Here is a 144179-nt window from a genome sequence, read left to right as displayed (position 1 = left end):
GTTTGACCCCCAGGATCGTCAGGCTCCTAAAACTGAGGCCTTTCTCCCCACCTTGCAATTTCCTTCTCCTGGGAATATGAGTGATCAAGTCAGATTTTATTCCAGAAACACTGAGGCAAACAGGTAAGACTTCACAGAGGAGGCATCTCTTGGGACTGCAGAATATATGTTCTTGGCACATTTCATTAGCTAATTAAAAAAAAAGAAGCGTTGGAGTGTTGCTAGGTAGTTTATACTTTATTTCACTTCAAGCTGGGAAAAAACCTAGCTTCAAAGCTCTGTTTTTGTATGTATTCTTTTTGGGGTGGATCACATTGTAGGCAATTTGTAGAAAATGTTTATAGCCGTACAGGCGGAGAATCTGGTCCTTCCTCCACACATATTTTAATGTATAGCAAAACAGCCACAATACAGTCCTGCTGTTCATGAAGCAAAGTTTGACTCTGGGACATATAAACAGGAGTGTAACTATAGGAAACATAAGTTAATCCTCTCAGGGTCCTTAGCATTTGTAAAGCTTTTTTTTTTGAGAGCCTCATGTTTAGAGCTGACAAAAGCTATATAAACAGATAAGTGAAACCTGGAGAGAATCCAGAGGAGGGAGTCTGGAATGATGCAAAGATTCCTCAGTCTGCCTTGTGTCCGAAAATAATTCAGTTCAACACACACTCATGTGCAAGGGACCCCGGAGGGAAAGCGCAGTCCAGGATTGCTGAGCCACACCTGCTTTGTTAATGAATATGTCCACAGTTCTTTGCCCAGTTTGGGGTACACAGTAGCACCTCAGCCCAGATGTGATGACTTGAATCAAGGGCCCTAGAGTCTGGTAGGGGTGCCATGCTAGGATCTGCAATCCAAGGAACAGGAGATAAGTGATATAAAAAGTACAAAGAAGGAGGGAAGAGAGTGATGCATTCCGACAGGACAATCATCAAAGGAAGGCTTCATGGAGGAGTCTGGTGTTTGAAATAGGCTTTAGACTATTGGAGAGCTTTCTATAGGATAAAGAGAGAATGGATATTTCTGGATATGGGGTCAATCTGTCAAGGGACGTAATGCAGTAAGGGGGTTTATGCTATGCTGATGGAATGCAGGTACAGCTGTAATTTAAAGTTCATGGGGAATATGAAACAGAGGAAACAAGGCTGGAAATTAAGTTGATGTCAGGCTACAAAAGGCTTGAATGTCATTTAAGAATGTTGTACTGTATTCTTTAGGTGGTTGAGAAAATGAGAGTTAACATCTATTGAATTATGGTTATCAAGTTCTATAGTGAGTAAATACACAATTAACAAACATTATCTTGTTTAATTCTCTAAACCTCGCTGAGGCTTAGCAGAAAGCTGAAGTAGTATTCCTAAAGTCACCTATCTGGCTGATAGCATAGCTGTCTAAAAATCTAGATCTGACTCCAGAGCCAGGACTATTAACTGTTATATTAAGTTGCCTTCTATTAAAAGCTTTTGGAGGAAGAAGTGATATGATTAACACCATGTCGTCACTTTGAAAGATGCATTAAAGGGATGGGAGAGTGGAGGTGGAAGTGAAACCACTCCAGTGAAACCATTAAGATTATTGCCACAGTCCAAGCAAAATATCATTTAAAGCCTAGCTCTAGAAATGGCAGCTAAAGTGAAAATAGGGCTTGGATATTAAAGTAATGTCAAAAGTAATCTAAAAAGGGCTCAAATAGTTTGGATTTGGTGATGTGGTTATTATTCGTGTAATGAGTCAAAAAAATCCAATTCTCCCTGTAAAAGAATGAAATAGTGCCATTTGCAACAACACGGATGGACCTAGAGATTATGACACTAAGTGAAGTCAAGCAAAGACAAATATTATATGATATTGCATATATATATATATTCACATAGATATGTAAAATTGAATCATATTGCTATAAGCCTGAAATGAACACAACATTATAAATCAGCTATACTTCAATTAAAAATAATTCCAGTTCTTTCTCTTTCTAGAGGGATAATTACGTTTTCTGTCTACCTATAGTTGGGTGGGATCATGTGACTGATTTGAGACAATAAATTGTGCATCAAAGTAAAGTGTATAGTTTCTTCCCAGAGTATTTAATCACCAATGTATGACTGTTCAGAGCTCTTTCTTTTTCCTCTTGAGACTTCCAATGTCTGAGGTGACCTCATTCAGCCTGGTTCTTGAATGATTATGACAGCCTATTGATCCATGGGAGGCATGATCTGTGAATGACATAAACAACCACAATAGCAAAAAATAAAAAAAATAAAAAATAAATAAATAAAATAAAAAAATAAAAATCCCAGTAAAAGCTCAGTGCTGCAAACCACTGAGATTTTAGGATTATTTGTTACCACAGCAAACCTAGCCTGTCTTGAGTAATACAGCTGATGTGGGAACTAGCTAACTTACTGTGTGATAATACTCTTTTCATTAATTATCTTATTTGGTTTTCAAAAGGAATCTTTTAAGTAGATATCATTATTATCCCTATATTTAGGTGAGGATCTGAAATGTACTGCTGTTAAGAGAGATTAGCTAAAGGTTTCTAGGTTGAATATTCAAGCCAGGATTTCCCCCAGTCACCACATTTTGTATATCATCTTACATTTTCATCATGTTTTCTGGTCTAATGACTGAAATAAAGTTATGCAGCACTAGTTGAAAGAAAGAGAGTAGGTTTTTTATAGGCTTCAAGCCCTCTTCCAAGAGATTAAGCCCAAAAGCCAACGCCATGTCTCATTGTAATGCCCCTTCCCCCACCTTGACTAGCCTGGGCTACTCACTCCCAGCTAGACAAGGAATGTCACCCATTCCTCACCCAACCCTCACCCAACCCTCACCCAACCACTGTATAACTTGTTCCACATGCAATAAGATACCCCGCTCAAGACCAATCAGAAGAAAAATTGGGTCTCCACTCATGCATTGTGGGGTGTAAAGACTATTGCAGCGTGAGCCAGGCCCCCTTTTTAACCTGTACACATATGAGTTCTCTCGCTCCCTCTCTGAAAATGTACTTTCATTTTAATAAATTTGTAAAACATCTGCCTTTCCAATGCTTTGTTACAATGAGAAAGGGACCAAGGAAACTGTGATGGTATCAAATTCCTTGAATATGTATTGATACATGATTACAGGTACTTTTTAGAAAAGGTTGGAAATTTTGAAGGCAGAATATTGGGCAATTTTATGTAAAATAACCCTTGAGAGAAAATAAAACTAGTGTGGTTGATAGAGTTGCAGTCCCCACCTCAAGATGTCCATATCTTATATTCATAGATTGCTGGAATCTATTAGTATGTATCCTTACATAGCAAAGGAATTTTCAGGTGTTATTAAGTTAAAATCTTGTGCTGGGTAATTATCCTGGGTTTTCTGAGTGTGCCCCAAGTAAACACGAGAGTCTCTGTAAGGGAATGAAAGGAGAAGTGTGATGATGGAAGTAAGCAGAGGTCTCAGAGACAGAGAAATTTGGAAGATGCTCAACTTCCAGCTTTCAAGGTGGATGAAGGGATGGTGAGCCAAGGAAAGGAGGTGGTCTCTAGAAGCCAGAAAAGGCAGGGAAACACATTCTTTCCTAGACCCTAAAGAAAGAACGCAGCTCTGTCAACCCATTTTGCACTTCCGACTCTGGTGCTCTAAGATAATAAATCTCTGCTGCTTTAAGCCATTAAGTTTGTGGTCATTCATTATAGTAGCCATAGGAAACTAATACAACAATAATAGTAGACTTGGGGACTCATCTAATGCTACTTGATAGTGGAGTGCAACTTGATGCTGGAGGTGGTGGGGGATGTCTGGGTGGGGGGCCGGGGAAACTATCCAGAAAAGGAATGTAAAGTGAAAACAGAAGGACTAAATACTGAACCTCAGTCAATTACTGTCTTCAAGAGGAATGAAAGGGAGAAGCACACAGTTAATGTCAAGATGGAAAGTGGGCAACTCTATAGGAAGAGAGTCAGCAGTGAGATAGTTACAGCTCTGCTGCGAGTTTGGTGCTGCCCTCTTTGGAAGGAATGGTAAAATCGATTCATAGGCCAATTATGACAATAAAAACCCAAGAAAAAGAGAACATTTTTTTATGGTGCTCCTAACCAGTTCAGTAATAATAACAATAACAGCAACAATAAGTGTAATAATAACAAAACAGAAGCAGCAACATATGATTGACAGTTTACCAAGGGCTTTACCTTTATTTATATTTTTAAACATGTACCAGCTCACTAAGATATGCACTATTGTTAGTGTAGTTTGGTAAATGAAGAAGCTATTTATGACACAGCAGAATTTTGAATGAAAAAGCTAAGAACCCAGGCACTCTGGTACAACATCTATTTTCCTAACCCTAATGCCCATTGATATTTAAGAGAAATGTGATGAAATAAGGCCATTTTGATTTAAATTCTCTGTTAATTCACTTAGTATGTATATAGCCTTGGACATTTTTAAAAATACTTTTCACATTTTTTTCCTTGTTTTTAAAATAAGCATAATAACAGCAGTACCTATTTCACAGGGCTTTAGGAAGTATACTATTCTGGACCCCTTTGGTTGTCAATGATAGAAAGCCAACCCAGACAAGCTAAAACTGCCCTCACATCCCACTAAAATAGGAAAGGTGGATTTAATGGAAGGGTTCTGAATTGGTTCCCAGATGGAAAGAGGATCAGAAACTCTTGGTAAGGAGAGAAACCAAACTGTCTCTGGGGATGCCAAACATTCAAGTATCATTGAATCTTTTTTTCTGCTGCCCATCCCTACTTTCATTGGCATGTAAAGTTTGTCCTCTTTTACAAAGAAAGGGAGAATGTCTTTTCCCTCCAGCTGTGGTGTTCCCAGTGGGAAACATGGTGTCTGGGGCTTCTCAGGCTCTTCCCTGTTACCTTCATGAGTACAGGCCCATGATTGGCCCATGGATATTTCCCAAATCCTTTTTTTTCAGGGCTGCATGTGCAGCATATGGAAGTTCCCAGGCTTAGGGGTTGAATCAGAGCTATAGCTGCTGGCCTACACTGCAGCCATAGCAATGCTGGACCAGAGCCATATCTGCGACCTACCACCACAGCTGACGGCAACTCCGGATCCTTAACCCACTGGGTGAGGCCAGGGATCAAACCTGCATCCTCATAGATACTGGTTGGATTTGTTTCTGTTGCACCTCAATGGGAACTCTTATTTCTCAAATCTTATTTCCTTCCACTATATCCTTGGCTCTTCCAACTAGCCATACTAAGTCTTTGCTGTTCCTTGGACCTAGGAAGCATTCTCATATTGAAAGTCCTCAACTGGACTTCACTATCCCCAAATAGCAGCAGTAGTAGCCAATTGTAAAGTATTATTACGTTCAGGCACTATATATGGGCTTCATGTAAAAAATAACTGAATACTCAGTGCAAACCTCTGAGAAAGAAATTATTTTCATTCCCATTACAGAGATGAAGGAAACTAATTCATGGAAAAGTATCTTACTCAGTGTTACACAGTGAACCAATAGCACAGCCAGACTGAAGCCCTAGGAACGAGGCTTCAGTGTCTTTACATTTTCATTCTTTCACTTCCTTCAGGACTCTGGTCAAAGCCCATTTCAAAGACCTGACCACTCTACCTAAAATATTGTCCCTGGTATTCTCTCTTTTTCAGGCTCGATTTTCTTCTAAGCATTTTATCAGCTCTTAGCATTATATTATATATTTATTGGTCTTTACCTGTATTCTCCACTATTATATGAGTTCCATGAGAGCAGAGACTTGATTTGTTTGCTTAACTACCTGTCACATAGGAAAATTCAAATACAGGTTGGACAAATTAAGTTACTGAGTTATTGCATGCTTCCTATGTGCCAAGCACTATTTTAGATACTTAAAATGCATCAGAGATCCCTGTTTTTGTTCATATTAGATGAGGATTTAGGGGAAGAAAACAAATGATAATTATAATATAAAAATAATTTATAAAATGTAAAAGCAAATTATACAAGTAAAATTTTTTATTATGTTTGAAGGTGGGAAATTCTATGAAATGAGAAGGAAGTATAGCAGGGAAAAAGGAGATGAAAAATGCTCTTGAGGGATTTCTAAATAAAGACTTGGAGGTGAGGGAGTGAACTGTGTGAATATGGTAGAGTGGAGAGAGTAACTGGGGCAGAGTATACAGCCAGTGCAAAGGCCCTGAGGCTTGAGTTTGACTGGAGAGTTGTGTACTGTGGCTGAGTGAAGTAAGGAGGAAGTTAGAGGGAAGAATTGAGGTAAAGGAATTCGGAGTCAGGAGAGAAGTAAAGGGGCTAGTTCACGAAAAGACTTGAGGCTTAATGTCAGTTGCTGATATTTGAACAGAGAAGTGACCTGAGTTTACTGGACGAATAAATGAATGAGTGATTATTTAAAAAAAAAAAAAAAAAGGGAAGCCAGCTCCACTAAAAAAAGCTAGCTCCACTAAAAAAGCTAGCTTCACTTAAAAAAAGTCTTTGGCATTACTGAACAGTTCTGCTTTGGGATTGCACCTGTTTCTGAACAAATCCCATGACATTGACTGTGGACCTAGGTAGCAAGTTTAGCTCAATTTCAGTCAGTTGCCCATCGTAAAAAAAAAAAAAAAAAATCGCTGTGGATAGAAAGTACGTTTATATGAGAAGTTTATATGTGATTTATTTTTCTAACATTTAGTTAGGTTGGAAGAGAAGGAACAGTTCCCTCATACTCAGAGTGTGGTCCCAGATATGGCTCAGGACAGTAAATATTTTGCAGGGGAGTAATGCAGCAAACAGTAAATTCTAATTAAATTGTGCATTCTTTTCTCTCTTTCAGTCATTGAGAAATATTCTGTTTGCACTTGTGGTGTCAACTTTAGATTATCTTCATTAAAGTCACTGTTCCAGGCACCAGGGACATAAAATTAATTGACCAAGACATGCCCTCAAGAAGCTCACATTCTAGAGATAAACTATAAACAATTCACATTAATACGTAGCACTTGGTTCATTATTTTCTCAAAGCAGTGTTCACAAGACACTGTTCATGGATTGCCCATATCAGAACCACCTGGGGACTAGTCATTAAAATACAGATTTCTGGGCCCCATCCCAGACCTACTGAATCAGAATCTCTAGGGATAAGGCTTAGGAATCTGCTTTTATATTATAACCAGCCTCCTAAGGATTCTTACCCACACTAAAGTTAGAGAACAACCACCATGTATTATTTTTCTTCCTTCCAGTTCTCCTTGGTAACAGCACTAAGCACAAAACCAGCTGCAATGAACTGGTTTACAGCTCAGCAGAGTCACAGGGGAACTTGTATGGTAGTCATCCTGCTGCAAAGCCTACGCATCTGAAAATTCAGAACTGAAAGTAGAACAGCGCAGGCCCCCAAGCTACTCTTTAGATTTTAACCCATTGCTGTGGTTGCCTGTGTTTAGAACCTCAGTATTACCGTGGGTGATACACTTTTTAAAAAATTTTATTTTCCATTGTGACTTAATTATTTTAAGAAACACTAGGCTTTTGGAGAAAGTCATTCTTTGAGCCCTGATAAGCCAACTGTTGTTTTCCTCAGGTCAAATAAACCTTGTTATCTAAGTTAACCTGACAGCCTGGTTGGTGGCTGGTGGTTTAACCAATACCTTCTTTACATTACAGAAAGAAAGAAAAGGAGAAAAAAGAAGGAAGGTAGGAAATCAAAAGAGAAAATTAAAAAAACTCTCATTCTCGCTCATTAAAATTTTGGCCATAAGCCTTACTTATGATTCCCTCTACAAAGTGTTTACCTATTTATCTGTAGAATTCACTTAGAGAATTGACCCTGATGATAATCAGCTCATTGTACACTTGTGCCTCTTTATTCCTATGCTTATTTCCATTACCTTGGCCTGTAGCCCTCATGTTCCCGAGACTAGCTTGCTTCAATATATTCCTAGTAGTTCCCTTTGCTTTTCTGTTACCTAGCCCCAGGATTCAGCACTGCTGCCTGATAAATATTCCTAAAGTATCACTTTCATGATGCCAGTGTGTTAGGCTTCTTGAGCTAAAAGCACAGTGTTTTACTCTGATCACCTTACATTCAAGGAGATTATTGGAGGCAATTGTCTTCTCTCTTAGTCTCCGTTGTGGACTGTGTGGTTTCACAATAAGTTTCTTTCCTTTTTTAAAAAAATGATTGGAGTATAGGTGACTTACAAGGTTGTGTTAGTTTCAGGTGTATAGCAAAGTGAATCAGCCATACCTGTATGTATATGTCCATTCTTTTTCAGATTCTTTTCCCATATAGGCTATCACAGAGTTTTAAACAGATTTCCTCCAGCTATGTAGTGGTATCTTTGTATCTACAAGTTTCCTCTTTGAAATTCTTTTTTTTTTTGTTTGTTTGACTGTTCATAGCAGCTTTATTTATTTATTTATTTATTTATTTATTTATTTACTTACTTATTCTTTTTATGGCCACACCTGAGGCATATGGAGGTTCCCAGGCTAGGGGTCAAATTGAAGCTGTAGCTGCTGGCCTACAGCCACAGCCATAGCAAAGCCAGATCTGAGCCACATCTGGTCTGCTACCTATGCTGCAGGCCTCGGCAATGCCGGATCCTTAACCTGCTGAGTGAGGCCAGGGATCTAACCCTCATCCTCAGGGATACTAGTCAGACTCTTAACCCAATGAGCCACAACTGGATCTCCCCTCTTTTGAATTCTTACTCTGCTCTGAACAGTCCTTTATGCAGTCAGTCTGGTTGCTTAACTAATCATCGTCATCATCATTCATCTCGGGCAGTTTACCCACTCTGACCCACATAGTTATCAGCTCGGTGCTAAGAAGTGGACATCTTTGCTTCCTAAGCAGGAGCCTCTGATCTGTACCTTTCAAGTTCAGGAACCTAAAGTAACTCTGTTATGACCATAACAATATCTCCTCTCTGGATTTCAGTTTCCCTGATAACATGACGCTTCCCTAACTTTTCAGTTTTACTGCTGATCACTCTGTAACATGTGCCATGCTTCCTGCTACAGTGTTACCAGTTTCTTTCATGTGCTTCTACATACTCTGCATATGTCCCCACTTCTGGTCCACAATGCTTACTCCATAAAGGCCATGTACCTCATTCATTTCACTCTATCAACACTTTCCTCATTGAGCCAGAGTGAACTCGTTCTACAAGAAGCATGTTCATCACCTTTATCCAGCCTCTTCAAGGATATTTTCCCAAGTTGATCCTCCATTTTTGTCATTTTTTGAACATTATAAATACTGTCCTATTATCTATGACTTATTATTCAGATTCTTTATTTAGTGTGTTTTTTTTTTACACAATATTTTGTTCTTCAGTTGGCTTCTGTGTCACACTGGCTAGCACTGTCCTCCTGTGTATTAGGGCTATCTACTAATACACTTGTGTGACATTGTGCCCAGCCCAGTTCTAGACACACAGTCAGTGCTCAAATAACTGGTGTATAGACAATGTGAAACAGAATAAGCAATTGTGAAACAGGAAATTCCCTAAATGATTGCTACAAAGTTGATGATCAACAAATATTACCCAGAAAATATCATGCAATATATTTGGTCAATAGAAAATTTATTTTCAGTCTGCATTAATTATTAATGCGTGATTCTTTTTTCTAAAGAAAGAGAATTTTTAAAAAACTTTTTGATATGACTCAAAAACTATAAAGAATTTTTTTTTTGTCTTTTTAAGGCCACACCTGCAGCATTTGGAAATTCCCAGGCTAAGGGTCAAATCAGAGCTACAGCTGCCAGCCTACACCACAGCCATAGCAACTCTGGATATGAGTGGGATCTGTGACATACACTTCAGCTCACAGCAATGGGGCCAGGGATCGAACCCATGTCCTCATGATTACTAGTTGGGTTCATTACCACTGAGCTCCAGAAAGCAGTGACAGGAACTCCAGAAAGAAAGTTCCTTGAATGAAGTAGAGCCTTTTATTGAAAAGGAAAAGGAAGAGAAAGACATTTAAGGTAGAGAAAATGTCTCAAAAAAAAGCATGGAAACAAGGACATTTATGATGTGATCTGGAGTTCAGTTTTATTGAAGCAGAAGTAACGTCTGTGCCCATCACTCTCACTTCCAGGTTGGATGGTATGGACCACAAGGATTGGAATTTATCACGCAAAACTTTGTAGCTTCTGTGTGTTAACAGAGTAGCTAGCATATGTATGTCTTCAATTAAAATTTTTGAAAGATCACTCAGGTTAGATTAAGAAATAAGCATTTTAAAAAATCAAAAGGAAGTATTCTTCAGAGCATCCCCAGAAAATGCAAAACACCCATAAAAATATATAAGAATTGTATACACATTTTTCGGTATTATAACCACACTGCCTAGTAATGAAAGTAAACTGATCATTTGAGAGCAAGCAATTAAAAAGGCTTAGTAATGAGGGCACTAAAGCAAATATTGGTTCTTGCAGCACCAAATGCTATGGAATGAGATTTCTACTGGGTATACAGAAAATGAACAGTGGATCTGTGACAGGAGTAGTAAAAAGTAACCCATGTTTAAGTGATTCAAAAGTTCAAAGGAGTTCCTGTTGTGGTGCAGTGTAAACGAATCCAACTATCATCCATAAGAATGTGGGTTCAATCCCTAGTCTCACACAGTGAGTTAAGGATCTGGCTTTGCCATGAGCTGTGGTGTACATTGTAGATGCAGCTCGAATCCCATGTAGCTGTGGTGTAGGCAGGCAGCTATAGCTCCAATTAGAGCCCTAGCCTGGGAACTTCCACATGAACAGATGTGGCCCTTAAAAAAAAAAAAGAGCAAGAAAAAAAAATTCAAAAAAAGTTTTTGGCTTTCCTTTCCAAGATTCTTACCAGTTTCTAACGCTTTGTTAATGTGTGCCTGGGTTATCGGTATAAGAATAACTTTTTGATTGATATTATTCCTTGTTAAAGATAACCTTGTATATACATTTTCTTATATATGTATTCTTGCACATAAGTGACAGAATAGATGGACCTTTTTCAGATCAGCAGGACTTTTTCAACACAGTCCTGGAAACTCCTTTAAATCACCATGAGTGAAAAAAAGGAAACATCTAGGGCTTGAATGATGTTACCAGGCCTTTCTCTTCATCCCTTGACCCTATTCCTTGTTGTGTATCAGTTTGAAATTTTTCTACTCTGGATGAGTTTTTCACCTGTGATTTCTAAGGAAGCTTCTGGTGGGTCCAGTTCTCTGTATTTACAGCTTAATAGCACTAGAGGACATAGACATTCTCTCTCTAACGCTTGTCTTCAGAAAAGACTGATGACTCCAGCAAGACATGTAGTTCCCATGAATTGTTTGCAAAGTTGGGTTTTATGATTATTTTAGTTTTGATTTTATTCCTTCCCTCTCTGACACCTCACCTCCAGTGGCTAAGATGTACTGAGCACCCCATGTAATAGTACTGCAAGATTCCAGTATTAAAGGGAGAATTCTCAGAAAAAAGTGATGTTGGCCATTTAACTTATGTCTACAATTGTGATCTAAGAGTGGAGATTATGTCTCCTAAATTGGAAACAATGAGTAAGCAGCACACACCCTTACACAGAACACCGTCCTAACAAAATTTATTTTTGCCTTATGATAATTTTTAAGATTGTATTTTACAAAGTTGGGCACAACATATTCTATCCCATGGGTTCTCTTCATATGATCTGACCACTTTCTAATCAAAAGGTGATGTCTAACTCTTTCACCCTGCCTCCCAAATCTGGATAGTAACTAACAGAATATGCTAGAAGTGATACTGCAGGGCTTCTGAGGCCAGGTTAGAAGCTCTGTTGCAGTTTCTTTCATGTTGTCTTGGAATGCTCGTATGGGGGATATTTCCTCTTAGAGCCCCGAAGTCACACTGACTTGGCTGCATGTCGATGATCTGATCAGCAGTCCTAGCTAAGCTCAGCCTTTGAGTTATCCCAGCCCAGGCACCAGCCATGCGAGTAATTTAACTTTCTTGGAAGTGTGTCCAAAGTCCCAGCTGTTTCAGCTCCCAGCCATTTGTGTCACTCCCAGAGGAGTCTCTAGACAAAGGAGAAAAAGGTAAGCCACACCACTGCATCCTGGTAGAATCTCTCACCCTCCAAATTAGGCGGCACAATGAAAAATCAGTTGTTTATACTACTAAATTTGGGTTGGTTTTTTATGAAACAATAAATAACTAGAGAAAAACCCACACTGTCAGTGCCCAGCATGAATTTTGGCAGAGGACAGAGAACATATTTCCCCCCTAACATCTGAAACACAATTACTCCAGATGAAAAACATGTTCTAAAAATAATATTATCAGAGAGGGATTTAACTGATAGTATAAAGACAATCAGATACGTTATTTTTAAAAGTTCAACTTTGAAACCTTAATGTCAATGAAGGATATTAATTATAGGAGAGAAATATAAAATAAAATCTAGGAATAGAGAATTTAGTGATCAGTACCTACTTGGGAGAACAATAAGAAATTGACTTGATTGAAATATATGGAAGGTAGTAGGAGGGAATATCAAAGCAGGGTAATTTATTGGGGTCCTATAGTCTCTGCTGTGAAATTAAGATTTAGATAAGGACTAAGTGTGTTAAAATGTATTCTGTCTGAAAGTTTTATACCAAAAATAGTAAGTTGGTTGTCATAATCACGTTTCAGATGACTTAGAGGGAGTCACAGTCCCACCATGCAGCGACTAGAGAGTCTGTCAGAAAACATGAGAACATGTTGAAATGATGGAAGATAAATAGGATAATTGTCTGACCAATTATAATTAGGGGTTAATTATAAAATTTTGCTTCCTATAGATGATTAATCACTCAAACAATTCCAGAGAATGATCACAGATGCAGTGAGGGACAGTTGAGAGAAGAGGCTTCTTTTGAGCGATTTTCAAAATTTATTGGTTAGTATAGAGATATAGTTTTCAAAAATATCCATGGAAACAAAGTTGCTTTCATTTGCAATATTTGTGATTTTAGGTTTTTCACACTAGTCTTGTTGATTAGGGATCTTAAACCAGACTAACAAAACATGTTGCACTCGATGTAGTGTGCTTTTGGTTTAATATGTAAAATCCCAGTCACTAGCAATGGGGTTTAGAGAAAGTAACATCCCTAGAACTTAGTTTTAACATTGGGAAACTGTTATTTGATGATTTCATTTAGTTTGTGGAAGAATAAAGTAGATAAATAGATGTAGAAGTGTTTTTGTACACTATGAAATCATGTACACATAAAAATTCTTGAGATGAAACTAGAAGACTCAACAGTAGATTAGAATGTTTCAGTTATATCAAAGAAGTATGTTATAGGGGTAAAATCCCTGAGAGGTATATATACTGGATTCTATATGAGATTATAAAGAGGAATGGTTCAGCCCAGGCTGAAGACTGGGGAGAACAATCAGATGTTAGATTATAATAGACCCATTTTATAGGATGAGGAGTCAGAAATGGGTGTGGGGGTAACAAATCATAGGTGTACAACATGGTAAGGCCAAAGGTGAGACCTGAGGCGTCAAGGGAGATGAGTCAGAGAAACAGATTTAAATAGACCGAAGGAAGGAAGTGAGAAAGAGACCAGTGGACATCCTGGGGAGAGTCAGAGACTATGGTATGATCAGTTTGCCCTATCAATGGTCCTCTTGGTGTGGGGCTTCCTCCCTATGGGTTTAATGGGGGCATCCTCTTCATTCTTTCAATTCTCAAAATGGCTATACCTGATAACAAACTTAGAGAATGCCTATCCATGTCTCAATCTTAGACTCTGAAAGCTAAGGAATATAAAAACTGTTGTCCTAGGTGGCTCAGGCTCATTGTCATTGACCATGCTCTCCAATTATCAGGGCAGTAATGGTACCCTGTGTAACACCTCTACTTTGTATCATGAATCCCAAATGTAGCTACTATAATTTCCTTTTTCCCTTTTGAAATCCCGTTGTCTCCAATGTTGTCCTACCACCTTGCCCTCCTTCTTTGGATTGTTCATTCTATCAGCTTGGGTCTTCACCCTTTTTCTGACCTTAGAAAATGTCCAGCTTCTTTTGATCTCTTGCCCCAGAGCCACAGGCTACCCTTGCTCTACTTAAGCATTTTAATTTAGTGTTTGTTGTCAGGGTCAGAACCTCAAAGAGATTAGTCAGCTATGGCAATTACACATGCTGTTAGGTAGGTGTTAATGTGGTCAGTTGTATTTCAGGTCAGACATAGAGGTTATCTCCTATTTTCATATGTTATTTGAGTGATGGAGCAGAATGTTATCAGTACAAAGTAAAGCCATGTATTTGAAAGTAAACAGAAATTGGGTGATGGATACAGCTTATAAATAAAATGTACAGAGTATATCTTTTCCACTTGCAAATATATTGTCATTTACTGGCATGAGAACTGAATTATATTTCAAGGTGAATTTTTAAAAACAATTATTAAAAATTTAAATAATCTTTTATATTTTGGAATAAAAAGTTTAGATTTACAGAAAAATTTTGAAGATAGTACGAAGTTCCTATATACCCCTAAACCTAGTACTTTGTCACATGGATGACACGATCAAAAAACACTGATACATTACTCATTGTTATTACCTACAATTCATAATTTTTTCAGTTTGCTTTGTTTTAATATTTATTTAGATTATATTTAGTTATGCTCTTCTTAGATCCAGTGTCTGTGATAATTTCTCAGATTTTTCCATGTTTTTGATGACTTTGACAGTTTTGAGGCATACTGGTCAGGGTATTTGTGGAACGTCATTCATTTGGGATGTGACTATGTTTTTCTCATTATTAGACTGGGATTATGGGCTTTGGGAAGGAATATCACAGAGAAAAATTGCCACTCTTATTCTGTCAAGACTTACAAGATATGTCTAGTGGCATGTCTTATTACTGCAGATGTTGACCTAGATCATCCCATCGAGGCGGTGTTTCTCAGTTTTCTCCACTTTTACATTTTTTTCCTCTTTTCCATAGGGAAATCTTTGGAAGGAGGCCACAGTGAAAAGTTCATAAATAATAGGTGAGATTAAATCTGCATCTTTGAGTAGTATGATATTTACTATGGATTATTTGGACTTCTACTGTATGGAAAATTTGTTTATTCTCCTCTATGTTCTTCCTTCCTTCTTGCCTGCCTGCCTTCCTTCCTTCTCCCTTCCTTCTCTTTCTCTCCCCTCCTGCCTCCCTCCCTCCTACCCTTCCATCCATCCTTCCTTGCTTCCTCCCTCCCTCTCTACCCCCTTTCTTTCTTTTTCCTTCTTTCTGTCAATCTGGACTCAGGGATATTTATTTTACACTTTGGGCTATGACCAAAGGCTTTATTTAAGTATTTATTTAATAAATTTTATTTTTTAAGGGAAGTTTCAAGTTCCCAGCAAAATTGAACAAACGATGAACAGAATTCTCACATACCTTGTGCCCCCACACAAACATAGCCTCTCTCACTATCAACATCACACACCAGAGAGGTACATGTGTTATAAACAATGAAACAACAATGGCACATGATTATCACTCAAAGTCCATACTTTACACTGAGAGTTCATTTTTGGTGTTGTACATTCTATGAATTTTGTCAAATGTATTACAGAACATATTTATAATTATTGTATCATATGAATAATGTCACTATCCTAAAAATTCTCTTCTCTGCATATTATCCCTTCTTCCTGATAACCTCTGGCAACCACGGCTCTTTTTGCTGCCTTCATGATTTTCCCTTTTTCAGAATGTCATACGGTTGGAATCAAATGTATGTTGCCTTATCAGATTGACTTCTTTAATTGAGTAGTAAACATTTAAATTTTCTTCATGCATTACCATGGCTTGATAGTTCATATCTTTTCAGTGCTGAGTAATATTTCATTGCCTGGATGTATCAACATTTATTTATCCATTCACCTACTGAGGGACAGCTTTGTTGCTTCCAAGTTTTGCCAATTATGAATAAAGCTGCCACAAACATCCATGTGCAGCTTTTTATGTGGACATAAGTTTTCAGTTCCTTTGGGTAAATCGTAAGGAATGTGATTGCTGAGTTATATGATAAGATATATAGTTTTGTAAGAAACTTCCAATTTGTCATCCAAAGTGCATGTACTATTTGACATTCTGACCAGAAATGAATTAGAGTTCCTGTTATTCCATATTCCAGTCAGCATTTTGTACTGTCAGGGTTCTTGATTTTGGCTGTGTTAATATAGTGGTATTTTATTGTTCTAATTTGTATTTTCCTAATGACATATGGTGTTGGGTTTCTTTTCATATGCTTCTTTGTCATTTATATCTTTTGACGAGGTATCTGTTCAGATCTTTTGTCTATTTTTTAATCAGGTTGTTCATTTTCTTATAGCAGAGTTTTCAGAGTTCTTTGTATACTTTGGAAAACAGCCCTTTTTCGGATATGTCTTTTGTAAATATTTTCCCCAAGTCTGTAGCTTGTATTTTTATTCTCTTAATATTGTCTTTTGCAGAGCAGAAGTTTTAATATTTAATAAAGTCTAGCTTATCAATTATTTCTTTCATGAATCATGCCTTTGGTATTATCTAAAAAGCCATTCTATACCCAGGGTCACCTAAATTTCTCCTCTGTTATCTTCTAGAAAATCTGTGGTTTAGTATTTTACATTTACATAGTTCCAGTTTGAAATTTCTTGAAGGCTAAAGTTTTGTGTGTGGATACTTTTTTTTGTATGTGAATGTAATTATTCCAGTCCCATTTTTTTAAAAGACTGACTTTTCTGCAATGTATTTCCCTTACCTCTCTGTCAAAGACTACCTACCGTGTTTCAGCTTTAACCTTTGGGAGCTTCTTTCCATTGGTCCCTTTGATGTATTTCCATCATTCAAACAAACAAACACACACAAACAAACAGGAGTTCCCATTGTGGCTCAATGGGTTACTAACCCAACTAGCATCCATGAGGATGTGGGCTCAATTGCTGGCCTCGCTCAGTGGATTAAGGATCTGTCATTGTTGTGAGCTGTGGTGTAGGTTGCAGACATGGCTTGGATCCCGTGTTGCTGTGGCTGTGGTGTAGGCTGGCAGCTGTGGCTCCAATTCAGTCCCTAGCCTGGGAACTTCCTTATGCCACGTGCGCCACCCGAAAAAGAAAACAAACAAACAAACAAACATTTCTGAGCACTTACTTGCTTTCTGGAACTTCAAGAAAGATAACCAGGCTCATCCTGAATATTTCCTGCCCCATTCCTAGGAAGAGTCATGTCTTCAAGGAGCCCAGTTCCTTTTACTGAAGATTGATATTCACAAATCAAAATCTGAATGTTAGATGTGCTCATGGTTATCAGGTTATTGTTGTTTCAAACTCTCTCAGATGATCCAGCAAATAGATGTTTGTCTACCAACCCATGTATACAGGCGTGTGCACTGCCCATAAACACACATATACATATTTCAATACCTAATCATCTCTATCTATACTAAGCAGTTCATACTGACATGTCCAACTCTAACATATTATCTTGTATATCATTCTAGCTTTCTCCTCTTGCTTGACTGTAAACTCTCACTCGAAAAGTGAGAAATTTGCCTATCAGCATTGACCTGACTTTTATTTAATTGTTCCCGTATAGATGTAAAGTGATTTCTGAATTGTTAACCCATACCTGCATGGAAAACAATTTTATCAACTAGAATAGAGTGCTGCTGTACATCTCTTTTTTCCCCTTTAGTCCTATAGACTCTACTCATTTCCAAAGTTACCACATTTGGCACTCTTTCCCGCACCTCCTTTCAGAGAGGGTGTATCATACATTTGCTCAAGAGTTATATTCTCTTATAATATTCTGCATTATATCCTGGAATCCCTTAACTTTCTAAGTGAGTCTTTAAAAAATTTACTCACATCAAGATTTATTTTTTATGCTGTAATTTTATATGTTTTTTGACAAGTGTGTAGTGTCCCATATCCAACTTTACAGAGTATAGGGTAGTTTCACCGTATTGAAAAAATCCTTTGTATTCCCCCTAGCTATAGATACATTGCCCCACTTCTCCCTGGCAATCACTGATCTATTTATTGACTTTAAATTTTTGACTTTTCCAGAATATATATGGAAGTATACAATGTATAATCTTTTGGGGCTGGCTTCTTTCACTTAGTAATATGCATTTAAAATTCCTCCATATCTTTGCATGGCTTCATAGTGCTTTATTTTTAATCACCAAATAGCATTTCATTGTGTGGCTATCTCACTATTTGCTTATCAGTTCACCCGCTGAAGGACATCTTGGTTGTTTACATTTTTCAGTGATTATGAATAAATCTTCTATAATATTCGTGTGTAGCTTTGTATAGACATTGATTTTCAAGTCAATTGGATAAATATATAGGAACACAATTACTGGATCATATGGCAAGACTATTTTGAGCTTTTAAGAAACTCCAAAACTGTCTTCTAGAAATGTGGTTGCATTCTTGCTAGCAGTGGAAGAGTTCCTGTTTCTCTGCCTTCTTTCCAGAGATAGGTATTATCACATTTTTGGATTTTAGTCATTATAACAAATATGTGGTGCTGCTTGTTGTTTTAATCTGCATTTCTCTAGTGTCAAACGATGTTGAGTATCTTTTCATATTCTTTATTTACCATATGTATATCTATCTGCTTTGGTGAAGTGTCCAGATCTTTTGTCCATTTTTCAATTGTGCTATTTGGTTTTTATGGTTGAGTTTTAGAGTTCTTTGTATATTTTGGATGCAAATATTTTATCAGATATGTAATTTGAAAATACTTTCCCCTAGTGTGTGGCTTTTAATTTTACTCTCTTGACAGTGTTCTTGCAGAAGATAAGTTCTTAACCTTAAAAAGAAGTCCAACTTATCAAGTTTTCTTTCATAAACTATGCTTTTGTTATATCTAAAATCTTATCCCCAAACTCAAGGTTATATAGAGTTTTCTTCTATGTTTTCTTGCAAAAGTGCTATAGTTTAGCATTTTATATTTAGGTCTATGATCTATTTTCATGGTTTTTTTGGTGTGTGTAAAGTCTGTTTATAGGTTTATTTTTTTGTATGGATATTTATTTTTTCCATCACTAGTGTTCTTTCTCCATTGCATTGCCTTTGTACCTTTGTCAAAAATCAATTGACTATATTCGTGTGGGTCTATTTTTGGAGTTTAGTCAACTGGACACTGTCCCCAAAAGACTACTCTCATTTAGACACCAGCCATAAGTGTAAGGGGTCCCCAGGACAGCCCCCATGTAGACCAATTGGTTACTGTGATTGTTAGTTTTATATGTCAACTTGACTAGGCAATAGTATCCAAGTATATACTTTGATACTGGTATGGATGCTGCTTTGAGAGTATTTTGTAGATGTGGTTAATACCTACAATCAATTTACTTTTTTATTTTTTTTTTGGCCACACTAGTGGCTTATGGAAATTCACAGGCCAGGGATTGAAGCTATACCACTCAAACTACCGCAGTGACAGTGCGGTATCCTAAACCCACTGAGCCACACAGGAACTCCAACAATCAATTTACTTTAAGAAAAGGAAATTACCCTCAATAATGTAGAGGAGTCGAATCCATTCCGTTGAAGGCCTAAAAGTAATCAGTGAAGTTTCCTAAAGAAGAAAATAGTTCTTCAACAACAACAACAAATATATATATGCAAAAAATTTTTTTCCTTGTTTCTCTTAAGAACTTGACTGCTATAACTACAAATTCAGGAGTCCTCATGATCATTCACAGATTTGATAATTCACTAGGACAACTAGCTCAGGAACATATTATACTTATGATTAAAGTTTCATTAGAGTGAAAGGATACTAATTAAAGTCAACCCAGAGAAGATTTGCATAGGGCAGAGTCCACGAGGGATCCAAACAGGGGATGTCTGGTTTTCTTCCTCCTTTGTAGTTATAGGCAGCCTTACCCGCTCCTGGCCACCATGTGAGACAATACTCAGAGTATTGCCTCCAAGGGAAGTAACTTGGAGCATCTGGTGTCCAGAATTTGTTTTTTTTTTTTTTTTTCCACTCTTTAGGGCTACACCTGCGGCATATGGAAGTTCCCAGGCTAGGGGTCGAATCAGAGCTGCAGCTGCTGGCCTATACAACAGTTCATGGCAACCCCAGATCCTTAACCCACTAAGTGAGGCCAGGGGTCAAACCCGCATCCTCATGGATACGAGTCAGATTCATCACCGCTGAGCCACAAAGGGAATTCCGGGGTTGAGAATTTTTATTGAGGCTTGATAATGTATTTCATGCACAATTGACCTTTAGTCTCCAGCTCCTCCCAGAGGGGTTAATGCTTTTAGCTCCCAGTTCCTCTGGAGGTCAGAACGAATATGGTGTGGCCCAAATCTCCTGCTGTAAATCACACTGATAGACTATCTGGTGGTCAAAACTCCTAGGCCAACAAAGACACTCTCATCAGGCCGGACATTCAAAGGGTTTTGAGATCACCTTCCAGTTACATGTTTTTTGTTTGTTTTTGTTTTTTTCTGGCATGTGGAGGGTCCTAGGCTAGGGGTCTAATCAGAGCTACAGCTGCCAGCCTACGCCACAGCCACAGCAACGTCAGATCCGAGCTTCATCTGCAACCTACACCACAGCTCACGGCAATGCCGGATCCTTAACCCACTGAGCAAGGCCAGGGATCAAACCTGCAACCTCATAGTTCCTAGTTGGATTCGTTTCCACTGTTCCACGACGGGAACTCCGAGATCACCTTCCAGGAGTTGAGGGTAAGGGTAAGACCTCCCTTTGGGTAGGGTTACTTCTTCACTGCACCTCACATAATATGAGACAAAAAAATTATAGGTGTTTTAAATTTCATGAAACAGAATTTAAATAGGCATGGCAGTGACAGTATTTACCAGTGTTGGAAAAATATGCATTTTGAGATTTTTGAAGAACTTACTGTTTTTCCTTTTTACCATAAAGTAGGTTGTAAGTTATAATATGTTTGAGTGGTTTAGAACACAAACTTTTTAATAGGAAACAAGTTAAAAATGGTCAATTTTGGTACGTAGGCATCTTAATTGTTGAACTCTTTCTATGTCATTATATGTTCATCTTTACAGGATGTTGTTTATCTTTAACCTTGCAGGACAAAGAAGAATGTCCCACATGGTCTTCCTTCATGGATGTATTCTTTTAATAAGAGAGGCAATTCTCTACTTACAGCAATCATTCCTTGCTTATAAAGTGACATTATTTTTGTGTGTGTGTTTTTCAGTGATCAGGTTCCTGTATACAGGTCTCCTCATTGGTTTCCATTAGCTTATAATCCTTTTGGAAGACTACCTCTTGAAAACAAATTTAACTGAAACCAAAATATGTCTTCATGCCAAGTGTCTTAAGGTTTGCAGTGCCACCAATAGGCCGTTATTGCTCACTTTGGGATTTAGCTGATTAGAGACAGGGCTAAAGGAAGCAGGCCAGTTTTGTAGAGGTGGTTATTTTCCCTTTACCAATGAGAAGTGTAAACTGTATGCTTAAGGCCTTGTAATGATGTGTGCTATATTCACAGGCTGTGTTGCTTGGGTGGATTCAGAGAAAAATACTTTCTGAACATAAGATTCTTCCCCCCTTCCCCTATTATCCCAGGCTTCCCCTGCTGGGTCCATGGGGTGATTACATCTGACACAGTAGTCTGTGATATGCTCTTCTAACTTGGAAATGCTGCATATGAATCATCCCTTAAAAGGGTCAACCAGGCAATACCCTTGAATGCTGTTTTCAGATTCTGTAGACACCTTTGCAATTCTGTGTAGCTTCAGGGGAGGCATCCCTGCACGCAGCTTTCCTTTAAAACATCTAATTTCCTCACTAATTTATACATGCATTTTTCCTTAAACACAATGACGTTCCTTCCCTTTCTCCTTTGTACACTGTCGTGGTGAAGCAGAGACTCGAAAGTTTTTTAATGCCATGGGTAGCGCCCTTTTAATTTTTGAGTCAGTTGGTTTGTCTTAAAAAAGTCCCACAACTAGATCTGGGGAAGGTGAAATCTAGTTTTACTGGGGAATCTGTTGTATGTCATAGTTTTTTTTTTTTCTTCTTTTAAGGGCTACACCTGAGGCATATCTAAGTTCCTGGACTAGGGGTCAGATTGGAGCTGCAGCTACACGCCTACACCACAGCCACAGCAATGCGGGGTCCGAGCTGCATCTGTGACCTACACCACAACTTGTGGCAACACCGGATCCTAAACCCACTGAGCAAGGCCAGGGATTTAACCCACATCTTCCAGACATTATGTTGGGCTCTTAACCACCTAAGCCACAATGGGAACTCTGGTCATAGCTTTTTGACTTGTCATGGAAGGAGAACATATGACATATTTTAGGTTTGCTCTCACTAAATATTCAATATATAAGGGTATACTTCAAACTTTTGAAGTAGATTCCTTGTATATGTAAACTCCCTTCCTAATTTTTCTGATATTAATATTTGTCTTCTCTTATTATTGGTCAGAGTACTATATAGAAATATTCTTCTGTAAAATAATATCAACTGCCAGGAGGAGTGCCAGAACTGGATAAGATTATATAACCTTTTAAACATACTTGAATATACATTCTTTTACTTAATAATAGTTCATATTAGTTTAGAAAATACTACATTATTATTAGTTATACAATGATTATGTTTAGAATAATCATTATGAGATATCCATTATAATGTATATGCCAGTTTATAAAAAGAAAATACGTTCACCTGTTTGGATTATAATTCTTTGAGAATTAAATATTTGCAAGTAAGGTCTAAACTTGAAACTATTCTGAAAGTTTTCAAGTAAGTGAAAGAAAGACACTGGTAGTTTTTCAACACTGGCTTTGGATATTACACTTAGATTTAGTATTAAGATCTATTTGTAGTTGATATTTGCGTATATATGAGCCAGGGAGAATTTTAACTAAATTACTCCCACTCTACTACAGATATGAACGTGGGTTCTTAATCACCCAATCATTTGTTACATTTTATGAGTAAGATATTCCCTTGTTTTACTTCTTATTAAAGCTACTGAATCTTCTTCTGTTGTTGTTTTACAGAAGAAATATCAGCTACATTCCTGGATTAATTGAATGCAAAAGAATTTTATTTCACAGCTTACAGATACTTAAGTTTATTCTCAAACAGAGTGCTACTCAATGTTTCTGAGCACCTCAAATGATGGAGTCAATAATTATGGATGAGTCACAGTGGAAGGATGTGAAAACTCTGTATTGTCTCACTTCAGTAAGTTCCAATCTATGTTCTGTGAGGTCTTTCAGATCTTAGTGTACTCAAGGGGGAAAAAAGAAATGCTCTGAGTTTAAAAGGTGTGGCAGAAGTCTTGTTGTGGCTCAGTGGTAACAACCCAACTAGTATCCATGAGGACGTGGACTTGATCCCCAGCCATGCTCAGTGGGTTAAGGATCCCACGTTGCTGTGAGCTGTGGCATAGGTCGCAGACATCGCTTGGATTGAGCATTGCTATGGCTGTGGTGTAGTCCAGCAGTTGTGGTTCTGGATAGACCCCTAACCTGAGAACTTCCATATGTTGCAGGCATGGCCCTAAAAAGGCAAAAAAAAAAAAAGTGGGTGGGAGTATGACAAAACTATGTTTAGCTAACATCAACATTTTTGTTTGTGTATTTTTAGAGCCAGAAGTAATACTCAAAATATTTTATGTATTAAAAATTTGGGAGTTCCCGTCATGGCTCAGTGGTTAACGAATCCGACTAGGAACGATGAGATTGCGGGTTCAATCCCTGGCCTCGCTCAGTGGGTTAAGGATCCAGCATTGCCGTGAGCTCTAGGGTGGGTCTCAGGCACGGTGACTTGTCCAGTGTTGTTGTGGCTCTGGTGTAGGCTGGTGGCTACCGCTTCAATTAGACCCCTAGCCTGGGAACCTCCATGTGCCACAAGGTGTGGCCCTAGAAAAGACCGAAAAGAAAAAAAAAATTTTGACAGACTGACTCAGAGTCAGTTGTAAGAGTTGGGTGGTGGTTATGGGTAGTCTGAAGAATTTCTCAAAATTTTTACTTATGGAATGGTCTTATTATTTTATTTTTTCAAATAGAACCCTATTAACTTTAATCAGAATATTGGTGTTTGGAATACTAGGATAAAGTATGGGAAATACTGATATAGACACCAATTTTTAAATCTACATCTAGATTAAGATATGATAGCAAAAATTTTTGCCTGGGTCATATAATTTGGGACTTTTATAGCTTTTATTGCTTTCACTGAATTGTTCTTTGGTATGACTTCATTGGACTATACTCAATACTCAAGGACACTTCAGAAAACAGTTGTGGTGAATTCATTTATTTGTCTAATGAAATGATATTATTGAGATACATACATATTAGCAAGAACATAAAATTTACGGTAGATTATATTTTCCTCCAAATGACTCAATAATATTCCCTTATTCATATGCTTTTATGCATGTGACTTTGTCACTCCATTAAAAGGTGGATCTAGGAGTTCCTGCTGTGGCACAGTGGGTTAAGAATCCAGCTTGGCTTTCTGTGGGTGAGTTTAATTCCCAGCCCAGCACAGTAGGTTAGAGGATCTGATGTGGCCCCCGCATGGCATATGTTGAAGCTGCAGCTCGGATTCAATCCCTGGCCCAGGAACTTCCATATGCTGTCGGTGTAGCCATATATAATAATAAAAAAGATACAACAAATAAAAAATGTGGATCTATTTTTCCAACCCCTTAAAAGTGGGTGGGTTTTGCAACTATTTTGGCAGAAGTAAAATGTATGCTTTCAGACACCTGGTGGTGAGAAGCCTTTCAGCCTCTACCAAGGCCTCCTGGAATGTTTGCTTTGGGGATGCTTCACAAGGACTTGAGAATCCACACTGTGTGAAACCCACATGACATGGAGAGACCATGAAAGGGTGCTGGGCTGGCAGCCCCTGGTGAGACAGCCGTGTCAGATGGCTGTAGCTCCAGTGAACATCTGACTGCTGCTTCATGAGAAATTCTGGGTGAGACTACCCTACTGAGCCCAATCAACCAACGGAAATGTGAGAAACAATAATAAATCATTTTTCTATGTCACTAGACTTTGGAGTGGTGTGGTTACACAGCAACAGATCACTGGACAGAGCCTGAATGAATAAAGCACTTATATTTTACCTCTATTTTATGTCTCTACACTTACTTCTCCTTTGACTCAACTCTTGTATATTTTGCATTTAGGATATCTAGCTATATTTTATCCATGTTTATAGAGTGCCTTCAATGTATCTTTTAAGAAGGTTGAATGTACATAACTTTGTATATAAAATCACCTCATGCCCCAGCCCCCCAAATATATATATATATATATATATAAATCCACTTAATGTTTTCTGAGATTTATATAAAAAGAAAACAGAGGGATGCTAAGAAACACTGTTGTTCTTTTGTTCTCAAGGAAATAAAGATTTGGTGAGCAAAAAGTTTGGCTATATAGACTTATTGATCTTATTCAAGCTATGAACAAAAATCTACTTGGGAAAAAAAATCACGTAACACTAAACATGTCTTATACTTTAGAACATAAAAGAATAAAAAGCTATGTTTCTGACCTCTAAGGCATTTTTTATTAGAAGGATGAGGTATAAAGGTGAATGTGACAGATAATACAAAATGTCTGAGTTCTTAAATTAGTAACTAATAGAATTCCTGGTTCATTTATCTCAAAAATTTGCAATATCTAGTTTACTAAATATGGAAACTAGAAATTGCCTTTATATAATAACAAAGCCATCTCACTGTTCAGGAAACAATGCTGAACATTTAAAGAGCATACATAATAGATAAAAACAAATGCATTTTATGTATGAATAAGAGGCATTTATTAAAGAGTATTTCTTTCTACTCAAGACTCCTTCTTATTTTTTCCTCAAGTATTAAAATAGCTCGTTTGCTTTTGCCTTTAAAGAAATCAAGACTGTGTTTTAAAGAAGCATGGTTTCTATGGTTTTGCATTAGGCAAGAGCAAATGAAATGACTGCAAATTGTCTTGAACAAAGAATATGAAGTACCCAAATGATGCCAGTATGAATTTCTCAGTCTTTTATAAGAATATATGGAAAGCTGAGAATACCAAATTATCTTTGCTTATATATACTGTTTAAAGAAGAGATTATATTTTTGAAGTTCATATAAATGCTAATATATTAATGCTATTTAATATATTTAAATAAAGTATATCAATGCCCCTTCATACAGGAAAGCAATTTTAATCAAACTGTAGGACTTTAGTCTTGCAGGGACAGAGATTCTATATGTACAGAGCAGTGTGGGGTCTGGAGTATGTCCTGCCTCCAAAGAGCATGTCAGCAATGCTGAATATTTAAAATCCTCTCTGATATCCTACAAGCTTTACCATGGATGGCAGTGAAATTTGAGGTTTTGGATGAGGAAGGATGGAGATTGGGGAGGTATGTTGGGAGGCACTAGAAAATAAAGAAAACTACAAGATTGAGTATAATTTGTACTGTTTTGTTGCCTGTTTCAGAAATAACTTGTTAAATCAATAATGTGGAAATCCTCACTCCATAAAAGAAATTTATGTATATATTTTATTTTTATTATAATTTTTATTTTTTTAGGGCCGCTCCTGGGGCATGTAGAAGTTCCCAAGCTAGTGGTCAAATCGAAGCTGCAGCTGCTGGCCTATGCCATAGCCACAGCCACAACAACACAGGATCCGAGCCACATCTGTGACCTACACCACAGCTTGCAGCAACACCAGATCCTTAACCCACTGAGCTAGGCCAGGGATCAAGCCAGCATCCTCATGGGTACTACTCAGATTCTTAACCAGCTGAGCCACAACAGGAACTCCCAATGTCTATGTTTTAATTGGGTTTTTACAAGTAAATTCCACCTTGTACTTATAACAATCCCTGGCACTTAGTAGGTGCACAGTCAATAGCTCTTTAGCCAGGTTGTAACAATTATAATTAATACGTCAATGTCACTTGCTATGGGCTAAGCACTGTAGTGATTATCTTCCGTGTATCAGTTGATTTAATTATCACAGCAACATCATGAAGTGGGTGCTGTTGTTATTGCTACTTCCTAGATGAGAAACAGAGGCACAGGACCACAACTGCCCTGAGATCCCAAACCTCACTGTGAGTAGAAATGGAATTCTGGCCCCAGCACGCTGACTGCAGAGTGACCTGCAACCCCATGGTGCAGTCCCTCTGAGAGCAAAGTTCTAAGATGTGAGAGGTGGCTGTTTTTTCACACCTTCCTTTAGGAGACTGTGAGTCTGAGCTGAGTAGGAAGATCAGATTGGGGAGCATTTAAGTGGTTCCGCAGTGGAATGGGTGGCTCTTGAGAAACCAGAGGCGATGTTGTTTTGAATAATGACTTTCCTCACTTGGGTCACATGAGGTCCCGCAGAAAAACCTCCTGCATTAGATTGAGTGAAAGATGTACTTGTCATGATTGCCGAGTTGGTTGAAGTGACAGAATAAATGACCTCACTGGAGTGGTGCTGCTCTCCAGGAGTCCAACGCACAGAAAACCAGGGGGAATTTTAGGGTAATTTAAACAATATTTGCAGTGGTGGCAGCGCAAGGCTCTTTCTTCACAGCAGGCAGCAGTCGTGGGGAGTCTTTTTTAGGGCTCTGTTCTTATCGCCTAAAACTTACAAAGCTTAACTGACTGCCAGGACAATTACCACCCCCCCACTCCCCGCCGCATACCAGAGGTTCTTTTTGATCCACTTCCAAGACATTAAGGAAAAGAAAGAAAATAATCATTTTCAGGTTGAACAGCCTGGCCCCTGGATGCTGAAATATGGCAAATTGCAGCCTAATAGGAAATGAAACATTTCTTAAGGACAATTTTGTGAGAAGCCTATTATTTTTTCCCTTATTTTTGAATGTATAAAATTATAATATACATTATAGATTTTATTATTTGCAATGCCTCAAAGTGGGGGGTTGAAATTAGAATCATGGTACATTGGCACCAGAAGAGATCTATTGAGGCTAAACTAACCCTCTCATTTGATGTTAATCATAATTACCATAACATCTACACTTATAACATCTGAATGAAATACCCAGTAAACTGTTCTGTACTTTCAGATTTCCCACTGATCTTAATGCTTGCTCAAGCCTTCAATCTAAGGCAAGTCATTCAAATTCCTTTCACTTAAATGAAAATGCTCAGAGACCTTTGTGGATCTCATGTCCTTGGCATGGTTTTCACTGAAAAGTTACAAGAAATAACAAGCAACCTCTATATCAATGAAAGGGTTAGAGTGCTTTGGCTTATCAACATGGGTTCACATCCCTCCTAAGAACAAATGAACAAACCAAAAACTGTTGGCCTTTGGTATTTTTAACAACAAAACCAAGCCTTATAGCATGGAGAGCATTATTCAGTCTTCAGTTTTTTTTTGTAGCTGCTGTTATATTGTGTGTAAAAATATTTTTTTCTAACTGCAGGGTAATCAATCAACCAACAAATATTTTTTTTATGAGGGGATTATTGTGTGTCTAGTTAATAGCAAATTTTTACCATCAGGGAGTTTATCTTAATACTTCACTGATGTCCATTAATATTGTTTGAGGCCAACCTTAACGTATTAAGTTCTTCGACTATCTTGACATACTATAACCCTTCTCTCTTATGAAGAAGAGTTTTTAAGTTAATATTTATTAATAATTTGATAACTTTAGGGGTAGAAGATTTGAGATTGCTGGGCCTCTCTTCCATCTAACTGCACGATGGTTAGGGACATGCACGGAGGGCTTTACCTGAGAAAGTTGCCTCACCTCATACTGGGTTTCTAGTATGGAGTAACCAAAGCATAAGAGCAAGGGCCAGACTGTTGAGAGGGTCCAGACTCTCTTATCACGTTAACCATGTGGTCACAAAACAGAAGAACACAGTAACACTGATTTATGAAGCAAAAAATAGAAGGTACCTGCCTTTAAGGAAGAACAAAACTTGGTACAATCAATGTCTTGAGCTCAGGCTAAATAATGGCCATACAATGTGATAAATGTTAAAGTAGAAGATGCAGTGATGACATGAAGGTGGGAGTGATCAACTCCTTATGTGAATCCAGAAAGGCTTTACAGCAAAAGACACATTAGGCATAAGCAGATGTTTGTCAGAGTACTGATGATAACAAGAAGGAAATTCCAGAAATAGGGGATTTGGTAAAACCATAGTAACTTTGGGGAAAAAATAAACAGTTTAGTACAACTGAAGAAACTCAGAGGGCAAATGTGAAAACAAGGGAGGTAAGTAAACAGATATGAGAAGGTCTGAAATTTCATGCTAAAGAATACAGGCTTCATTCAATTATGTCTATGGGAAGGTTGATGGAAACAAAATGCTGGAGTGAAGATCTCCCCTAAAGCTATGAACACTTGCTTATCTCTAAAGATGGTGCTACCTACATACATATTTCCATAGTATTAGTTCTCTATAGTTGCTGTAACAAATTATCAATAAGCCTGTGATGGGTGACCAATGAACTTCGTGGCTTAAAACAAAATGCATTTATGATTTGTAGTTCTGGAGCTTAGAAGTCGGAATTGGGTCTCCCTGGGATAAAACACAGGTACAGTAGGGCTGGCTTCCATCTAGGAACTCTGAGATAGAATCCATATTCTTGCCTTTTTCAGCTCATAGAAGTTGCCCACATTCCTTGGCTCATGGACTGTTTCCACCTCAAAAGCCAGCCATGTGTGGTTGAGTATGCCTTGTGTTGCATGGCTTTGTTAGGCTCCCTTTTCTGCTTCCATCTTTCATTTCTAAGGAAACTTATGAGTACACTGGGCTCACCTGAACCTTGATATCAAGGTACCTGATGTCAAGGTTAGCTACTTAGCTGTTAGCTGGTTAATTCTCCTCTCCATGTAACCTGACAAAGTCATGTGTTCTGAAGACTAGGGTGTGGACATTTTGGGACGGCCATTATTCTGCCCACCACACATAATTTAGACACATGGATTGAACAAATTACTCTTTCAGTATCATAACACTATCCCATGACAATAAGGATAACAATAGGTCAAAGGCTTACCATATAAGAGATCAAAAGATTTAATAAAAAGTCATTATCACACATCCTCTAAACCTGTTTAAGACACTGCCAGGTAGCTCATCTTTCTTAAGAAAATGACTCAGCCAAGCAGGAGAAGGATTCATTTGGATAACACTTTATTTGTTAGCGCAAGATTTGATAGACTTCATTTTAACAGCTAGAAAAATTAAGTTAAACTCACAACATTTAGTGCATTGGCATACTTTCATAGGTAGGTGCAGAACAATTACATACTTTTTGAAATAAAATCACTGCTTCTTCATTTTGATGAGATTTAAAGAGAGACAGAAGCTCTACATTTTAGCAGATATGTTTTAAAGAGTGGAAAACTGTCAGAAAATAGATCCACTGTGAAAGTTTCTACAGTTCTCAGTGGCTTCTTTGTTATAAATAACACTTTTAAATGTGTACTTTTCTGAACAGAAAAAAATAGCAATTCACTTTATGAATACCTTCATATTTACAATGCCCTTTTAAAATAGTAAGTTAAAAGGGAATATTGCAATGTGAACTATAATATTTCTAAAATTAAAAAAATAAAGAACTCAAATGTACTAGTAATGAGATACAATATTTTTTACTACCATGAAAGGTTATAGAATTGAGTACTTCAGGTTTATGTACATTATTTTTACATTTACAGGCATGAACAATATTATATTTTGACACATTTATGTACTACCAAATAAGCATGTGAAGTTACAATCTGTGAAATAAGTATAGAAAGAGCATATACTTCATTCTAATGTCAACCTAAAAACAGAACAGAAACGTTCAGTTTTTTCTTCTGTGAGGTTTGGTGTTATTGCGGAATATCAGAACAGAAAATGGATTTAACAAATACAGGTCTAGGTTGTTTCAGTAGAAAATTAAGCTCAGAACAAGTCATGAAATGGTTAAGATGTGTTTATTCAATTCTTTGTTTTACCTCTTTATTTCTCATCAAGTTTACAAAACAAGAAGGCTGCCCAAGATACATCTCATTGTCATAACAGTCATTCCCTTTCTACTGTTTTGTATTCTACCCCTACATTCTCTTATGTTCCCCGTTCTGTAACGGAGCTCATTACCAAGGTGATAGGGGACTAGTTTCAAAGGCAACATGAGTCACAAAAATATCAAGCCAGTGGTTTCCTTCAGGATATTCATATATTTTTTGTGTTAGGAAGAAAATCTCTCCTTGGGCACAGAGATATCACTCTGAGAAACCAATTACTTTCTAAATATCGGCAATACTATTTTCAACGTAACTAAGTCATGTACGAAAGCCTACTATAGCTATATAATTTGATTGCTTCTTATCTACACAATACACAGAAAAACTGATTTAAAATAACTGACTATCTAGTAATTAATAATTTGATAATTTGTTTGAGTCATTTTTAGACATCAGCCATCCACAACTTGGATTTTTTTTTTTTACTTCCCTGTAGCAATAATTATTCATTGTTCTCTATTTACCTCAAACATCCAAAAACAACAAGGGACATTTTTGAACAATCTATAATATTCTTCTTGGATCTAAAAAAAGAAAAAAAAAATGAAAAGAAAAAAAGGAAGAAATGTTAAACATAATTGCAACAATCACATCAAATTATTTTCAAAGCACATTAAATGGTTATATTTGGTTTTATAAATTATTATTGCTTTCTGCTCTGTCAGAATATGCTCATATTAATAAAAGCTGTATTTTTTTCCTATGAGCAAGTTTTTAAAAAGCATTTTTCCCTACAAACAACTGGGTGTTTTGATTATTTCAATACTAAAATGTACTGCATTTAGGCAATAAAGGCACAAGTCATAAATTGAGGAGAATGAAAATTTTTACCAATTTGGTAATGGATGTTGCGTACATATAATCTAAGGTTGACCAAAATACCACATTGCTTACCTTTCTAGATAAAACACACAGGAATAAGAAGATGAACATCCCCTGGAAGGCATTGCTGACGGTGAAGAGGTAAGCGGTCACCACCGATGCATGCACAACGTGGAGAACCCCAAAGATCCAGGTGGTGCCGAGGAGAAAGAGGAGAGCCAAGGCTCCTCTGGCGCAAGACCTAGAACAGATGTGAGACGTGACAGCTTCTATGCATACTCAACACGTCCCCAAAGTCTTCAAATTATGTGGGATGTCAGTTTTTGTGTAGTCAAGGAACCTTTGGCCAAAGACCAACAGCAATTTTGGGACTGACACACTTGCTCTAGTTACGTGGGACAGGCTAGGGTAGACCACTACCCTAGAATGCTTCCAAATTCCAGGGAGCATTATTAAATTCTGGTCTTTTGCAAGCCATGTCATTAATCTTAAAATATTTTCATCTGGTGTACTGTGCTATGTATGCTTTGATTTCAAATCTAATGTTGCAGTAACTCCCGAAGGTAAGGCATAATATCTCTTAGGACATATTCTCCCTAAGAAACCTTTAAAAGTATACCATGTGGATTTGGGTCAGCACCTATGCAGGACATCAAAGGAAGCTTCTGCTTTCTTTTCAGATTTAGTAGAGAAGAATGTGTAAGATGTAAAACAAGATTTTTTTTTTTTTTGCTTTTGCAATACAGCTACCTCAAAATAAATTCATGTTAGAATACTGATTTCTTAAAAATTAAAAAAGAATACAGACACAACCTCACTTTTGCATATTTTCAACTTATTGCCTGTGAGCTTTGATAAAACAATATCCAATCCTGCTCACTAAGGACCTGCCTTGAAAATAAGGCAACTGATGATTGTTTTTTCATTCATTCTAAGGGCAATCATTCTTTACTGCAGAAGATGTTTCAGCAGTAAACCTCAGAAAAGGAGTCATTCTCAACTTTATTAAAACCAGCTAACTACATGTAACTGGATGGTGAGGAGTAAAAGAAAATCGATCAAACATTTGCTAAATCCTAACTATAAATCTCATGAAAGATAGTGAAACTGCAGGAGTGTTCCCACGTGACCTGAACGTCACTGTTTCTTATGTTCCCTACAGTACACTTCAGTTTTTCCTGAACAAACCATTTTCAAGGTCCCAATAAATCAATTAAAGGGAGGGAGTTGAAGGAAAATTCATGGCACCATGCAAACCAGGAATCACTAGAAAGAAATACAGTTACTAAGCTCTAAGAAATGCTTTGCTAAAGATGATCACTAAGGCGGACTTTTGTCTTAAAATGCGGTCATCACCTTTTCTTTTGAAGGGCAGTATGTTTAAAAAAGATTGCTTTACTTACCCTGTAATCTGTGTTGATTATAGGCTTATTTAAACATATTAAATGCTGTTTAGCAGGAAGTAATTTAAATATGATGGAGGAAAGTGTGAAAAAAACATTTAAAAAATTGTCCTTCAAAAAATTATCTGTACTTTCTACTAAAGCTTTTAACTCCTAATGAAAATACAATGGAAGAAACACTTACCTTATGTTCTCATAGCAACTAACTTCTGGTTTCAACCCTGCAGTGTGGCGAAAAACTTTGTAAATGATAACTCCAAATGCCAAGAGGTTAACCTGAGAAAATAATTTCAAAAAAGAGATAAATTGATAGTAAATTAGATACAGATAAAGGAAATAAACAAATACCAAAGATATGAAATAAACAGTTACCGGCAAATCATGGCATTTTATGTATATTAAAAAGTACAAACCCTCTGGTAGACTTATGCAAACAAATATGTGGTTGATCTTTACAATATCATCAAAAATTGTCAGTACAAATCATAGTACAATTTCCCAGATTGTATTGAACACCTGTTCAAGAATTTCTTCAGATGTTACAATCATGTCTACAGATTGATGAATATCATCTGCTGCCAATAATATGGTTAATATACATATTAAGAAAAATTTTGGGTTGAAAACTTTATGAATGCTTGCAAAATCAAGCTTTTGTCCGTTAAATCGTGTGCTGTTTCTCTGAAAAGAAGTTTTAGTGATAATTCTGTCAACCATTTGAAAATTTAAACTGGAAGAGAAATTGAAAGGAAGTTAGAAAACAACAAAACATCCTCAATTTTTATTACGGGAAAATGTCTGAATGTACTTTCTTTTTGTATGGCTCATCTAGCTATCTCTCCTAATATTTATGTTGAGATTTCCTTTCCTTAGATTAACCTTATACACTTCCAAAATATTAATCAATGAAATATATGTTTGCTTAAGGGCATATATTCTTATTGCTAAACATTTATCTTTCTATTATTTATATTTCCTAATATGGACTATATAGAATATGCAGAATTTTAGCTTTCCTAAAATGACTGCATTATGAAAATTTTCCTCTACTTTTCATTCCTTTTCTTATATTTTTGGAGACCTGTAAGTCACATTTGCAGCGTCAGAGGATTAATTGAGGGGTATATTTAAAAATGCATATCTATTTTAACTTATACTAATACTAATATTTCAAGTATTAAAATTATAGAAATAATTTGTAGATTAATCATTTATTGAATACATTTCATTAATCCAAACATTTTTCAAAAGCCATTTTGTAATAAGAATAGCGAAGTGCAATATTTTAATGTTCAACTAATCCTTCTACTAGAATTTCAGAAACTTACAGAAACATTTTTTTCTTCCATATTCTAAGAAATTTTATAAAGCTCCTGAAAATGAAATTTATTAATTGCTATTATATATGGTTCAGATACTTTCATGTTGTCATGTCTCCATAGAGAGGTCCTTGAGAGAAAATCTTGGAGGAATATGGAGCCAGTCCCTTCTTTCTGCTTCCAAATGTCTATTACTTCTAATTATATGATTAATTAATTCTAATTACAGTAATGCTTTCATACAAAGGAAAGACTTCAATTGCAGAGGGGAGGTAGAATATATTTAAATTGATTCAGTCGACAAGTTTCACCTTCTTGTATGCTCAAATAACTAACTGAAATGAAAATTTAATAATATTTAATTTTATAAACAGCCTTTGCTACTTATGAAAGACAGATACAGAGTATTCTCTAAGTTTCTATAGCTAGAGCTTCTTTAAATAAACTTGGAATAATCGCTATATTTAATTTTATAGATATAATTTGGTTAGTACAAATCTTATACTCAAACCACTATTGGCTTGAAAATTTTCAAAGAATTTTTATGTGTTTATAGTGAACTTGTAATCTCAACAAAAGGAGAGTTATGATAAGCTAACTTTAAATGATAACGTAAGTGTTCACTAATGCAAAATTTTTCCACATTAGAGTTTAGATTTATAATATTTACTAAAGTTTCTTAAATTTCCATTTTTGATAAAAAAGGTTTGAGAAATAGTTGCTCATCTTGTTATGGTTTACCAGAAATGCATATACATTTTGGATATGCTCTTTTACATCATATGCTCAAATACTGAGCAGTAAAAATGGAACATTTTCTATGGGTGATCTAGTTCTGGAAAGTACATGTTTTCAACATAAAAGGGAAAATATTTACAGACTTATAAAAACCAGGTGCTGCTGGATAAACAGAAGTCTAATTCTTAGTCCCTAAACTTATATTTTCCCAATTATAAAATAAAATAGATTAAAGCATTTTTATCAAAATGTGATGTAGTTTTATTTATTTATTTATTTATTTAATTTTTATTTTTTGTCTTTTTGCCTTTTCTAGTGCCGCACCCGTGGCATATGGAGGTTCCCAGGCTAGGGGTCGAATCGGAGCTGTAGCCACCAGCCTATGTCAAAGCCACAACAACGTGGGATCCATGCCGCGTCTGCAACCTACACCACAGCTCACGGCAACGCCGGATCCTTAACCCACTGATCAAGGGCAGGGATTGAACCCGAAACCTCATGGTTCTTAGGCGGACTCGTTAACCACTGAGCCACGACGGGAACTCCATAAATGTGTTATGGTTTTTTATAATGGAAACAATCACAAATACAGTGATTGTATTATCCACATTTGATGCCAATAATACAAATATATGAAGCTTTTTACTGGCACGTACTCAAAACATTTTATAAAGGGCCTACTAAGTGTCTGGTATAGTGTTGAAGGCTGGGTACATATCAATGAACAAAACAGACATTGCCCTTTGCTCTCATAAACTTATGAGACAGTAAACAATGGACAGTAAACAACAACAAAAAAAATCATACAAATAAGTATAATTCTACAAACTGAAAAATGCTACAGTCACAACTGTAGACTGTTAGGAGAGACTAAACAAAAGTGGATTAGAATGAAGTTTCAGGAAATACCTCTCTTAGGATTTAGCACTTAAACCAGGACCCAATTAATTATAATACATTAGCAGATCAAGAATGAGGGAGAAAGGCAGCCTATGAAGGAAAGTGACATAGAAAAAGCCATGAGGCTTGAGAGTCAAGAATGTTGTCTGCCTATAAGGAATTAAGGGCAGTGGTGGCTGAGGTGTAGCAAACATAGGAAAGGGTAGCAGGAGGCAAGGTAGACAGGGATGAATAGTTCTTAGATTTTTATCTTAAATGCAAAAGTTGTTTAACCTTTCACTCAAGAATCCCTTATGCACTATAGTCCTTTTCTTCGAGTACAATGGAGGAGATGACCAGTCAACAGACAAGTGCAACATCATCAGGAAGTGCCATGCAGCTGTTTACGGACAGTACAAGAACACAGGTGACGACACCCTAACTTAGGATTTCTAAGCCAACCTTGAGTGACCAGTAGAGCCAAGGAGCACAACACAGAGAGATTACGTGCTTTGTCTGGATCTCAGTCACTGCACTCATCAATGCGTGCTCACTTCCTAGGTGACTGGACTCAGTGGCTCCAAATAGTATCCTTAGGCCCTATCTGACTTCTCTACTTGGAAATCGAATAGGCATCACAAGTTAAAAAGTGAAATTGGGAGTTCCCGTCGTGGCGCAGTGGTTAACGAATCTGACTAGGAACCATGAGGTTGCGGGTTCAGTCCCTGCCCTTGCTCAGTGGGTTAATGATCTGGCGTTGCCGTGAGCTGTGGTGTAGGTTGCAGACACGGCTCGGATCCCTCGTTGCTGTGCCTCTGGCATAGGCTGGCAGCTGCAGCTCCAATTAGATCCCTAGCCTAGGAACCTCCATATGCCGTGGGAGTGGCCCAAGAAATAGCAAAAAGACAAAAAGACCAAAAAAAAAAAAAAAGAAACTGATATTCTTCCCCCAAGGAACCTATTTTTTGCTGTAAATGTATACACACAAAGGCATCTCATTTTCTAGTTGATCAAGCTTATTCATCAGCAAACCATTCATCTCTACCTTCCAAACATATTCAGAATGTGACCACCACTTACCAACTTCACAGTCTCTGTCCCAGAAGAGGCCACCCTCATGCCTCTCCTGGGCTATCTTAGAAGCCTCCTACTTGGTCTCCCTGCTGGCATCTATGCCTTCCTACAATCTCTTCCCATTAGTGCAGAAAAGATTGAGTAAGTCAAACCATTTCCCTTATAAGAACCCTCAGGCACTTTCCCAACTTAGAGTGAAACCTGAAGATCTCACAACAATCTCAAGATCTGAAATGAAACATCTCTTCCCTCAAGTCCTACTTCTCCATCCTTTGATCCCTTCTCTCTACTCACGTGGGATTTGCTGTTCTTCCTCCAGCACACAAACCATGCCTTCAGACTGTTCTACTTGCTGGGCCCTTAAATATCCCCATAGCTCATTCCCTCACTACCTGTTTAAATGCTTTTCACCTACCTGCTGCCTCCCCATATACTTTTATGAAAAACAGAAACCACAATGATAAAAATCAGACTGGAGTTCAACTTTGTGGAAATGGAAAGGATGATACTGTTCTTTGCTATCTTGGACACTGCAAACTCTGCATGTCAGTTTTCTTCCTGTCTTCATCACTAGGAAACTGACAAAGATGCTCCTTCACTAACCTGTGGTCAATCCCTCTGAGCCTTCCTCTCATCGAGGCCTCAACCTTGGGCTGCAGTACCATTCTTGCAGTGCCCAGTTTTAGTAGGATCCTGCTGAATTAACTTAGAAAGGCTCTTCCCACTCGTGATATCTGATTACTTTTCAATATCTAATCAAACTCCTCTTCTCTTATCATTGATATATGATCACCAGGCCTGTCACTCAGTAAGAAAGCTGTTAAAATAAGTTTAGCCAGAATTCTCCCTACCTTTGATGTCACTTCCTAGGAATTTTCCATCCATCACCCCCACCATCTTTCTCCCCTACACATCACCTGTTGCTTGGCTGAACATTTCCTGCTGTCCTTATTGTATTCAGAGTTGAGCTCAATCTCCTTATTTCAGCAATTTTGACACCTATCACAATAATCTTGAATAAAGTCTTCCTTACCATTTTAGCAAGGGTCAGAATAAATTTTTTCCTTAACAAAACTCATAACTAAATCCCAGGTCATATTATAATATTCAACAAATTTGGGATAACTGGAAAAATCTACATTTACTCCTTTTACACTGCCTGCATTCTCTCTTTATCCATAAATATATAAGCTACTTTAAATTCTTTTTCTAACAGAGTCAAAAAGCCTTAAACAAAGAATCCGTATCATCTAAAGATACATGGTTTTATTTACTTAGAGGTGGAAATTAAGTTGAAACTATGTATTTTACATGGTATGGAAAAGTATCTTTTGGGAGGGAATGTTTTATGAAATAAGTATGAACAGTCTGAGATGAGATAAAATAAAAAAACTCAAAACAAGAATATATAGACTTAAAAAGTATTTCTGATAAGAAATAATTTGCAATTATTCCAGAAGTACTTACTTTGAGGACTGATAGAGCATTGTCTGTATTTTATGTTACATAGTTGAGAATATATTATCAACACTGTGCTTAAAAGCAGTGTCTATAGCAATGAAAACAAACTTGAGTACTTTGTAAATCTTTAAAATATAATAGAAATCAATAATATTAACCTAAATTAGGAAAATGATGCCTTTAAAATGATTCATGCTTTCTCTCATCAGGCTTTACCTATGTGTACTGATTTTATAAGCTATGCTTCCGTTATTATTTATCTCTGATGTTAGTGTCACAAAAGCACAGGGGCAAATTAATGACTTGCAAATGAACAAAGTCATCCATCATCATTTTTGCCTAAGTTTTTAAAAAACAGTTTTAGCTTGTCAACCAGGAATCCATAAAACTTTTCCAGGAATAAACAAGAGAAGGACATGAGATAGCAAACATAAAAGTCTGTAATTCATTGATGCACTTTAGAAGAGAATGAAAATAGCTGTGAAAAAAAAAATCATTCAAAGGCATGGAAACTTAACCCTTGAGAGGAAATAATATTTTAAACTTAAAATCAGTCTCCTCAATTTGTCTTAATGGATATTTGTCTATACAAAGATCTGTGTCTTGATGTCACCGACACATGCAGTTACTTCAGAGTTTGGCACACATGTTCTGACATCTAGCAGAGTGCATTAAATTTTTTTTAATGCCTTAGTTTCTTAAACAAGAAATTTAAATAGGTGGGATCCTGCTGATGAGAGATAGGGAGCTAATTCTGAAAGATTTAGACCTACAGGTACATTCAACCCAAAGGTTTCAAACTCAGACTTCAAAATGAAGCATCCTAATCAGTCATTTTTTCCTTTCTTAGTCTTTTTCTCAATAATTGATGAAGCCATCTATATGCTGATGTCAGATCTTTCCAGAAAGGATGAGAAGATTTTTCTTACAACACTTTTAGACCTAGGCTTTAATTTTTCATATATAGCAAATGAGATCTTGTTTCTTTAAGAATGTGTCATGAGGGAGTTGTGCTGTAGTGTAATGGTTTAAGAATCTGACATTGTCTCTGTGGTGGCGCAGGTCTGATTCCCAGCCCAGTGCAGTGGGTTAAGGATTCAGCATTGCTGTAGCTGTGGCTTGGGTTTGATCCCTGGTCTGGGAACTTCCATATGCTGAGGGTGCCTCCAAAAAAGAAAAAAAAATGTGTCTTGATCACTATTGATATATATATTTTCAAATAATTTTATTACCTTTAAATTAACTGGCCTAGGACAAACCTTCTCCTGCCAAAAGCTGGATGAAAGCTGGATTTCTACTTGACCACAAAGAGTCCATAAAAATATAATAACAAAAAAAAACCCCTCTTCTTCAATCCTAAGTCACTGCAGAGATGGCTAAGTAGTTTTCAGTTTAAGCTTTAAAATGAAAAGATGTCATCTATTAATTAAAAAAAAAAATCTACTAACTAAATCAGCATTAGCACTTACGAGTTTTGTCTTCTGATTTTCTTGTTGTAAAAAATTATTTTCCAATTGCAATCACTCCTTTACATGCCTTAGTTACAGTGATATTCACATAGTATTGGAGTATGGGGTAAATGGAAATAATATGCCCTCTCCAAAAACAATGTCTATACCTTAAGGTCTGGAACCTGTGAATACAGCAAAAGGGATTTTACAGCTAGAATTAAAGGTATGGACTTTAGGATAAGAAATTTGTCCTGGCTAAAATAAGCACTCTATGTAAACATGTGAGCCCTTAAAAACAAAAGAGGAGGGGAGGAGAGATTCGTCAGAGACATGTAGCAGAGGGCAGAAGAGATGAGGCAGAAGTGAAGGTCAGAGAGCATGAAGACCAAGTGGGCCATGAGTCAGGAAGAAACGTGGGAAGCCTCTGCAAACTGAGACTGACCACAGTCCAACAGTCAGCAAAGAAAAAGATCACGTGAAACAGAATTTGGCCAATATCTTGAATAAACATGGAAGTGAATTCTCCCCAAAGCCTCCAGAATGGCTGATGCCTTGATTTTAACCCAGTGAGCTTGTAAGCAGAAGAACCAGCTGACCTGTGCTGTAGACAGATCTCTGACCTGCCACACTGTGAGCTAATAGCTCTGCAGGGTTTTAAGCCACTCAAGTTTGTAGTAATTTGTTATGTGAGAAATACTCTGTATTAATTTTCTGTTGCTGATTATATATAGATATGAAATACCCTATAATTACAGGGTTTCTTCTTCTTCTTCTTTTTTTATTTTTTTGCTTTTTAGGGCTGTACCCATGGCATATGGAAGTTCCCAGGCTAGGGGTTGAATCAGAGCTGCAGCTGCCAGCCTAGGCCACAGCCACAGCAACGCAAGATCTGAGCCTTTTCTGCAACCTACACCACAGCTCAAGGTAACACCGGATTCCTGACCCACTGAACGAGGCCAGAGATCAAACCTGAATCCTCATGGATACTAGTCAGATTTGTTTCTCCTGTGCCACAATGGGAACTCCCCAGTGTTTCTTACTTTTAAAATAAAAATTTAAATCTAGTTTAAAATAAATACTAACTTATTTATTTTAAATAAATTAAAATTTAATTTATAAATTATTATAAATAATTTATATTTATTATTGATGTTCTATGTATATGGCAGGTAATCAATTACATAAAAACATTTATTATTTATGGATTCTGCTCCTGTGTTTCCTAAAATAAAAAGATCAAGACATGTTTATAGATTGCCACTGACTTCCTCTCCAGCAAGTCATAAAAGCAGTTTGTACTTTCAAGTACCTGTCACATTTTCTTCATTATAGTACTTACCATTCTTGGCCCTTCTCATAATATTGCCAGGTTAGTAAATAAAAAATAGAGGAGGGCAGTTAAATTTGAATTTCAGATAAATAAATTAATTTTTTAGTATAAGTATGTTCCATATGATATTGGGGAACATACTTACACTTAAAAATTAATTTGTTGTTATCTGATATTCAAAGTAGACTGGGCATCCTGTGGTTTTTATAAAAACTCTGCCTTCATAGCTTCTGAATAATTTTCACATCTGAGGACACTTAATCAGACTTGGGCACCCAGGCCACAACAAAAGTCGTAATCAACAAGTGGGCAGAATACTGCCTCATTAGGAAAAAAAAGGCTTCCCATATCCCTTGAGGTAATAGTTATGTAACTGCTCTATTTTATTATGGCTAAAATCCCATGGAAATATATCATTACCTTAAGAATTAAAAAAAATAACACTTCATATTTTTAATGTTTCCACTTGGAATATTTTAATAGCTGACTTTTTTTTCAAAGTTTGAAAGAATAATTTACTTGTGGCCAAACAGAATTAAAAGGTGAGGAGAAGTAGACATTTATAAACATGAAGAACAGTGACCTCTACAGATATAAGTGAATTTCCTGAGCTTATTTTTTTTGTTTTGTTTTGTTCTAACTGTAGATGGTTATAAGCCATAGAAATATACTAGAAAAGGAATAAAGATGAAGGAGGAAAACTATGTTAAAAGTACAGCAATTGCTGGATTTAATGTGACAGACAATGAAAGCTGAGTGACGGAATCTCTTTTGTCACAATACAAATGAGGAAAAATGTTCCTTGTATATACTTGCTGTATAAAATGAGGACAGAGGTTAGTAACAGTTAGAAAAATGATATAAACTGATATAAATCATTTGACTGTGACTGAGCACCTAAGACAGAACTCATACAATTAAATTCAAAGATGTATCTAAAGTTATCACCAATTTAAAAGGTAAAAATAGAAGAATGATGTAAGATTGTCTCCTAAATTTAAAAAAATTTTTCTTTTTTAACTTTTAAAGGATGATTCTTTTAATTCCATTTCTTTTTTTTCTTTTAATGGTAACTCCATTTATAGAATCGGCATCCTTATCCTCATGTACATATCAGAGATCCTGCGACTGGAAAGGACTCCATGACAGGTACTTTTTACCAATCCCACTGCTTGTGAAAAACTCTGATATCATCTGTTTGGGACCTTGTTTTATGCAGTTAAACCGAAATGCCAATGTTAGAATTCCTAGTGAAAGCATGCCATAGAAGACAGATCCAGGTAGACAAATGGATGCAGCCATTATTCCTAAGGTGAAAAGAAATAAAATAAAAGTGCTAAGTTATAACAAATGCTTCATATGTTATTTCTTCTGAGAAGTCCTCTCAAAATAATCCCATTTCCATGATGATGTTTTCTTTCTTTAAATTTCCTTTGGGGAAAAGAATTAACACTTTTGACTAACTACTGTACTTGGTGCATCATTCACTTACTCATACAACAATATTACTTGAGTGATTACTACTTGGCCAACCTCAAGGATACTATAGTGGGAGAAAATCTGTAAAGTTTTACTCTCCAAGAGCTTATGGTCTCCTGGGGGACAGATATGAATTAGTTATTAATTGGTCATTCAAGCTAACATCTGTGTAATTATAAATGGAGGAAAGTCTTCAAAAAGAAAAAAAAAAAAAAAAAAAGGACTTCTATGTAGGCTCATACCAAACAGATTGATTATAGACCAGTGAGTTAGGGAAGAACTTTCCTCGAAAGTGGTGTCTAAATTGATACCTGAGAGGAATTAACTGGATGAAAGACTGCCAGAGGAAGGCTATAAGAAGTGTTTTTGTGTAGAGGTGCTGAGATGGGAAGGTACACAGAACCTCTGAGAAACTAAAGCAGCCAATGTTATCCCAACACAAAAACCCACGGGCGAGTTGTGTGAGATGAGGCTGATGAGCAGACAGGGGCCAGAACACATGCAATGCCTCCGAGGGCAAGTGACCTCTTTACCCCCGTGTGCTGGGGCCTAGCATTTGTTACTTCTGTTGCCCAGTGTTCAGCTCAGTTTAGAATTTACTCCAGTCTTTTATTTGTTTAGTCTTATTAAGGTGAGTTTGGTAACCTCCACTCCTAGCTTCTGTCATGGCTCCTGGGGTAAGGTGTGAGAGTCACATATGCAGTGGCCACTCTGACTTTCAAATGTACCTGAATATGGAAGACAACCAGCAATATCCTGCCTTTCTTTCCAGACCCTATCCAGATACAGGGTAAGCATCCCCTTTCACACAAATATGCTCAGGCCCAAGTGGTCAGGCACCATTACCTCCTTGGCTATCAGGGACAACGGAAGAAGGATTCAAAATGTTTATCACTGTCAGCACGTAGTACTCTACTCCAAATAATTTTACTCCATAGAAAAAATTACTTTTGAAAATAGTTTTTGGAACAGAGCTGATTTGAAGTGTTTTTATTGCCTACATCTCATTTTGAGAAAGGTCTTGCCTTTGATGATAAATACACGAATAGGTCACTCTTATCATCAGCTTTGTTAGAGGTTTTAGACTTGACACCAAGAGCAATGTAAAGCCAAGAAAGATGCAAACAGTGGGTGAAGAAAGGTTTGGATTTGCTTTCCCAAAATGTTACCTCAAGCTTATCAAAGTGCTGTCATGCAGTTGTTTGTTTATACATGACCACCTGATAAGATGTTTGATACAATGTACTTCACTTAGATCTTCCCAGGTCCTAACACAGCCTTATTTAGGGCTTTAATACTTCATAAAATTTTGACCTATTCTGAAGGATTCAGAATAGTGTACCTATTTTTTTCTTCCAGATTTTTTTCTTTTCAAACTTTTATTTTAATACTACCTATATTGATAGAGTAGTTTAGTTAAAAAAAAATCACATGGATTTTTCAAAAAGAAAAAAGAACAAATTATTTTTTCTAAAGAAAAGAAATCTCCTAATTAGAAGGATGGAAATAAGGACAATTAAAAGTGGCTGTGACAACAAATTTACCTTTCAGCTTTTTCTTGAGAGAAAATGAAAAAAGGAATTTGAGCAATGAAATGGCAGGCAGGGCACTGAAAAGTACTTATGGATGAATATCAGTTAAAAGAAAAGTTAACATCTAGACTCTCTGTATTCCACATATTGATCCAGAGACTGATATAGTCAGATTTCGGGTAGTATATTTTGGTTAGTTGTTAGATACGCTTGCCAAGTATTTAGACAAAGCAACACAAATGAGGGGGGGGGAGACATCTGCATTAGACAATATTTCCCTCATGTTCGACAAGATGGAAAGTGATTTCTTTTGACATCTGCACTAAATAAAACAAAGGCCTGAAAGTTCATGAATAATGATTAGAAGGTATGCAGTTGCTGGGTCTCTCAAACCAGCGACTGAAACCGTTGGTGGAATCTGGATGATGGGGGACAAGTTTTCCACGGAACTGACAAAGACCTACTCCTTCCAATTTCTTGGGCAAGGAAAGATGGAACAGCACAGGATGTGAACTTGGAAAGCATGAGCTTCCCTCTCCCACTCAGTAGCTGGCTGATCCAGAGTAAACTGCCTAAGCTCTCTAAGCCTTAAAATAAGTTTCCACTTACTTAAAATACATTCAAAATGGTGACTCTTACCCAAATGAAGGTGAATTAATCTCTGCGGAGTAAAGGCTGTGCCCTAACACTGAACAACTTGGGTTTTCATTTTGAATAGATACCATCAGGAGGCTTTTTTTTTTTTTTTTTCTTTTTCATCAGAAGGAATTTCAAATGTTCCTTTCTCGGGAAGCCCTGAAACTAGACACAACACTTTTATGTGAGAAACAGAAGTCAAGACAAAGCCACACAAATAGTCCATTCTCTCAGAATAAATACTTTATATTTTGCAGAGACTACTGAAGGGGACAGAGGGGCATGGTAAATACTTATAGGGAAGATTAAGTATTTTCCCATGTGTAGAACAAGAGCTCAGCAAAGGATAGCACAGACTGACTCAAAGAAAGGCTCACTCTTGTAGATCAGCTTCAGTAAGGACACTGTTACACTCAGAGGATGATCAGAATTAGAAGAATGACCAGAATATGTAGTGTGCTTTCAGCCAGGTTTAACGATTTTTATGTATTCCTTGTAAGTAGAAGCTTGAAGACTTCACAAGAACATACATAATTTGCTTTAGTGTAACAATTCTTCTTAAGGAACTTCTTTAAAAAGTTATAAATAGCCTAACCCCCACAGGTACTTATAAAGAGATAAGTCAAGATTATAGTTACTAGATCTAGTGAAAATCTAGTAACACATTATCCTTAATTAAATGTTATTACTATCTTAATTTTGATGTATTCCCGAAGCTTTTGTGAGGATTAACTGAGATGCTAAAAGGGTTTTGTAAAGATTAAAAGACTATACAAATGTAAAGTGAATAATAATTCTAATGACTATTTTGCTCTACCAATATCCCTAATGATTCCCTTCTCTCCATTTCATTTTCTAATATCCCTCACTCTAAAGCTGCATTTATAAGAAAATACCAGTGATGAATGAACTTCACCTTGGTTGGTTTTTTCTAATTGAGTTTGAGAGACCCAAGGGATTTTGTTCAATGTTTTTCTGGGGGGAGGATCTCTAATTTCTATGAAGTTATTCAATTTTTATGAAATTTTCTAGTAGAAGTCCCAAGGAGATTATCTATGAAGTATTTCCAGTAAGACTATAACTCCAATGAATGGGAATACATTGAAAACTACAAATGTATTATTTAAGTTTTTTTAACTCCACTTTCTCTTTTTAAAATTCCAGCTACCTGTTTCAAGAAGGGCAGAATAATATGAAAAGAATAGCTAAATGTTATCAGCACCAAAATTCTTATTAATACACAATATGGAGAAAAGGTTAGAGTATTAAAGTGCCTTGAACCACAGAGGTCACTAAAAGAAGCATCTAACAAATAGGCTGCCATTAAATTAAAACATGTTATTAAAATGTTGATGCTGTTGTACATAACATGTAAAATTTGCAATGAATACTGTTTCTAATACAGCTTCAATGGGGTCATCTAAAGGACACTGCCCAAGCTATGACTTTAATTCTTTTTCTTAGATTTATGCCATTTAAAGAAAGCTGCAAATGCACTCTTATAAAAGATATTGTATATCCGACTCTCCATGAGCAGCTCCCAATCAAGAGAATTGGGAATGTTGCCCCCATAAGACATTTGATTGTGTCTGCAGACAATTTTGGTTGTTGTATCTAGGTGGTGATGGTGGCGATGGTGCTACTGGGATCTGGTGAGTGGAAGCCAGAGATGCTGCTAAACTTCCAGATAGCACAAGCCCCCACAACAAAGATTTGGTCCTAAGTGTCAGTGACGTTTCATAATCTTGGTCTATCACAATTTTTCCTTTTGGTTTATAAATTCCAATTTAGCCATTAGACAAAACATAGCAGGTGACAATATATAGTGTTGGCAAAATTGTCGGGAAACGGACATTGTCCTATACTGCTGATGGAAGAGTCAATTGAAGTAAATGTTTTGGAGGCAATTTGTAAATTTAAAAATCTGCCTCTACTTCCATTTGTACTTTTTTTTTAAAAAAACTGAAGTTCTGAAATTTAGTTGATTTACAATGCCACATTAGTTTCTGGTGTACAACACAGTGATATGATATTTTTATACCTTATGCACCATACAAAGTTATTATGATATTACTGACTATATTTCTTGTACTTACATGATACTGCTAAGAAGAACTTCCTAACACATTTAAATAATAACTATATGTAAGTGTACTGAAATGACGATTCTTGGTGCAGCATCATTTGTAATAAAGAAATATAGGAAACAAATTAAATGTTCATCAATAAGGAAATGTTTAAATTAGAGGATCCTCATAACATGTAAAGATTAAAAAATGGTAGAATTATATATCCTAACAAGGAAGATAAATATGATATATTGCAGGTTATATGTAATTCAGATCATTTGAATTTATAATCAAATTTCTTGCTTACATTTATACATATACGCATTTATACATATACGCATACAGTCTATATATATCTCTGTGTGTATGTGTGTGCACACATAGCAAACATCAGGAAAAATACAGAGCAAATATTAAGAAAATGAGTAGTCAGTCATGAAGAATATGATGTATGTTTTGAAACATTTGCTTTTTACTTTCCATAGTTGTGATATTTGCATTTTTTTCAAGCTTAGGCAATTTGTGAAATTAAAAAAATGTAATAAGAATATATTAAATGACAGCTAGTATACATAGACATGCTCTGTCTTATAAGGGTTATGTAAGGAATTCATTTTTGAATAGGTTTTAATAGGTATTTCCAGTGAAAAGTGAACTAAGAGATTGTAGACATAATTACAGAGCAATTTGAGGAGACCACCACAAAAAACTGAGTGGAATTCTCGGCAAAGTAGCAATACAGAAACACCCAGTTATAAGAGTTGTGATTTAAATTCAAATGAAAGCTCTCATTTAAAAAAAAAATAAAATGCCTTAATTGGACCCACTTTAATTAGTATGTGCCTCAATCAAGCAAATTAAATTTTTCAACACTGAACATGTCTATGGGAAACTTCAATTTCTACTTAAAAGTTATATTATTTTCACAAACTCTTCTTTATATTTGTGTATTTGAATCTAATCATTTGAACAGTTTTAGTTGAAATAATTCAGCATTAAAGATTAAAAATATTGAAGAAAGAAATAAATTATGGAAATTATCTGCAGTTTGCAGCTTGCTTTACAAAGATTTCAAAATCTCTTTCTTGTATGGCTCAAACTTTCCAAAGCATGGCCAGGCCTTTTCATGTATAGTTATAATCTTAACATTCTAAATGTACTGATTCATAGATAGAATCAGTGGGGTCACTGGTTCATACCTCAGAATTCTAAGAGATCTTTAATATTAGTGAGCCAACACCCGAGGGTACTTTCATTTGATCAATGCAGAATATGTTGCTGCTCAAATACCGAAGTAGTTAACACTTATCAGAGTAGATTCAAAGCTTGAAAGTTTCTTTGAAACAACATACCTGGGGTAAAAGAAGCTATCAATGCTGAACTCAGTTCTTACGCATTTACATATTGTCTTAAAGGTATTATCATTGTAACTCCAAACCAGATATGCCCCAGGGCTCCATTCATAAAAACAAGCAAAGAGCATTCACTGGGAAATAGTCTTAACTTCATTGAAGAAATACAAGGATTCCATGTAAGAATTAAAGCCACTGCCAGTTGTTCTATAGACTTGTCTTCTCAGAGTACGAGTCTTCTCAGATTTGTTCAGAGAAAACTGTAAAAGCTATCTTACCCCTCAGTTAAAGCCAGGCATAATAGCCACGACTAATTATCTACTTAGATCTGAAGGCTCACTTCTGTTTTATCTTTATTCTGGAAAATAAACACTATATAGTCTATTAAATTTCTATTGCTTTTCTTTAAGATATTTCACACTTTGTTTCATTTCATTTAACTTTTCCAGCAAAGTGTACTAGAGACACACGTTACTTCCATGAAGTAACAAGCACATATAATCACATCTTGCTATAATTAAACAAATGCTGTCAAATCTTCACTAATATTTTAAAAATTAGGGAGTTCCTGTTGTGGTGCAGTGGAAATGAATGTGACTAGGAACCATGAGGTGGTGGATTCGATCCCAGGCCTCGCTCAGTGGGGTTAAGGATCTGATGTTGCCCGTGAGCTGTGGTGTAGGTCCCAGACACAGTTTGGATCCTGCGTTGCTGTGGCTCTGGCATAGACTAGCAGCTGTAGCTCTGATTTAACCCTTAGCCTGGGAACTTCCATATGCTGTGGGTGTGGCCCTAAAAAGCAAAAAATAAAAATAATAAAATTAGGACTTATGCTTTATACACATACACACACATGCTTTTCACACAGACACACACAAATTTTTGTTGTGCAAATTATGGTTTTAAAATTAGTGCTTTGATATAATTTTTAATACAAAAGGTGAAGCTAAGATAGCCAAAGAGTGCCCTTCAAATTTTTGTGTACTTTCCTTTTTTAATTTTTAAAGAATAGATGCTTTTTCTAAAAAAAAAAAAATTCTTTTACCACATTTTGTTGGGTTGGGCTGCTCTCATTATTTTCATTTTACATGTGAGGAATCCAGAACACAGAACTGTCAGGTAGCTTAAGAAAGATCAAAGGGTGTTTTTTCTTGCCTCATTTATTTCCATGGCCTTTATTAGTGGATCAATTAAAATACACAGATAATTATTGAGGATTCGATATCTTCTCTGTTCCTCATCTCAGTGATGACTTCCAGCCTGTGTTGATCTCCCACATCTCACCAGTATCACTTATATTTGATTAGATGACATTCTTTGTCATTTGTTTGCTGTGCTTTTGAGAAGCAATTGGGCAGGGGATAATTCTTCTATTTCCTTTGTTCTCCCACCATGCCCAGACCACTCAATTACCATGGTGAATTAAATAACATGGCCTGGCATCTTTACCTACCAGAATATCTCCAAACATAGGTTGATGCTTTTCGATTCAGTAAATCTGTGCAGACAAGTGTGGGGGTTGGATGGTCGGTTCTAGGATATGTTCTTCCATGGACAAAGCTCAGCTCCTCTGCTGCTGGGGGCTGGGAGGGTCTGATTTCCTCCTTGTGATGGAGAGAGCTTCATGACATCACTTTGGTTTAACTGATGTTTATTACTGCTGGTAATCTTGACTTATGTGATGGCCACTTATATGGTATGTGATTTTCTTAGGGTAGCTATTTTACTTCCATCTTGTCCTTTTCTATTTTTCAGAGAGGGCCAGCCATGCCACCATTCGACACTTCTATTTGATTCACTTGACCTGGCAACCTTCTGGGCAGCTCTACAACTTTTCTTCACTTCTCTAAGTTTCCTGTGCTTATAGGATAGCTGACACTTCTGTGTGTTCCCCTCATCATTTTATTCCTAGGTACACTCTATAATAACCCTTTTCCTCCCTGATGTCAAGGGGACAGTTCAAGAAGCATGCAGCCTATAGGAAACTAAAAGCAAATCTAGGCGCTCTGTTGGCATCTGACCCAAAGTCAGGGGACATATGTCAGAATATCATAAAAATTTGCTCATACTCTGCTCTTGTATATCAAGGAGACAGGACAATTCCACAGGCAAATTGGCATTCCATCTGGGATGAGGAGGAATGTTTCACACTGACTAGTTCTGTTTCCATTCTCTGCAAACCTGTGGGAGTACTCCTCCACAACTTGTCTTTAAGGAGATGGGGGAGCACTTATCTTTTTTCCTCACTGGCAGGTTAAGGAAAAGCCTTTCATAGAGAACGCACTCCCTCAAAGACAAGAGACTCCTAACTCTGAGCCACGACCCTCTCAGCTCTCCCCCTCTAGTCCTCTTACTGGGCTACAGCTGGTTCTGCCATCTCTTTGTAAGACCCCAGGGAAGTGTCTGGCCCAAACTATTGGTGGCTCTTTTTCAAATGTTGGGTGCTCAATACCTCTTTCTATTTATTTATTTAGTATTTTCTTTCTAGGGCTGCTCTTGTGGCACATGGAAGTTCCCTGGCTAGGCATCAAATCGGAGCTGCAGCTGCTGGTCTACACCATAGCCACAGCAACTCGGGATCTGAGCTGCATCTGTGACCTACACCACAGCTCACAGCAATGTCGGATCCTTAACCCACTGAGAGAGGCCAGGGATCGAACCTACATCCTCATGGATACTAATCGGATTTGTTTCTGCTAAGCCACAATGGGAACTCCTCACTTTGTGTTTTAACTCAATATTATTCTGCGCCAACAGGAAAAGTTTTACTTAATGTTGTATCAAACAGCTGAATAATAATAACAACAATAATAATAATAACAGTTAAGAACAACAACAAAAATATGCTGGCATTAGCACATAATGCCAAGGATAACCAGAGCAATGGAATTCGCTTCCATTCAATAATTATTTAAAGAATTTCTGCTGTTTCTAAAGATACAAAAAAGATAAGCAGTATTCAGTTTTAGGGTCAAACTGAGGGGCCTTATGCATTTCTTAAGTAGCCTAACCCTCTAGTTGAATGGAATGATCATCATACCTAAACCATAACTAATATTAATTCCAGATTAGGACAGTGTGTTGTTGTTCATTTAGGCTTCTGGGAATGTTTATAGGACTCGTTTGTAGATAAGCCCATCTAAAGTCTGCCCACCTTATTCTAAGATAATCCAAAATTATCTCTTCCCTTATAGAAGCAAAAGTAAAAAAAAAATAATTTCAGGGAACATTTCTCGCTTCTTACTGTAGAGAAATATGCTCCTATTTTTCTCTGTTATCAGGAAATTTCTAGCTCACCACTTCATTTAAACTATAAGAATTTACTGATGCACAGAACTTTCACTTGTACAAAACAGTATCAATGAGGAATCAGCAAAACTAGAATATCTAGGTAGGTAGTGGCTTCACACAAAATTTTCAGGGCAATGCATGAAAATATATGAATAAGACATGTGCAGTCTCTATTCTCACGTGATTTGAATATTTAATTCTAAATCCCCTAACTCTGAAGTTGTTTTAGGTGAAATCTTGAAAATGGTTTCTTTTTATATTACTAGGCTCATTAGGAGAATTATAAACAGTTTTCTGCAATGATTAGGGTAATACCATCTCTGAATGCACTTTATTTCACCCACACCATTAAAAATTAAGCCTCGATGAAATTTTCTGCTTTGCATTTCAGGTCTTTCCCCATTTAGCAGCTTCCTCAAAACCATAACAACACACAGGGACAGAGAAAGAGAAAAACAAATTCAAAAAAGATAGCTAGCTTTTGGTCAAAAGATACAGACAAAGTTGTCCAAAATATTGTCGCAATGCCTCCACGGACAATTCATTCTACTGTAGAGCCTTGTCAGACTCCCAGTTTCATCGACAGAATATCATATTCACAATGGCTTTGAAAACTTATAGCACTTAGAAATGCTCTGGAGACATATAAAAGTGTCTTTATTTGGAATGGAACATAGAATGGCTGCCAAATTTGTAGGTTTGAAACCACTTCCAATAAGAATTAAAAGGCTTTCTTCCCAGCTGAAATAGGGCTATCAATATATGACTTGTCTGCTCATGGGAAATAGTGGGTTCTTGTCTCTGATGTCGCAATTTAGTTTAAAATCACTTTCATGATGACAGGGTACATGAGGATGATAAAACTATAAAGATGACAGTCTAATCTTCAAAGATCACTGATCATCGATAAAAGATTAAATAACGTAAACATCTGAAATGCCAGATTATCAGCTGGTTGGTACACTCTCAGTATTGAAGTACACTGAGATACAACTGATATGTGAAAAATGCTTTTCCTGCATATAATGCAAAAATACATCCTCCCAAGAGGGGCAAAAGAATTGTAAAAGCTGTGAACTGAAAAGTTGTATGTTTTTTTCTCAATGGTGATTCAATACATGTAAAATGCTAATAAATGAGAAACTGTCAATTGCTCAAAATTATTTTCCCTGTCAAAGTAATGCCTGAGGCTGAGAATTTTAAGCACCCTTAAGTCATAACTTTTTGAATTCTAACCACAATTTTAAATATACTTACAAGAATGATCAGACATGCTGGTCCTATAAAACTCCAAATAAAGTTGTTTTCTGTGCTAAGCCAACATCTGAAAAGTAAAGAAGAGATAAAATCTGTAAATAAGTTTGTAGGTACTGCAACAAAGCAAAATTGTCAATGATATGCAAAGATGATTTAGATTTCCATTTCAAATATTTATGAGATCATCTCAACTTACACTTTGGTGGTGCCATAATATCTGTAACCTAATGATGCTGAAAATCCAACTACCACAGCTGGGCTGAGATAGCCAAAGATATAAAAGTTCTTGTGCAAAAATCCCTTGTTGTAGATGACTCCTACCACAATGAGGTAGAGGTGGATGCCTTCAATGCACATCCATGCAAAGGCAGCTAAGAAGAAGTAATGCAGTAGCCCTGCGATGATTGAACAAAAGAGCTACAGAGCAAAGAAAGAAAGAAACCATAAGCAATGCTTAACATTACCATAACATATAATCTTGACTTTCTCCAGAAATCGGGCCATTTTATACAATGCTTGGTCACATTAAATATCCTTGTTAACCGCCAGTTTTTTAATTTTTATCACTTCCCTCGATTTAAAAGAGCTGTGCTTTATTAATGTGACACTTTCGCCATTCTTGCTATTCTTGTCCAGAGAGGTCTATGTTTTATACATTTATAAATTGTGGATTAGTCATATGTAAACCATGATTATTCCAGTGACTTTAGTTATGATTTGAGGTGATTTCTGTTTTGGAGGTGGCTTTATTTTATTCATGCTCAAAGAATGAAAATTACTGCTAATACTGTGTTAAATGAAACATATCCAGTATCTTGATTAATTTAAAATACTGAACTTACAAAACAGACAAATGATGATATACTTTACAAAAAATATACATTTAGAATCACTGTAAGTTATAAGATTTACCAAGTAAATTTCAGATGGATTTCAGTTAAATACTATTTATTAGTATTAATTTTACATATAGAACTAGAGTTAGGCTTATAAGTAATAATAGAAACCAAAGTAGTTGCATACTTCTGAACTGACAGAACAATCTTTTACAGGAGAGATAACATAATAACATATACCTTTTGCACTTAATAAAAGTATAATTCAAGAATAATGATATTACCTACTAAAACTGGAGAGTACTATATAAGGTTGAGGACAGTGATTTGCAGTGAGATTTGAAATATGGCTTGAAAATAGGAAGAATTTGATAGGGAAAATAGAATTGAAAATAAACAGTATACAGAACGGTTTCATGGTGAGGATGACAGTGGAATGAAACCGAAGGAGTTAGGCATTGCAGGATAGTGAAGGGTACACAAAATTGGAAGGTGTTATGAATACCACTGCAAGCCAAACAAAAACAGATACGCGTTTATAGCCCACCATATACTATTTAAAATAGGTGCCTGGCGGCATCTACTTTAGAAGAAAACCTTGGTAACTGAAGGTTTGTCTCAGTATTTGAAAGATAACTAATAAGAATGGAAATAAGGAGGCAATTTCATCTTTTGTGGCCATAAGCCTGCACTTCTCCAGTCTCCAAATGCAGAGCCCGATGCACCTATTGTCCCAGCAAGGCCACTGCTGTGCTTGTGCTTCCGACGGCTGCTGCCAGCCACTGACTGAAGACAACGAGACTTGCCTGCTCTCGCGATACTGGCCTTGTGACTCCCGCTCAGGGTCCGCTCCAAAGACTCCTCGACAACCACGCTGACCTTCCGTTAGAAATGCACTTCCCTGTAAAGTGCTTCTACCCACTCATCCTTTCTCTTCTCTTTCCTTAACTCAGGGTCAGACCTGCATCCTGGTCTGAGGACTCTCCAAGACTCTCTCTTCCCATTTTCTTTCACAGCCATTTCACCTAATAAATTTATTGCATCTTTTATCTCACGTTAGTGCCTGCTTCCAGAAACACCCAGACTCAGAGAATATGGGAACTATTCAGGAAGGCTCTAGATCGATAATAGTGGAAATTGGTTAGAAAAGTGCAGTTTCTAGATTGAGCTAATTTGTCATATTTCAGTCTATGAATCTTAGCCGCTTTTGTGTTCACTCCCCGGGATGAGAGAAACGTTCTTTCAAATTCTCCCGCTCTCTGTTTTTGTTTAACGACCATGTAAAAATAAAACAAAATAAAATTAAAAAAGGTTATTTCTTCAGTTTGTTGCCAAGTTTTCCCAGTTCAGCATGATGGACACTGTGGTTAATGGAATTGATGAGCAAATTGCTTAAATATGTTAGCATTATCAAACATGGAAAAGGCTTGGAACAAAATAGTGTGTTTGCCCTGTAAGCCCTTACTTATAAGTCATGTTTCTATGATATATATACTTAGGAGAGTCAAAACTTAGAAAATAAAGATAGCGGGGAAAGGAGATCAACTTACCTTATTAGTATTTGTATTGATCCCAACAAGAAAAACAAATTCTGCAAGGAATAGGCTACAGCAGAGATTTTTGTGAATTGTTGTCCTGGTGCTTTGAATTTCACTGAAGAACCAGAAGGTAAAAATGCATATGGCAAGGCAAATCAGTGAAATAATTATTCCTAGTTGAGTGATCCTTGTAAGAGTATTATAATCTTTAATACCCTAAGGGAAAATAATAATACAGCAGTTAAGAGAATAACTCAGGAGCTTGTCAAAGGAACTACAACATATAATGAACTTCCCTTTTTTGGTGAAACATTAATCAAGCTGTTCATAAAATGTAAAAATACAAATGTGCATTTAGATGAGAAAAATTTTGTACTTTTGAAAAAGCTCAATATTCAGAGAAATCTGATATAAATCATGTAGCACCTTAACAGTTCTGTAATTAGCGATTTTTTTTCTAGGCATAGTATATATTAGTGTATGGTTTAACAATGTTATCATCATCAGTTTCATGATATTAGAAAGGCAATTCATTACCGTAATGTGAAAATGGTTAATTAAAGCAGATTTATTAGTGGTAAGAACGAGTCTTATTTCTATGCAGCAATTCATTTAAAAACATTAAACAAAGGTATCAGAAATGGTTTAATTCTAACCAAATGGTTTTATATACAGAATAGGGACATTTTTGCTTACTGAACATTCAGAAAAAAAATTTCATCTTTATCACTGACATTACGTTTGAGCAGATTTATTTGGTCATGTTATATGTGCGATGGATTCTAAGTATGCATGGAAATAAACCTGTAATTTAATGAAGATTGTGATATATGGATATAAAATTAAAAATACACAATGTAAAAGGAAGATATTGCTGATGTACAACACACATAATGAAATTACTCACTTTAGAGAGATTTTCATGTATAAAAACCTTGTGGGGTTCTACATTATTAAGACATGGTATTAGTTATAAATGTGCTAATACTTATTGACCAAGTATAAATTTTTTTTTTAGGGCCACATGAATGGCATATGGAAATTCCCAGGTTAGGGGTTGAATAAGGGCTGTAAGCTGCCAGCCTATGCCACAGCCACAGCAACGCCAGATCTGAGAAGCATCTGCCACCTACACCTCAGCTCATGGCAACACTGGATCCCTAACCCAGTGAGTGGGCCAGGGACCAGGGATGGAACCCATGTCCTCATGGATACTAGTTGGGTTCATTAGCACTGAACCACAACAGGAACTTCTGAAAGATTTTTAAAACATTTATCATGGGTAAAAATAAACTTCTGATACAAAGGCAAAAGCCCTTAAAGTCCATGTACATCAAAATATATACATGGTCCTCAAAAGCAGTATTAAAAGCTAAGAGTCAGTGGATAGATATTTAACATACACTTCATGTATATTATATACTAGTTAAGTCTTAACTAAAAATAACCAAAAATCCAGACTATGTATGTCATAGAAGGCAGGCAGGAAAAGAAAGACTAAAAGGTAATGTTGAGACTGTAGAAATAAATTAAAAATACTGCATATACCCAAAGAAAGTATATAAAATCATTGTGTTGAATTATATAAAAAAGGAGGAAAAATAGATTTATTAAAAAAAAAAAAAAAGACAGGGAGTTCCCATCATGGCTCAGTGGAAATTAATCTGACCAGTATCCATGAGGATGGGGGTTTGATTCCTGGCCTCCCTCAATGGGTTAAGGATCTGGCATTGCTGTGAGCTGTAGTGTAGGTCACAGATGTGGCTTGGATCTGGTGTTGCTGTGGTGTGGTGTAGGCCATCGGCTACAGCTCCAATTCGACCTCTAGCCTGGGAACTTCCATGGGCACGAGTGTGGTCCTTAAAAAAAAGAGCAAAAAAATTTATAAGTATGAATTGGAAAGTTGCCTTACAACGGAAGAACCAGAAGACATCAAAATTGCAAAATGTGTCAGGTGATTACAGCGGCATGAGGTGTGGGTCTCATTGGAGTACATCAGCTCACAGCCCTCTGAGGACCAGCTTCCATTCATGGTGTCAGGTAGGTAGTTCCAAAATGCACACCGACTACTATCCTTATCTGCAGTCTGAAAAAGAGACATTTTACTGATGGAAAAAAGAGAAAAAGTTATACATATGGTATCATTTCTATTATATTTAAAATACATTTTTCCTATGAATATAATTAAAACCATGACTAAAAAGTGAAGCTTAAAAGCAATGCTAATAAATGAGTGCTGCTGTTGTGTGAAAGAACTGAAGAATATCCTGCAACCAAGCTCTATCTTACCAGTACTGTGTCACAAAATTGTTTTGAGAATTATTATCAATTGAGATCATGTATGCCATTTAGAATGGTACACGGCATATCATATTATCTTCAATAAATGTTTATTGACTATGCACTAGATATTAGTTATTTATCCAGGTGCTAAAAATGTAACACTGAACAAAATAGAAAAGTGTTTGCACTGTTGACTTTACATTCTAATGAGGAGATGAGAAATTATTAAACAAACAAAAATAAACCAGGGAAAGGAGAACAGAAGTAATCTGAGGAGGCTTTTCTCAGGGGAAGATGTTTGAGAAAATACTCAATTAAGTGACAGAGTGAGATCTAAAGACTTGGGAACAGGCAGTTCCAGACATTTGGAATGGAAGATGGAAAAGCTCTGAAGTGAGACCCAATGGGGGTCTTCCAGAAACATCTAGAAACCAGTGTAGTTCCAGCAATGAATGAGGTAGAGTAGGGAGGATAAGATCAGAGTTAGGCAGGGGCTGATCAAATAGACTGCAGGATGGTTGTTCAATAAGGAGCAGAGTTCTCCTTATATATTAACTAATTGTAACACAATAATGCGCTGTAAGATTTAATAATTTGTTTATAGAATGTTGTACAGCCTATGATTATATCTTGTAGAAATAAAAACTATTTACAACAACTTATAGTTAACCAGGTGATTTCTCATCTACTTTTTAAATTTGATCCTCAAGAGTCCTGTGAGGTGGGTATTGTGCTGAGACGAAAAGATGTTAAAAAAAAAACCCAAGATCAATTCTTGATAAGTAACACGTAGTCAAATCCAAATCTTCAGACAACTGTTCATTAAAGAAAAATTTTAGTTGAGTCTCAAACATGCAATGGGCACTGTGCTAAGAGCCAGGGAGTCTCAGATGAAAAGATAAAGCACCTTCCCTCAAAGATGACAGAAACCCAGATGACTTTAATACAATTAAACAATTGTTTTAATGGCCTATATACAAAACCCAACACTTGCATCAACAGCTGGAACACTGGTGAATGTGACTGGAGTAGGTCTGGGAAGATAGTGATTGACTAAAATGGGAGAGGTGACGAGAAATTTTTTTTAAGGAAATTGAAACTCTGCATCCAGTTCCCCTAAAACAGACAGGAAAATGACCAATCCCATTCTTGCAAACAAACAAACAAAACAGATAAGCTAAAGGAGCCAGAAGGACTCTAAATTTGGGGAACCAGGGTCAGCTGAGAGTGTTTTTTATCATTCAGAAAGCCTGGGACTACCTGAGGGTCTGTGTGCATTGCTGAGCCCCACTGTCCATCCCATTCTCTTCACTCTCCCAATTCCTGCAGCACACTTCTGTCTTTAGGCATGGGACTAAAAGGTTTCTGGGAAGCTAAAGTCTGAGAGCAATGACTTTTAGGTGGTGATCTTCAGGATCTTCCAGTGAAACAGCCAGTAACCAGCCTGATGACAATCCTCCAGTGAAGCACACCACTGCCATAAGCCACCTGAACACACAACCATCTTTCAAATACCTCATTATTAGATATGAACGGACAGCCATGAGCCACTGGACCTCTGAGGACACACTCTAGCATCAAAGACAGAGAACGAAAGCCAACAAGCCCAACAGAGGCAATCGGGAGCAACATAATGCAGGGAGCACAAAACAGTGTTTTGGTTTTGTTTTGGGTTTTTTTTTTCTTTTGATATAAATAATAACCCAGAGAGATACTACACCCATGAAATAAAAGCAGAATTAAAAAATAATAAGGATTTTCTATTATCATTAAGTATGAAGTAGAAATAAAACATGTTAGCAGAAGAAAAGAAATTAAAAATGGAAAAGAAAACATAAAAAGAAAAAAATTAAGAGATTTAGCTTGGGAGTCTAATATAGAAACAACAGGGACAACAAGAGAAGAGACCAGAGACACTGGAGAGGAAGAATTTACTAAACAAATAATAATGGAAAATTCCCTAAAATTTGAGGCCACACATTTTCAGAATGAACAGACTGATATAGTGCTTAGTGCAATTAATGAAGAAAGATCCACAGCAAGATTCAATTTTGATTAGAATTCTGAGAATGAAGATCTCAAAAATTTGAGAGAGAGAACACGCAAAAGAATGCAAATTTTAGTAAAATATTAATTGCATTTGATTTCTCCAGGTTAACCTGGAAAGCTAGAAAATAATGAACAAGGTCTAGAAAATTCTGAAGTGAAAAATATGCCCAATTTATAACTCTATACCATGGAATTCATCTAACAAGTGCAAGGATAAGACAGAAATATACATACTTATCTAATAAGATAACACAAGAGCTCAAAACATGGACTTCCTGGGCATTTTTTCTCAAGAGCCACTGGAGAATGTTCCACCAAAATACAGAAATAAATCAAGAAAGAGGAAACACTAGGTTAAGAAAACATTGAATCTGATACAGCAGAGAGGAGACTTGATTGTGCAGGATGATGTGACAAGGATGTTCAGGCTGAAAGCTGTACAGTAGGCAAAGGGTAGACCATCTAGACAGGATCGAATGCACAGAGGCCTAAAAAGGATGTCTCTAGAACATTAAATTAGACGATAATCCTATACATTTGAATTTCTACAAGGAGATTTATAATGCTATCAGAAAGATTGGGAATGAATTGGTAATGGATAAACAGATATCTAAGCAAGCTAAATTAGAGGAATTTATTAATACCAGAGAAATCGTTCAGACTCTTGATTCAGCTGTGATTTTTTAATTTTTGATTTTTCCACCAAAAATCTGGTGACATATGGGAGGATGCATAGCTGGGGGAGTGTGTATCACAGGGGAAGTGTGTGTACGAAAACTAAATCCACATTTTCTATACATAGAAGTCAATAAATAATACCTATTATTTAAAAAAGCTTGAAACAAAAAGAGTTATTGGTTGTGGGTGAGGGAGATAGAGGGTCAATGGAAAATGATTTCCCTTCTTGGTAGAAACTTGAGGCTACTTGTTAGATGAGACACTGGCACCAATGTGGAGAGGTCCCGGAGAGGTACAGTAATAGACACAGCACAGTTTCCAGGGAGGGATTCGGAGAACAGCATGGAGCAGGAGAGCAGCTTAGCTGCTGGAAGCATGGATTCTGGAGAAAGATTCAGTGGGTATGAAACCTTGTTCTATCAGCTGGTCGCTTGTTCTACCAGTTCAGTGACTGCAGTCAGGTTATTTAATCTCTCAGTTTCCTTCTCTGTGAAATGGAGATAATGGTATATACCTCATAGGGTTCTTGTGTGAATTAAATGAGCTCTTCAAAAGCAAAATAATTGAGAAGAGAGCCTTGTTCTATATTAGCATTATTAAAGTATTGGTTGCTACTATTATTATTATAATTATTATATATATATTACTATAACAATATGATTAATATTCCTCTAAAGTAATAAACATAGGTTAGTTGGTAAAGGTGTAAATAAATTATCAGGATCTGTACAATGGAATATTACTCAGCCATAAAAAAGAATGAAATAATGCCATTTGCAGCAACATGAATGGACCTAGAGATTATCATACTGAGTGAAATAAGTCAGACAAGAGAAAGACAAATACGATTTGTCACTTATATGTGGAATCTAATAAAAATGATACAAAATAACTTGTTTGTAGGACAGAAACAGACTCAAAGGTTTTGAGGTCAAACTTGGGGTTACCCAAGAGGAAAACGAGGGGGGATACAATGGGCTGATGGGGTTGGCATGTGCATACTACTATATATAGGGTAGTTAACTAACAGGGATCTACTGCATGGCGCAGGGAGGTGTGCTCAATGTTCTATAATAATCTATATGGGAAAAAGAATATGTATGTGTACTCGTATAACTGATTCGCTTTGCTGTAAACCTAAAGCTAATACATTATAAATAAACTATACCCCCAATTTTTTTTTAAATTATCAGGGAATCAGGAAGAGGAAGGTGTTTTATATGAGAGAGCTTCTATTTTACTAAAGAATAAAATGGGATCCAAGTTTTGCCTTTTGGAACTTTCTGGAATTTTTTTCCTTGAATACTTTCAATCTGTGTTTGAGAGAATTAATGGATGTGGGACCTGTGAATATGGAGGGCTGACTGTATGTTCTTTTAGTCCCCTGTTTCCCATAAAGATGCAAATACTATTGCCCAGCTTCAAGGTTCTCCAAATGGAGCTTCTGAGGCACTTTAATTATGTACTAGGATTGAAATTGAATTGAAAGCCCAAGAAACCATCAACCCTAAAAATGTAGCAAACAATATGATTTCGAGTTTCCCTGCTCACTTCTAGGTCTATAAAAAATCTAAACACTTGGTTATTTCTAATAATGTTTCTTATTTTATGGTTTTAATTATGTATGGGTTTGAAAAAAGATTTAGAATAAAAATAAGAGTAAAATGATCTCGGATTATTTATTTATGAAATACTATAAACTTCTCTATGATTTTATTTTAATCAGCACCCAAACCCCTGAACATATGATTTTAAATGATATTTAGTAAACAAACACCCCCTCATTACATAAGTAACGTTTATATCTTTGATACTTTTTTATATTTCTTCCTTGAAGGTATGGAGAATTCCAAAATGAACAATGTGCTTAAAAATAAAACTAAAATATAACTTAATCTCAGAGAATCAATATGTAAAATTGTTTGGTATTTAATAGAAAGTTTAAAGAGAACTGAAATTACAAAAATATTTTATAGAATAATTAGCTGAAAGCAATTACTCTTTTAATTTTGCATCAGTATTTTCAAATTTAAGATCTCACATACAATTAAAGAGACACCACGAAAAAGGCTAACTTCTTTGAATGCTTCGCCATCATAATATTCACCAGAAACACAACTTACCTTTACGTGACTTAATGTAAACGTTATTTTTTCAAGTTCATACAATGTGGGTGGGTTTGAGCTAATTGAGACTGAAATTACTGAAGAGATGACTCTTCCATCCTCTTCAGCTTCATCATAACTTTGAGGTTCCAATAAGAAGTTGTCGGATGACGAAAACAAAGGGCCAATGCTCTTATAATGTAAAAATGCAACGGCAACATTGCCTGTCAGTCAAACAAGTATATTCAGTGAAATTCTCATAAAACAAAAATGTATTTAAGCTCTTAAACATAAAAAGTGACCAGACAAAATCTTTACTCTAAGGTAGTTACACAAATACCCAGATACTAAAATGTGGGTCATAATATATATCTATGTATACACTATCAAGCAATATTAAGACAAATTCTCTGACCTCTAGGACCCTGAAACTGATCTTGGACTGTAGCATCCCCTTGGACAAATTGTATTCAGGAGAAACACAGTGTTAAATAAATTTACATCCAAGGTTAAGAAGCAAGGTGTAAAGCGAAATTTTATTGACATGAAATTTTGACTTATTACTTTGCTGTGCAAATATATGGATTAGAAAGATACTGGGAGAAAATTATCACAGATTTACAGTATTAGGGAAGTTTAGAAGGGAAAAAGTTGTGAGTTGCCACTGAGTTCACCCTCATGCCCACTGAAATGTTTCCTATTTAAATTGATGACACATCATTATGCAGTCTCAGGGTACGGAATTTATTGCCTTTTGAGGCAGCCACTTATCACATCCCTGACACTCCCCAAATGCAGCACATCAGCACATAACCCATTATGAAAAATGTTACCTGATCAGGACAGACATCACATGACTATTTTCCCCTTAGCATGGATGCTACACCTATATCAATGGATCACAAATCGCCTTGTTTCTGTAACAGCTCACATCACTGATATTAAGTCTGTGAACAACTCAACATCGACATCTATTATCTGTTAAAATTCCTGTTGCCACTCAGGTCACATTCCTTCTCTATTTTCTGTACAGAATTATGGACAGTAAATTGAGGAACTGAGATTCAGAATTTACTCTTGGAATCAGAAGCTCTGATTTTAGTCATTGCTCCTATTTGTGTCTCCCCGCATAAACTTGAGTTTTCTCACGTGTAACAGGATGGTAGTGATTCTCCTCCTGGACATTTACTAGGATAAGGTGGAGACCAAAGTAAACGTAAGAGAGTCTTCTGTAAAATTTAAGATCACTATATTAATATGATTATCATTATAATTATTACCTAGAAGCATTGTACGTTTGCTTTAGATACTTGCACAACTTAGAAAGAACTCTATCATATTCATTTGTTCCCTCAAACTTTTGATGAGCATAAATGAAAATCATTAATACAAATGTTGATAATGTTATCAAAAACAAAGCTGGAACCCTCTACATCACAAAATTACACTAACAAATAATCTTCTTTGGATATGATTATATAAGCTAGAAGCTGTGAAAATTTATCATTATTCATATTTTCTTTTTTTTTGGGGGGGGCCATACCCACAGCATGCAGAAGTTCCTGGGTTAGGGGTTGAACCCATGCTATAGCAATGACCTGAACCACAGCAGCGATGCTGTGTCCTTAACCTGAAGAGCCACCAGAGAACTCACATGCTTTCTTTAAGCTAAAAAGGCACAAGACACTGCTAAGAGGTTTGCTGAAATTCATATACATTAGATGTTTTCCTAAGCTGCCAGCCTGGAAAATTTACAGCAAAGAAATAATGTTAATATAACATGGTTGTGCTGGTGATATTATGATGACTCCAGGAGATGACAGCTAGTGCTGCATTTGCTATGGACAGACTAGGGCCTGAAGCAGAATCTAGAAACCTCTTAGCTCAACTTGACCTAGATGATGAACCAGTTCATGCAACAGCAACTACAGAGGTTGTAGTTGGGGATGGTCCAAAATCAAATCCAGAACCAAAAAGATAACATGGATTTAAAAAAAAAATCTACTAACCTCTCCTATCCTTTCTAAAAATATTTATTTAATATCAATTTTTGATTTTGGGTAAAAGGAGATTGAATAATAAGAATAAGAATGGTCCAAAATCCCTTTTTAACCATTTATTTTCTGAATATCATTTCAGTATTTGTTCATTCTTATCATCTAGAACCTCTTAATTGCCATGATTTCTCAGTAATTCTTAATGCAGTCTGGCTTTTAACTCTCTTATCTGATCGGTACCTATTTTCAGTAAACTAGGGGTTCATTCACTAATGATAGGACTAAAATGCAGCCCAATCAAAAAGATTAAAAATCCATCTATGCCTCCCTTATTTTCCCTACTAATGACACTATGCATCTTTTAACTAATGCATGTTTTTATTAATGGATTTAGTCCATAAATGAATAATCACATGTAGACATCACTGAGTGGGTTTGATCACTTTGTTAGACTTGCCCTTATTTTTAAGATTCAACCTTGAGGAAAGCAAATTTTCTTCCTCTGCTTTCTTGAGAGCTGATATTACTGTCCCCTTCAAAATGTCAGAGTTTGCATGCATGATTATGAAATGTAACAAAACTACCATACACTCAGACAGGATCTCTTCGTGATATTAATTCCATGACAATTTCATCATCTGTCACTATGATAAGTATTTTCAATGTCTTTATTCTCAACTTCTAAACACTACTCAAATTGTCTTTGAAAACACAACAGTTTAACACATTCTTTGGATTTGCTCCTAAATATTATATTTGTGCTTGGTTAATTAGAATATGATGCAATAGGCTGAGAACCATGGGTTCAATGGCAGTATGGCTGAGTTATTTTTGCTTTTTATGGCCATCTGTTTCTTACTTTGGAATACAAAATGACAAGAAAGAATGGAGGGGATAATATCAGTGGATTAGAAAAATTTTACATATTAGCACCACAAAAATTAAAAAAAAATTCTTCTGAGAATAAATGTACGACATGCTTTTTTAACAATAAAAACAACATATTTTAATGAGATGATGTCTATAAAAAGACGTGTGTTATTGCATATTTTTAATTTCCACGTATGACCACTCATGTTTTGAGAAAAATTATAATTCATTGTTTTCCCTAGGTAATATATTTTGACCTATATGGGAACAACAATTCTATTACTAGCAGAGTTTTTTTTTTTCCTAAGTGCATTGCTCTAAACGAGCAGATAAATAGTTAAATTAAAATAGCAGCTGCTAGTTTGCCTGTGGTTAGGTGACAAGGAAAAGCTGATGAGGGCTGGTTTCTTTGTTAACTCCTTCCCTTCAAGTCTTAGTTCTGTATTATCTGTTGATGTACAAAGAGGCAAGTCTGTTAACTTCTTGTGCCTTAGTTTCATAATCTATGAAATGAGGAAATTAGGTTAGATAATCTTAAAGTTACCTGTTAATTACGAGCATTCTCAGATTCCATTTCTTAAGAAATTCTGCCTTTAGTTTCATTGCAGAGTTACTGTACAAAGACTAAGAAATGACAAGTGGAAGAGAAAGCCAAACCTAAACAATAACTTTCTTTTTGGACACACTCTTTCTGTCCTCCTCACACAATCACAAATTCACTTTCACAATGAGGAATATGAAGAATTACTGAGGAAGAACTATTCAAAGAACTCTATGATAATTACAACATTTACTGCAGCAAAATGAGGAATAAAATCACAGTTACTCTGTATATTTCTTTTGGAATTGTAACAATATTAGATAGTTACAGAGGTGGAGGTAAGACAAGAAGGGTCTAGATATCATTAGCTAAAATTCTCTGCAGGTATTTATATCATACATGAAAAACCTCAAGTACAAATATGGAACTTCTGCATATAAACATAAAACATTTTTCTACACAAACATGATACAATCAAATGTATGGTAAGTACTGGAAAACATTGAAATATTGTATATAAGATTGTCAAAGTCTTACCATTTGAATTATATGCAGCTTTTCTCTTTGGAAATATCTTTATATCATCTCCATCTACATTCATATGGGGATGAATATGTTTCATGTGGTATGAATCAAAAAAGAAAGCTTTGAGAGCTGAAACAAAACCAGGAAAATCATGAATTCTCTAAAAATAGTTTAATCAATGTATTTAGAGACAATTTCATCCATCATTATTGCATTTCAATTTCTTAAAACATGATCTGAACATGATATTTGGACATTCTAATTTGTATTTAAAAATCTGACTCAATTTTTTTTATTTCATTGTAGCATTCACAGTTTAATTCTAAATTTATTGAATTAAAAGAAAATATGTGTGTACACAACAAAGCTATAAATCATAATAACTAAAGCAGACAAGCAACTACCATGGTTTTAGAGGATGATCTCTACAATATAATGTATTATATATAGAGTGATTGAATTAAATTATTGAATGATAATTTCCTTACCTAGTATATTTTCACCTTTTTCATGCAGGAATATCATAGAAATTTAGGCTCCTATATGTTAGTCACAATGCTTGCTACCTTAACTTTGATTAAGTGGTGAATCCCTTTGAGATAATGATTTTTGTATATCTACTATTGCATCACAGTAACGTCCAGAGAATATAAAATACGTGTATCAATGATTATTTCAGAAAGTGTACTTGTTTCCTTAGAATAACTTTACTGGTCCTCAACTTGATACAGATTCTTAGTGTGTGTTTCCTTAGAATAACTTTACTGGTCCTCAACTTGATACAGATTCCTAGTGTGTTAAGTAAGAGATTTCATAAAGCAAGAAATATTCTAATTTGCTATGCTAATTGGTTTATAGCATCCAAAGGCAAAGGATTCCTAATGAGAAATTTAAATATACTACATTCCGGACAAAGAGAGATGCCCAGAGGATCTCAAAATTAAAAATATAAAAACATCTTCAAGGTCCACCACTAGAAAAATAGGGCATGGTTACACAGAATATGTTCTATCTACAGACTATTGCAGAGACACTTAAATTATGCTCTTGATTGATGTGGTGTTTGAAGTCAGGGTGGCATTTCCTTAGGGGGCAGGGAGTGGCTGGCAGGGGGTACAAAGGGGCTTCTGACGTGCTGTTTATACAGGTATGTTCATTTTGTAAAACTTCATTGAGTTTCAAATTGTGCACTTTTGATATGTGCACTTTCTTGTATGTGTGCAACACTTCAGTAAAAATTTAACTTAAAAAACTGTCTGTACCATCATCGGTCAAGACAGATCCTACTAAATCAGGAGATGACAAGGAAGTAATGGCCTCTTAGCACCTAAATGCTAAGCAGTTCAGGAACAGGAAATGGTGGAGGTTGTAGGAAGGAGGAAATCTCATTACTCATACTTCATTCTTACTACTCTTGGGATATGCGTTGCTATCCATGTCTACATTGATAAAACAACTGCTAGCTTAATCGACAGTATTTTATTTGGTGGTTGGACTTTAGCTTTTTTAGTCATTTTTATTTTTCCCATTATAGTGGGTTTATAGTGTTCTGTCAATTTTTATTCCACAACAAGTTACCCAGTCATACACACATGACCCAGTCACACACACACACACACACACACACACACACACATATATGTATTCTTTTTCTCTTCCCTTTTGAGAATAGCTTGTTTGGAAAACACTATTGCTTTGAAATTGACCTTGGCTTCTTACCTATGTCACTTGAATTAGTATCAAACTGTGTGGTCTTTTGGAAGTTCTGAGATATCCTTAAGGTAGCCTGTTCAGCAGCATGTATCAGTTTTGTAAGATGAGTTGTCCTATGGTGCATAGATAACTTGTCCCAAACTATAAATGTATCCTTTTGAACAAAATTATTCACAGTTTTTACAAATTCCTGTTGAACAAAAAAGTATTTTTTAAAAATGTCGTAATCTCACGTTAATCACAGATGTAAGGAAAATTTAAAGCTCAGTTATACTGAGTTAAAGCTCAACATACTTACAGTAAGAGTTGAATTAGAAAGGGTGTCCTTGGCTGAATTAGCAGTGCTATTCATATAACCCAGTAATGTGGATGACTCAGCTAATACTTCTATATATGTAATTACATCCACTGGTGAAAGATCTTTCGCGGAATTTCTATAGATTTCTTGTAGCAAAGCCACAGGTTCTCCTATGTGTCTCATCTGAACAAAAAAGAGTCCAAAAAAAGGAAACCAGTTTAAAGTACTACTAGATCTTTTCAAGAATAAATGTTGCATGTTAAATATATTCTGAGTTTCATTTTTTTCCTCCTACACATTAAAAAGTTATCAGACTACACCTAAATCATAACACAAAACAATGAAAGCTGGAATTATTTACAAAGGATCTGCAAACATTTAATCATTTTAAAACTATTAAAAATACAGGAAAAGAAAGGGAAGAACATATTTGAATTGATCATTTTAAAATTAGCTTTTAAAAGTTATAATAAATTATACCTAAATTTGAATTAGATTTTAATCAGAGAAAGTTTTTTACATGATTTTAACATGGAAATTTGCTTTACTTGATTATTAATGAATCTGAGATTGTTAATGAGTCGGAGATTGTAATTAGTTGTTGAGACTCACACTTCCAATTAGAGGATAATAATTTTATGAATGTCCTACTTTACTCTTTGAAATACTATTTACTTCGATGTACAAAATCAAGTTTCATTCAACTATGCCTCCTTAGAATGTGGGAATAGCCTGGGGTCAAACTGTGTTTTTACTATTTTATTCATCAACTTCCTTTACATGTTGAAACTACCTTCCCAGTACATGGAACAGTGAAAAAGTAGCATAAGTTAAATATGCAAAAGTCTTTTTCAGTACTTTTGGGGATTTTCAAATTAATCCTATATGTGACTCAGACGAAATACTTAGCCTCTCTCTTACGTAAATAGTTTCAACTCTACATGAAGATCAGCTGCTTGTTACACTTTTAAAACATGTGACTTTGGAAAGATTTTACTGAAATCAAAATGTCAAAATAGAGCAGATTTTTAATTCAACTCCTTTACTCACTTTTGTTAAAGTTTTATTAATATTCGCAGCAATACAGGCATTATCTAAATGGCAGTCTGCATTCACAATTTCTGTAAAAAGAATCAGATTTTATGTTAAGTTCTAAAACACATTTTTCTTAAGATAATTATATTGATTCCAGTGATTTTCTAACTTAAACATTGAAAACACATTCTTATCACTTGTTTTGTCTTCATTTATTTAATTAATGAAAACTTGTTTATTTAAAAAAATCTCATTATTTTTAAATTTTATTCAAATAAATATTCACTTTTTATCCATTAACATGAATAGTATTTTATGAAAAATAGAAAACTATAGAAACCCAAAGTAATTACATAAAGCATATGCACATCTTTTATTAAATAAAACTTTGCTTATTTCTTTTTATAGATGATAAAGGACTAGCGGCACATTTCTTGGATGGTGTGGCTCTTTGACACTTCTCAGCTTTGCAGTACATATTTTACACAGTGCTTTGATAATACATAAAATTTAGTGATAAAGTTTACCTTGGCAATAAGTGCCATCATTAGGTGTGAACTGTGGGTTTCCTGTGGACGTCTGGTAACCTTCTTTGCAGGAGCAGTTATATCCACCATGCAGATTTTCACACACTGCATGATCACCACAGGCAGACAAATCACTGCATTCATCTATATCTGGAAATATTTGGAAAATTAAACCTTTAACTTAGTGTTCATATGGTTGCTACCTTGTTGATAATAACATCATATACAGCTAGTGATTTCATACTGAAATTTATAGAGGAGTTCCCGTCGTGGCACAGTGGTTAACGAATTCGACTAGGAACCATGAGGTTGGGGGTTCAATCCCTGGCCTTGCTCAGTGGGTTAAGGATCCGGCATTGCCGTGAGCTGTGGTGTAGGTCACAGACGAGGCTCGGATCCCACGTTGCTGTGGCTCTTGCATAGGCCAGTGGCTACCGCTCCGATTAGACCCCTAGCCTGGGAACCTCCACATGCTGTGGGAAGCAGCTCTAGAAAAGGCAAAAAGACAAAAAAAAAAGAAAGAAAGAAATTTATAGAAAGCAAGAAAGTGATAAACTTAGCTGAGATATATTTTTAACTTTGATTTGGCCCATCCATTTTGACAGTACATTGAAAATGTTATTCATACATCGACACTTTAATTGTTCTCTGAATAGCATGATTCATCAACAAAATCGTTACAACAATTTACATCGTGGATGATGTAATATTTATATTAAATGAAGACCTAATTTTAAAATAGGTTTAGAATTCTTTGTTTTCTTTTTATTTTTTCAGCCACACCCAGGGCATGTGGAAGTTCTTGGCCAGTGACTGAACCTGCACCAGAGCAAGGACAATGCCAGATCCTTAACCTGCTGAGCCACCAAGGAACTCCAAGAATTCTTTTTTCTTAGTATTAAATTAAATCAATTGTAACAACTGAGTTTAGAGTAATCTGAAGGACAAAAAAGAGTGGTCCATTTTCTATCCAAAGCCTCATTTTCCTATGAAAATTAACCTAAAAATTAAGAAGTAGCAGAATACGTGATTCAACTCCCTTAAAATTTTACCACAACTTATTACCTTTTTTCAGATTACATTTTATTATGATTCTCCATATACAGCCATCATAGATAAAGTAACAAATTGTACAGAATTAAGTCTTAGATTTTCAGTAGCTATACATCAAAGCTATAATAAAAATGGTAGGTTATAAACTCACATAATTTATATTCTTAATTTAAAATTTTACATACTACAGTGAAATATGTCTTAAAAGTTATAAATACAGTATAAATGTTCTGCCAGTAGGCAGAGTTCCAGTAAGGAATGATTCCAAGGAATTGAAGAGTCCAGATCATTACCTCAAACTAATGCAAAGATTTTTGTGCTCCTAGCCTAGCTCTGACATCTCATAGCTACGCTCTGTTAGATTAATGAATAAACCTGTAGTCTTGCATATGCAAATTGATTTTTTAAAAACTAATAGAGTGGCGCAAGACTGTTTGCTATAAAAAGGGATTCAAAGTCCAATTAAAATGTCACCTAGTTAGTTATCTAAAATGTAGCTGATCCTAATTTCCCATTTAAAAAATGCAATGATGGGGCAAAAAAACCACCAGAAACTGGAGCTGACAATAAGTCTCTGGCCCGTTCTTGAAGAAATTTCCATTAGCTAAGGTTACAGTACTGGATCTAAGAAGACAACAGGCCTAATGAAGAAGTAGAAAACCCCTTGTTCTTCTGCCAAGCCTATATACTCAAATCTACCTAGAAATTCAAGTACTCTGCTTTTAAAGAAACAAATGCTGCCCTAGCGCCTTCACCCTCTTCCTCTCATTGCTATATATAAGTGTTCAGAAACTGCCACTCAGAAAAAAAAAAAAAAAAGGAGAGAAATAAAGGAAGGGGTGATGGCTGGCTCTGGAGTGATGGCAAGTTGACTCTGGTTGGCCCTGGGGATCTGGAGAATCATCAGGGACAGTATTCTAGCTTGACCTCAAGTAAACAAGCCAAGTGGGAGGACAGACAAAAATGATTATTCTTCATGAAATGAATGAAGCAAGAAGAAAATATGAGACAGCAAACAACTAGTCTTTTCTGGAGCAGTGCTGAGGATATAATTTGTGCTGCACCTAAACGAGGATAATAGCCCAATGGAGGTATGAGGAAATCCATGAAGTATCTTACATGGAAATAATTTATTTCCTTATAAAGGAAGCTATGTTCTCTGAAAACCCACATTTCCTATTTTTAGATGCCTTCTATGGCTACCTAGAAATGAAGTATTGATCTCTCTCAATTTCAAAATCATTGCAAGGTGCAACTTTCCTTGGGAACTTTGTCCCAAACCCAATTTCTGAGCAGCTTCCAAATCTTGGCTTTACAAACTCCATTTTCCTCCTCCCTCATGCACTTTGGACGCACTTTGGACACATGTATACACAACCTTAGTTTCAGCCTTCTCGTGTGCATCTTCCACCCTCTGTGGTCCTTAGGCAGGAGTCTCTGCTCTGTTCCAAGCCCTCCCAGCACCCACTCAGTTGTTTGCTATCCCAGCATGTCAGCCTTGGACCAACTACTGTATTTCAGCTTATGAATTCACCAAGTGACAAAATATTAATCTGTAAAAATAATGAGGTCATACCCTGAGAGATGGACATTTGAGAATAGGATTATACAAATTTTAATATTCTGACTCCAAATATTATAAAAGAATATTCATCATCCTACCTAAGCAGTGTTTTTCCAAACTTAACCATCCTGTTAAAAATGTTTTCTAAATAGTTTACACTTTTAATATGCTGACTCCAAATATTATAAAAGAATATTTGTTATCCTACCTAAGCAATGTTTTTCAAACCTTAATCATCTCATTAAAAATGTTTTCTAAATTGTTTACATTTTCTTGTGTAAAAACACACACACATACACATATATACACCTTTCTTGTGTATATATACACATATTTTTTCCTTTTTATGACTTCACTTGGGCTAGGGGTTGAATTGGAGCAGCAGCTGCAGGCCTACACCACAGCCATGGCAACACTGGAATCCGAGCTGCATCTGTGACTTCTGCTGAAGCTTGCAGCAATGCTGGATCCTTAATACACTGAGCGAGGCCAGGGATGGAACCCACAATCTCACAGAGACTCATTGGGTTCTTAACTCGCTGAGCTACAAAGGGGAACTCTTTGTTTATATTATTGTTTTCCTAACTTTTTACTAAGATGCAGGTGCAAGGTTTGCTGAATTTGATACCCTTCTCCCTCTGGGCCTCAGTAGTAGAACTTACTGAGTTTAACCTAGTTAATGGAGTGTGTGACTACCACAACTGGCTCTGTGCCAGGCTAGTCGAAGAACTTGCACTATCCTTAGCATATCACTCTATGCCCCTTTGCCACATAGCAGTATAAAGAGATTCAGAAAATATGGAAAGGGTATCCCATGTCCAGATGGTATGGACCTAGCTTAGCCAAAATGAATGTGGCTTGCATTTTACATCAATATCCACATTAACATCTCTTGCAATTTCTTGCAGGGCCTAACTGGTTCTAATAAAACCACTGTGTATCTTCCTTCCTATTGGGAAAGGCTCTATAGAAGACCTTAATTCAAATCCTGACTCTAGCACTCATTAGCTTTGTGACCTTGCGTAATACTATAAAATCACTCTTAACTCGAGTTCTTTTTCATAACAAATAAAGGTGTTTGGCATAGTGCCTAAGGTATAGCAGGTATCTGATACTGTAACTGGAAATCAGTGACTATTCATATTGTGTGTTTTCTTAATAACAGGGGCCCTGTAGGTTTGGAGAAAACAGATTGATAATGAGTGTCTCATTAAATTGCCATGTTTGGGTACTCCCCAGAGCTATAAAAGAGGAAAAAAAAAAAAAAACCCTTCCCCCATCTTAATGAAAGCTAAATTGCTGCTGTATAATTATTTCGGTCAGGCTAGAATTGACAAACTACCTTTAATAACTGATCCACTTTCTCCACTACCACCCTAACATTCAGCTTAGCGCTAGTAACTTGATTTTGCTAAGTGTAAGCACATCATAACAAGCATTTCCTTGTTTTACACATCAAAAAATTCATTTGCTACTTTTTCATTAATAAGGTTGCGCTTGTTTTTCATGTCTACAATGAGCCAGCCCAGCAGTGTTTTATCATAATCTTCTTTCAAAACATGATCATATGATTGCTTTGATTTTTATAATTCTCATCAATAACTGAATTTTCTAATGTTGTTCAACTCACAGACTGTAAAGAAAAGATAAAATGTTCAATTACTGGAAGTAATTTGCAAAACAAAATTGAATGTTAATATTATTCAAAGCAAAACCGTGCTTATCAGAGTACCCAAGGCAATAGGACATAAAAAATTACAAGTAGTCCACGCTGCTCTTAAGCATACAGAAAACATGAAGAAGTTCTTGGGTTCTACTCATTTAGTTGTGGGAGAGTCACTTTACTATCTGATGCTTCAGTGTCTCCACTTGTGAAATGAGAGTCTGGGACAAGGACTCTTGGGAGCTGGCATCTGGAGTTTTTTTACTGAGATTCCAAGAAGAAGGCAAATAGGCATGATGCTAAATCTCACTCAAAGCCTTCTGTTACAAAATCACCTCATCGGTGGAAGACAGTATTTGAATATAGATTAAAGATAAAAAGTTTGCTTGGGTCATTTCTTGCCCTGAATTGGAGTTTTTCATTATGTATTTATAGGGCTTCTTAATGACTACAATTACCAGACATGTCAAATTTAAAGATCAGCTAAACTTTCAAATCAGAAGCAATACACTACAAGGTGATACACTAAGATAAAAATGAAATAGAATTATAGTCTCTGTTCGAATTCCCTGAGGATTATCATAGTGCCCGATGAAAATTACTACAAGACTAGGGAAAAAAAGAAAAGAAAAAAAAAAAAAAAAGAAAAAGCCGCTCTGCTTCTGAAAAAAAAAAAAAAAAAAGTTAATCGTTAAGGACAACCTTAAGGAGGAATAACAATTTTCTAGAGAATGACTTTTTTTCACTGACTAATCCATCACACAAAAGAGGTAAAAACTGGAGGACTCAAATATTTGGGTACTGGGTTTTAATATAAGTTATTTTGCTTACTGATTACTTCAAATTGTTAAAAACAGAATTAGCAAAAACATAGGGCCCTTCCACGGTATCGTCAATAACGAAAGAGCATCCAGAGTCTTAAATTACAAACGTATTGTACCCTGTAAAATGTTGGCTTTCAAACATCTTTGTGTGTTGTGTTTTCCCTGTGTCTGTAATTCTCTTTTTTTCTAAATAGGAATTCTTTACTTTTAAGGAAGACAGAGAAATACAGCCCTTTGTGAATTGAGGCGTATTAAAAGTAAACACGATCAGATGAAAAAACAGATGTCTTCTAGACACAAGAGGGGATGAATGCACAGTTAAAAGTTTATTAAATTCCAGGGATTAAGATGTTCTAAGTTAGATTTCTTCATTAACTGGAACTTTTCTAGTAAAGCTTATTGAGTTACATAGTTAGCACTGAACTCCTAAAGGTAAAATAAACACACACATAATGTTCTAAAATAGAGACAGGAGTGTTGATTTGAGAGGAACAAAGAGTGAGGTACGACATGTCTTCTGGGCAGAGCTTCATAGATTCCAATTTCTTGAATATATTGTAATGCTAGATTCCAATAAATATGTTTGCTACGAACACTAGGGACAATATTATTGTTCAACAGAAAGAGCGTTATTTTCTCATATTTTAACTCATGATTGCTGTTGTAAAGCTTGATTCACTGCATTTGCATGATTCAGATCCATGCCACTCACCTAAGTTCCCTGTGGAAATACCAATGGCTTTCTAGATACATGCCTGTGATTCTCATCTCTCCTCTATCCTAAATGTGTGATTCTGGAATCACCCTTCACTTTCCTTGTCTATAATAGGAGAACAAAATCTCACTTGTTTACATAGCAAAGAAAATGCTATGGACCATCAGTCCATGGAAAAGGATAATTTCTTTGATACAGACATTTTACTGATAAATTCTCTTTGAATATTATCTCCTAACTTATCATGTATGTACGGTAATAAGAGCATTGCCAGACTTCTCCTTAGTTTAATGATGAGAATCTCACTAGGAGTTCATCAAAGGCTTTAGTGCGATCTAGATTAAGTTTGATGTCTCTCTTTTACCTAACTATGGATGGTAGAAGCAGCACATGACTCCTGTCTGTGTTGAAAATACAGTCCTGAATTCAAGTCTCATATTTACCTCTGGCTATGTGATAGGATTAAACTCTCAGGGCCTCAGTTCATCTGTTTATTTTGTAGACTATTATCGATCATAATGAATTATACCTGATGTTGGCAAACTGAACAATTTTTTAGAAACCATGATGACGATGGTTTATAACTTCTTTTCAAAGTTAACGTCTCTGGCTCCAGAGAATTTGTCTCTGAAAATTGTTCATCTTTTGAGGTTTCTAAAGAATCTTTTTTTTTCCCCTCAGACTATAGGATCTGATAAATTAAATATATGACCAAAATACAATCGAAAGACATTAACATATCGGTACTATCTTCAGACTTACAATATTTATAATATTTTACTTAGAGACTGACTTGAAGTGTCCTCCGGAGGATATTTTAGTAAATCTGTGATGATTTTCTAAATAGGACTCCAGTTTCAGAAAAACTGAATACAGATCATTTTCTTATTTTTCTGAAGTACAGTTGATTTACAATGTTAATTTCTGCTGTATGGCAAAGTGACTCATATACATATATACATATTACATATATGTAATATGCTTTATTCTTTTCCATTATGGTTTATCATGGGATATTGAATAAATATTCCCTGTGTTATATAGTGGGACCTTGTTGTTTATCCATCCTATACATACTAGCTTGTATCTGCTAATCCCAAACTCCCCAGTTCTACCCTCTCCTATTTCCCCTTCCCTTTAGCTCTCTATGTCTGTATATCTGTTTCTGTTTTGTAAATATGTACATCTGTGTTCTATTTTAGACTCCACATGTAAGTTATATCTTAGGGATTTTTCTTTTTATGACTTCACTTAGTATGATAATCTCTAGGTCCATGCATGTTGCTGCAAATGACATTATTTCAGTGTTTTTATGCTTGAGTAATAGTCCATTTGTGTGTGTATGTGGGTGTGTATCACATCTTCTTTATCCATTCATCTGTTGATAGACATTTAGGTTTTTTCCATGACTTGGCTATTGTAAATAGTGCTTCTCTGAATACAGGGGTGCATGTATCTTTCTGAAGATACATGGGTATAGGCCCAGGAGTGGGCTGCTGGATCATATGGCAACTATGTTTGTAGTTTTGGAGGAAGCTCCATACTGTTTTCTATTTTTGCTGCACCCAATTTATTACATTTATTACACCCAATTTACATTCCCAGAAACAGTGTGGGAGGGTTGCTTTTTCTCCACACCCTCTCCAACATTTGTTTATAGACTCTTTCTTTCATGATTACCATTCTGACTGCTGTGAGGTAGTGTACCTCACTGTAGTTTTGATTTGCTTAATGCAATTCTTAAGGGTGATTAACTTTCAGCAATTAGCAGTAAAAGCACTAGTAAAGTTCTTTCACAAGTAATGCCTATCTGAACATTTTCTAGGGAAAACATAGGGCCCACCTCAGAGTGCATATTTATAAAACCATCAATATCTGGTGCTATAAACGGTAATTATAAATTGATCATTATAAATGATAATTTTTAAATAGTATAAACATTTATTCTGTTATTTGCCACCATGATAGATCTCATAACTTTATCATTTCCTTGCTAAACTACTTGATAATCTAAAAAAAATCTATTTCTTATATCCTTGGATAAATATTCCACAGTAACTGATACAACATTGGAGAACTAAAGGAATTGAGGAAGTTTCTGAAAGTACTGACAACTGGGATACAATCAAGGGCTGATAGAATTTGGTTTGAATGTTATTTAATTTCTGAGGTAATAAGCAATGAGATAGCTACAGATCTTTTAAGTTAGTTGAACTTACCTATGCAGCTGGTTCCATCATTAGTGATGAACTTGTCTTGGTTATTGCTGGATCTGAAACCAGGTTCACACATACAATAGTAACTTCCCTCTGTGTTTGTGCAGTTAGCATTTTCACCACAGGACTGGGTTAAATTTCCACACTCGTTATCATCTGTGGACATATCAATTGACAATATTATTTTTATATAATTGAGATGAATCCCTAATATTTCCATCAGTGTTTGAGACCTTTTGTCTGTAATGTGATAGTTATTTCCATGAAAAATTAATACTAAAGAACCCACATTCCACACCTGTTTTATCTGAGTTTAAAAGTGAAACCTTTGAAGTTCCCATCGTGGCTCAGTGGTTAACGAATCTGACTAGCAACCATGACGTTGCCGGTTCGATCCCTGGCCTCGCACAGTGGGTTAAGGATCTGGGTTACCGTGAGCTGTGGTGTGGGTCACAGACATGGCTCAGATCCTGTGTTGCTGTGGCTCTGGCACAGACTGGTGGCTACAGCTTAGATTCGACTCCTAGCCTGGGACTCTCCATAGGCTGTGGGTGTGGCCCTAGAAAACAAAAAAAGACATACACACAAAAAAAGTGAAACCTTTGTAGCTGCAAAGAAAAATAGAATGTTTTACTTTGAAAGCGCTAAACCTAACTATTGACTCTATATTGGATTATTTTTCAAATTTTAAAATACAGTTTAATTATTATAATGTCAAGAATATTTTATTTGTGAATGTATGATAGTCTTTACAATCAGTCAAAAGCTTACTCTAAGTTAAAAATGAGAAATCAGATATTACAAATTGATACTCTCTAATCATGTGCCATTTATTTTTGAACACTTACTCCTCAGAAGAATTTTTGCATTACTAGGTTTGCATCCATTCATTTATTCATTAATGTATTTATTACCTTACACATTGCTTTGTCCTATGGAAGAGTACACAGTACACAAATACAAAAGTAATTTTATCATGATCCATGGTCTTTACCCTTATACCTTTATAATGTAATTTATCAGAAAAGATATAGGTTATTTTTAAAAATCAGAAAGAAGATTTCAAATAAATAAATAGAAAGCATTTCTCAGAAGTGATCATGATGGGTAGATGGAGAAATTAGATCCTGCTATAGGTTGAACTGTGTTTCCCAAAATGATATACTCCAAGTCCAAATTCCCAGCGTCTGTGAGGGTGACCTTACTGAGAAATGGGACCTTTGCATAAATAATCAAGTTAAGAAGAAGTCATACTGAATTAGAAGGGCCTCAAGAGTGGTGTCCATATAATGGAGGAAATTCAGACATGGAGCCACAGAGGACAAGACTATGTGATGACAGAGCAGAAATTGAAGTGATGCAGTTGCAAGCCAAGGAATGACAAGGATAGATAAAGACCACTGGAAGCTAGAAAGGCCTAAGTGAAGATTCTTCTGTAGACCACAGGAGGGAGCATGGACCTTCCCGCTCCTAGATTTCAGGCTTCTCAACTCCGGAACTATGAGAGAATAAATGTGGGTTCTTGCAACCACCAAGTTTGTTCTAGTTTCTTAGGGAAGCCCTAGGATCACAAAAAGGAAGACAAAGTTTGGGGCAAATATGCAAGCATAAGGGTGCATTAGGATGATTCTGAAGGTGGAGGGAAGCATAATGAGATGTCACAGGGAAAAATCATAGGGGAATAGCTGTACAAGTCAAGTTTGGAAAATTTCTTGAGTTTTTATTCTCCATTCTATCAAACCAAGGTTACTTGACTTTTAAAGGAGATCTGTATAACATTTAATTTATATACAGGTTACTGGACATATAGATTGATAACTAAGGGCTGGAGATTTTTCTAAATTTTTTGTATATATTAACTCACTTAATCCTTACATAAGTTCTAAGGTGCCATCATTATTCGCTTTAACTGATGAGGAAAATCAGCCATTGAGAAGGAAAAGGAACTTGTCAAGGTCAAAAAGTCATTTAGTTACAGAGCCAAGTAGTTCGGTCCCAAAGATTTTTCTCTTAACTGTTGCATCCTACTGCCTCTGTGAGGATCATTTCAAAAGCAAAAATATAAGATCGTATCTAATGAATTATGGGTCTATTTTGAGAGAAGGAAAGATATTAAGGCAGAGACTGTAGATGGAAAATAGAAAACTTTATATTTAATCTTAAATTTTATTTCCACTTAGTCATTTTCAAACATTGCAGATATAAAAGTATATATGACAGCCAGCTAGAGGTGAATTGCTCTTTTTTCTATTTTCAAAGATGACTGCCATAGACAGGTTAGGTAAGATTTGCAGACTTTATCCTTTCAAGATATTCAGCCCATGTAGTTCTATTCCATAACTTTATTTTAGTATTTTTATGTTTTATATGTTTTAATATTCATATGTTGGCATATTATATTAATAGGTCAACTTCTACAAATGTATTCAAAAACATAATGAATGGCTCCACGTAATGAAAGATTATTTGCTTCTCTAGTCAGAGACCAGGACTAGTGTACAGGTCAATGGTGTGGTCTCTTCTAAGATGGTTCAGGGATTGAGACTGGCTTCATGTGATGGGTTTATCACCCCATATGATCTCCAAGCTGGCAGAATTCAGTTGGGTGTGGAATTGGGGTTAAATAGAGCATAAGAGAGTTACAAGCCACGGCCATAAATGACTCCAATCACTTTTTTTTTTTTTTTTAAGAACCACTCCTGCCACATATGAAAGTTCCCCGGCTAGGTAGGGATTAAATTGGAGATACGGCTGCCAGCCTACACTACAGCCACAGCAATTCAGGATCCAAGCCACTTCTGCTATCTATACCACAGCTCACGGCAATGTTGGATCTTTAAACAACTGAGCAAGGCCAGGGATTGAACCCGCATCCTCATGGATCCTGGCTGGGTTCATTACTGATGCACCACAACAGGGACTCCTCCAATCACTTTTATCCACATTGCATTTACTAGAATTCATTTGAATTCCATATCTAACTACAAGGGAGGCTGGTGGCTATTGGCCAGCTGTGTGCCCAAGAAGAAGCGATTTTGAACAGGCAGAGTGCTTGGCCATACCTATTCTTTACAAGTATAATGATACTTACATAAAGTATAGTGATACTTACCTACTTATATATGTGTATATTTACAAAAATTTTTTTTTGTCTTTTCTAAGGCCGCTCCCTGGCATATGGTGGTTCCCAGACTAGGGGTCTAATGGGAGCTGTAGCTGCCAGACTAGACCAGACCCACAGCAACGCGGGATCCGAGCCGCATCTGCAACCTATACCACAGCTCATGGCAACGCCGGATCCTTAACCCACTGAGCAAGGCCAGGGATGGAACCCGCCACCTCATGACTCCTAGTTGGATTCGTTAACCACTGAGCCACGACGGGAACTCCATATTTATAAAGAATTTCATAAATATTAGAAAATAATTTTGATTAATAATAAACCTTCATAAATTGACTGGAACACAAAAGGGAAGATAACATTGAATTTTTTTAGGTTATTGCAATTTCCTAAATCACTAAATATGATTTAAATTAGTTGCATTCGCTGCAGTGGCAGCATTTTTCCTTACCTTGGCCAATCATTTATGTATTTTAAAATTTATTTCAATATTTTGGTATTGTGTCTCTGATGGAGGATAAAAGAAAAGCCATGACTCTGACTCTGCTCTCCAGCACTTGAGCATCTTGAAGGGAGGATGGAGATGCAAGCAAAGAAGAGCATGAAATGGTGAAAGACAAACACAGGGCACATGATGAGCTCATTTCACGTGAGTAGGGAAAGAGCTCAGAAAAGCTTTCATTGAATTTTGGAAGGATGAGGTTTATCTTGACATAGTTCTTTTTGGATGTAATGTTACCTATGATGGAAAAGTTAAAAGATGTTGTGGGCAGAGAACACACAACTGATGTCTTTTCGCTTCCCACTTGACTGCAGGGAGTTTCCTACCTTGTAGTTTCCAGGGCGATCCTCTCTGAGGCATGACTGACACTGTCTTCTGACTGACACGATTACTGCCATTCATTGAAGCCTCCCTATGAACCAGGCACTAAGCCCTTCATCGCTACGACCTGCCTTGCATTTTAATCCTCATATAAACCCTAGGAGGCAGGCGTCATCTCCATTTTACAAATAAGAAAACTGAAATATAAAAGGTTAGATTACCTTGCCTAAAGGCACACAGCTAATAAGTGGCACGGTCTGACTCAAGCCTTGGGTATTCTGAACGTCAAAGTGATCTCATTTTTCTTAAATATCACGTTATAAAAAGGGTTCATAATAGCTATCATTTATTGAGTGTTTATTATGTGCTGGTCACTGTGATAGGAAGATTACTGTAAAATGGAAAATACATTGTGATAACCTCAAAAGGTTGTTAAGAGAATTAAAAGGGGGATAGTGTGCAGACAACACTGAGCCTGGTAGTAAGCACCATATACAGGGGTGCTAATCTTATTATTTAAAAATATTATTTATTATTATTGTTATTTATGATACTAAAAATCTGATCCAGTTACACCCTGCTTAAAATTCTTAACTGCTGCCTGGCCTTTAACATGTTCTGTAAGGTCCTTCATAAGTCACAGAGACTTATCCCTTCACTATGTAGAAGTGAGCTTCTAAAGTTCGGGAAGCAGGGAGCTCCCCTGTGGCTCATTGGGTTAAAGATCCATTGTTGTCACTGCTGCAGCTTGGGTTGCTGCTCTGGCGTGGGTTTGAACCCTGGCCCAGGAATTCCATGTGCCACAGGTGTGGACAAAAAATAAACTAACAAAAATTTTAAAAATAAAGCTTGGGAACCAGTTTGAACTGCTCATCCCTACACATGTATAACAATAAATGTTTGTAAAGAATCTATAATGTATGATCTCAAAAAATCCAGGATTCCATTAGTATGGATAAAATAGATCCATACTAAATAAAAAAATAGATAAAAACTAGTTTACTCCTAATTGATTTTTAAAATGCCAATAATTCAATGCTGTTCACGAAAATTTATTGAAAGGACACTGAAGAAAAAGAAAGAAAATAAAACTTATCTGTAATGTTATTACACAAAAATAACCACTCATCCTTTAAGGCACCTCCATTTTAAGGATGATTCAGATGATGCAGAATTTCTACTTTTGTATATGACTTTACATAGAATTTCATTTTGATATTTTAATATTAACTTCGTTTTACTAAGAATTATTCCATGCTATTAGAAATTATCCCAAACATCAACAAGATGGTGTTATTTCATTTTATGATGTGGAAAAAATACAATCTACTCACACTAGGTCTCTGGAAACAGACTTTTCAACATTTGAAACCTGATCTTGATTGTTATCCATGAGGTCCCAAGCTCAACAAATGTAAGACCTTCATTACTCTGAGGACCCCCTTCAGTTCAGATCTGTCTCCTGGTAAGACTGGCAGGACCCTGTGTCAGAGTCCTTTCCCAGGTCTGAGGCAGGCCTGTCCCTAAAACAAAGGAAGTGAGCAGCACCTAGAATACCTTGCTCAGAACACACAGCCAAATCTCTACTTTTGGCACAGGGTCATTTTAACTGCTTGGAAAAACCAGTTCATGAGAAAAACTGGTTGGTCCCTGGGAAGCATGATTATTCTTTCCAGTGTCCAGAGAATAGCTAGGTCAGGCTGCACACCTAATATATTTTCATGTTATGGCATCAGGCCTCTTTTCACTTTCCCATAGGCACCTCTCTAACATTTTCAGTTCTTATCCCTTGTCTCCTTGAAAGTTCAAATGCCCAGCACGTGACCTGATTTATTCTGGGGTGACTAGAAAGGCAGAGCACCGAGAGAAGGGTTTTGAGCGCCCCCTAGAGGTCAACAACTTGGAGACATGCGCGCCCCCTAGAGGTCAACAACTTGGAGTCATGTAAGTGCAAAGGCTGAGCTCTCAAAAGCTTGCTTAGGACAGGCAGGTAGGTAACTTACAGTTTGACTCTACCTGATGCCAGGCAATAGAAGGTGGTGTGACTTATGATATAGGGAAGTACAGACCTCACTTAGAGGATTTAAAATGAAAAACATTTTTAAAAGCATATTTAAAACACTTGATTTACGATTTAGCATTTGACCAGGCATTTATCACCCCGAAGCTAAAGTTAGAATTGAGGAAAATTGCTGAAAATATGATAATAAAGTAAAAGAAATTATAAATGGCTATTACGTAAGATGCTGAAGAGTCAGTACTTTATTAACATGTGTATTTAATTATTAATTTATCTATTCTGTATACAGAGATATTATGCAACTTCAGATGACTATATGTAAATATATACTCAGAAAGCAAATAAATATTTTCTTCTATGCACTCAAAATAAATTAGACCAGTTTATTAAAATTGCCTGAGAATATCTCACAAATTGACACAGAAGCATCTAAATTAAGTTAAAGAAAAATATTTCATATACACTGGGTTGGATCCAATCATTCAGTTACTCAAATATTTATGGAGTTTCCCAGTTCCCAAATGTGAGTAGGTCTATACTGGGAAATAAGTAAAAATTAATCAAAAAGTCAGGATCTGGGCCCTGCTGTCAGAGTTCACATTCTAAAGCACGTTAACATAGGAGCACATAATTGAGTTCCTATTAAAATAAAAGTTTCAATTTTTACCTCAAAATTTGACTCCCTTCATAGCATACTGGGAGCAGTTTATATTAACTTTAACAGGAATTGTGCTCTCAAATCAATTATTGGTAATACAGAGAATGATGAAGATTGTATCCCTGTGGTCTATAGCTATAAAAATGATATGCAAAAATACAGAGAAAAAGAATTCACTAGGTCTGAGATATTGGTCAGAGTTCAAGAAAACGAGCCACTTTCACCTGATTGTGTTTCTGAAAACAAATTAATATACCAATGTGTTATTTGACTCCAACATGCTTTTAAGTCTTGGGTAACACATAAATCAGCAGGAAAAAAACAAAGATTGACACTAATTTTTGTGTCTCTCCCTCTTATGTGGTTTTGAGCCCTTGACCTCTTAGCTTCTTTTATCAAGAATTTGGAAATAAAAACATTTCCTTATCAACCTCCCTGTCTTCTGGACTGGATATACAATATGGATGAATTCCCTAAACAGTCTGACTCAAATCTTGTTCCTTAAAATACCACTTATCTGAAAGTAACCTCCTCTCTTCCCCCAAGATAGTGGAGATGGGCAAAAAATTATCTTAGTAAAGTAATATATAAATTTGAATTATTTAAATACCCTTAACCTTTCCAGTGTCCAGCTTCACGATAACTAAGTTTTGAGGAGAAACTTTCTTTGAGTAGGTATAATATAGGAAAATATAAGCCTGCTTCTTTTGCATTCTTCTTTACATTGTTTAAAACAATGTATCAGCTATGTTACCCACTCTCTGTGATTCTACATTTAATCCCTTTTGTAGGTTTATAAAATAAATATTGAGATTAGGCTATGATTGGAAATATTTGTTATTAACACAGTTAAACAGAAGATAATTTTTTTAAAAAATTACCCAAAATGGTTAGTGAGAAATATTTAGTACTCTTTCAAAAAAAATTCTTACTGGTTCACGTCTAACACACTGAGTTGAGTTAGCATTGCAAGAACAAAGGAACACACAGTCTGCAACATAGCAGGATTCAGATGAAAACCTCAATTATCAGAAGACAGATGAAAACCTCAATTATCAGACTGTACTCTGTGTAGCAAATAAACGAGTTGTTTAGCAGCACGGTGGTTACTCAGAGGTGATATCTTCAGCAAGTTTTCAGGATAAAAGGGTGAAGATTATTTGCAGAGAAGGTTTAAAAGAGAAGTGCATGCTTAAGCCAGGCAGTGAAGTATAAGAAGAATTTAGACAAGCAAAAGGGGTTCTGATAATCCATTTGGACAAAGAAAAGACCTCAGCCAGATGCCTGAAGCCTGAAGGAGCGTCCTACTTTAGAGGAGAACTATACTGTTGAACACTAAGTGTGAGAATGGAGGCAAGAATCTGCAGGCAGACATGGTCTAAACACTTGCGAAGAATTTCAGACTAAATGCAGGAGGAAAGGATGACTATCATCAGACTTTACTTAATGGAGAAATAACTTCACTCAATATATTCTGGGGCGGCTTGTTGCTAGGGTTGATAGTTAGTTACTCATTTAGAAATTGTGGCTTAAATTAAAAACTAGGATCAGCATGCTTTCTACTTAATTATCTGAAACGAGGGAAAACAAACATTTTTCAGGCATTCTGCTAGATGGCTTATTTTATTTTATTGAATCATTACAATAACACAATGGTTAACACCATTCCCATTTTACCTAGGAGGCTAAAGCTCAGATGGGTTAAATCATGCTCGTTTAGAGAGGGAATCCACTGGACATGGCTTTTATACTTAAGACTACTGGGTAGAATGAGGTGTATTTGGTAAAGTGTATTTTCTAAACAGCGCATAAGCAGTGGGCACCTAATTCTCTAAATTCATGAGTGATATGGAGTACCCTAGTAATGACACATTTTTGGCAACAAGCCATATAATTATACTATTTTCTGTATAATAAGGTAGACTTTCCCTGGCTTTATAAGCCACTGGCATTCCAGAATGTGAACGAGATTTTAATTTGCATTCCATTTTTTCCATCTATTGACCACAGATGGGGAAAAATAATTAAAAAGGAGAAGATATTCACCTCTCTTTTTCTAGCCCTTGAAATATGATTGGCTGGGCTCAAATGGATTCTAACAACTTGAAAGGCACAGAACTTTAACAGCAGCATCACTCTTACACACATTTTCCCTCTGGACATGATTGCCAGGATTGCTCCGTAAATTTGAACACTAAAATGACTATAACCATTATGTGATTTCTTGTGAAACAGGCCTTCTAAGTCAAAGGTGGAGCAACGCAGAAGCTTTTTGTTCTATTTCTCCCCCAGGCAGCCTGCTGGGCTCATTTGTTTTCAGGAGCACGGGTAATTCTCTTCTCAAACTCAGCATTCTCTAATGAACTTAGAAAAATCATCCTTAGGAACCCCCTCAATTATGGACTTCCTATGGCTTGTATTTTTCTGGGGAATATGAAGGTAAACATATAGCTATGGAGGTAAAGAGGAGGAAAAGGTCAGCGGAAGGAAAGAAAAAAATGGAGGGCTGCAATGAAACTAGAAATGGGTTCAGTCAGTCAAGAAAAGTAATGGAGTTATTGTTTCCACACTGGAACTGTCATTACCAACCACTATACAAGAAAAGAAAGGTATCAAAGGGGAGACAGAATTATATCTTTCTTCCCCCCAGGAATGTCTTTTTGCACCTGAAGCTGGAAGATGAGTGCAATATACACATAACCCATGCTTCCACATAAACATACTGACATACACTGAACTATATTAAGAAGACGGATTAAAAACAATAAATCCAAAACAGAAGATGTACTTCCTCCTTTATCACTGTTGGTTATAAAACGTAGGATAAATGTATGTTTCCCATGACCATAAAATTATTAAAGTCCAATTTAGTAAAGGAAAAGTCGGAAACATTCAATGCAAAATGTCAGAATGCACCATGGTAAAGAAAGTAGAATTATGTAAAAAGAAAGTGTTCATGCTGGGTATTTATTATCTGAAAAAATAACATGTTTAGTGGAAATGTGTTTTTTAAATTGTTGGAAGCGACAAGTTTCACTTGAAAGTTTTCTGGAAGGAAAAGTGTGCCTTTGACCATGGATCCTATTTTGCAAAGGATCCATAAACCAGGCAAAAACTACGTGTAGGATGGGCTCTGTTGCTGTTTTTGCATTTACTTATTTTTCCTAGGGAAATTATATTCTCCTGTTATACTACTGTTGTTTTTTTTGGTCCTCTCTTTGTCAGAATTATTAAAATACGGGAGTTCCCGTCGTGGCGCAGTGGTTAACGAATCCGATTAGGAACCATGAGGTTGCGGGTTCGGTCCCTGCCCTTGCTCAGTGGGTTAACGATCCGGCGTTGCCCTGAGCTGTGGTGTAGGTTGTAGACACGGCTCGGATCCTGCGTTGCTGTGGCTCTGGCGTAGGCCGGTGGCTACTGCTCCAATTCAACCCCTAGCCTGGGAACCTCCATATGCCGCGGGAGCGGCCCAAGAAATAGCAACAACAACAACAACAACAATAACAACAACAACAACAAAAAAAAGAGACCAAAAAAAAAATTATTAAAATACACATTTTATAGCAAACAAGCAGAGAAGACAAAGAGAAGAAAAATAAACTATCTTTCTTCTCTAGACACTGGAAACCATGTCTCTTGTTCCTGTGACACACACACACACAAGCCTCATACAGTTATTTCAAATTATAAATAAGTTATTCTGAACTTTCTTCATTTCATTGTATCTACCCACTGTAATAGTAAGAGTGAACAATACTCTTATATATAGCCTTTATGGTACTTGAGTGATGGTTACGAAATGGTTTTCAAGAAGCTGGTTTTATTGACTTCTGTTTCTAATCATTAAAGGGATATATATTCAAGGGGAAAATCAAATCTATGATAGAAAAATCATACAAGCTTAAAACTAATCTCCCTAAAACTGAGCTCCCCTACTGAGTTTATGATAAATCTAGTCTCTCTACCCCTTTCTTGCCTGCCCCCCCATTCCCCTTAGGATTGATAAGAATCAAAGAAGAGAGGGGACCGAAACCAATCAGATCCTGTGGGGCCTTTCTGGTTACAAAAGCCTCTCTGTGTCCCCCGTTTCTTGGTTTTTTTCTTTTTTCTCAGGGCCACACCCATGGCATATGGGGTCAAATTGGAGCCACAGCCACAGCAATGTCAGATCCTTAACCCACTAAGTGAGGCCAGGGATGGAACCTGAAACCTCATGGATCCTGGCTGGGTTTGTTAACCACTGAGCCATGATGGGAACTCCTCCCGTTTCTTGTTTATAGAAAAAAGGCTTTAGTCTCCTAGGCCTTCCTCAAGTTCTGAAGAGCAGACTCAAGCACTTAATAATTAGTGGAACAACAGAGTCACAGAACTCTTGGTTCCTCCACAAGGGATAAAGAAAACAATCTGGAGCATATCTCTGCGGGCTCTGCAGAATCTAATATCCCACCTAGTGGAGAATGGTGGCTACATGATGGCCAAAAGCACATAGACTCCAGACTGACAATAACCATAAAACTGATGATTGAGATTCTCAAAGCCTCACCCTGTTACCTCACCACCAACCAATGAGAAGAAGGTCCATGAGCTGATCATGTGTCCCCCAACTCTCTTTCCTAACACTGTCTTTAAAATTCCTTGCCTACAAGTCATCAGAGGGTTCAGGTCTTTTAAGCATGAGCTGCCCATTTTCCTTGTTTAAAACCCTACTTAAAGGCTCTACTTTCTTTCATCACCTGGTGTCAGCAGTGTGGCTATGCTGCATATTTGGCAAGTAGACCCAAGTTTGCTTTGGTAAAAAACTCTCAGCTGCAAAAAAATTTTCCAGTTTACAAAGGAAAAATGATCAGAATAGTATCAGATTCTTACTAATAAAACCAAGAGACAGTAGGGTAGCATGTGTAAATCACTGAGATAAAATGACTACAATGCCAAAATTCAGTCATCATTCACTCATCGGAATGAAAAACATTTGTAGAAATACATGGATTTGGAGAGTAGGTCACCCATACATTCTGTGTGAAAGAAACATTCAAGAGAGTTTTTGAATCAAATAATAATGAGTTTAGAAGTTCCTGCCATGGCTCAGTGGAAAGATATCTGACTAGTAACTATGAGGATGCAGGTTCGATCCCTGGCCTTCCTCAGTGGGTTAAGGATCTGGCGTTGCTGTGAGCTGTGGTGTAAGCCTCAGAAGTGGCTCGGATCTGGCGTTGCTGTGGCTGTGGTGTCCAGAGGCTACAGCTCCGATTGGACCCCTAGCTTGGAAACCTCCATATGCTGCAGGTATGGCCCCCAAAAAAGCAAATAATAAAGAGTTTAGAAGACAGAGCATAACATGAGAAAATGAGATGCAGGTATAACAATGGTAGAAAAGAAATCCTGCAATATATAAATTCAAATGCCTGATGACTATATAAATATGAATATGTAGTATAATTAGGATTCTTGTAAATATAATTTCTCTGTAAACAGATATTTATCCTTAATAATAAATAAACTCCAACTAAAATGTCAAATGCAAGGTTGATTATCATCTATAAAATTGGCAAGGTATATTTGAAAATTCTTATTAGTTTTATTAAAGCTAGAGATTTGTGGTTAATTTTGTGATTAATAAACAGTCAATAGCCCATTGGCTATGCACTATCCCACACTGTATTCCTTATTTGCTGCTACAAAAGTTGTTAAACCAGACTGGGGCATAGGGTAGGATGAATAAAGACACATGCATGCCTTCCTTAATGTCTTACTCCAGTCTTGCCTCCACTGGGACCTTTGGATATGTTTTCCTCCCTGAAAATCATCAGAACAGCATATGGACTGGTGGGCAATGTGGTGTCACAATCTTTTTTTTTTAATAGCAATTTACAGAACTAATGGAACTCAACTTAAACATCATTTGATTTTATTGCTCTGAACTCATTTTACTTTAAAACTTCGATATTTAAATTACTCATAGCTGTAAAGGAGAAAATAGAGTAACTTAAGAGAATTCTGAACCAGATTTGGGGGGATAAGAGCATTCACATATCCTGCTATCAGAAATACATACACTGTGAAGTCAAGAGTCTTAAAAATGGCCACATGTTTTTTTTTCCTGAGAAATTTCCCTTTTAGGTAATAATTCTAAGGCACAAAGATATGGTAAAAGTGGGTTCAAGAATTTTCACTGAAATAATATAACGGCAAGGGCCATTATATTAATATAATAATAATATAATAAGTATAATAATATAATAAGCAAGCAACCATTATTATAATATAATAAACAAGAGCCTAAATACCCATTTAAAATATTTTGAATTATCTGATAATTTACAGCCATTCAAATAATATTTTGAAGAATACTGGTCAACTTCAGATAACATCCATATTTTGATAAATGAAAAATCCTGAAAAAACATAACAATGAATTCCCACATCCCATTGCTTCCTTATTAGGTGAAATACCTGGCATCTTTTAAGAAAGATGCTTACTTGAATGCATAATCCCATATGAACTATTTTACTAAAATAAAAATGTGGCTTTTTAAAAAGCATCTGCTTGCACCATGATTTTTCTAAAACTATTAAATTTTGAAAAAGCTATACTTTTTTTTACTCTATCTGTATCCATAGCAGTTTATAATTCTGTATATTGTAAATAATATCTAGAGTTTAAAATTATCACAAAAATGCTATAATAAATATTTACATTAGGTTTCTGGTAACCATAAGCCTTCAGAATAGACCATAAATCTGACAATGATCTTTTGCTCTTGAGACAATAATTATAGCCCTGACATCCTTATCGAGTGACCTAACATAATTATTTCTATACCAGACCATATAGACTGTGAAGCTAACTGTGAAGGGGATGTAGAGTTAGAAAATTTGAGATATTGTCTTAATTCTTCCGCTTTATTGTTTTCCTTTTGGGTTAATGTTTATAGACTTTTTTTTCTTTTTCTTTTTATACTCCCTTACGATAGGAAATGCATGTATCCTCATGTAGGGATATACTTATAAATACATTGAAACAACTTTTCATAAAAAATATTTACCCTTCTGTCATTTACTGTGTTTGGATATTTTCAGTTCTATATTATTTCAGTATGTTTAAAAAAACAAAAACTGGTCATGATTCACTCCATCAACTGTGTGGCCTTTTAATTACATAAACTACAAGTTGAACAAGCACAGATGGCTCAAGTCACTTGATTCTGTTTAATATAACAGAATCACATTTTATGACACCATTTTTTGATGACCTACTGTACACCAAAGACCAACAATGTTTTTCACTGGCTGTCACAACAATCCCGGAGCCAGGCCATCAGGGCTACATGTACAGCCCTTATGTGGCTCCACTTTCTGTGTGTCCTTGATATGGCACCATTGTTCACATATATTAGAAAAATGTGCCGTCTCTGGGTGGACACAGCTTTGTAGCCATTGGAGTATGTGAACATGTGGAGTCTTTGTACCAATTTGTAAAAGACATTCCCTTCTCTGTGTAAAAGAAGTCCTGCATCTTGGGACAGGGCCTGGGGAGCAGAACAAGGGCAAGACTTCAGGCCATTGCCATCAACACAATGCATCTCTGAAGTGCCTCAGTCAGCAGCCTCTGTCCTTCTCCTTGGAGCTGGCATTCACTCTTTTGTTCAACTATTACCCCCAGGGATACACTGACATTTTTTCCCCTTAAGTTCCCAATTTCTTTCTGCATTTTAATTCAAGAGCTACTAGATAGTCCCACTTCCTTGTAATAGATGGGAAAGTTTTCATTTACTACCATCTTCTTCAGAGATGACAGCTATTCTACTTCCCTCAAGCTCTTTTTATCCACACCTTCATTTCCCGAGTCCTCCTGCAGACCTATGCGATTCCTTTTTCTCCTCCTGCCTTTTCTATCCAAGCATAAACCTTATCTTGACAATGTCAGGTTGACATCTTCTAAAAAAATATTTCCCAAAAATCCTATCAAATATTCTTCAAAAATATGTCACTTGTGTATTTTGTTTTATAACATACATACACATATGCATGTTTCTATCTTTATTTATACATATAGCTTTATCTTTTGAAAGAGAATTCAGAAATCTAATTTCAATGATTATGCCATCTTTCTGGTGATGTAGTCTTTCAAATCTGGCAGATATCTCACTATCCGTGAGATAGTACAATATCTTTATTGTACAAAATAAAGTACAATAAGGATGGATATTTAAAATCTACGGCTAATAAAACTAAGCAAATAATAAATTTTAAATAATACAAAATGTGGTGCCAATCTATTGGAGAAAAATGGCCAAGGACACTTACCTTTTCTTAGAAAAATTTGATATGCAAAACTACAGGTGTGCATAAAAGATTGTTTTCATATTTTATTATTATTAAAATATAATTTCCATATGTTGTTATATAAGTTGACGAACTATCTACAAATTTGTCACCTACTTTATTTTTCAAATTTTTTATTATAATTATTTTTCTTATTTTTGTCTTTTAGGGCTGCGCCTGTGGCATATGGAAATTCCCAGGCTAGGGGTCAAATGGGAGCTGTAGCCGCCAGCCTAATCCACAGCCACAGCACCGCCAGATCCAAGCCATGTCCACAATCTACACCACAGCTCATGGCAATGCAGGATCCTTAACTCACTGAGCAAGGCCAGGGACTGAACCTGCATCCTCACGGATACTAATCAGATTCATTTCCACTGAGCCACGACGGGAACTCCTTGTCACCTCCTTTAAACTGTGAGATTCTCAAGAACAAAAGACCATAAAGGTACTGGTATTTGCATTTTCAGACAAGGGCACATCTCTGGCACACAGTAGATGCACATTCAATTCTTGTTCAGAGAGAAGACCATGGCATTGAGCCTTCTTGCTTGTACTGAGATCTGAGTATGTCATGCGTGTTGTATTGACAAAGTATTGAAAACTTAGTATGGGATTTGTAAGAAGTGTTAAGTCATATGAGTGTTCACACTGCAACACAGTGGCTGTGCTTCTCACTGGGCAGTTCAAGCTCCGGACTTCCCTTGATCCACCCCCCCTTTGCCCCTTTGTGTACCTGTCTGCTTTTCCTGCCTGATCCCAAATGCTTCTGAGTCCACCCTGCTTACCTAGGAGTACGCTCACTCCCAGCGTGCAGCCAAGATTATCTTTCTCTTCCTCCTAAGTCTTTTCAGTGATACAGAAAACTCTAATTGAATCTGGGATTTTTGAAGTCTACTTTGGGACTGTGGAAAATGAATCTTGTAGTCTTAGTTTTTATATTAGTAAGACTAAATATGACATTTGTTTATGTGTTGAGACAAATCTGCCTTTATCCTAAAGCACATCACTAAACTATTATTTTATCATTTATGTCTCACTGGTCTCAAATCATCAGTCACTTGACTGTTTTACATGATTTCTTAGTAAAAAAACAAAACAAAACAGATAAAAATAAATATATACATAATAAAATCAAGGCCCCAAGAAATAATTAAAGCATGCAAAGAAACACTGTTTTATGGGACACATAGTAAACGTATGAACATTTCTCCAATTTTTAGAAGAGTTCATTGATTTAAAAAATTGTTGCTATTCAAAAAAGGTGTGAGTAATTTATAGCTATTTAAGTTGAAAATGACACTAGGTGTAATCAAACATCATGCTTCTAGCCCTAACATAATTGCCTTAAGGGTCAGTTAGAAATTTCTTTCCACCCTCAGTTTTGCAGCCTCATACCACTGTTTAGGTACGCTGAACCGTGTGAAGATGATTTAGCTAATAGTACAGACCCTCGGAAAAGACAAGATGCCTTATTTTCTGGACCAGTGATCTGACCCAATATGGGATGGTAAAACTGATTATATAACTTGAGACACGAATACTTAAGAGCAAAGGAGACTGATTCAAAAACTTTGTTCGGCTTGAAAAGGAATATTCAAGATCAGAGTGATCCTGATATTACTGTATAATATACATGTTTTTTATCACTCTAATGCCTTTCTAGCTCAGAGTACGCAGTTACTGCATTTTTTAAAATGTTTAATAACATCTTTTTATGACAATCCCCTGAAGTCTTACAGGGATCTCGTTTTTATTTCAGACACTATTTCTGATCAAAGCACAAAGCAGAAAAGATTGCAACAATCACCTTAGAATTAAGCTGTTTATATCCCCATATATGATGCAAAAGAAAGTGAAAATAATAAGGACATTGCAGGCTGTTGGGATTAGGTTGTGTTCCTACTATCTACTTAAAATGTTTTCATGTTTATTTTTCCCCTAGCACTATTGTTAGCAATGTCATTTCAAGACCTAATAAAATTCTTCCATTTAAGTCCTTTTTTTTTTTTTTTTTCCCCTAAACTGTTTCATCAATCACGGTACAACTGTGCTCTGTCATGGGGTAATTGCAAATTGGTATGCCAAAAAAAGCATCTGCAAGTCCTCATCCCCCTTATCTCCACACGGAGCAGGGATGACAGCCGATTTATTAGTTGAGATACTGTTAAGCTCATCAAATAAAATACTGTTTTCTGCTTCTGCGATGTTTTCTGTTGCAGGATCAAAATTGTCTCTTTCAAAGCCCATTTAGAGATGGCTGTGATAGCAGTTAGTTATGCCTAATGCCTGTGTTGTACAGACTTATTGAAAAATGGGAACTCCTTGGTTCCAGCAAACTGACTCATACATAGCTATTTTGGAAGAGAAAAGACATGTAATCAGGATACAATTTTCCTGGATGATGTGTTAAAAAGTATGAAGACTTTAAGTGGGGAAGATACAATTTTATTTACAACCTGTTGTGTTTGTGTATGTGTGTCTTCTTTTTTTTTTTTTTTTTTTCAACCACATCTGTGGCATATGGTAGTTTCCAGGCCAGGGAATGAATCTGAGCCACAGATGCAACCTTCACTACAGTTGTGGCAACACCGGATCCTTAACTTTCTGTGCCACAGCAGGGACTCCTACAACCTGTTGTTTTATTTCAAGCAAGTCATTTAGTTCTATTTTGTGTTTCTATTTTCTCATCACTTACAAGGTTAGGGTTGCTCTTTTTAAAATTATTGTAGAGTCATTTTCAGCAATAAATGAGATAGTGACTCTAACGGACTTGAATAAGTTAAGCTTTTAAATCTTTAAAAACAGAAATTTGACCAAGTCATAATATAGAAACCTAATTGATATTTATAATATCAGTATTGTCCAGAGTTCCAATAAAATAAAAAAATATATATTTGAGATTCTTCTTTTAATGTAAAAGCTAAAATTTTAAAATAAACATACTTAAATATGACTTGAAACCCTATAATCTGTATAATATTTTGTTATGAGAATACAATTTAAGTGAAGTGTTAACTGACAATTCAATTTTAACTGTGCTAGAAAAGGAGATATTTGGAGACTTGCACTTTCTTGTCGATAGCCGATAAAACTTACAGGCTAACATAAAGATAAATAATATAGAACAACATGCTAATGTTTCATTTTTGTAGTATTCCTGGAGATACCCAAACAATATAAGTATTAATTAAAAAAAAGGAGCACTTCCTTATCTCACAATCCAACACCATTTTTGTAACAAACAATAAAGTGATTTACCGAGAACAAGTATAATTGGTACCCCTCCCACCCCTCACCCCCATTTTGGCTGCCCCTATGGCATCTGAAAGTTCCTGGGCCAGGGATTGAATCTGAGCCACGGCTGCAACCTCCGCTACAGCATTGAAGATGCCAGATCCTTAACCCAGTGCACCACCAGGCCAGGATCAAACCTGCACCTCTGCAGCGGCCTGAGCCAGATTTTTAACCCATTGTGCCACAGTGGGAACTCACAGAATCTCCTTTTAAATAAGCTCCTCTAAAAACTGATGGCTGGAAAGAATAAGAGATTATAAGCATTAAAACTACTGCACCCATTTCCACCTATCTCTTACACTAATGATTACATAAAGATAATATATAATGATATACAATGATTATATAATGATAACAATATGATGGCTGAACACTTACTATGTGCTAGGCAGTTATATTAATTGTGTCATTTAAGCTTACTTTTGAAAAATACTTTTGAAAAATACTGCTCCCATTTTATAAAAATGCTGAAAACATAGAGACGTTAGCATGCTGAACACAGCACTGGAGTGTCAGATGGGTTTCAATCTGATGGCTGAGCTGATGCCTTAATATATTATCCTAATATATAAGCAAGATTTATATTATCCTCAACAGATCTGGTGCCAAAAGAGCTATTCTCCAATGAGAAAGGAAAGTTCATTTCAGTTTAATAGTGTTGATAGCACAGGACAAAAAAAAAAAGAAAGAAAGAAAGAAGCTGTTATTTAGAATCCTGATTAAGAAGAGCCTCCATGAGATTGAAAAGAAACACAGACTAGAGTCATGTAAAACATAGTTGAATCTTCTGTGACTTGTCCCATTTTAATTTCCCCGTCAGCAAAATGAAATGAATGATGTCCACTGTAGGGTTATTATAAAGATTAAAAATCCAGGGAGTTCCCATTGTGGCTCAGTGGTTAACGAATCCGACTAGGAACCATGAGGTTGGGGGTTCGATCCCTGGCCTTGCTCCATGGGTTAAGCATCCAATGTTGCCGTGAGCTGTGGTGTAGGTTGCAGACGCAGCATGGATCCCATGTTGTTGTGGCTCTGGTGTAGGCTGGTGGCTACAGCTCTGATTCGACCCCTAGCCTGGGAACCTCCATATGCTGTGGGTGCGGCCCTAGAAAAGGAAAAAAGACAAAAAAAAAAAGAAAAGATTAAAAATCCATTAAAGAGGGGAGAAAGGGATGAATACGCAGAGTACAGAGGATTTTTTAGGAGTGAAAATGGTCTGTATGATAATACAGGGGTGGATACTTTTTATTACATATGTTTCAAACCCCATAGAATGCACAACACCACAAGTGAACCCTAATATAACTTAAAGACTCTTGTTGATAATGCTGTGTCAATGCAGGTTTATCAATTGAAACAAACATCCCACTCTGGTGAGGGTGTTGGTAACAGAGGACGCTGTGCACGTGCTGGGTTAGAACATGTACTGGACATCCTTGTATCTTCTTCTCAATTTGCTATGAACCTAAAACTGCTTTAAAGGTAAAGACTTTAAAAATGAAACAGCAGATGTCCTCAGGGAGGACCTGGTTCTGAAGCTGCTATACAAACACCATGGATAATAAAGCATGCTAACTTTTGAGTAAATATGCAGAAAAGTAAATAATTATTTTTAGTTGCTTAGGTGATGGAATCCTACCTCTATTTCTGTACAGCGTGTGTTATCACCATACCGTATCTAGAGGATGAAAAGTCTGAGTGGATTTTACATCGATATGAATACTAAGGTAGTGTTTATGACCAAATTGTCAGTAAGACAGTAATAGAAACACATTACTAGGTAATGCTAAGATCAGAATTAGTAGGTTTTCATTGTAAATCTTATCGACTCATACTTTTTTAATGTAGCATATTTAGAACAAATGGAAATTACAAATACGTTGAAAAGAATAAATTCCAAAACATGAGGAACGTACATTAAAAAAGAGTTTCATTCCTATAAGCAACTCTTTACCATGTAAGGACTGTATGCATTCACAACACAGGGATAAGAGTTTGTTGAATTAGAAAGGAAACATGTTGGGAAATAAAACTATTAATTGAAAGATGAGGAGGGTTGTGTTGGCTATTTGGTGTCATAAATGTAATCATTCTCCTGCCAAATCTGTCTCCAATTCTATGCAATGATTCTGTTTTCCGATTAATTTCGCAAATTGTAAGACCTTTCGCATAGTTTCATGGCCAGCATACATCTGCACATGTTTCCCCCCAAATGTTTTTCGTTTCACAACGACACTCCATCTGTTGTTGTCGCCTCACTCATTCTGCACCAAAAGTGAGGAAGTCTGGTTGAGGAGTAAGATTGCCAGTGGACCCTGCTCCCACCAGGTGTGGGCCTCTCAGCTTTGAATGTCAGACTGAATTCATTTGCAAAGCACATATTTCTGTCATTTTAAAGGAAGCCAGACAGGTCGCATTCTTAGACTGTTGGCATTTGTGTTTTCAGATATCTGGTTTTCTCCACTTTCTTCCTCGGATTTCCTTCCAGAGTTAGGCTTCTATTCTTGTGAGCTGCTTTCAAAGCATTTTTAAAGATGGGTTTTTCAATTTGGGTTCGCATCTTAGAGTTAAACCAAGATTTCTTTTTACACCTTATTTATATGCCTTTTTACAGCAACTTTATTTTTGCTCTATGTAAAAGAGCAAATATCTAGTAACTCCTTTCATGTATGTGCTGGCATTCATTACATGTCTACTACATACAGAGACTGTGTGACTGTTCTGCTCAGAATTAAGACTAGTACTTTAAAACATAGTAGATAAACATGCATAGTTTTAAAAGATATTCTTATGACTATACTTAAAAATTTCAAATATTTTATGAACAAGTATAATATAAGGAAAATATAATTGCAACATATGCCAATTTCTCCTAAGTGATGTGAGGTGTATCTTATATGAAAATAGTTAAATGTCTGTAGAAAAGTAAAGAAGGACATCTATTTATGTAATGCTAACTTAAATACATAAAACACATTTTCACCAAATTTTGCCATCTAAAAGCTTTATGGCAAATTGATCTGCTTGCTATCCTTCTCTGCTTGGAAAATGTACTAAAATAGATGTTACTGCTAAAGGGTTTTTGCTTCATGTTGTTTTTGTTATGTATATTCATTTTCTGTAATTCTCCTTTTCAACAGCTCTAAGAATATTTTTGACTAATTTAATTAAAAATTAAGTTGAGGGTAAGCGACAAAATCTTTAGGTGTTATCCATGAGCTTTCACTTTGTTCTTTTTATTTAACCACTGGAATGTACTGACAATGTTTTTTAGAGAAAAATACGCTCTCTTTTCTTCAATTGATCAGTACATTGAATACACACACATACATACACACACTCCTGAGGTAGGTATTCTGATTCAAATTATTAAATAATTACCTACAAAATTGGGGTTAAAAATCACAACTCTCTCTTATGACTCTCTGTGGATACAGGTGAATTTTAGTAACATGATCTATTTTCTTCTACGTTTCGAGGTATTTCTTAGCAACTCAGTTGTGTCATTTGGTTTCTAAAAAACTTTATAGTGTCTCTTTTAAAAATATGACTCCAAAATCCTGAGAGGTTACAAGAAAGAAAAAATGTATTCAGCCAGGTTTTTCACTTTTATACAATATTATACCCAAGGAAACACACTCAGTTACTCTATTAACATTTCTTCTTGCTGCTATAACAAATTTCCACAGACCTGGTGGCTATAAACAGCACAAATTTATTACCTTATTGTTTCAGAAGTTGGAGTCTAAACCAAATCTCACTGGGCTAAAATGTGTTGGTGGGGCTGAGTTCCCTCAGGAAGCTCTAGCAAAGAATTCATTTTCTTGCCTTTTCTTACACCCAGAGGCCACCAGCATTGCTTGGCTCATGGCCCACATCCACTGTCAAAGCCAGATATCGCTAGCTGACATCTGATCTCATCACCCATGGCATATGGAGGCTCCTGGGCTAGGGGCTGAATCAGAGCTGCAGCTGCCAGCCTACGCCACAGCCACAGCAATGCCAGATCCAAGCCATTTCTGTGACCTACACCGCAGCTCAAGGCAACGCTGGATCCTTAACCCACTGAGTGGGGCCGGGGATTGAATCTATACCCTCACGGATACTAGTTGGGTTCGTTACCGCTGATCCCCAATGGGAACTCCCCTCTTCCACATTTAAGGTCACATGAAATTATACTGGGCCCACTCAGACACAGGATAATTGCCCTACTTTAAGGTCGCATGATTAACAACTTTAATTTCCCCTGCAACCTTAATTTCTTCTTGCCATGTAATATAATACACAGGTTTGAAGGATTAGGGCCAGAATATCTCTAGAAGCTATTACTCTGCCTCTCATAGTTACCTATTTAATATGTTGAAGAAACACTAACAAGACTGACAAAAGACTGCAGTGAGCTGTGAGAACATTTGTCTTCCAGATCCTATTATAACTGTATTGTATAATCACAGAGAGAAAAAAAAATGAATAGATAAATTAACTTCTCTGTCCAACACAAAAAGAGCAGAAAAGAAATTCATTAAATAAATAAGAAACTATCAAATAACTAATATTTCTAAATTAATAGTATTCTCCCCACCAAATTTTTCAATTTTATGAATTTCCATAACCATTCCCCAATCTACTTTATATCCTCTATTACAACAGCCATGCGAAAAATGTTGGTATCCAAACAGGACTTTGGTATCCAAAACAGGACTTCCACTTGGCTCTTAGACCTTAACTCACATACCAAATCATCAACATCCCTCAAGTTTAAAAGGACCTGTTGTGAGCTATATACCCAACTCTATCCTTTCTGCCTATTTTCGGGTCCCAGATTTCTGGAGCTTGGAGTACTCCTAGGGAATTTTCTCGCCCTCTCTAAAGATCAGTATGGGCCATCTATCTATAACTGGTTCTTTTTACCTATAAACTCTTTTTGGAATTAAAAATGTATTCTCTACCTTACAGATGACACTGTAAAAGTGAAAGGCATTATCACTGTCCACAAGAATATGGCAGATGAAAAGTTACAATTTCCAAGTAGAAAATTGCCTGTAATAATTAATGCTTTGATTCCTCAGGCGGTACTTTTGCAGAAGTACACTTCTGAAACTTTGCTGAAGTGTCATCAACTTTTTCAGATAAGAGTAGATACTTTTATTTTTATTATCAACTTTTTCCTATAAACTTACTCTTTAACATATATGATATATACTTCCTTTTGAGAAGGAGTCCCTAAAAAACCCTCAGTGTATTTTACAAATATGAACAAGAATAAACTAATATTTATCAGGTACTTTCCACATGCTGAAATCTGTAAGTGCTTTACATGTGTTGTTTCAATTGATCTTCACAAAAATTCCTATGTGTTAGAACTTATTAGTTCTTTTTCACCAGTTAGAAAATTAGAGTCAAAGAGGTTGCCTTTTTAAGATTCACAAAACTTGAAAGCTTGTAGTCAGGACTAAAATGTTAATCTAATGCCAAAGATCTTATTGTTTTTTCCATCTCTATCCTAACATTCCATTCCATTCTATCCTACCCTATCCCATTCCATTCCATTCTATATATTAGATAGATATCTAATGTCAATGTTCTACATTTAAACATTTTGGACTGTCAATAATTATCTTTTACCACTAGCTCCAGCAGCAATTTTTAGAATGAGTTATGGGTAAAACTGAAGGAACATCTGCAAATATTTCTAACTTAAACGAATAAAAGATCATAGCCTTCTCTATAGCTCACATAATTATCTCCCCAATGGCCTTCGTAAGAAAGTAGAAACAAAAACTTTTATGGTGATTTGGAGTTCCTCTCGTGGCTCAGTGGAAATGCATCTGACTAGTATCCATGAGGACACAGGTTCGATCCCTGGCTTCACTCATTGGGTTAAGGATCCAGCATTGCCATGTGTAGGTCACAGATGCGGATTATCGGATCCCACATTGCTGTGGCTGTGGTGTAGGCTGGCAGCTACAGCTCTGATTTGACCCCTAGCCTGGGAACCTCCATATGCTGTGGGTACAGCCCTAAAAAGACAAAAATAAAAACAAAACTTTTATAGTGATTTATAAGTGGTTACTCTAACCCTCCAAAATAAACATTGTTCAGATAGTCGTGAGAGCCATAGACCCAAAACCTTAAAAATAAAAAGTTATCCTGGACTTTCATTACTTAAAAAACCTTTGTTTTCAAAATGAAGTTCAAATCTCATGGCCTGATATTTTAGTCCATTTCCCATAACTTGATACTAAAATTCCTTCATGATCCAGCCCTTTGCTATATCTCTTTTATCATTATACCCTTGCAGCCAGTATTTCAGATCTATGACATGATTACAGATTTTAACTCACTTTTCTCATGTTCAGAAGCATTAAATATATTCCTTCTTTAAACTCACTTTTACAAAAAAATGCTAATGTTTTAGGACATAGCTCAGATTTCATCTTTTCCCAGCAGCCTCATCTGTGCATGGGCACATGCACACACACGCCCTAGTTGGAAGGCATTCTCTTCTTCCACCAGTTCTCTCTTCTCATTGTGTTTATTCAAAGTTAGTTTCATCCTTTTTATTTACTCTGTGACTTTTTCATTAGCCTTTTCCAGAAAAATGAGGGTGGCTTAGCTTCTGTCCAAATATTTCATATAAGAATAGATACAATAAATATTTAGTTTAAAAAACACTGCTCTGGAGTTCCCATTGTGTCTCAGTGGTAACAAATCCAACTAATATCCATGAGGATGCAAGTTGGATCCCTGGCCTTGCTCATTGGGTTAAGGATCCATCATTGCCGGGAGCTGTGGTGTAGGTCAAAGGCATGCTTCAGATCTGGCATTGCTATGGCTGTGGTGTAAGCTGGCAGCTGCAGCTCTGATTCGCCCCTTACCCTGGGAACTTCCACACGCCCCAGATGCAGCCCTAAAAGACAAAACAAGGAAGCAAACAAACAAAACACACTGCTTCTTACAATATAAACTGTCTCCCATAGAGGTATACAAGTCAGCCTATTTGAGTGTTCCATTGAAAAAGAGTTCTGACTTCTACAATTAAGAGTTTTGCATAATATTCTTAAAACAGAAAATTTTATAGTCATTGGGCAGTTAAAATGTTTTTAATATAGTAAAATCAGAACATTTAGCAGAAAATCTTTAGTAACTACTTTACCACCGAGAGTACTAACTCTCATAAGTAAGTAGTAAACCTAGAGGAATTTATGAAAGGTTCTGAAGAAATATTTTATTTTTTTGCAGAATTACAAGGCTAGAGATGAATCAGAAGGGTCACAGAGTCCACCTCTCATGTTTAAATCATCCCAGAGAAATGAGGAGCTATATTATTTGTTTAAAACACTCGGGACAAGTCGATACAATGACTTCTCTTTGTAGTCATTCCAGTAAGTAACACCTTTCCCCCTAAAAATCTCTTCTTAAAAGTAACACACATTTCTATTCCTAGGGTTTAAAACCCCTTTCCTCTTGCACCTCACTATTTAAGCCTGAGAATAGCCAGTAATCTCCTCCATGTAAGCAACTCGTGCGCTGTAGCCTGGAGCCCTGGGTGGGTACTCCTTTTGCCTCAGGTTAAAGAGTCATTTTCCAAAATTGTGACCCCTCTTAGAATTCTTGCTGAAAGCATACAACAGCCTCCTGATTTCCACTCCTGCCTCTCAGCAAGCTCTCCCTCCAAAAGCAGTCACATTATTGTGCAAAACCCAAACAGGACAGAATAAAAAAAAATTTGTTGAAAGTAAAATAGGTTAATACACAGTGATTAATAGACAGAGATCAGTTACGATAAAGCCATGATTATGTCATGCCCATTCCCTTCGTGATGTTTCAGATTATTTTCTGTCAATTTATTCCACTACTGATTTGGGTATAAAAATTAAATGATAACCATTTTTTTTTTACCCATAAAATGGTTACAATAAGATCATCTACTTCACAGGACTAATAAAGATAATATGAGTGAATTAAAAGTTATTGAATTGAGGGTGTTCCCACTGTGGCTCAGAGGTAATGAACCAAACTAGTGTCCATGAAGATGCAGATTTGATCCCCGGCCCTTTTTGGTGGATTAAGGATCCAGCGTTGCTATGAGCTGTGGTGTAGGTCACAGATGCAGCTCAGATCCCGTGTTGCTGTGGCTGTGGCCTGGGCCAGCAGCTGCAGCTCCGATTAGACCCCTAACCTGGGAACTTCCATGTGCCATGAGTGCAGCCCTAAAAAGAAAAAAAAGAAAAAGTTATTTAATTGAGTAGATAATCAGTAAATATTATCTGTAGTACTAGTATTTGTAATATTGGTGATCTTTGCTCTCCACTCTCTTTTTAAACATGTGACATATAATGTAATGTTAATTTTCAAAAAGGCTCTGAAATGACTAGGGAAACTGTCTTAGAGAAATAAATAAAAGTCTATTGATATCCTAGTTTCCCTTGATTTTATAAAAGTGCCTGCTAAAAATTATTAAAATGTCTCTTTCTTGTGTTATGAACTATGTTTAAATACTAATTCATGTAAAACAAGTTAATTAAAATTGAATTATTTAAATATTTACATAAATATTCTTTTATGTCCCTTAATATCCTTAATGTAATTACAGAAGTTTCCACTATTTCACTTCTTGTGCTATATATATATATTATAATTCATTGCTGACGTTCACCTTTTATTTCTATTTTCAGTTTTCTTTACACTCCACCTCACCTGTCTATTTTGCTTTCTCTTGAGTTCAAGATTGTCTAAGAAAATGATGGTATAATTTTCTTCTTTCAGCTTTATATACTTTTCACGTTCATATATTTAATTAAATATTACTTTCTGCCTATTTTTCTGATTTCTTTTGCAGTCCTAAACTTAAGCTTGAGCACTGTTTACCTGGAAAACCTCACTTCTATTTCCCATATTTTCAAGTACCACTCCAAAATATGTATGCCATTTTTGTCAGAGCCAGAGAATCCTTGTTTTACCTTTCTTCAGTGAAAGGTAAGCCAACAGCTCATACCAATACAGCCCTACAATCAAGGTATAGGTCACACAGGCTGAGAAATCAAAGCAAACAAACTGATCATAGCTCATGTAAGGTGCTTTTGACTATAAGTAATAGAAAACCTATTTTGAAGTCACTTAAACTGTAAGGCAATCAATTATCTCACAAAAGAAAAACTCCAGAGGTAGAATGACTACAGGGGTGATTAATTTAGCAGCGTGACCATGTCATCAAGGTTATTTCCTCTTTTCTGCTCTATCATCCACAGTATTGATGCTTTTCCCCTCAGGCTAGCTTACTTCACAATCATAAAATGACTTACAAAGAATTTTGAATTTTTAGTCTAGTATATAAAGACTAGAGTATCTTAACATCTTTCTACAACAAGATAGTAGAAATAATAGCTAAAATAGGACAAATAAAACACAGGTACTCTCAAAGGTAAATCCTCAGAGACAAAAAGGAAGAGAAGGCTAGAAACTAGAAGGTAAAACTAAGACTTTTAGAGGTGATGATTTTCCAAGGCTTCTCTGGAAGAAGAGGAAAGGACTGAACTTGCGCAAGGTGAAGCCAGGACTAAAACCATTGTTTAAAGTCAGGACCATCAAAGGACTGCACACTCAGTGGTAGGATGGACTTTACAGAGGTCTTCGCCAGGAAAAAGAGGTGACACAAAAATTATCCATCTTGGCCTAGGCAACAGATGGGGCGGGGGGAAGAGGAATTTTAGAATCCATAACTACATGCCTGTAGTTGCAGGAATCCCAAGCTGACAAATCAATAGAAAGTGACTCCGAGATGGTAGTGATGGGGGCCATGGTAGCTGTAAGAAGAAGCAAATGAATATGCTACCTGCACAGAAATATCCTTGGCACAGGACCCCATCACATAAAGACTGGCTAAGATAAATTCTATGACTAAAACCAAACACACACATACCATTTTTGATCATCAGCAGAAACAATAAGTAAGAAATTTAGGACCTTTTACAAATGGAATTATCAGATACAGCATAGAAGGTAACTGTTTAGGAGTTCCCATCATGGCTCAGTGGTTCACAAATCCGACTAGGAAACATGAGATTACGGGTTCAATCCCAGCCTCACTCAGTGGGTTAAGGATCCCGCATTGCTGTGGCTCTGGTGTAGGCCGGTGGCTACAGCTCCAATCAGACCCCTAGCCTGGGAACCTCCACATGCCACGAGAGGGGCACTAGAAAAGACAGAAAGACAAAAAGAAAAAAGAAAAGAAAAGAAATGTTTAAAACATTACAGCCATAAGTGATGAAATTTAAAATATGTCAACAATAAAAAGATTTCTTAATGACTCAGGAGAGTTTAAAAGGATCGAGTAGAAGGTCTAGAATAAAAAATAATAGTTGAAGGTAATATTGTGGCTTGTTACAAAATAGATTAGCTATAGCAGTAAAACAATGTTGATGTGCAGCTAGAGCTGATGAAATTAGCCAACATGAAGCATCTCTTTGTTAGGTAAAACAAAGAGATGGCTAATGAAAAAAGTTTGAGAGATAAAGGGTAGAAAGGGAGTGTTCAACTGGAATTCCAATGAGATTAAATGAGCACGAGTCATTATTTTATTTTAGGAGTTAGTACAAACGATGTTACAAAATAAAGACAACAATGTTCAAACGCAGGAAATACAATTCCAAGCCAGGTGAAAGAAAAGAAGTCTAAATCTGGACATATCACTATGAAACACCAGAGATGATTATGTAAACATATGCTCTAATAAAGTGCTTATTAACTAATAAACTGAATGTTTGTGTCCCCCCCCAAATTCATATGTTAAGGCCCTGACCCTAATGTGATGATATTTGGAGATGGGGTTTGGGGAGGGAATTAGGGTTAGATGAGGTCATGTCAGTGGGAACCTGGTCCAATGGGATCAGACCTTTATAAGAAGAGACATCAGAGAGATTTCTCTCTCTCCCCCCTCTTGTCTTCTCCCTCCTCCTCCCCCTTTCTCTTTCTACTGTATGAGTAGGAGGTGACTGTTAGCAAGCCAGAGACAAAACTCTCACCAAAACCTGACCATGCTGGCACCTTGAATCGGACTTTCAGCCTCCACAACTGAGAGAAAATAAATGTCTACACCACCCAGTGTATGGTATTTCGTTGTGACAGCCTGAGTTGATGCATATATACATCTATAAAGAAAAGGTAGATGACCTTCAAAGGTAAATGACAACAGACCTTTTAAACAGTGACAACTAGAAAATAACAGACCATATGCCTTCAAATGTCCTAGATAAAATTAGCTGTTAACTCGGAATATTACATTAAATGAAAGAACAACAACAATATTATATATATATATAATATATATATATATATAGACATACCCTCAAACGTCCTAGATAAAATTAGCTGTTAACTCGGAATATTACATTAAATGAAAGAACAACAACAATATTATATATATATATATATTATATATATATATAGACATCTTCAAATAAACAAACAGTGTAAAATTTGCCACCAATAGTGAAACTCGGGGCAAAGAATATTGAACCCAGGAAGAAGGAATGGTAAATATGATAGAATAGTGAGAAACAGATAAATAACAAGGTAAATCTAAGACAATGTTATTGTATAGAATACACTCAAAGAGACTACAGAACTGTGTGTTCAGCGCATTCCTGCAGCTGGCCTGCCTGTGTTTTGAATCCCACTCAGTCATTAGTTAGTTGAGTGATCCATGGTAATATATAGTAAGCACTGAATGAATTAATATAAGCTAAGGTCCTAGAACAGTTCCAGGCACAAAGTCAGCAAGTTACAGCTCTTATTATTTCTATGATTATGACCACTATTATTTCAAAATAGTAATGCTTAAATTGAGGGACAAAAAATGTCCAAACTAAAATACAGGGCTATAATAAAAATTTAGATAAGAATAGGTGATATGTTGAAATATTTAAGTCATTGTATTTTAAAATATATGTAGAGATAATGATTAACTTTGTCTCCTTTAGTTAATTATGCAAGCTAAAAAATTGAGGATATTACTAAAGGAAAATACACAGAAAAGGAACATGTCTTCTAGCACAAATTCTGAATAAACGTTATGTATCCATTTAGACAGAAAAGACATATCATCTATAAGAGGTAAAAGTCAGGCTAGCCTGAATCTTTGGCATGATGGCAGTCAGGGCTAGAAGATACAAAAAGTGGTTTATAAAGTTCTAGTGAAAAGACAGTTTGGCTTGAAGAGAGTATGTCCATATGCGTTTCATATAAAAGGAGTTATTGGATGTTTTTGAATATAGAGAAAAGTAGAAGACACGGTGGTCAGAAACCCTTCTTAAAATATTTGTATTTATTCATGATGAAATTCAGCTAATTAGAGAAGATAGTTTTGAATCCCAGAAATGGAGCATCGATAGTGAAAATTACTCAAGGGACGCACTAAAAGCTCTTAAACATAAAAGCAAGACCAAGCCTCTGTGGGAATCGTGGTAGACCACAATAGCAATAGCATAAGGCTTGATAAAATGAAAATAGGATAAACAACAAAAACCAAGTAAAAAGGGAAGGGAGAAGTATCACTACAATAATCAATTCATCTTTTATAGCAGCAGGCAAACCAGCACTATTTGAAATCAAAATATGTGGTTAAAAATTATCTCAGCACTCTGAGATATTTATATTCTATTTATATTTTTTCTTATATTTACACAGTTACTTTAAAAATTATTCTCTTCTAGTTAAAAATAGAAATTCGTAATCAGAAATTCTTTCAGTTTATCTTTCTTCTGTTAACTTCTAGTAAAACCAAAGTCAGCATCTTTCATTATATGGTATATTACATACTTTCATTTCTTTTTTTTTAATGTATAATTTCTCATGTCACATTTTCTTTTTTTTTTTTTTTGTCTTTTTGCTATTTGTTGGGCTGCTCCCATGGCATATGGAGGTTCCCAGGCTAGGGGTTGAATCGGAGCTGTAGCCACCGGCCTACGCCAGAGCCACAGCAACGCGGGATCCGAGCCACGTCTGCAACCTACACCACAGCTCACGGCAACGCCGGATCCTTAACCCACTGAGCAAGGGCAGGGACGGAACCTGCAACCTCATGGTTCCTAGTCGGATTCGTTAACCACTGTGCCACGACGGGAACTCCCATACTTTCATTTCTAACAGTATATTCTTTTTCTTGTGCTAAATCTAGTAAAATGAGAGTGGACACTTTTTAGTAAAATAATTATTCAACTGTCCTAATTGTTTATCTATCTATCTATCTATCTATCTATCTATCTTTCTTCTATGTATCACCTATCAACCATTTTACTTTTTTGTAGAGTCTTTTTATAGGTGTCTATAGAAAGAGCTCCAGAATAGTGTAGATTAAGTACATAAAAGCTGGCTTGCGGGGTTACAGATTTTAAAGATGCTTTGCTTTCTCTTTTTCATTTTTTAAATGGCTTGGAATTTTTATAATGAATTTATACATGTAACTTTTATAAAACAAAAATAACATTTATTAACAAAAAATTGGAGTTTGTTCCTTATTTGATAATTTAACAGCAATATCTTAATTTTGATTTTTTTAGTTGTTTTGCACAACTAACAGTATGCTTTCTCTAATGGTAATTTGAGAGGTTGATAGCCATCAGATAATCTCTCATATCCCATCTAAAGGAAGATGAAAAACAAAAAATACACATAATAACCTACTCTTAGATGGCAGAAGACATGAGGTGCGAAGCTTAAGCAATATGTGAAAAATTTAAGTGTTCATATAACAAAACCATGACTAACTGCCTTTCTGGCAACAAAATCTGCAACTAAGATATCAATTTTTTTAAAGGCAGTAGTCATTATTTTTCTACTCTTAATTAAACTCTCAAAAGATGTGTATGGAATAATATTTTGCAACTAATAAAATACAATTGAAATCCAAATGCAAACTAGGTTTCTACTCAAATTCAAATATTTTCCAAGTTGTTGATTTATCATAACTAAAAGCAGCTGGTGTCCTATTCAAAATGACTGTAAACAATTTAAGTTAACGCCTCAAAAGATTATCAAAAACAGAAAGAATGTATTTTGCAAAAGAGATGGATAGAAAATCTAAAAATGTATTTGACCATAAGGGAGGTGTTCTGTAGCAATAAGATGCTTTGAAGGCACTTTAATCTCAATACATGTGTCATAGAACAAAAATAGATTAAATCATGGCATGATGGTTTCATTTAAAAGGGATATTTTGGAAGGCACTGTCAGTGCTATTTTTAATAGTAAATTTTCGGTCTCAGATGGATTTTTTTTCACTACCAAGAACATTACTTAAAAGTAGTTTTAAATCTCAATATAAAAATCAATATCTAACAGAAAGCACAATAATTACAATTTCTATGCATGATTTAAGACAGCTACACAGTATATACAAAACAGGCTACCATGATATACTTGTTAAGTAGGATCTCATAAGTATCAGCTGTTTCCAAATTACAGTGGAGGAAACGCACCCCAAAGCACATGCAAAACAATCCATTGATATAAAGGAAAAAATGTTAACATTTCTTCATTGATTTATATTGTTTCCTTTTTACCTTTCAGTAGTTACTGATGATAATGTAGAGGGGTTAAGTATAATTTATAAATGATAAATGTACATATTTTGGATGTGTAGTCTGAAAAATTATAATTTATAGCGTGAATGCAGGGTCAAAAAAAATCACCATCATTAGTTAGAATGTGATGGATTCCCACGACAATTCTACTTTTCTGGTAGTTATTGATCAGTACACTGTTCTGAGGAAATTCCAAGGCAATGTTCAGTCAATGTTGATAAGGGGTACTGCTAAGGATTGAATATTTATGTCCCCTGGCCCCCCAAATTCATATGCTGAAGTCCCAATCTCAATGTGATGTTATTTGAATGTGGGGCTTTGGGGAGGTAATTAAATCATGAGGGTGGAGCGTTCATGAATGGGATTAGTGCCCTTCTAAGGGGGCGAAAGGACTACCACCATGGGAGGGTACCAAGACAAAATGGCCATTTCTAAACAAGAAGAGTGTTCTCTCCAGACATCTATTCTGCTGGCTCACTGATCTTGAACTACCCAGCTTCCAGAACTGTCTGACATAAATGTTTGATTTTAAAGTCACCCAGTCTATGGTTTTTGTTATGGCGGCTGCAATTGATGAAGACAGAAATCATGATGGTTATCTATGGGAGAAGACAGAAAGCAGAAAGACGATTCAGCGTTTTGCCCTCAGCACTGGCAAATAATACTGCTTTGTTATTTTATGTGGTTAATTTCTTTGTGGCTATCTTTTCTTTTTCAATATTTCAAGATTCCTGTCATTTTCCCAGACAAACCACATTTGTTCCCTCTTCTGTCCCCCACCACTCATGAATTCAAAAATGCATGTGAAGATGCTCTAGATTCCAAACCAGTACCTGTGCCATCACGTAAGCCAGAATCTTCTATTCTAAACCCTCACTTAGCCTCACTTTTCCTGTGCCCAAGACCCTATCCACTTTTGTATTCAGGAACCTTCTCTTTCTTCTTCTAGTCTTTCCTCTCATCTTCTTTCTACTCTTTTCTTTCTACTCAGTTCTTTTTAACAGTCTTTATATTTGGTTAATTTCCGTACTGGCTTTTTCACTTAGTTTCATTGCCCCATACTATTTAAAAATAATTTCTTTACATCTCATGCCTGACTTAACCTATTCTAGATTGGATTCAGTTACCAAAACTTTACCAAAGTAATTCTTGCTAATGCCACCACTGATCTCCATATTAAAAGAATTATTGAGTGTTTCTCATTTTCATTGGGCCTTTCAGTAGCATTTGAAACTGTGAACTCGTCATCGTTCTTGAAATACCCATTCCCTTGACTTTAATGATAACACACGTTCTCTCTACCTTTAAGGCCACATTGTTAAATCCTATGTCAGTTTTCCTTTCTCTGCTAATTAAATATTTGAGCTTGGTTCCTCTTTATCTTCACTTTATGATCGCTCTTAAATATATATACATATGTGTATATATGTATTTCTCTATTCTAATTAACTTTATGCCATAGTATTGTTGACATAAGTTACCATAACTCAGAAATGTTGAGTTGTATGAGTTGTTTGTATATTTTGGAGATTAAGCCCTTTTCGGTTGCATCATTTGCAACTATTTTCTCCCATTCCATAGTTTGTCTTTTTTTTTTTTATGGTATCCTTTGCTGTGCAAAAGGTTGTAAGTTTGATTAGATCCCATTGGTTTATTATACTGAGGGTTTAAAAACTTTATTATAGGACATTTTTTTTTGTCTTTTTTTTTTGCCTTTTCTTGAGCTGCTCCCGCAGCATATGGAGGTTCCAGGCTAGGAGTCGAATTGGAGCTGTAGCCTCTGGCCTACACCAGGGCCACGGCAACGTGGGATCCCAGCCGCGTCTGCAACCTACACCACAGCTCACGGCAACACCGGATCCTTAACCCACGGAGCAAGGCCAGGGATCGAGGCCAGGGATCAAACCCCCAACCTCATGGTTCCTAGTCGGATTCGTTAGCCACTGCACCACAACGGGAACTCCTACAGGACATTTTTTAAAAGTTAAATTAATCATCAGTTCCTCGGTAATAATTTTCAAATGACAAGTTCAAAAAAACAGAAGTTTACACTTGGGAGAGCCTGATAGAGATTTTCACCACTGGCCAAATGCTAAGAAGTTTGTTTTGACTTTTAAAAAATATTTAGTTGAGATTTAGTTTCCAAAGAATGACTTTTCATTCTCAATCAATTGAATTTGTAGTTAGCTTACTTTTCATTTATTGGAAAGGTTTCCAAGAGAGTATGGAATAATCGAATGCAATGAGTAAATATTTGATCATCTTGGGTTGACATGAGATAAACCGTAACTCAGAAATGTTGCCGAATTGAATAAAGATGTCTGACATATTTCCACTCAAATCCATCCTTATTCAGAATGAGATATTACATTGATGAATGCTTCAACAGGCAGAGAAGAAAAGAATCATGATGGAATCATTCCAATCACTCCTCTCACCCAGATCCTGTCAATGAACACATGTCCCTTGAGGTTATTCTGTGGATCCACGATTTCACTCAGAGTTTAAGATTCTACCTAGAGATTATATTGAAATTCCCCTCTTTGAGACAAAGTTCTGCTATATATTTAATCCTTCCACTCTGCAAAATTATTTCCTTTTTATTTTTCTCAGAATGATCTTATTAGATGGCAAATGAATCTTCTTATATATGGGTCTCATTTTATATCTATCTTATTATTTACATACACATAGACATATGTATGTGTATATATGTATTTATCTATTCTAATTAACTTTATGCTATAGTATTCTGCAAGTCTTTCAAAACTGCATAATAATTAAACCTCATGTAGAGAAATATTTATATCTATCTAAACTTGTATTTATCTGTTTATTAATCTTCATTCATATACTTTTTTGCCACACTCACAGCATGCAGAAGGTCCTGGGCCAGGGATCAAACCCATGCTACAGTAATCCAAACCACATCAATAACCACACCTGGATCCTTAATCACTAGGTCACTAGGAAACTCCATTCATTCACATATTTTAAATAGCTAATATCAACGGGAGACTTGTTAAGCCAACAAAAATATTAAGCTTTTCATAATATATAGATTTGTTCAAGTTTTCATGGTTTCAAGCAATATTAACATATTATTAATATATTATGATAAATATAATAAGTGGAATAAACTATTTTGTGAGAACTTACAGTTTTCAAGTCTGTTTCCTACTGCATTTTATATCCTCCATTAGGTACCATGTCTTCAATGCTAAACATTTTTAAAAATAATTTATTAGCATATATGTGTGTGTGTGTGTGTGTGTGTGTGTGTGTGTGTGTATGCAGAAGCCCCCAGATCAGGGATCAAACCATGTCACAGCAGTGCCCCAAGCAACAGCAGGGACAACACCAGATCATTAACCCACTAGGCCATTAGGGAACTCCCTAATATTCTTTTTAACTATCTTCTACTTTAAACTCAGTCTTCTACTATGCTGACTGATCAGGCGATTAGTAGAAAGGAAATTTAATGAAAATCACTCTTTAAAGGAAGCTTACTAGTAAGTAAATGATTCTTTTTCCTGAAGCCACAGCAAGACTAAAATGTAAGTTAAAGATTAACAAACTATTAATAAGGAGGGCGTAATCTACCTTTATTCTAGGTGTATGGTTAAGCACTCATATGTGCTATTCTTGTGGAATTTAGGAAAAGCAGAAGAGCACCTTGTTATTATAACCTAGTTGCTTAGATGATCTTTATCTGATTTCCTGCAAGATTTGAGAAAGTAGAAAAGGAATGAACCTATCAAAAACAACTTGGCAGAGAGTGAATAACAGGTTATGTTAATAATAGTTCACTTACTGAGTTCTTTCTATGTGGCCATTATTATAACTAAGTGCTACATTTGTACTATCTTCTTTAAACCTCAAAAAATACCTTGAAGGTGATAAGACTATTTATATATCAAAACCACAGAAAGTGGCCCAAATACGACAGCTAGTAAATGACAGAATGAGGATTTGATCCCAGGAATGGCATCCTCACAGGCTCTGGTTCTTCCACAGCCCTGCTTCCCCAAATAAGCTGCAATTCTACTTTTTTTTTTTATCAATCTTGGTTGAAATCATCAAAAGTGTCTGAATTTAAAAAGTTGAGGCACAGACTTTCAAAGTGGATCTCCACTGTAATGTTTCATTTGCTGAAATCTACTTTAAAATAAACAATAGCTATTCTCTCCTATACTTATTGTTTTACTTTGTATTCTAGTTTTGAATAATCATCACAGGTCAACATTTTATTTTAATTAATTAATCAATTAATTTGTCTTTTAGGGCCATACTCACACCATATGGAGGTTCCCAGGCCAGGGGTCCAATCGGAATTGCAGCAGCCAGCCTACGCCACAGCCACAGCAACACAGGATCAGGGTCCTGTCTGCAACCTACACCACAGCTTACAACAATGCTGGAACCTTAACCCACTGAGCGAGGCCAGGGATTGAACCTGCGTCCTCATGGATGCTAGTCGGGTTTGCTAACTGCTGAGCTCTGACAGGAACTCCCAACATTTTATTTTAAATTCTGTTCTCTAAGTGTATCATATTTCTGAGTATGTCATTCAGGTTTTGTGTGTGTGTGTGTGTGTGTGTGTGTGTGTGTGTGTGTGTGTGAGATTATCTTTTTTTTGGCGGGGGGCGCATTACGGTATATAGAAGCTCCCAGCCTAGGGGTCCAATTGGAGCTGCAGCTGCAGACCTTCACCACAGCCACAGCAATGTGAGATCTGAGCCGCATGTGCGACCTACACCACAGCTCACAGCAAATCCAGATCCTTATTAACCCACTGAGTGAGGCCAAGGATTGAACCCGCATCCTCATGGATACTAGTCTGATTCTTAACTCACTGAGCCACAACAAGAACTCTTGTGTTAGTCAGTTTTAGTTACCATTATCAGGACACTTTCATTTCATTAATAAAGAAATTGTTCTGCAAATATTAAGGCATTATGAGTTGTAAGTCCTAGGATCACAATTTATGAAATGTGGAAATCTTTCTTTAAAACTGTGTCACCAATAACTGATAAGACTTAAGTTTTCTTTTCTCAACACAATAATGACAGTGTATTATGAGCTATAATCTAAAACTTTGCTTAAATTCAGATTAACTTCATACTTCTTTACTCTTAATTTAATCCTCTGATTTTTTTAAAGGATAAGTATAAAGAGATTGTTGACTACAAAACAACAATTAATGCCACTATTCAAAAATTTCTGAAATATCTGTCTACTAATACACTGAAATTCAAAGTCCAAAGCACATTAAAAAAATTCTTCTCCACATGGCATTCCATTATGAAATTGCTGCAGTGAACATCACATTCGTTGAACAAACATAACGCTATAATCAAGCATCTGCTTGCCTTCCTGCATTGCATATACAACAGAGATTTGCTGTACTTTTTTTAGTATTCTCAATAGGTTTCTGTGTTTATAAAGGTCCAGAAATTATCTTCAGAACTTATCCTCCATATGGCACCAGGAAACCCGGCATAAGAACCTTTCTGACACAAAGGATATAGAATTGTCTTACTTCCAAATATCAAAAATTTTCCACAAATGCAGAACTATCAAACAAGCGTTAGAACCACCTCAACTTCTGTTCAACCTCATCAAATTGATTTAGTTGTCTGCACATGTCAACTTTAATTATCAAAAATGCAAAAAAAATAAAACCCAGCATATTCTTTTCCACTTTGAGTGCTACATGTTAAACATGACTTCAATTATATTTTGAATAATAAATTCTTTAAGACTCAGGATATGTTCTTGATCAGCAGAGAGCCAACAGCATAATATCACTAAACAAACATGACCCAAATTTTAGTTCTGAGATTATATCCCCCCAAAAAAGAGATAAAGTTGAGAAGTCCAATTGGCTGAATAATTATTGTATAGATAACTGATCTGTTTAGTCGACTCAAAGAATACCAATGAAAAAAATATAGTTTGGTGTTCTTAAGGAAGATTTTATTTAATTTCACAATTTAACTCCTTTACAATTAATTTTTTCCTCTGTAAACACAACCTAAATTTATATCTGTTAAATAAGTTAACATTTAAGGTATGGAGAGCACTAATAATTACCTTTATTCTATTGTAATTCTTTAAAACTACGTTCTAAAATTTACTGAATAATTTAAATAAAAAATAATTTTCTAAGTGGGCTCATGTGTGCACTTTCTTATTTTTTATTTTATAAATATAGCCTTTAAAATATTATAAAATATAAAATACCACCTTAATCTATAAGTAATATCACTCTTAAAGGGTTCTACCTTCAGTATAGCAAAACAAGTAAATATTATGTCAGTTCTATAAAATCTACTTGTTATGTCATAGAGGGAGATTATTTAGACCCCACAGTAATGAAAAGTAGTGTTTATCTCTATAATGGGAACAAAGTGATTAACTTGCCAGTTCAACAGGAAGGAATGATATGGTCCCAAGTATATAGGGTTCCTTAATCCTCCCGAAGACACACTGCAGATATTTCAATTAATGTGTAGCAAGGTCACAAAATCAATTTCTTTTCTTTTCTTTTTTTTTTTTTTACAAAATCAATTTCTTATCAGCCAAAAACACTCATACTGTAAATTTTATTTTCAAACCATAATCTCTAAATTAAATCTGTGTTCCTAAAAAAATATAGTACAGAAACTCAGTCATTGGGTTGTCTTCCTGATAGCATTTTTACAAATGGCACAAAGCTCCGTATGCTATATTTAACCTATAATGTTTGGTTAGATTCTAATCTTCCTAGAGAATATCATTATCTTTTTCCATGGCAAATAAAGGACCAAAGTGTTAATTTCCTTCTTAAAATAAGTACAAGGTTTGAACAGTTCTGGCATCCTATCTTCCAGCAATTTATTTGGGAACATACAAATGATTATAAAAAGAATCTATGAAACTGTATACTAATCCACATTTCTTGGTAATATGAATTATCTGAACATAAAATTCTGAGAAGAATGATGGTGATATGGAAAACAGTATTACCATGCAGTAAATTCCACGTAAGGGGACTTTGCAGGAATTGAGCTTGTCTGACCAATGACACTCAAGATAATCACATTTTTAATGAAAACTCCTTGAGTTGAATATAAAATATCATCATCTATTACATTCAGGTGCTGGAGTTCTTTCTCTATATTCTGATTTCTTTAGACAGAATGTTTTTTTCTCCTAATATCTTTATTATCACCCTGCTCAAAACTACACACAAGACTATGGTAATTTAAGTGCTGGTAACTTTTTTCTCAATGGCAATGGACCAGAATAGTTATGAAGGAACTGAAGTATTTCAATAATACTGCCTTAATGTTTTAATACTCAGAAAATTGCAATTTTCATGCCATACACATGCAATTTTTTCTATGTTTTTTAACATTCAAAATGTTTGACACATTTATACCAATGCTGTATAATATTGACTACACAATAGTATTATCCCATACAGCTGACTAACAAGTTGTACAAATCTCTTATAAATTCAGATTCTTGAGATCATTTTGATGATTGGTAAAATAGAGGATACAAAAAAGCATATAAAATATTTATATTATAAATTATATTATATGTGAATTATATATATTACACATATAAATTATAAATAAATATTTTATATTATACCGTAGAACACAGAATATTCTATTTTTCTGAATTCATTCATATGATAATTTATTCTATTTTAATCAAATATAGAACATAAAAAAATAAAATTTGCTTTAATAAAAGTCCTTCACTTTGTACACATTCATGCAAAAAAGATAAAACTTCACTTTAAACAAGCAATTGAAGAATAAATACAGCTTCATGTAATGTTGTATTTAAAAAGACAAACTCATTGGAAAGGGTGATAAATGTGAGACAGATATTTTCAATAACATTTAGACTAAAATTCTTTTTTGTAATTAAATAAAAAATCACTAATATCACTAAAATCACTAATAGAGATATTATTTTTCTAATGCCAAAAATTCCACAGTCCCTAGGATTTCTGTGAAAACAGCAATTTGATATGTAAAATGCAGAAGAAAATACCACAGTCAATCTGACTTCTGGGACTGAAAATCAGGGCCAGCGGGCTTCAAAAATAGGAAGCCATCAGAAGGCATTAGTGCCAATATTGCAAATGACCTTCCTTGCTTTAGGACATATTGCTTCCTAATTCATGAAAATTTCACAAGAGCAGTAGTTAAGTCAATGGAAATTCAGTCTTGCATAGTTGATCACTCAAAATGAGGTAGAAAATCAAAGACAGTCTGGAGAAAACCAATGTGAAGTTTATTAAGCAAACTGATCATTCATGCACATTTGCCATCTGGTTATAATAGATAGTCTGTATTTACAGCAAAATACTTGGGATAGGATTATACCTAAGGTAGTCTTCATATATGAGTCTTCTACAATGTATAGAATTCAAGCAAGGAGTTCCCATGATGGTGCAGTGGAAATGAATCCGACTAGTATCCATGAGGATGCAAGTTTGATCCCTGGCCTTGCTCAGTGGGTCAGTGATCCAGCGTCACTGTGAGCTGTGGTGTAGATCACAGACATGGCTTAGATCCCCCATTGCTATGGCTATGGCTGTAGCCGGCAGTTGTTGCTCTGATTTAACTCTTAATCTGGGAACTTCCATATGCCCCAAGTGTGGCTTTAAAAAGCCAAAAAAAAAGAATTCAAGCAAATCTGAGTGCTGATCCACATAGGAACCTCCTTTCCTTAGCCTAGAATTAGTCTCAGAAAATGGATTAAATGAAATAGGGCTTATATAAAAAAGATGAATGTAAAAATGGGGGCCCACTCTTCTTGTAATGGTCATAGACAGGTTTTTTTGTTTGCTTGGCATCTATTCACTCTCTTGATGGTAATAATCACTCAAATGTCCTTTTTAAAAGGACTTTCTCTCACTCTGTTCCCATGATTTGAAATTGAGACTCAGCAGGTCACTTTGCGATGTTAAAGGAGCTATCCCCACAGTCCTTTGTTCTTCTTTAAGACAATATATTCTTAAAAAGCAACAGAAGATGAAAAGGTATAAAAATTACATGTTTACAGTGCAATTTATATTTAATTTAAATTTCTGGATTTCTATGTGTGATCATTTTTGTAGGAGATAAAAACTTAGAAATAGACACTTTAGTCTCAATTTTCTGGTTATTTTTAAGAATTGGCTTGTATTACTGATAATTTTATCAGCTTATTGTCATACCTTTTTATCTTCTGTTGCTTTTTTTCTGGTTCAGCGGTTAACGAATCCAACTAGGAACCATGAGGTCGCAGGTTCGATCCCTGGCCTTGCTCAGTGGGTTAAGGATCCAGCATTGCTGTAAGCTGTGGTGTAGTTCACAGATGCAGCTCAGATCCTGTGTTGCTGTGGCTGTGGCAAAGGCCAGTGGCTACAGCTCCAATTAGACCCCTAGCCTGGGAACCTCCATATGCCACAGGTGAGGCCCTAGAAAAGACCAAAAAAGACAAAAAAAAAATTTCCTAGAGGTTCCTAAAGAAATGATTAAACAGAAAATATAGGATGGTAGAAGTGCCACGTTCACTTTATATACAAAATGAAAACTAATTCTAAAAAAATGAGATATAACTTTTATTGTTTTTGATGCTTTATCAGCAGTAGCATATATTATATGGCATATTAGTACACACATAGATATATATGCATGTGTATATATGTGTGTGTATGTGTATATGAAGAATTATGATATAACGTATGATTAATTAACACTTTAGCCTGAAGTGAAAACAGAAAATGACCATCTTCAGTTGGAAAAACATCAGCACTCTAATAATGTCAAATCAGATGATGTCTTAATCTAAGATTGATTTAACACAGAATTTTGAATAAGTCTTTTTGATTGTTGAAATTAGAACTTGGAAGTTCTGTGTTTACTTTTACTATTTCAATTTAATTCTCTGCCATTAGTTACCTGATATACTCTTCTGATTCTAAATATGCATAAATCCGTCTAGATAATACTCATTAAGAGTAATTAAAACCAAATGAGACTTCTACATGAAGAAACATTTTCATGTTTCATTATAATGAATAGATTACTTGGGCAAATCCAAAATCATGTATTCATGTTAAACCTTTCTTTAAGATCTCAGGATAGTTCTTAATTTGCATCTCATTAATTTTCCTTGTGAGATAAACGTGAAACAGGATGACTTTGAAAAAAGATTCCTGAAACTTAGTCTGCAAAAATGGCAGAGTCAAGTCGGATGAGAGAAGTTTTTAGTTTTAAAACCATGGAGCTGGAGGGAGTGGGATGGACTAGGAGTTTTGGGTTGGTAGATGCAAACTGTTGCATCTGGAGTGTATAAGAAAGGAGATCCTGTTATATACCACAGGGAACTATATCTAGTCACTTGTGATGGTACATGATGGAGGATAATGTGTGAAAAAGAATGTATATATATGTATGTGTGTGTGTGTGTGTGTGTGTGTGTCTGTATGACTGGGTCACTTTGCTGTACAGCAGAAATTAACAGAACATTGTAAATCAACTATGACAGAAAAAATAAAAATAAAAAAACCTGTGGAGCTGATTAGCAAAACTCAAATGACACAAGTCCGTTTTTCCTTTTCATTTTAAAAATAAAATATTAGCTTAAAGAAAGTTTTTATAATGGTTTATTCTTTTATTTTTCGCATTTTACATGTTAAAATAATTTGTAATCTTATAGAGAGGATATTTTTGAGGAAATTCTACCTAATTATTGTGGCTGGGTTTGTTCTATTGTGTAACCCTTCTTGTCAACAGGCAAAAGAGGTCATATTTCTAGTACAAGGAAAAGAATTCTTGAAATTGGCAAAGGTAATTTATTTATTTGGATGAAGTTCACAGAAGTTATGCATCCTGGAATGTAAGCCTTGGGTTAATTTAGACTATCATTTCTTAAATAGGTTACATTTTCCTTTCAGTACAAGAAGTCCCAGGGAAATAAGCACCTCACTTTAAACACATTTTGATACACAGCTATCTAGAAGTACATTAGACTTCATACTTATCAGCATTCATTAAACAAAGAAATTCCTCTGGAGTATGTAAAAATACATTTGTTTTACAAAAAACATTTGCTTCTTTGAGAATTTTTAGCAACATATTACACACGAAGGGAGGTGTGGATACAATGTTACGGAGACATACACTTCCAAATCTTTAAATATTCCTTAAGTATTCCTTAAAAACTAGAAGGCACCTCCTCCCAAGAACTGGAATAAGAGTGGAAGAGTGAAAGAGAGAGAGTGAGACAGAAAGAGAAGAAGAGAGAAAGGGAAAAATTAAAGAAAATGCTGGCCTTGGCTGCTACTCAATTCTCTACTCTGAAGTTCCAATACCACAACATGTAATAAATAAAAAAAGACAAGAAAAGTTGAAGATGAACTACCAAGAGAGCCGATGATTCCTGATGAGAAATGAAAACAAATATTCCAAAGACATCCATTTGCAGCCTTAAGACAAAAAGGACAAGATTTAGAAGCTGCTATGAAAAATTGCTTCTTTAGAGGGACCTGATCCAGGCAGTTTTGATCCACTCTATCTTTTGGGGATGTAACTTCACCAAAGTTGTATATGGGTACAATTTAAACATAATCTGTAAACTTTAACTTTCTTGTTTTTGTTCTGAACTGTCTCAAATAGACTAATTTAGGAAAACAGATTATTTAATTTGCCAGAACATGTCAAAACTGAGCTATGGACTACCATTTTTGGTAACAAAAATATGTTTGTATGCTAAATAATTAAGGGTACCATTTTCTAAATTTTCAAAACTATAATAGGTTTCAAAAATGACAGGGACAAAATGAATATTCTAATTGTTAAAATAAGTAAATTTAAAAGGGAATTTTAAAAGGGAATTATGATGTTTTATCATATAAGAAAATGCTTGTGGTGTTCTTCAAAATGCGCTAATACATTCTATGACTCTTTTGTCCTACATTGTAACATTTATTTTACAAAATATTTGCATTAGTAACTACATAATGAATTTATTTCTAAATAAGCTGGTATACAGTTAGAATCTAGATCAACAATATATTAGATTTATCTTTGTTATTTTTAGAGCTAGAGATATTAGCAAAGTCCTTTAGAATTGGATTCATGACGAACAGATAATATTTATGGGTTGAATGAATGAAAATAATATATATATCTTTAAACAAATAACAGAACAAAAGCATCCAAATGAGAATTAACAACTTGAAAGGTAGTACATTTATTCTAGCAATCTCACTATTAAATGAAACGTCAAAACATTTCAAAACTTTAAAAATTGTCTTTGTTCCACACTACTCATACAAAATATTTCACTTCATATTACTTTATAACCACACACAATTTTCTTAAAACCATTCTGGCAATTAATCTTCTACTTTATCCATCAAACTTGGCCAGGAGTTTGTCTTAGCTGTTTCTGAAAATTAAATCCACTCTCAAAATTTCACAGTTACTGAGGATAAGATATATATATATATATATATTTAATTAGTTTATTTACATTTATTTAATTATATATATATAAATTAGAAAAGAGTTTTAATAAAATTTTGAGTACTGGCAGCATCATTTTCATAATTGAAATACCTTACAATGATACTTGAGTGAGAAATAGCTGATGACTATTGGTTTATGTAATTCTGGCCTTTTTTTTTTTTGTATTTTTACGGCCGCACTTGCGGCATATGGAGGTCCCCAAGCTAGAGGTCAAATCAGAGCACAGCCACAGCAACATGGGAATCTGGGCCGAGTCTGCAATTTATACCACAGCTCACGGCAACGCCAGATCCTTCACCCACTGAACAAGGCCAGGCATTGAACCCGAGTCCTCATGGACACTAGTCAGGTTCATTAACCATTGAGCCATGATGGGAACTACCTGGCATGTTTGTTTTCAAAAATCATTTACATACATAAGATGATTACTTATACTTCATAAAAGTCAAAAGGTACATAGGTATATAAAATACAGCTGTGACTATAAATATCATTATTAAAGATGAAAAATCATGGAGATGTGATGCAAAGAAGAATGGTTATTTTTCTGTTTACATTTTTAGTACAGACTTTATTATTATCACTTTATTAAATATTTACAAGTGGTGTTATTATTGTAGGACACAGTTTTGGTAGTAGATCTAATTGCGTTAACTGATGTGTGTATACATGACATACACACATTTTGTATGTTCTTCATCTGTCCTGATGACTATTGGGATGTCCATCTGGATGAGCATCCTCTTTATTACTAAAGGAAAAACTGTTATGGAAGCAATCACATCTCACCACTTCTATTCGAGCCTATTCACTTGTAATCTAGCCTGGGTAGATTTATGCTAGGAGACAATTTTAATGAACATTTCTCCCACATGCTGAATCTCTAGACTATTTCTTCTTCCTGACTCTTTGGTAGCTATTGTGACATTGGTCTCTACCTTTACCCATCTCCTACTGCTAGAGAGCAGTTCATTATGACAATCTTCCAGTTGGTTTTTCTCAAGCATATATATGGTTATTAGATAATAATGAAAGACTGCTTTTTAATCATACAACATGTCTCCCTGAGTCAGGCACCAAGACTTCATCATTTTCTACAAAGTGCTTGTGATATTGTTCATAATAGGCATGTCCTGAGCTATGAAAAGATTTTTTACATGCATACAAGGAGTCAATTACATCCTTCCTGAGCCTTCCCAGGCTTAACCTAGGGCAATTGTTTTTCTTCTACCCACTCTGATTCCATGAAACTTGCAAGACTCCAGCCCCACTTAATGAGTTGACATGACAGTAGAGAGACTATTTCCTCACAGCCACCCATCCTCACACTCAGCCATGCACGTCATCCTTCCCCTGGTTCCTGCTTCTCGCTTCTCACAGTTCAGTTTATTCCAACTTTGTTAAATTACCTGGGAGAGGAGAGATGTTTCACTTCCTATATTTGTCACTATTGTGCACCAGAAAGTAACCACAAGAATAACAAGAGTAATATACGTTTAAAGAACGAAAATAACCTAATCTTATGGTTAAATATAATCAACAATTTCAAAAGCCTTTAAATGAACCCCAGATTTCTATATAAACTTTTCCATCTCCTATCTGAAAATTACGCTTACAGATCTGTGTAAGGATAAGTGTGTTATTTCCCATTCATACCTCAAAGAAGTGATAGTAGATAAATTAATACTATTAAAAGGACACCGTTCTACCAATTTGGTTTAAAAGCCTGTACACTAATTACGTCAGAGGACTGATAACATGCTGATACTTTTGGTACTCTAGAGAAGGCTGGGATCCCAGCATTCCAGTCCTAGCTTTACCACTTTAGCCTTGGGACACTGGGACATTCATTTAAGCTGTCAGAGTCCTGTTTCTCTAATATGGAAAAGGCTATAGCATAGAGCTCAACAGAAGACAGTTATAACCAGTCATTATGGTGTTCGTAGGTAAAAGACAGCATCTGTTGTTTTTATTTCAAAAGCTTGATATGAAAATTGAAGATATATAGGGTCAAGGCAGCATAAACTATAATGAACTGTACAAATAAAAGGTGCTATTGTTTTTATAGGTTGGGTATACAGCCTTTTGTGGATTGACCCTTGCTAATCCATTCTTACTCTACCTAATAGGATCATCTTTCTAATACACACAATCTTTCATGTACCTGAGCTCCTCAATACCTGCCACTGGCTCTTTTTTGTTAACAAAATAAAGTCCATACCCTTGACATCTTAACTTAATTTCCACTGACCTCTCCACTAATACACTCTCTGATACATATCCAGCATGAAATACTTGAAGCTCCTTGAAAAGTACACGTGTTCAACTTCTAGGCCTTTGTTACTGCTGATTTCTTCTGCCTGGCTTTGTCACTTTGTCAGTCTTGAGAAATCCTATTTATTCTTCAATTCTAAGCTTGAATGTCACCTCCACTTGGAAAGCTTTCCTGCAATTGATTGTACATCTCAAATATTCCTCTTTTAATACCTTTCATATCATTGTATCAAGTCATTAACATAGTTCTGTAACTATCCTCACATATACTAGAAATCAAGGCCACTTCTTATGTATTATTTTAACACAAGAGCATGCCAGTATCTGTTAAGCAGAGGCCTTATGGTGAAGATGAGTGAGTCGCAACACAGGCACTGGAATTAGACAGAATTGGGCTCAAATCCTGGCTCCACCGCTTCTTTGTTGTGCCACATGAGTTTTTCACTTAACCTGCTTACAACTTTATTTCCTTATAGATAAAAATGAGAAAAACAATGGATGAAGGTGTTATGCTAACTAATATCTTGGTTGTAATGAACAGTAGATATTAACTCTCCCACTGATGATGGTGATAATGGCAGTGATGATGGTGAACATGCTCACTAAATACTTGTTCACTAAAAGGACAGTTAAGTGAAATAAATTCACTACTATTAAATCTTGTTGCTGGGGGACCAAAAAATCCAAATTCTAAATAACTTGTTCAAACTTAGCTCTTGGGATGGAATGTATTTTGGAAGGTTGGGTTATTACCATTTATTTATTTATTACATTTATTTGACAGGGCTTTGAGGGAGCCAAAGTTTATGAAGATGAAGAAGATGATGGTAATGATGTCAAAAGCAACAACTTTCATTTCCCAAATAGTAGGCATCCTCTGGCATAAAACCTCTTTCTAATGATTTCTTAGTGACCCACTACCAATCCTAGAGAAAGATAAGGAAATCTGGGGAATCCTTTTGGAGATGAAAAAAGTCAACGCAATTCTTCACACCCGAAATACACCTAGACTATTTAGCAGTTGAAAATACACTGTTTTAATTTCCCAAATCATGTTAAATATATCTATTTTTAAAAAAATGTCAGGAGTTGCCATCATGGCACCGAGGAAACCAATCCAACTAGGAACCATGAGGTTTTGATCCCTGGCCTCGCTCAGGATCTGCTGTTGCTGTGAGCTGTGGTGTAGGTCGCAGACACAGATTGGATCCTGCGTTGCTATGGCTGTGGCATAGGCTGGCAGATGTAGCTCCAATTTGACCCCTAGCCTGGGAACCTCCATATGCTGAGGGTGCAGCCCTAAAAAGCAAAATAAATAAATAAATGTCAAAAATCTGTCAGTGAACTAATAAAAAGGTGAAAAAGCTGAAAACCACTATCTGAGCAGTTTTAAGAGGTCATTATAAACCTCAGATAGTGAATATTAAAACAAGTGACTATGTACCATTCTTTAAATAAGAGAGAGTTTTAAGTTAAGAAGAACTTGAAAAGAAAAGAAAAAAAATTCCCACTACGAATTGTGTTCTGTGTGAAAAGAAATTGCAGGGCAAAGGTCTTGAAATATTTTTATTTTCAACGGAAAATATTTTCTGCCCTTCAGCTGGCTATTGACTTAACAGCAGGAGGGAAAACAACTGCATTGGATAATGCAAGATGTGTTTTTTAAAAAAAAAAATCATTAAAAACACGATTATAAGCTGGTTGGCTGCTGAAGGTCCAAACTGTGAAAAATTACTGATGTTAATAATAATGGTAATCATGACAGCTGAAAAGTACCTAAATAACAAAAAAGCAACACTGTTTATGAAGTACTATGGTATAATTTGTAATGATTAGTGTAAAAGCACACTAAAATGTTTGATGTAATATTTTGAAGGTCACTCAACTATCAACTTACCATAATGCCATTCAGTGAAATACACAATAAAAATCTAAGAGTATTTATAGAAAGAATTTTGTAGTGCTTGTAAAATAATAAATTGCAAATCCTGGCTGTATGTACAAGCAGAAATGCCTGATCTAATGCACCATTAAGCAACTGTAGCTTTGCTCCACGTTTTTTAAACATTAAACTAATTATGATGAGGTCTGGTCTTACTACATACTGCATATTTAATCTTTTTTAAGAGCCTATCAAATTGAATCACGAGACACAACTTGTTTATGCTATAAGCAAAACACATGCAATATTAACAATGTACAATATCCTGGCTTAATTAGAAAAAGTCCATGTTATCTTAAATACATTTAGGAGGGTAACACCACACAGTTCTAATGTGAACTTGCCATTTAATTATATTTTCAAACTAATTTATATAACTTGGAAATTTTTCTCTCTCTTTTACACATAATGTTGTTCTACTGACCTAGTTTAAACTAGATTCTACTAAAAACCAAAGAGAGAATAAAGAAAGAGAGGTGAGGCTTGAGGAAAGAAGAGGTGTGGCGGTGATGGAGACCACAGACAAGAAATCACTCAAAACTGATTAGCAGATGGTGTTCTGTTCATCAAGGCAAGGGACTAAATTGTACTCTAGAATGAACTTTCCTGGTGTTCTTGTTCTGGGCAGTAGCCTAAAATTTATAAATGAAATTTACTTCTTCCGAAGAGAATATATTTCAAAATTTTCCTCCTCTCTCTCTTTCCCCAGGGTATACATCCAGGGTATGCAGGAGAAAAAAAAATGTTGAATTCTTAATGCTATTCTCAAATTTAGATAGGCAAGTACTAAGGGAAGTGTCTGAGGGCAATGCATACATAAGGGTATAGCCTAGATGTCATGAATTCTCTTTTTCCTGAAGCTACTGACTCTGCTCTCTGCAACCTAGTTTTTCAGTTTAAGTTCAAGGACAGTCTTTAGCAAAACTAAGACATATGAAGTATCAAAATGTATAATCAAGTATAAATTTTGACCTGAGAAGGTCAAACATTGCTCATTATGCTTTTTTTTTTTTTAATCAACAGCATGAAATCAAACAGTATAAAGTAAGACAACTTAATTTCTGGATAAGCAAAAGCAACCATGTCAAAATTAAATCTTATAATACGCTCCAAATGAGGTAACAAAGATTGTTTACCTTCACAAATTGAGACCCCATTTCCCGAAAATCCAATGTTGCAATAACAGCCTTCAGCGCCATTCCGTATTTCACATCTTGCATTTGGGACACAAGGTTTCTTGGTACAATTTTGAGTGTAGGAACAATTCAGCAAAGTGGAAAACCCCACTAAAGAAAATAGAGAAAAAAACACAAACGTTCCCCCAATTGTCCAGTTAAACTTCTTTCTTTCCATTTAGATCAATGCATTATGAGAAGTTCCCAAGGGTGTATTTAGGTGAGTAACAGGACAAAAGCAAGTTAGTAAGAGAATTAACACTTCTCTTCAATCTCATTGTTTATCAAGTGAATCTCAACCAAGTTAAAAGTAGTAAACAACCTAGGCTTATAAAGAAAACAGCATTCCTAGATCTCTGGATGCTTTACCCTGAGGAAAGGTGATTTTAATGTGAACTGCATGATTGTAAAGCAGTTTCCAGTAACTGGGAATGGTTCTGAGCAGAAAGAAATCAAGGTGAAACTGAGTATTTGGGTCTTTTCAAGTTCAAATCTGTGTTATTTTAAGATGAAAAGTAACTTATCATACCATCCAGAAGGACAAATGCAATGATTGTTTTTTTCTGGGTTCTAAGGATCTGTTTAAATTCTGCCTTTTCCATAAGAAGGTTTATTTTCTTTTTCTTCCATTAGGAGGAAAAAAAAAATCAACTTAACATATTGGTCCAAAGATGTATTGGTCCATATATGTATGACTTTGCTGTACAGCAGAAATTGACACAATATTGTAAATCAACTATAATTTTATTAAAAACTTTTAAAAAAAGAAAAACAACAAAAACAAAAAAGACTGATTTTCCAGAAAGGGAACACCAGACAACCCTACCAACAACACCCAGCACAGGTAAGAGAGAACAAGTCTCTATTTCAGAGTTCTTGAAAACAAAGCTGGCAATGGTATTTTGTGGGCTGCTAGGAAAAGATAAGGAAAAGCATAGGACATTCCTTTTTTATTGCTGTCCTAGGCCTGCTCACTCCAAGCCCGCTTGGGATGGACAGCTATGAATCGTCCCAGTTATTATTCTGAAAACCGTTATCTGAGATAAATCATCTTTATCTGGTAACAAGAGATGCTTAAACAGACAATTCTCAGTCTTAGCCTCACCTGGGACTGTATATGCCATCTAAACCAGAATTAATGCCGCTTCAAAGATGTGATTTATTAGCTTTCTGCGCAGTATCATCAAAATGGTATTTTAAATGAACGCAAAGTCTGAGTTGACAGTCCCCCTCAAAGGCCGGAAAACTGCCCACAAGTGTTAATGGTTTGGATTTTCCAAATCTCTCTCCGGGGAAGATCAGAAGAAAGGTCAAAGTCGGAGATTTGGGGCACTTTGGGAACTTTGTCAGCGGAAATAAAAAGGTGACTTAGTCCCTGGGCCCTGAATTTTGAACTCTAGAGTTGAAAGGCAAGGAGAAAAACATCCTGAGTAGGACTAGGTCAGTTCTCCCTGGAGTCTTGGCCAAATGCACTTGGCACGTGAGTTCCACCTTAGAAAGCTCCCTTTCCCTGCAAGTGCTGGCCCCCGGGGCAGCCGGGCGGCCGGGCGCGGGCACTCACCGAGGAGCGGGAGGAGTCTCATTGGCGGCGCCGCGGTGGTGGCGGTGGCGGCGGTGGCGGTGGCGCGGGAAGAGCGGTGGGGCGAGCGGGTCGTGGACCTGGGATGCGGCGGGGCGGGTGCGCCAGGCTCCTGGCTCGGCCCCCGTGACGCGCCCGCTTCCTTCGGCCACTTTCCGGCTTCTTTTGTGTGAGTGCGTGTGTGGAGCGCTGAGTCCGCAGGCCACGTCCGGCCCCGGCCCCCACGCCACCCTTGACCTCATCCCTGGCCTCTAGGCGGCCGTCCCCTAGAGCGCCACAGGCCCTGGCTGCCCCCTCCCCAGGCGCAGCAGCCGGGGTATCACCCTCCCAGCCAGTGCGCTCCAGAGCCCTGGGGAGTGTTCCTTCTGAGAGAGCTTCCGGAGCTGCCTGGGTCTCAGGGGCCTTTCCTGCAACCGCAATTCCAGGACACATGTTTTGTTTTTGTTTTATTCAGTTGCACATTGCCCTAAAGAACTCCGGGGCCAGAAGTTCGCTGGAACCTTGGTTCCAAACATCCGGGTATTTGGGTTTTCATTTCCAGTCTTGAGTCCACACCTTGTTGGGACTCAGGGTTCCAGAGTGTGAGGAAGGATATATTCTATCTTGCTTACAGTTCAGGATTGTGCCTGAAATTAGTTAAAAAAACAAAAACAAAAACAAAATAAAACCAAGTGTCAAGAATTATAGCAATGATGAATATAATGCTGTTTTCCATTTTCAACTAAAATTTACCCCTCCCTTTCCCCTCTCCTCCCCAGAACACCTGGTATATCCTATACAGCTTTCCTTTAGCATGTTACTCTATGGGAGTCGATTACATAGATACGATCATTCAGGTTGAAACATAGAAACGATGCTAGTGTAAAAATTAAAAAGAACTGGCAGGCAAGGTTGCTCTCGAAGGACAGAAAGTAGATCGGTGTTTACTGAGAATGGGGTGTAGAGTGGGGACTGACCGCAGAATCATTAAAGGAAATGTGGGGTGATGGGAATACTCTGCATCTTGATTGATATGGTGGTTTCCTAAGGGCATACATTTGTCAGAATGTATCTCTTAAAATGGTACATTTTATTTCATGTAAATTATACCTCAATAAAGTTGATTTAAAGGAACAAAATGACTGATGTTGGTGTCACCCTCACAAGTCACTTCGTCTTTAAATAGTTGGGCACACCTTGTGGCATTCCGTATACATTTCTATTTAAGAAACATCTGCTCAGAATCTACTTTGTACAGAGAGTGCCCAAATCTACTTTGTACAGAGAGTTCTCAGAATCTTCTTTGTACAGAGAGATGAACAAACCATGGCTCTTGATCTCCAAAAAGTGTATAAACTAGTGGGGCATAATAATAAAAGTCACAATAATACATATACTGCGGTACAGACATATTTCCTTGACGCTCTATTGCATTTTACTGAACATGCTCTAGCTTAATTCAATTCCTTCAAAAAGCTCTTGAGTTCTCCCACACCAAATGAGGGAAATGAGCAACAGAGGCATTGTGTGACTTGCCCAGAGTCACAGCTGGTCAAGTGACAGGGCAGACTCAAACCCAGGCTATATTGCTTCTGAGTCAAAGTGTAGTCATCAGTTCATGCATTTCAGGGAGTCTGAAGAGGTGACTTCAACGACTTAAATATTACAAAAAATAAGTTTTGGACTTTACTAGGCTCTTAATTGGTTTTACTTGGTTTTCTTTGAAGTTTTTTGTTTTGTTTTGGTTTTTTTTTTTTTTTTTTTTTTTTTTTTTTTTAACCTAGACAGTGACTCAGTGAGTAAAATTCTGGCAGCAGTCTGAATGAGGGATGTTATGGAGACATCAAAGGCAGGGAAATCAGAATAGTCCCAGAAAAAGACAACAAATGCCTGAACAAGGATAGGAGTTTTGGATGGGGGAGATAGAGATTAGAGAAAGGATTAGGTAAAGAAAATTGACATCATGTTGACATGCTAAGGTTGAGGGGTAAGTTTAGCACAAAGAGAGTGTGACTGTTTTCTAGTTGTATAAGCAGAAGTTTGGAACCTTTCACAAAAATAGGAAAGATGGGATGAAGAGTGACTTCGGAGGGGAAAAGGTAACAAGCCCAGTTTTATAATGTAAAATTTGAGATGTTCTGATGACCTGATTCCATTCATGGGAAGCTAGTTTCTCCAGTCATTTCGTGTATTCATCATATGAAGTCACTGAGTATACTCATCATTCAAAAGACATAAATATAGAAATATGTTATTTTCTGAGACAAGTTATAAACTGAGACAGAGTACCTATTTTTAAAATCACTATTGTAAAATAATTTACTCCATAGCCACACACACTTACTCTTTATTTTTATACTAAAGGTAATACAAGAAAACCAACTCCAAAAACATCATTTTTCTCTGCAATGCTTATAAACATTAACAAAAATGAGCTAAAATGCAATTTAAAATATTTTTGAACTTTTTCTTTGCAAGTGTTTCTATTAAAAATTAAATATTAAATATTTTTATCACAAAAACATGGGCGAACAAGAACTAAGCATGAAGTGTTTAGTGATGTCTATAACTTTAAGATTGCTCTTGGCCAAGATCAAAATTGCTTGAAAATTTATTACTTAAAGAAGTCTATTTTCTTAAGTAATAAATATAAGATATTGAATAATCTTTACTGAAAAAAATAGAAATTTCAATTCAAATATTTTAATTGTAAGAGAAAAGCATATTTTAAAGACATGTTCTCAAGGAAATACAGAACTTTAAATTGTTATCAACATTCTTCCTTTGGGTACCACTGAGATATGTCTAGTCTTTTGAAGGTATAACAATCACTTAAAGCTTGATTCTGGCTGAGTATAACACATGGAAATTAAGTCATTTTAAGCTGCCTACCTGATTGTGGTTTTAATACACTAGTATAAACATTCATCCTTCAGTGCGAGATCTTATCGTATCCATGATTATTTCTGTCTTGGGTCCGTCTGTAAGGTGCCAAATTAAACAGGATTTCCTTGAAAGATTCTTGATCAGGTTGAAGTTGGCTATGGCAAGTATTTTCTGTGAAGACCTGGGTTTAGCTCTAGCTTTTATTGTGAATAGATTCTTTAACCTCTTTGGGGACCAGTCTGCCCATTGTAGTGTGGAAATAACAATGCCTGCCTTGTTCATAGTGAGTTCTTAAGGCCATTGAAATACACATGTCAGAACTGTTGGGTTTTCAATATCTTTAATATTCAATTCATCAAGTATAGAAAATTAGTACACGATTTAAATGAAGACCTCCATGGATGAATTTATGGTGCCCACAGAGACTGGCACAAGAAACATATCGCAGTTTTTGAACCCGCTTCATGAAGCCTTTGTGAGACTGATTCCTTACATGAGTGTTGGAAGTGTGATTGAGTTCTAAGTGTTTGGCCAGCTTTTTAACCATATCTTTAAATACCATCATTCCTCACACCTCCTTTGACTTTTCTCAACTGTGGAAACTTTGTCAACAATTTGTTAATTTAGGTAGTTCCTCATTCCTTCCTATCACTACCATTGCGTAAAGTCCATGTGGGTCCATTCGTGAGAACCTCAATAGAATTACAACTTACCAGATACATTATTTTTCACCGCAAGTCAATTTTAGTCAAACCTACATTTAACAGTGTACAATTGGCAAAAGGGCTGTAAAAGGTAAAAAAAAAAAATAAAAAATAAAAAAAGGAAAATTTAGTTATGTGCAAGATTGGGAGGAGTAATCTGATGGCAACATACTCAATGTTTAAACCAAGAAAATCTATACCAAAAATATTTACCAAAGTGAGACTTCAGTTCCTCATTATGAGGGAAATTCCTCAAATGGATAAGGATTGAAGTTTCACAAGGTGAACTTGTCTGTTGATGGCTCTTAACCTAGTCTCTTAGAACTCAAAAGTAAGTAACCTAATTATTTTTCCTCCATGACACCTCACACAGTGCCTTAGGGATAATAGGTATATAATTCTAAAAAAAGTGCTTAAAAGAATGTGTATATGTGTGTGTGCGTGTGTGTATGACTGGGTCAATTTTGTGTACAGCAGAAATTGACAGAACAAAGTAAATCAACTATAATAGAAAAAATAAAAACCTTTGAAAAAGTGCTGACTGAATGAATAAATACCTAGAAAAGTGTGCAATAAAGTTTATGAGAAATGAAAATCTTTAATTTTGAAGATTAGCTGTTTGCCTCAAAAATGTCTTTTAGGTTTCCAGATATATTACATGTTATTGGGATACAGCAAAATCATTCTTTTGTATGTATGTATGTATGTATGTATGGTCTTTCGAGGGCTGCACCCGGGGCACATGGAAGTTCCCGGGCTAGGGGTCCAATCACAACCGTAGCTGTCTGCCTATACCACAGCCATGGCAATGCCAGATCCAAGCCACATCTACAACCTACACCACAGCTCACGGCAATGCTGAATCCTTTAACCCACTGAGCAAGACTAGGGATAGAACCCTCATCCTCATGGATACTAGTTGGCTTCATTACCGCTGAGCCAGTGGGTACTCCACATTTTTGTATTTAAATTTAAAGAAAAAGCAAAGAAGGCTCTTTGTTAATTGTAGAATAATTCATGGTAGGGAGCAATGATTTTTGGTCTGCTGTTAAACTGATGATCTTAAATAGTCTGTTAAAGAGATGCTACAATTTCCAAACCTAGTTACCTGGAAATTTATGACTTTGAAATCTAGGTTAAGTCTATTTAATGTCAGTCAACATTTGGTATCAAATATAAAGTTTAATGTTTTAATACACATTTCCACTCAGGCATTTTTAGTAACAATATTCTAATTATAAAACTCAAGTTAGTACTTAACAGAATATTTTAAAAATTGAGTTTCCAAAACTACAAACAGAAACACTTGACCTGGCTTTTATGGTACTAATTTTTTTAGTGAAAATAGTTGCAAAAAGCATCTGGTAAGTTTCAACCTTGACTGGAAGGGAGGAGTTCTGAGTTCCTTCCCAGCCTGGTTTTTCAATTGTTTTTTGGCCTTCTGAAAACGCACTAAATCTTTCCATTATTCTGTTTAACCTTCGCAAATGTCCCTGCTTTGTATATTTTTTCTCTCCTATAGTTCTCCTTCATAAAGATTTATAAATTAGCACTAACATTTAGGAACTGATATTTTCAAACCAGGCATTGACCAAAAGGAGCATATGCATTATGCTAATTGTTTGCATTATAACTGACTTTAAAACTATGCGATGTATTTTCCTTTGTTGGAAAATTTTCCATGTTACAAAAATATTAAACTGACCTCATTTTTTTAAAAGGGCTGTCCTGCTAAAATAGAGATCTTTCTAAAATCACCCTCTAGTATTGTTATACTTTTCAGCTATGCTTCTAACATGTTGCAGGATTGTTTTATTCGTGGTTTATTGCTCTTCATTGTGTTGTCCAAAATAATATCCTGAGAGGTTACAGAATCCATCAGGATGTACAGGTAATTTAAATTATTTATTCAGGTAGGTAATACTTCGTGCTTTACATTACATTTCATCTACCTTTGTGTTCTTCAATCACCTTCTTACAAGCCCCACATTGCTCACTTTTTAAGGAAAATTAACTATTGTAATTACTAGTGCCAGTGTATTTCAGCTGCTTTTTATTCACTACCGTCTGTTATTATTAACATGCATATTGAAGACCCACGCTTTTGGTTCAAATCCCCAGGGGACATCATTATTAACTTCCCACCACTTTGAGAATTATTTTTTTATTCTCATTCTTTCCTTTCTACTTTGTCACAAATCTTTAATTGCAGACAGGGTATAATTTTCCTATTGTAATCTGTTTTATTAATACCCTTCTGTGAGAAGGGATTGGCTTAAAAATAGAAAGCTATTTGGAAGTCTAAATAAATGTTAGTTTATAATCATGTGTAATTGATCTCATTTTTTAAAATTTTATTAAAGGTGGACATCACACCATGAGTTTTCCCCTTATCTCCATCTACAACCATAAATAAATATAAAAGTTCCATCTCTGGCCAACCAATTGCTAATATAATCTTGCCTACACAAAAATAATTAGATAAATTTAAGGGTAACCATTTACTCTTCTCGAAGTCATGATAATATAAAGTCATTGTTGACACATAACTTGTAAATTAACTTTATTAAACAAGGGCTAAGATAATGGGGTTTGGTTCTCATATAGATCTTTATTCACAAACCAGTTGTCCTAGGTGCTCTTCCAATATTCTGTTATAGTTAGTGATTTTTCCAAATTTTAATTATATCAAATACTACTACTTTCTCTAGTAACATAGTATAATGACATTTTTTAAATGTATGAATAAAAATGTTTCATTGTCATATGAAATTATATGAATACATTTGTTTTATACAGTAACTTCCAAGAAAGTGATGGAAAACTAAAATGATGATCAGTTTTATTGATAGTCCCAAGAACATTTCTTTCTATGAATGGAATTCCACAGAGGGAAAATGTACTTAAAATGTATTTAATATGATGTCTTTTGGAAGTGAATCTTGATTGTGAGATGTAAACAAAATTATTTATGGTGCAAAGACAATTATGCAAAAAATAATACTCATTTTATTTTTGTGACAGATATTGTTGCTGAGCCAAGAACACTGAATGCTCAAAAAGTTTTCTTTTTGTTTTTTTTTTAATGGATATTCAGGTATTTATAGGTAACTTTTTATAGGTAACTTTCCTAATACAAACACATATGTTTGAAATAAAAGAACTCTAAACTGTAATTGTAATGACATTGTTTAGGTGTGAAATTGCCTAGCTGTGAAAGATAAAAGTTCAGTTAAATTATTATCAACATAATCTACCTTTTAATCCTGAGGTCAAGATGTTTTTTCTCATTTTGCTGATTTAAATCAGAAAATAAAAATAAATTCTTATGTAAGTACTTAACATTTTTCTTAGACACTTTTTCTCTTTAAAAAAATTATATATTAAACACTCTCTTGAGTAGTTTTTATTTGACTTCTGGGACACGACTTTAGGCTATTGGACAGATATGATTATTCATTTTATTTTTAATAGTTTCAGTATTCTGCCATTAGCAATATATTTTGTATGTTCCTCATTGCTTCCATATTTGTCAGAATCAAAGAAGTTTTATTTATACTTGCAAGAAAGTCCTTTTTAAAACTTTCAAACAATGTGTATTACTTTAAAATTGTTCATCCTCTATTGACTGTCTTTTTGTTTTTGAAGACTGCAATTAACATTATATATTATTTATACTTTCAATGATAAGATTGTTAAGGTTGATGTGTACAGTTTTTAAGTGATGTGTTTTGTTTGCCATGTCCTGTGGTCCATTACCATAGCATTTGAAAGGAACCACGTAATTATGGTCTTAGAGGTTGTCCCGTAAATATACTAATTTTCTTCCATTTCCCTACCAGCCTTGTCAGTAGAATGGCTAAATCTCATTTTTTCCTTTTTGTTTTCATTTCCTTCTAAAGGACTTAGAAGGCTGTCAACAAAAATGGATTAGTTTTGTACTCCTGTCATCATAAAATGTTCCAACCTAACAAAGAGTTATCCTTGAACTGTACTTTATACTTTCACTATGGAAAAAAATTTGCTGAGAGATATGCCAATGAATTACTATCCTCTTATCAGAATCTTTAAATGTAAACCTCCTGGTCCATATCAAGTGTTACAATGAACTGAAGAAGTCTATGGTAACTTGCCCAGAGGTAGGTTTTAATGTGTATTATGTAACTCTCAACCTAATAATCTGTTACTAAAGTATCAAATCACTCTAGAACTGAATCATCTCCAAATATTATTATCCGATAAAAGCAGTAGTCTGTATAATATGTCCAATAATTAACCAAGGCACAAGGAATAGTTAGAATATAAACTATTTCTGAAGTACCCTGCATTATCTGGAGAACTGTGCTCAGAATATATTTATCATCCCCACGAGTACATTCTTATTGGCTTCCAGTGACTTTGTATGCCCAAGAGATGACAAACTTCTTATTCTGTTGTTCTTTGGGGTTTTTTGCTATCAACCAACAGAATTGAATTGACATTTATAAAGTATTCCACCCAAAATATAGCATAAACATTTTTCCAAGTGCCTATGAAAATACACCAAAATAGACTATTATCAGACCATAAAGCAAATTTCTACAAACTTAAAAGAAATTAAATTATACAGAGTGTGGTTTTTTTTTGTTTTTTGCTTTTTGCTTTTTTGTTTGCTTTCTGACTGCAAGAAACTCAAACTAAAAATCAGTAGCAGAAAGATAAAAGGAAAATCACCAAAAAAAAGGTGTTGCCTCATCTACCTGGCCTAGTATCTCAATCAGAACAGGAAACTCAGCACTGGCCATGCCTGGCCTTCCTGCTCTTCTGAGTGCCTTCAAACAAGTTGTAATGGCCTGTTTATCCCTCTAGTCCTCAGTGAGAATTTGTTTTATAGTGAATACTTTTTTATCTTATGATTAAGGAAAGTAATCCAAATAGGTGATTGGAATCAGACTGAAAGAAATGTATTAGGTTAAAGAAAATATTGTGATCAGCAACTCCAAAGACAAAGTCTCCTAGCATTGTTCCAGCGAGGTTCACTCTGTATTTCCCTAGATACAGTCATGGAAAATGTTCACATTTCACGAGAAAACACACACTGACAGGCTAGGAAATCTATATAAAGGTGACTTTATTGTGTTTTCATTTAAAGAAAGGAACAATCAATTTAAGTATTAGTGTATTTCTCCATGATCTTCTAAGGGTAACATCAGATATCTGCATTCACATCATTCATTCTCCAGCCACCATGACTGAGTGTCTACCATACAGCATATTCTGTGTAACCATCCATTATAGTTTAACCATAGAAACATCCTTAGAGAGTCCAAGGGGCTAATTCTGGATTTCCTGAGCAAAAAGCCACCTGGGACTGGAAATGCCCTTCTGTCTTCTTTATCAAAAGGGGCTGTGCCAAACCTGACTTCCCATGGGGCCCCAAGCTGACCATGTAATTTCTCAGACAGCTCTTGTCAACAGCTGATACCAAAACTCAGACTTCCTTCTACAAACAAACGCTAGAGAGGGTACAGAGAAATAATGTTGGTGGGAATGTAAATTGGTACAACCACTATGGAAAACAGTATGGAGGTTCCTCAAAAAACTAAATATAGAACTACCTTATGACCCAGCAATCCCACTCCTGGGCATCTATCTGGAGAAAACCAGAATTCAAAAAGTACGTGTACCCCAATGTTCAATGTTCATTGTTTATGATAGCCAAGACATGGAAGCAATATTTAATGTCTGTTGATAGAGGAATGGATAAAGAAGACCTCATACCACACAAGTTCCTATGCCATGTCACTAACATCAGTAAAGGTGGAGTTTAGCAAGGATAAATCAAAAATTAATACTAAGAAATAATCATCAATAATGTTACATAGACTGTCATGAGAGTGTGGCAGAGATGGCTGGTGGCTTCTTAAGAAACATTTTTTCTGTCTTTCCTAATAATGGTACCCTGTATTTGGAGCTGTGAACTTGGCCAACTATTTTCTAGCCTACTTGCAGCTGAGAATGCTGAGACTAAGTACTGGCCATTGAGGCATAAGCACAAACTTTGGATTTCACTTCCAGAAACCTTTTTTAAATAACTTTTTTTTTCTCCCAGCTTCTTCCATCCTGCTGCTTCTGACACAGTGGTAAAAATCACAAATCTGTTATGTTATCTTAGGCTTAGAAAAAGAGCTGCAGCCTCTTTCAGTGGAGTGAGAAAGTAGAATTGTCCCTGAGAACTGTCAATCCCATGCCGCCTCCGGAACTGACGGAACTGGGTGTCCTAGTCTTCTGTAATGTAAGAAAAATAAGCTGCTACCTTATTTGAGCCATTGCTATTTTGAGATTTACTCTTAAGCATAGATAAATCTAGTCCCAATTGACAATGTTTTCTGAACTAGCAATGATTTAGATTTGAGAGAGCTGGAGATGAGGAGAGAATTGTGTTGATATACCAGAACAAAGGACTGGCTGCCATGGCAGTCTGCATGTGAGCTCTGTACCAACATAATGCCAGGCCTCCATCTAATTTGTTTTTGATTTCCCACAGGTAATGATCAGAGATTGTTAGCGAAGGAAAACTGAGGCTCAGGTAGGAAGTAAGAAACTTAGGGTAAGTCAAAGCTACCACATGACCTGAACTTCAGTTTAGGGAATTCCATACATGCATTCACAAATGAATATATACATATGTGTATATTTATATATATGTACAGATATAGCTATGTGCCTATATGTGTGTATATATAGTTCTACATAGACACAAATATAGTAACTTTTTGAAAGTATGGCTGCTTTTCATACAGCAATACAACACAATATCCAAAATCAAAATCTTTATTTTCAGATTTTTTTTTCACTTATTTATCATGTCCAGGAATTAAAATAAAATTAGGATAAAATAAATGTTTTCTCAGTATTTACTGTGAGATAATATCTTTAATGTTACATCTTTCTTTATCCTAATTCTTTGAGCATAATTAGCTTAGTATAATAGATCCTTAAGTTGTAAATTAAATTAAAGAGATCGTCCCTGATTAAAATGTGAATGATACATGAAAGTACCTCCATGTGTGGCAAGCCCAAATCCAAGTGATTTAAGTGATCATGTCTCTATCCTCTGAGAATTTTCCTTAGTTTATTAAAAATAATGACAAACTTTCAAGATTTCAAAGAAATCCATAAGGATTTTGTTCAATCAAAGGGTTATTGAAACATTTCTAGAGAGTTGACATGGTGACTTTAATAGATTATGAAGACAGTCATTAAAAAAAAGATAGTATTTATCAGAGTAACATGAAAAAAGCATCCCAGCATGCTGTAAGTGATAATGGGAATTTTTATTAATTTATAGCTATCACACAGTATTTCTGTAACACAATCCTGGGCTTTGAGAGTGAAGCAAATGTGGCTTACTGGTAAAGTCTTTTGGTTTCTAAGAGGTTGACATGTTAAGTGAAATATTTAGAACTGATAGTACAATTAGCAAAATTATAAGTTCTTGTTTTCCTTTCAAAAGCAATTATTAGCTAATATTCGCTTGCAGATATTGGTGGATTTTCACACAAGAGTTAAAATGGATAACATTTTGATCTTCATAAGAAGTCTTTTATAGTTTTTATCATTATTTTAAGCATCTTAAATCTTTTGCTATCTGTCAAAACTTTTTTTGCATGATCATAATTTTTAAAATTTTACAATTTATATTATCTTAGAAATGTGTTGATATTGATGTTTTATTAAAAAATTCATCAAGAAACATGAAGAGATATTTGAAGTATATTTTTCAGCTATAAATACAAGAGAGATTCAACATAATGGTCCATTCAAGAACAAAATAAGAAGGGAGTTCCTGTCGTGGCTCAGTGGCTAACGAATCTGACTAGGAACCATGAGTTTGTAGGTTCCATCCCTGGCCTTGCTCAGTGGGTTGAGGATCCAGTGTTGCCGTGAGCTGTGGTGTAGGTTGCAGACACAGCTCAGATCCTGCATTGCTGTGGCTCTGGCGTAGGCTGGCAGCTACAACTCCAATTAGACCTCTAGCCTGGGAACCTCCATGTGCCGCGAGTGCAGCCCTAGAAAAGGCAAAAAGACAAAAAAACCCAAAAACAAAAAACACAATAAGAAGTCTAAAGTCTTTTCATATTAGTGATGAGGGACACTCTTTGTTTTGTGATTAATGATTTACTTTCTCCATTTATCATGAGGCTTGACTTTATACCCTTACTTTGAGTCCTTTCATAGTCTGCCATGATGCTGTTACTTCCTGTAAGTGGAATGTCCCGCATGAGATGCTAAGATCTTACAGGGACAAATCCTGTCTTGTTCAGCTGTTAAGTAATTCTAAGTCACCTACTATGCTTACACATTGCTGCTCACTGTGAAAACATATCCTGTAAAATCTGTCCCATGAATATTTTTACAGCAATAATGCCAAAGAGTGTCTTGACATAAGTAGACTCCTATTGCAAATTCTCTGCAGTTGTTAGCTAATTTACCAGTTAAACAAACAGACAAAATAAAAACAACCCTGAACTTCTTTGGAGAGGAATTTCTCAATGTTTAGCAACAGCCTCAAAATTATTCTCACTTTTTGACTCAGTAGTCTCTGTTCTTTACATATCTCCTAAAAAAAACCAAAAACAAAAACATTCCTCCACCTTAACAATTTTTGTGCACCAAAATATTTACAGCCACTTTAATTATAGTGTTCAGATATTGGAAACAATTTAAAAACTCAACATAAAGGAAATAATTAAGAAAATCATGCCACAACTAGTCCATGTTATATTATATGTTCATATAAAATTAGTGATAATAATAGGGCAAAACTGATATTTTGGTATTTTTTTAGCTATTTTCAAAATGCTGCTATCAGTGCTTATTTATTTATTTGTGTGTGTGTGTGTGTGTGCGTTTCTAGAGCTACACCCGTAGCATATGCAGGGTTCCCAGACCAGGGGTCAAATCAGAACTGTAGCTGCCGGCCTACACCACAGCCACAGCAATGCCAAACCAAGCCATGCCTGTCACCTATACCACAGCTCACAGCAAAGCCGAATCTTTAACCCACTTAGTGAGGCCAGGGATCAAACCTGCGTCCTCCTGGATACTGGTCAGATTGGTTTCTGCTGAACCATGATGGGAACTCCAGTGCTATTTCTTTATTTAAAACAAAAATAGTGTTGAATTCACAAAATACAATGAGAGTAAATATATGATACATTTCAAATGCAATAAGTTGTAAAAATATAATAAGTCATGGAGTAGAATTGTAAATTTTTACTTTTCACTCAAATATAAATTAACATAATAAGAAATTTTTGGTAATCCAAAATACTATAAAGTGAAAAAATAGATATAAAAAATAGATATAAAAAAGTGTCAATATTGTCAATATTAATTTTTGCATATATTTTTATTCCCTGCTGCTAAAGATTTTTCTAACTCTACTCAATAGTATGATGCAGGCAGGCTATAAAATAATTGCAAATACTTCATTCTAAATCTTTAATCTTCAAATAATACATTCCTTTTTCCCCCTGGTTTTGCAAACTTTTTATTGATGACAAAGTATATATTTCGTTCTTGTTACAAGGAACAGTTTCCTGATTTGTCTTTTTTTTTAATTATACCACGGATAAATAGGAGCCTTGATGCACACTTACCAAATACCAGTGAAAATACTGTTTGTTATGTTCATACTTTATTTATTTGGAATGTCTTTGAAGTAGAGTAAGACTTGTTCTGGCAAAAGAAGATCTGCAATATCACAATACACCTGCCTGTTTAGACTCACTGGCCAAGAACTGGCTAGACTTATAGATTAGTTATTGACTTGTCTTTTCACATTAATTGGATAAAGTAATGATACAGATCTCAGATTTTTAAATGCTAACATGATGACCGAAGGCTAAAAAGATATCAGTGTATTGATTCTTAAAAATAGCCCTGGAATAACTGAAGTATAACAAATGCTGTTTTAAATAGGTTACTTATTAAGATGGCTCAATGACATGGAAGATTAGTATGATAAAAGTCAAGGTAAAAAACAGAAAGATAAAACATTGTAGTATACACTATAGTTTTAACGATAATAACCAATAACTACTGTTTAGTAAATGTTTGTTAAGCACCAGCCACCTGAAAGCATTTGGTGGATATAATTTACATTT

At 35.8% G+C, this 144179-nt stretch overlaps 1 protein-coding gene across 1 annotated transcript; it reads right to left on the bottom strand.

Annotated features, from left to right (window-relative positions):
• Nucleotides 1–30907: 30907 nt before the first annotated feature.
• On the bottom strand, nucleotides 30908–130764 carry ADGRL4 (adhesion G protein-coupled receptor L4). The gene is made up of 16 exons (XM_047794292.1): nucleotides 130442–130764; nucleotides 128842–128991; nucleotides 78143–78295; nucleotides 70105–70254; nucleotides 69593–69663; nucleotides 68543–68725; nucleotides 68251–68434; nucleotides 66544–66660; nucleotides 62617–62822; nucleotides 57396–57569; nucleotides 55496–55699; nucleotides 53306–53526; nucleotides 53110–53176; nucleotides 33426–33517; nucleotides 31911–32079; nucleotides 30908–31540 (listed from the first exon to the last, which is right to left on the bottom strand). Exons 1-16 carry the CDS (start codon nucleotides 130461–130463, stop codon nucleotides 31463–31465), a joined length of 2241 nt encoding a protein of 746 aa, XP_047650248.1. The 5' UTR covers nucleotides 130464–130764; the 3' UTR covers nucleotides 30908–31462.
• Nucleotides 130765–144179: the final 13415 nt, after the last annotated feature.

The sequence above is a fragment of the Phacochoerus africanus genome, chromosome 8 (assembly GCF_016906955.1).
Source record: "Phacochoerus africanus isolate WHEZ1 chromosome 8, ROS_Pafr_v1, whole genome shotgun sequence".
Lineage (NCBI taxonomy): Eukaryota > Metazoa > Chordata > Mammalia > Artiodactyla > Suidae > Phacochoerus > Phacochoerus africanus.
Note: the sequence above shows the minus strand (reverse complement) of the source record. Positions and strands in the feature narration are given on the sequence as shown.

Coding starts and splice junctions, on each gene's coding strand:
- ADGRL4 (XM_047794292.1), bottom strand. CDS start 130,463: ATGAGACTCCTCCCGCTCCTCG. Junction 128,992..130,441: donor GAGACTCCTCCCGCTCCTCG/GTGAGTGCCCGC, acceptor TATTTTCTTTAG/TGGGGTTTTCCACTTTGCTG. Junction 53,177..53,305: donor TATTATGGCACCACCAAAGT/GTAAGTTGAGAT, acceptor TTTACTTTTCAG/ATGTTGGCTTAGCACAGAAA.